Here is a 110772-nt window from a genome sequence, read left to right on the forward strand (position 1 = left end):
TAATGAATATACTGGAAAAATTTAGCTATTTAAACTAATGATTATATAATTTATATATCAAATGGTAAATTAAATTGGATATATAACTCTTATTACTAATCGTTTAGGTAAATAACACACAAGTATATTAACATTACTGTTTAAAAACTAAGCTCAAATAATTTTGAAAGCGAGATTGAAAGAATACATTTGGAAACAGTTTTCTATGGGTAGTGATCGGGTTTATCATTGTAGTGTGGGTTTCCATATATTTTATTCCATTTGGAAAGTCTGCTGTCTCCGGATGCTTTTACTATTAATTGTGTTAGAATATTTTAAATTAGAGTAGAAATCGTATTTTTTTTCTATAACATTCGCCATCTTGTGAAAATATTTGATGCGATAATATTTAGATTGTGACTAGATTGTAACGCATGATTGAGCGTGCGCGCACAGCACACCGAGCACGGAATTGTGTTTTTCTTTTCATGTTTAAATAGTACTTGCCTTGGTAGAGCCGTTCAATCTTACTTATATTACAAAAGGGTACAAATATATTTATAATTTTTTAATAATATATAAATATTCAGTATAAACTGATGGGGTGGATGGTATCGTGCCTTAAGGCAAATTGCTGCCTGTGTACACATTATTAAAATCTCTATAAAATATCTGATAACTTAATGTACATATGTCCAATAAACATTTTTGACCACAAAATGATTTTTTTTTAAACTTCTTTTCACTGAGAGTCTATAACCGCTGGACCTGCATTCCCAAAAATTTAATCAGTTTTTCATCTTGTCAATACAAGTAAAATGTTTTATGAATTATTGAAATCGAACGCTCCGTTCTCTTAAAAACTGCGTCACCGGTTTTGGCACTTTTTGCCCCGTATCTTCCGAACGGCTAGACCTGCTTTCGCTAAAAACTAATCAGCACGCATCCTTGTCAATACGAATCGAATTGTTGCGTCGACAAAATTTGTATCCGCGCACACACACATACATCCATTTTTTCTAAGGTATGCCAAAATGTTCAAAAACCTTTGAAATGTAAAGATATATAAAAATTTTCATTTTCCATTTTATCTAAGGTATGCCAAAATGTTCAAAAACCTTGGCCTAAAATGTAAAGATATATAAAAATTATCATTTTCCATTTTTTGCGATTACTATAACTTACTCTACAAAAAGTTAATAATATTTTAACTCAAAGCATCATTTTTTGTTTTAATTCCTACTTCACAAACAGAATAATAAGTGAATTATTTCCTTTTAAACATGCAATATTTATGATATTGCAATGTAATAATTTTATTTCTTACATTTTGATAGAAATTGAACTAAACAAATCCTATAAAGAGCTCAGAAATAGTCTTCATAAATAACACAACAATATTTTTAAAAACATATGACACAAATAATCTCGGTGCCATGGCTAGTAGCCAGCAGGACAGTGTTAACTCATTCGCCAGTTTATTTTTTAAATATTTTAACCACTTTCTAGATCTCATCTTCCAAAAGCACTTTGAGTAATAAGAACATAATTTCACCCTATCAATTTAAGAAACTGCCCTCAAAAATTGACTTGAAATTAACTAATATTTATTCTTTTCATTTCCATTCTGTTTATGTCTCGTATGCTTGATTTGGTGTGGCATACCGGTCTCTTCTATACGCTAATAGCAAATCTTCCTGATAACTTTTTTCAGTCTTTATTACTGAAATCATAATTGTCATTCAAACTTTTTTATAAATATATCGCACCTTTACTCTTTTTTGGAGAAAATGAATTCTGGCGTTCCTAAGGGAAGGGTTTTTTAACTTCACTTATGGCTGTAACAATATACACAAACATGGTAACATTTGCAGATAATATCTGCATTTTTTCTAATAGTGAGCACGAGTGATCAAAAACTGTCTTAAATTAGCACACAGTACATTTACAAGGAAGCGAAAATGTTTTTTGGTGTACAAATATCTCAGGTTGAGCACGTAAAATACTATGGTTTTTATTTGAACAGAAGCCTCACGTGAAAAGTTCATACAATTAAAAGGAAGATAACAATCTGCGAAAAAACGATAAAAAATCAGCCAAATCAACTCGCTAAGAATCTGCTAACCACAAATACAACTGGATGACTTTAAGAAACATGCTCTCTGCACTAAACTCGCTCATAAGCGGTAAGGTTTAAGTAATGGAATCTTTTCATTGTATCCTTAATATCAAATCTAAAATGCCAACCGTTGGGTAAAATTGTAGCATTATATAGCGATATATTGACCATTAAAATTACTAAATACTTTCTTGGGCAGATTGTAATTATATGAATGAAAGAATGGTTGTCCGTGAAAATTGTTTTCAACGTTCTGTCTATTACCGCTTATTTTGATATGCGTTGTAGGAACGTCGCACGTGATCGCGTATATATAAGCACATATACACTAAAAACGACAATAACAGATTCATTAACAATTATTACCATAAAATGCGTGTTACTAATCACGATGTCGAAATAGACATCACTAACAAGCAAAGTATTACACATTTTAATTAGTGTAATGGAATATTACCATTATTATCGTTTGCATATAGATCTGATCTCAATAGAACTGACCCATGTGTGAGATATTGAAATTCATTATTATCTAACAATAAGAGGTAGTTAATTACACACAGAGAAATACCCAATTTTAGTTGGCCTGCCACTATATATAAATTATCTAAATGCATTAATATAATTTTGTATTATGTTACCGCTGGTGTGAATTATTAAAAACGTTCGAATATAGCAAACATCTTTTTTAATACATTGTGAAATTTTTTGGAAACAAATTTACAGTTACTGAAAGTTACACTTACAGTAAGATCGATCGATTTGGATAACTGTGATAACCATTCTATTTATGTTAACAGTGTAAAAAGCCAATTATGGAAAGCAGGTCCACAATGCAAAATAGTAAATGTATCTAAGCTACAGTGCTTGTATATATATTTTTTTTTTTTTTATATTTTTATTGGCCTCTGGTAAACATTTAGCCACATACATAATATACAATATACAGGTAACATATATATTATATTGGTCACTTACAACTTAATTTTACTATTATTAACAAACCTAATTATGTTAGGATAACAGTTCAGATTTTGCAATAATGATGTCAAATTAAAGGGTTTAATCAGTGTTTTTATAGAGTGTAGTTCCTCTAACAATTTAGCCCTGCTTGCTTCAAATATACTACATTCTAGTATGATGTGTTCAGATGTTCCGCTTGATGCTCCACAAGGACATGATTCTGACTCTATTATTCCCAGCCTCTTCAGGTGTGCAGGGAAGTTGCCATGGTTAAGCCTTAGTCTTGTTATTGTTACGATGGTACCTCTGTTTTCATCTGCATATTTTCGGAACCACGGTTTCATCTTCAATTTGGGGTTGACTGCCTTGTAGTATCGTCCCTTTGTTTCCGACGATCTGTTCCATTGCTCTTGCCATTTGACCAGTATTTTTTTCTTTGAATTATTTATATAGTCTTTCCTAGTGGCTAGGTTGATCATAGTTCCGTATTCTGTTGCCCATTTTGCTATTGAGTCCGCTTCATCGTTTCCACTAGAACCGGAGTGCGATCTAGTCCATAATAATTTGACTGTATACCCGTTCTCCAATAGCTGTATAAGTCTATTCCATACTTCATATACTAATGTCTCGCTTAGTCGATTAGTAAGGAATAGATTTTTCAGTTTATCTATGCAGCTTTTGCTATCGGTAACGATGACCACTTTAGTGATTTTGTGGCTTTCTATATATTCAGTTGCTTTTTTTATAGCTATTAGCTCGGCTGTCCAAATTGAAACGAAGTCTGGTAGTTTATATCCTATTTTGATATTATCGTTTTTATAAAATAAAGCGCAGCCAGTTTTGTTATTAATTTTTGACCCGTCTGTAAATATAACTTTATAATCCTCTATGTTGATTGTATTCGTATTGAATATTTTTTCTATCGTATAACTGTTGTCTAATGTGAAAAAGTTATAATACGGGTGTTTATTGTATTTATTTGTGTCTCCTCTTGTTTCAATTACTTTTATATAGCTATATACCAAGCTTGGTTTTGGACGATTTCTCCAATAGTCACTTGTTAATGTATCTATGACTACATTCTTGATATTTTCGATTGTTCTATTATTTTGTACTTGGTATTTTTTAACTTCCCGAAGGAGAAGTTTATGTTTTCATCAAAAAACCCGATTCGCTAATTTTATGTTTTCTCGACGTTTCAAGCCATTCTGAATCGAATGAGACCAAATTTGGAAAAAGTATGTTTGTGTGTGTGTGTGTGTGTGTGTGTGTGTGTGTGTGTGTATGTGAACAGATTTTTTGTCGTAAATCGACGTTTTCTCGAAAACGGCTGGGTCGATTTCAAAAATTTAAAAGCCATTCGATGTATCTTGACGAGAACTATTGTTTGTCAGTTTTGTGCGACGATCGGCCAAGCCGTTTCTTTATAAATGGCAGAAAAGTGAAAAATTTTTCGTCTACGTTTTAGCCCGCAATTCTGAATCGATTTTGAAAATTCAAAAACCGTTCGAAAGATATTGGTTGGGAATCGTGCTGATTAGTTTTTGGTAGAGATCGGCCGGGCCGTTTTCTTGTAATAAAGTTTTAAAAAAAAAAAATTCGACGATTTTTATGATTATTTTTTTGACGATAGATACCATAGTCTTCTAGATCATACTAAAATATTACGGCCCTACGACAACTGGTTCAGCTTTAAAAATTCGTCAAAGTTTGCAAAAATCAGTATGGTCTTTTTGGCATTTGTCAAAATTAGACTTTTGATCGACGTTTTCTCAAAAACGCCTAAACCGATTTTAGAAATTTAAAAGCCATTTGATGTATTTCGGTGAGGACTATCGTTTGTCAGTTTTGTGCAACGATCTGCCAAGCCGTTTCTTTGTAATTTGAAAAAAACTTTTCGTCCACATTTAAGCTCATCCTACCGAACGATTTTAAAAAATCAAAAACTGTTCGAAAGATATTAGTTGGGAATGATACTGATTAATTTTAGGTGAAAATCTACCGAGCCGTTTTCTTGTAATTAACTGTTGAAAAAAAGTGTTAAATTTTCGTCGACATTTAAGCTCATCCTACCGAACCGATTTTAAAATATCAAAAACTGTTCGAAAGATATTAGTTGGGAATGGTACTGATTAATTTTAGGTGAAAATCTACCGAGCCGTTTTCTTGTAATTAACTGTTGAAAAAAAGTGTTAAATTTTCGTCGACATTTAAGCTCATCCTACCGAACCGATTTTAAAATATCAAAAACTGTTCGAAAGATATTAGTTGGGAATGATACTGATTAATTTTAGGTGAAAATCTACCGAGCCGTTTTCTTGTAATTAACTGTTGAAAAAAAGTGTTAAATTTTCGTCGACATTTAAGCTCATCCTACCGAACCGATTTTAAAATATCAAAAACTGTTCGAAAGATATTAGTTGGGAATGATACTGATTAATTTTAGGTGAAAATCTACCGAGCCGTTTTCTTGTAATTAACTGTTGAAAAAAAGTGTTAAATTTTCGTCGACATTTAAGCTCATCCTACCGAACCGATTTTAAAATATCGAAAACTGTTCGAAAGATATTAGTTGGGAATGATACTGATTAATTTTAGGTGAAAATCCACCGAGCCGTTTTCTTGTAATTAACTGTTGAAAAAAAGTGTTAAATTTTCGTCGACATTTAAGCTCATCCTACCGAACCGATTTTAAAATATCAAAAACTGTTCGAAAGATATTAGTTGGGAATGGTACTGATTAATTTTAGGTGAAAATCTACCGAGCCGTTTTCTTGTAATTAACTGTTGAAAAAAAAATTTAAGCCGATTTTCATGGAAATTTTTTTGGCGATATACATCATGGTATTATAGAACTTACTGTAATATTACGGCCTAACGACAAGTAGTTTAATTTTAAAAATTCGTCAAAGTTTGCTAAAATTATTATCGTTTTTTTTAAAGTAGGATTAATGAAGTATATTATTTACCCATTTTTTTGATTAAGTCGATTATTTACACATTTCGGGAAGTTCATGTAACTTGCCTCAAGGCTAAATACCAAACCAACTAGTTAAGTACAAATTTATCACTTAAATATTGGAATCTTGAATGTAAAGGCATTTCTCCACATTCCACCAACAACAGTGCTTGTATATTTAAAAAATCACCAAATAAAATTAATATTAATTAATTAATAAAAAAGAGTACTCGCCACTTATCATATTCGTGTAAAATATAGGTCAGTCTATAGGATAAAACTAAACCCTGATATGTTTACTTATACTTATACTATACGAAGAATCATGAAAGTACAAAAGTGTATTTTTTTATCTTTAATAATTAACTATTAAACAAATATATTGAAATCTTAAAAGATATATTTTGATTTAAAATTGGACATTTATTTTATATTTATTGATTAATCATAATGTATTACACATTAATGTTTATGAATTGAAGCATAATGACAATAGAGCTTTTAGTGTCAAATTGCATCATTGTCTTTTTACCCATTCAGATCGGGTAATCATTTGTCTCCAAACCACCCTAAAATATATATATTTTATTGTGCATATATGCACCTATATTACATTACGTCACTCAATAAGTCTGTAGAATAACACATAGATGATGTAGCTATGTGATCATCCATATGATTTGTAGGAAGCAACAACTTTAAGAAGATATATGTCAAAGTTTCATGAAAATCCGACGATTAGTTTACAAGTTACAGAGGTACAAGTGACGCTGCTTTTGAGATCTTCAAAGCTATGAATTTAAAGCAAGTTCATGTGTTGATTTATCATTGCTTTTTGATTGATAAAATATCATCACAGCCAAAGTATCGCTTGATAAGTGTTATCTGGACTCTGCCAAATTGAGGCAAATTGTGAAGAAGTCGTTTGCTACTTTTAATCATGGCCATACAGACACTAACGATGCTAACGCTCTAGAAAGCCGATTGTGGTGTTTACATCGGAAAACCGAAAAGTCCACCGAATCGTTTTGGAAACCCGAAAAGTGAAAATGCCTGAGATAGCTGGCACCCTAAAGATATCAATAGAATATGTTGGACATATCGTCCGCGAATATTTGAATAAGAAAAAGCTCCGTGCTAAATGGGTGCCGCGCGAAGTCACGTTTAACCAAAAGCATAACGAGTTGATGATTACTAAGAGTATTTGGAGCTGTTTAAATGAAATAAAAGTTTATGCATCAATATGTTACCATGGATGTGACCTGGCTTCACCACTACCCTCCGGAGTCGAATAGACAGTCATCTAAGAGGAGAAAAAATGCAAACGATCAGCAGGCAAGGATATGGCGTCAGGTTTTTTGGTATTTGTAAGGAATGATCTTTATCGACTATCTTAAGAAAGGCTAGACCATCAACAGTGATTATTCAATAACGCTATTTTAGCATTAGATAATCGTAATAGGAAAAATGACCTTTGAAAAAGAAAAACAATGCTGCTCCATCAGGACAACGCATCAAGTCACAAATTAGTGGCAATAAAACATGAATTGGACTCCGAATTGCTTCTTCTTTCACTATATTTTCTATATCTGTTCCTCAGCGACTAAATCCTGTTCTCAGATCTCAAAATAATGCTCGCTGTGAAGAAATTTTTGACTAATGATGAGATGATAGCCGAATTTTGTGGCAAAGTAGAAATAGTACTACAAGAATGGTTTCGAAAAGTTCGAAGTTTGCTATAATCGGCATATCGTCTTAGAAGAAATCTATATAGAATAAAACAAAAGAATTTTGGGAAAAATGGGTTTTTCTTAGTTATCTTACGGACTTATTGAGTGAAGCGATATTGTAACATATGCACCTACGATTTTCTTTAGTACGGCCAATCATCACTGAAACGTAAAGATTTGAGAAAAATATTAATTATAATATAAATTAAGACTCGACTCGGCTCGACCGTTTCTTTGTAATTTAGTAGAAAAAAAAAGTCAAACATTCTGAACCTATTTTGAAAATTCAAAAACTGTTTGAAAGATATTAGTTAGGAATCGTGCTGATTAATTTTTGGTGAAGATCGTCTGGTCGTGTTTTTGCGATCATTTGGCGACTTTTTTCGATATACATAGTGATAGCGTTGGTCTACTAAACAAACATCCTAAAATATAAAAAGCTTACGTCAAGTGGTTTAATTTTAAAAATGTATAAAATTTGGATTTTTATATTCACTCAAAATCAAGTATAACGTGATTGTTTTGTTTATTTTATTATTAAACATTTTTGTATAATTATTTGTATCAGTATTATTTTGTATTATTTAAAAGATATCAACCGGAAATTCGAAATCGCATTACAGTTTTTAGTAAGAAGCATAAACTTTATTTTCGATATAAACAGTTGACAACTTTTCTATAACTGCAATCTTAAAATTTGTTAAATCTCCATTCGATTACTACAACTACTCTGAGGTTCAAGAGAATATTATATCTAATGCATTAAATAACTTTGTTTGGAAAAGAGTATTTCTAGCAATGAACCTAAAAAGTATAATTACATTGGCATTTATATTACAGTTTTTGCGATCTGAGCGATACAACTAATCACTGTATGGTGTGGTTTATTTTAGGCTAATAATGATCTGAATTAGCATAATATTAGTTAAAGGAGTTTATTGCGTGTTGATAAAAATAACACTAGATTTTCATGTATAAGCTGACTCAGATCAGCTCCAGCCATTGCATGGTCAAAGAAATTACTAACGAAAATTTGTATATATGTATATAAGACCAAGACCACATTTGCTTTACGCATAATATTATAATTGAAAAATTATTATGTTATTAAGTTTTCAAAAAAATACTTCCAACGTTATGAATTATTTTCATTTCTAGTATTTGATATCAATATTGATTTTGAAAAATGTAACATTTATTATGTCTATAATTCAAACTTTGAGCTAATAATTAATCAAATTGGCAAATAAAACTTTATCAATAGAATTGAAAATTTTGAGAGAAATGAACATACTTTGAGATAGCTAGTTGGAGAAGAACCCATTCGTGTTTGTTCTCAACAAAATATCAGAAAAAAAAATAAAATCTATACAATCTATTCATGTATCATCACAGATTATAGATCCTTTATCACCCTATCTGTAGTGATGTCGAATGGGCGGCTAAAATAAATTGTAGAGAATAACACCTAACTTATTGCATTGCGATAAGTTGAGAAATACGTTAGTAGTCCTATCTCCGAACCAAATTAATCGAACAAAACGACATATATTTAGTTTATTTCATATAGAGCTGCCTGAATTAATTTTAGAGTTAAAGTTTTAGTTAATGTCTAATTGGGAAACGTTACGAAGACTATTAGAAAATCTTTTAGAAACATAATTTAGTTTTCTTTCTATTATTTTGATGGATACCTGCTTAAAATGCTTTTTTGCTTTTATCTACATATTTCCATAATCAAACAAAACATTATATATTTAATATTTTGTTATATGTATTTAAACAATAATAAATAAAAATGTGGAAACAGAGACATTTTTATTAAGTAAATTATATTAAAAATGCATGAGAAAACTATTTTACCGGATGAGTTTAATGTGACCCAAAGAACTATAAATGACCTACAGATATTACAAAATGCCTTTTCTTCAGGGTAACGTTTTAAGTATGTTTTAAATTTTAATGCTGCACGCTTAGGTTTTCGAAATCAATTTCATTGCAACCGATATTGATTCTCGTAAAGTTTATATGTCATCATTTTATATTTTATTTAAATAGCATGTGAAAGATCAAGATTCAAGCAATATAAAAATAGTCATGAACTCAATTTTAGTCTACGAATTATGCTAAAAAAATTTTACTCACATCAAAATAACTATATTTTATATTTAATGTCAAATAATTTTTATTGTTTAAAATAAAATGATCATGTAACGATGGATTTAAATGAGTAAGTATTAATTCGCAACAGTTAAATTTATATGAGATATCTTTATTTCAAATTTTCTAATAATCTCCACTTATTTATAGAATATTATTTGTTTATCAGTTTTTTTTTCTAGATGAGGCGCCTAAGGGCATCGAGTATGCATAATATGAGGACCGACAACTCTCTTCAAATTCTTTTACCTGACAATGAGATGCCAAATAAAGAGAAAAATCATGTTGTCAGCTTCTGTGTTGATCGGGTTTTCTTGTACCTGCCTCTTTTCTTTGCCTATGCCTCCATGCGCAGTAGCGCTCTTCGTAGCCAGTATAAAGCTATTTTAAGTGGCTGATGTTTTTTTTTGGTATTTATTTCGTCATGTAATATAATAGTGTTTATATTTACTTGATTCTAAATTTGTCATTTAAATAAAAGCTATTCCAACAAAATCTAGTAATGCAGCATTCAAACTTACAATTAGTTTTTTTTTAACCCAATCTGCTGGTCAAATCATAATCACTTAGAGAGTGTTAAGCTGGTAAAATATGACGAATGTTTTCGTCTAGAGATTTAGCAGTCAAAAAGCATCCTAAAATGAATTCAGTCAAGCCATATAGACCTAAACATCCAAATAACTTGCCATACAAGATAGATGCTATGTGCAATTGTGTTTGATAAAGTCTGTATTATTTTTTATTATTTTCACGTATTTAATCTTTTCTTCTATATGCTGTGATATGAATATTTTCGTTTTGATTGTTTTTTTGTAAATTCACGATATTTCACTTCGTTTTCACTTCTTAACATTTATCACTTGTACTGACATTTAGAGTTTTTGTCTAAATGACAAATTTAGATACATGTTTATAAACAATATTATAATTACATAATATGATGAATACGAAAAAAAACATTAGGCATCAAAAATGGCTTTATATTGGCTAGCAAGAGCGCTAAGATGCATGCAAACATGAGCAAAGAAAAAAGGCAGGTACAGTAATACCCGACCAACATAGAAACTGGCAACATGGGTTTTCTCTTTATTTGGCATCACAGGTAAAAAAAATTGAAGAGAGTTGGCGGTCCTTATATTATGCATACTCGATGCCCTATGGCGTCTTGTCTATTCTACATTATGCTATGGATTGAACTTGGCACCGTATCAAATGAATTCTTTAAACAAGGCCTGTTTCGAAGGTTGACAATCACGTTGTGACTTGTAAATCACAACCTAAGATTGACTTAAAATTTATATTTAATCGTGCATACCTTAATCTATACATGATATAAATGGGCTTAAAAAATTAAACATTATAATTTGAAATAACAAAAAAAAACTGTAAATGAGCCGTTCAGTGCACACAGTGACTAACTCCAAAAAACAGAAAGTAGAGAACAGCGATGAAGTAATGAACATTGCTTTTAAAAATTCCTGTTATAATATAAGTTGAAAAATATATTGTAGAACGTATAATACCTATATAGCTTACATGTGACGGTATATAAGGTTTAATTACTGTTAACAGTGAGTAAATAATTATAATTCAGTTAAAGTTTTGATATGACTTGTGGAGTTAATCAAGCTGTCACTGAAAAAATAATAAACCTAATTCTTTTTATTTGTGTTAAAGCATTTCATAAAAATCGAATGTTAACTGTTGTAATATATTATTTCTGTAATATTATAAGTGCACACAGTGACTAACTCCAAAAAACAGAAAGTAGAGAACAGCGATGAAGTAATGAACATTGCTTTTAAAAATTCCTGTTATAATATAAGTTGAAAAATATATTGTAGAACGTATAAATACCTATATAGCTTACATGTGACGGTATATAAGGTTAATTACTGTTAACAGTGAGTAAATAATTATAATTCAAGTTAAAGTTTTGATATGACTTGTGGAGTTAATCAAGCTGTCAACTGAAAAAAATAATAAACCTAATTCTTTTTTATTTGTGTTAAAGCATTTTCATAAAAATAAATGTTAACTGTTGTAATATATTATTTCTGTAATATTATAAATAATATTTTCTCTATCAGCTGTATTCTATGATGATTAGAATTTCTGTCAAGTTTTGTAGTATTTATGATTAATAGGGGGAATGAATTTTAGCAAATCTTTTATGTCTTTCAATTTTCTAGTTCTAGCTTTATAATATAATTATGACTATTGTATATTATTTCAATAATTTGGTCTACCTGGTGCAGACTTTCTTATATTAATAGTTTTAAAATACGTATCTTAAATGATTGGGATTGGACCTTTCTAACTTTATCCAGCGCATTTTAAGCCAATTTACTGGATACCCTGTGATGGTTACTTTTCTGTTAGTGATTATACTTATGGCTTTGTTGATAACAAATCTTCGTGAAACATTTGGATTAGCTAAATTGGCGCTTTCCTTTTACATTTTTTTATTATATTATACCAATTATCTAGTAAAAAATATGTCTCGATTTTTTTTCGCACGTGACTTAATAATGGCAAAATCTAGAGTCAATAGGTAAATAGCTATATCCACTGACCAGAAATTTCATTTCAATTGACTTAGCTCTTATTTCCGTTCTTTAAACAAGTTTCAATAAACTTAAGACAGTTTTGCTGTTTTTGTTTTGCCGGGTACACGAATTTTAGTATGTTAATTAAACAAGTTTCAATAAACTTAAGACAGTTTTGCTGTTTTTGTTTTGCCGGGTACACGAATTTTAGTATGTTAAGTTTGTAACATCCTTGATGTTCTTTATAAAACAAGACGAATTTTGTTGATACCCTACAGTTCTTTGCCAAACAATCTTAGGGTTTACATTTTTATTAAATTCTTATCCGTAATTCATGAATTTCAAATCCGACAACCGTTCTAGCCGGAACATATTCACTACAAAATGGAAATGTCTTCTGAAATAAATGACTTATTATTCAGTGGTCAAGAAAAATATGTTTCACATCGTTAATTCACTAAAAGTTACGTTACACCAAGTAATTTCGCACTAATATCTTAGTTTTCTCAAAAAGTGGAGTTAGTCAATGTGTGCACTGAGCGGCTCATATGTAACTAACGACAAACTCAGAATAATACTTACTAGTAACAAATGAAAAGCTAGGCTGTATTTTTACAACTTTTAATAATTGCAAGTTCATAATACTTTATTTAAATATAATTTATGTACCTAAATAATAGCTTCAAGGTTCAAAATTCCTACTGGCTTTGATTTCAAAATATCTGGCATTGTTATAGGTCTGGATAGTATTTTGACAGAAATGTATTTTTTTTTCATTTTGCTCTATTTTGTGCTATAAACACAAATGTTTTAAGTTATTTTCGTTTTACCGACTAAATGCAGTACAAAATTAATTTTTACATGTCAAAACTAAGACAAGTGAAGCAAAATCAATATTGTGAGTGGACAATGAAAAATCTATTTTCAAAGAAGCAATGATTTATATAAGATTATTTTTGGCATTTCAAAACGACCATCGTAGAAATATCGATTACTCAACATCTAGATTATTCTAAAATAAGATCACAACTTTTCGTCGCTTGTTTTCAAAAGAGTCATTGAAGATTCAGCGCTGTGGAATTCAGTTGACCATCACTCAAATGCCGGATATTATTAATCGAGTTTTCTTACTAATTTTAGAACCTTAAAATAACTTCAATCTCTGATACTTATGTAAAAATCGTATCCAAAACATGTTCTATTTTAGTTGGCCAAACAAGTAATAAACACTACGCATTATGACTCGCACAACTACGCTGCTCTATCTCCAACGACTCGAGAAGATATTTTTGATGTGTAAACTAGCCTATAAAGCTATCTAGCATTATGAATTGTTGGAAAAACAAATGTTATAAGTAGATTGGAAAAACATTCAACCCTTAGTGGCCATAAATGCAATTTTGATAACATTTGCAATTTTTTTTTCTTGCACATATTATTTCAATATATTATTTTATGTGACCAATGATTATTAGTTCTGGAACTTATTAAAAGTGGCAATACTATGTTTAGTACCTCAAGTATACAATTTCTTAAATTTTTTTACATTTCAAATTTTGCATAAATATTTTTTCTGTTCTTTTTTTTAATTTTCTGAAATAAACTGATATAAGTGGTAATAGCTCTATATTCAGGATATATGGCTAAATATGGCATTTTTAAAATTATTTGTCAGAAATACTAATAAACGTTTATTTTTAGCATTTTATGAATATATATTTCATTCCTCATTGCAGTTTTTTTCTTTTTAAAATTCAATGTTAAATTTTGATATTAGATTTTGATATTATATATAATATATATATATATATATATATATATATGTATATGTGTGTATTAATTACTGTTTGTTGTTCATCTTAATTTAGTTGCTTATATATTTAGACATTATTATCTATTCTTTATTTATTTCACTCTCAGTAAAAATGCAAATATGTTTAAAATAACTAAAAGATAAAAAATGATAAATAAAAAAATATATCAATTATTGATCTAATAAAAGCTTTATCGCTCAAATATGAACGTAGCCTTGACAGGAATTTTCCTATCAAGTTGTAGCTTTTTCTGAAAGTAAAATTGTTTTTGTGGTGTGTGCTCTAGGAAAAACGTGAGTTGCTTAGAAGTGTATGCATTGTCCGATAGTGAAGCACGTCTAACCGCTAATTACATTTTTTAACATCTCTATATTGTAGGTATGAAGGTTCTATTTAATTTTGTATGTTTATACACTGAAGGTCTTTTAGAAGATGTTGTGCCTCTGATTTAAATAAACAATCCTATTTCTATTACGCGCAATAGACAGGTTATGAGTGTATTACACATACAATTACAAACCAACTTAGCATATTCCGTGAAGGCATGTATATATATATAAATTATATATAATATATATTTGAATGATTCAAAATACTTTTTGCTTGTGTTGACGAAACGAATGTTTTTGGGAGAAGCAAAGCCTTTTTTTTTCTTTTTTGCTAAAATTCTAGAGCTCACTTATATACTTCAAATTATTAATTTTAACGTTGCAATTCAGTTTATATTTCTTAGAAATATGAGATAAGATTCTTTATTCTCTCTCCCCTTCGAAGAAGATCGTTAAGTTTTGTTTATTTATTTTTCATGTAAACTTATATGAACATTATCGTTCAATTTATAAGTTCTTATATTTTGTCTATAACATACAAATAATGAAAATTGCAGTATTTATAATAATACATTTGAAAAAATTACGGTATGGGAAGTTCCAGCAATTTGCATTGGCACGATGCCATACAGTACTAGTTTGAACTTATAATGGCGAGAATGTTAAGGTCAATTATTTTTATGCATTTAATTATAGTTTTGTTAATTGTAGATATAATATTTATATGGTAATATGTTCCTACTTGTTATGTAATTGTAGCAATATTCAATGCTATAACGTCATTGACAAATCAATTGTAAACGCGTTACTTTAGTGGAAATAAATGACCCAGTGTCTTGTTATGATATTCTACATAGGCACGAGTGGAGCACACGGGCACACGGGCACACGGGCACACGGGCACAGGGGCACACGAGCACGCTGGCTCACAAACACAGCAGCAAGAGAGCAGCAGCGGCAGCGGCAGCAGCGCGAACACAACGAAAGAGTGTATTGATGCAAACGGTACAGGGGCAGGCAGCGCGAGACCTATATTTGAAACAGAATCAATAATTCGTATCTGGTAGGTTTTCGTTGTACATTGTGTACTAGCGTGGCGCACGGACACACAGACGAGGCGGCACATAAGCGGCACATGAGCGGCACGCGGCAAAGCGGCAAAGCGGCACAGCCAACAGCCAACAGCCAACAGCCGAGGATCGCGAGCATCCCAGGACCAGCGGAGACCGCGCGGTTGTGTAAGTGTCAGCGCGTAGCAGCGACGAGCGACGGACGAGGCCGAACATCGATTCGCCAGCGTAGCTCGGGCCACCTACTACACTAACACAGTGCGATATTTCGATATTCAGACTTCAGACTTGTATTTGCACTCGTTTTATTAACATCGCGTAGGGAGTTCTCGGATCGGAGTAGTGTTCCAGTGACAGATTTAAACATCTTGCCAGTGTCATTACATAATAAGTGTCGCAAATAGTATTAAATTTTACAAAAAATCAGTGATAACCACTTTCCTATCAGTGCTATTCGACAATCCGGATCGAATAAATATATTTTTTCAAATCTAACAAATTCTCAAAAGTGTGTTTCAATTACAAAAATTGGATCAAATTACCCGAATACACGGTATGTAATTATTTTGTTTGATAAACTTTAAAAATGTTTAAACCGTTTCGTTTAGAATTTTTCACGTGGGTTTGTTCCGCATGGAAAATATCTAAAAAAAAAACAAATTAAAGAGCATATAGTTAAGCCCAATGCCCGAATGTACATTATGTATGATGCAGATTTATAAAAGCAGTTTTGTACAAAATCCGACATAGGCACATGATCGATTTATTCACACGAGCATTGAGTACTGGACCACATGACACATGTTTTGAAGTATCGTTGCAACAAAATTGGCAAGGCTTATCATGTAGTATAATATGTGACCTTGACACAGCATTACGTCAAATCCCTAGTCCCGCTACGCTTTATTTTAGTAACATAATTAGTTTACATTAGGTAATTGCAATACAATAAGAATTACATACGTTATTAAATACGCACATTAAACTGTTTATGCGTAATATACGTTTTATATGGATGGGACCAGTCATGTGATGCACATGGTCGTTGTTACACAATCTCCAAGTGATCATTGTTAATGTTTTTGCATTGAATACTGATTTTTATCAAAAGCTCATTTCTATATTTCTTGTCACATGTTGATATTGATATTAAGTGAAACAATATTTATTAACATCTCGTAGGGTAAGTTATAGTAATCGCAAAAAAAATGAAAATGTATATTTTTATATATCTTTACGGTTCAAATATTTCTGAACATTTTGGCATACCTTAGAAAAAATGAATTTATGTGTGTGTTTGTATGTATGTGTGTGCGGATTCAAATTTTCGTCGACAATTTCGGGAACATGGATCCGATTTGAATGATTCAAAAAAACATTCGGTTTCTATCGACAAGGACACGTGCTTATTTGTTTTCCGCTAAGGCAGGTCTAGCCGTTTCGAAGATACGGGACAAAATTGATCATTAGACATATACACATCAAATTACCAGATATTTTATAGAGATTAGAGTACCAAGGCACGGAAAGTTTAAGCAATCAATGTTCCTTAATACACGATGCCATGCACCACTAGATTACTTTTATATAATTTACACATGTATTAAAACTATAATAATAACAATTTTTGTTATACTAGTTGTTTTCTTAAAATATAATGATCCAAATTTTCCACGTATTTGCACGGTAATCAAATAAATCTGTTTTCAATCGTCATACGGCTACATACGTACAAAAAGTGCAAAATGATTCAGTCGCTTATTATCTTCCTTTATAATGTTCTAATTCTTGAGGTAAAAACAATAAGACATCACCATATTGCTGAAAAAGTTGGCACTCTTCGAGCGCACAGTATTTTTATTAATATACCCCATAAAAAATTATTCGTATTTGTAATACTTCTGCGGATTTGTATATATGTAATATGTCGCTTTGCCAACATTTTTCGATGCAGAAGCGGCGTTTGGATAAGCATTTATTTCCAATTTGAAATATATTTTTTTTCAATTTTTAATGTGTACATGTGTTTAAATTTATTGATGGTCTTGAAATATTGAGGAACCGCTAATTTTTTGTATAGTTCAAATGATGGGCACAAATGTAATTGTATTAATTTAGATTCTTCTTCAACAATAATTTGGAAAATAAAAACAGGATGAAAGTAAATAAATGTGGTAGTAAATAGGCGTATTAATAATATGTTTCTTATTTTATATTTTTCAAATACTTTTCAATAACAAGGGGGATTAAAATAGCAGAATACTTTAATATAAATTTACTTAAGTTCTGTAGAGTAAAGATCATTAAGGATTTTTTGTACAGTTATTAACTTACTGCATTCAAGAGTATAACAAAGCTAATTAATTATTTTGAATTGTTTGATAAAGCTTTTCTTCTTACAATTAGACTCTAATGCAGTGAATTATAATTTGTATCATTAATGAAATGATACGAAATCAGTGCACTTACAATTAATTTTACCTTCATTTTGCTTTTTTATTTAGTTCCTTTTGATTGCGCAAAAGTTGTGATTTATTCAATGATTTTATAACCTTGTATTGCAATATATTGTATATTGTGTATTCTGAATTTGATGTTGACATATGTATTAACAAAGTCTAATAATCGGGCATAACATCAATAAAAAACATGAATTTCTTTCAAAAATTTATTTTAAATCCATAGGTTTCGGCTATAATCCTAGCCTTCATTCAGTGGAAAAATTAGTTGATCTTAGCGTTAAATTGGAAAATTTTAATAATCCATGGTATCAGGATATGGCAATGCACTACACTATGTATTATAAACATTAACTTGAAATTACACAATATTTTCACAAAATACTAATTTTAACAAATGGATAGTGTGTTATTCGTAGACTGGTTGAAGATGTATTTTTTAAAATTAGTATTTTGTGAAAATATTGTGTAATTTCAAGTGAATGTTCATAATACATAGTGTAGTGCATTGCCATATCCTGATACCATAGATTATTGAAATTTTCCAATTTAACACAAAGATCAACTAATTTTTCCACTGAATGAAGGCTAGGATTCAAAAAATTTTTAAGGATCAGTGTAATAATAGACATGATCTGAAATAATCTTGACTATAATTTTGCTTTAGTATCAATTAAATTTAACAAAAATCGATCGTACAAATTTTAGAGCGGCGTAATATAATGGTAGAGTCGGTAGAGTTTATTATTGACCTATATTCCAATTCACGAGCGTAAAATTTTTGCTATGTGTTTTATGCCGCGGTGATATTTATATGAGGATGTAGATATAGATATAATCAGATAAGATAAAGCGACCTAACTGTGGCAGGTTGTTCATACCAGACCAGACTGATATACATATCTACATAGGCATCTACACACATACAGACTCAAACACACACACACACACACACACACACACATATATATATATATATATATATATATATATATATATATACTAGCTGACCCGGCAAACGTTGTTTTGCTAAGTAAGGTATATTCTAAACAATTTCTAGAGAATCAAAAATATTAATACTTTGAGTATATAAGGATGTGTTGTTTGATTGCTATAAACCCCATTAGTTTGTCTATATTTCATCAATACAATCAAACTGGAAGTTTTATACACTTTCTACAGAAAACATGGTATAATCAAATCCAAGTCATTTTCGGTCTTTCGACTTATTGATTACGTTTCAAGTTTTTCAGATTCTTTTTTGATTCAGGATTTTGTGTATAATTGTAAATAATACTACTGAGCTTATACAAAATTTTCAAATTACTGCGAGGAGAGAGGAGAGGTAGAAAATGAATTAAGTATTTCTTCTTTGACCTGCTTTTTGAAAAGTTTCAAGTAACATTCGATGAATTGAAGTAAATTTAATAAAAAGTATATATGTAGAGCAGAGCGAGGCACAAAGGTCCAATTTGACTTTGAGCAAATATAAACTATATTATGAAAAGTAAATCAATTATATCACAACAAATAACACATTTCAAACGAACAATTATCTGACTACGTTCAGTAAAACTGCCAGCTACTTCATAATTGTAGAAATGTGCTTTTTTGCTGTCTTTCAAAAAATTGTTATCTAGACCTTTTTACCCCATAGACAGGGTAACTTGGAACGGCCAGGTGGCAAACAGGTTTAATGTCTTATTTTAATTTTAAAGGTGTTTTACAAAATAATTACACTTTTAACTAATGCCAAAAAACTACCAACGGAAGAAAATACTTTTATTATGGATTTTCAAAGATTACAGTTTATCTCCAGATAGCAAAGTCATAAGAATCAAGGTAATAGGTGGTTATACATCTTTTTCCTTTTACTTTTCAATTCCTTGTCAAACAATGCTTAACTTTACTGATTTTTGACACATCGGTGGTGGACTTTTTTTCTAGGAAATTATAACTGGGAAAATATTATTCGACAAAATGTCTCTTTGATCGATACCAAATTTAGGTTCTGAATTTAAATAACATAAATAAAAATTAATATAACCTAAACAATGTTTTATAAATACCAATGAGTATATAATTATACAAATGAGATCTTTCAGAGCACCGTGTTTGAGAAAAATATGCCAAAAATTGAATTTTCATATTAACATTTCAAAAAAGTTGATATTCTGAGTCTCTAGTAACACTTGCGGCCCGTTTACTAACGTTTTTGTATATAAATAAAACTACAAACAAAACTACTTACTACAATTTAATCATAAATACATAATATTCACGTAAAACATCCTATTAAATGTAATTAAACATCATCTGTCAAAAACGTTTGACATTTCACTTATTAGCCACCGTCCATTGTTTTATTCAAGATACGCTTCTATAAAAAATTTTAAATTAAAAATGTAAAGTTTCTACAAAATTTTGAAATAATATCTCACCTTTCCGACCACCTACTGATTAGCACGAATTTTTCAAGACTAAGACTGGCCAAATCGATTCAGCCGTTTTAGAGTTTTACTTGGACATTTGAAACAGAGCTCCATTTTTATATATAAGATATATAGATATATTCTGAATTGAATAGTCTTGAGTTTTTTTATTTCAGTTTAAAAGTCGGGCGTTACATCAATAAAAAATAGTATGATAGTTAATTAGTATAGAGATAGAGTATGTAACATCACAAATAGAGTAACATCACGATTGGCAAATCACACAAATAAACATAACTTTTAATAAGTTGTCGAAACTATGTATTGACTATTCGCAGTCTAGGATAGAAATGTCACGTTTTTTCTTAAAGCAGTTCTTAACACATGTTCAAATTTTACAAGAAAAGATAAAATCCCATCGTTTTTCTAATTTCTTGTAAAAATGTATATCGATTTCTTATTATAAACTATCGCCACTAAATAAGATTTACTACGATAACATACATAGTTTATAAATTTTCCGAAGGTGAAGTGCTGATTTAGCGCATCAATGGTCAACTAGCTAAGCATTATGCGCGACGATTCGATTACAAAAAGACGAATTTGTTTTCTGCTTCTTCAAGCCAAAATATTTATAACAATCCAAAATGATTTTTGAATGCGCAATGAAAGTCGACTCTTCACGGCGCGCCAATCAAGGAAACAAAATTGTATTCAGTTGCAGACAAAGTTCCTTCAGTTCCATACAAGTGTAACAAATATCCTGGGAAAATATCAGGCGATAACAGATAACAACAATAATTTTAAGTTTTTGCTACTTATCATTGGATATCGATGATATTTTTACGCCGAAGAACTATATTACAAACTCTCGAAGATGTTGCTCATGTTTGTAATTTCTAAACTTTCAACTTATATTTAAATTTTTAAACAAACTGAATGATATTAAATTATTAAAAATAGTAGCAGAGCATGTAATAATATTTGCAATTAATTAATAATATTAATAATTGAAAATACCAGACCATAGCGCATTGTGGTACCAAGAGTAATTAATATAAATAAAGTGATTTGTAAAATGTATTTATTTTAAATTTCTCTACATAATTGTTATTATACTTTTTTTCGTTGCATTCATCGTTCCTGAGAATTTGGAGACAACTCCACTCGGATTCACTCCGAGGGAGGAGTTGTATCGGAGTGATCACTCCGGAGTGAGTTACCCAACTCTAGTGTGTACATTTATACATTTTTATCATACTCGCGACATTTGAAATATTCCAAAAAAATCGAATGTCGCGATACACACGGCATAACAAAAAGAATTTTTTTACAACTATCGATATGGGCACAATGTATTCAGAAAATTAATTCGTATATTGGTCAATTCTATTCAAATCCAATAAAGCGATACCTTCTTACTGATAAAAGTTTTAGAAAATGCGTTCGCTTATTAAAGGTTAAATAAATATGCCAGTTTCAGATGGTAACATATGAGAATGAAAATGAACTGCCGTTGTCTCATACATTATTGTATCATTATAGGATGCACACAAGCCAAAAGACGATTGGATTTGTATAAGACATTTCGATCGAAAACGTCGATAAAAAATGATAATTCCTATTGCAATCTTAATTTAAAAGACCGAGGTCCTAGTCATTATAGAGTAACTTATAGTTGTACATATTAATTTCAAATTATTTACTTTGAATCGTCGATTTTTTTAATTTATTTGTACCAAATACTAAGTCAATGATTCTAGATTATTGCTGTTATTATTCTCAAACATTTGATTCTGGGGGTAAGGATAAGTATCATTATCAACCACTAGAGTTTGAATTCTCTCACAATCAATTGAAGCTACATCTGTCAGTATTCTCAATCGTTATTGGTTTGTATAGTGTTTTTTTTATTTTCATATCCCGTTTGTTCAGAATATTATATCTTTTAATTCTTACAATAAAAACTGAATCATTATCATTATTTTCGATGTACGCAAATTTATTTTTCTTTGTCAAGTTAACTGAATCACCTTCGGGACGACCGACTTTGTTACTCGTGGTGGGCCTTAGAAAGGCATTATTACAAATATCATGGTTCTTAGGTTTAGCAGCATCTAATTGTAAGTCATACTCATAAGAAATGCGAGTAATGCCAGCTTTTGCTAGGTTATTGGAACGAATTCGAGTTACCTTCAATTCTTAAAATTGTAGTGTAGATTGTATACCTTATGTATTACAGCAAACTTACAACAGTTTTCGACAAATTTTGTTGACTGTCACAGATTTCCTCGTCTTTCAAGAATTCAAAAAAGCTTATCGTTTCTCGAAATATAAAAAATTGACGATTCAAAGTAGATAATTTAAAAGTAATGTGTATAACTATTAACTAACTAATGTCACTGTATAATGACTGCTGTTTGGTCCAGGTATTTTAGCTTTTAACTTCTCGTAGAAAAAATTGATGCATGTATGTGTGTGTGCGGATACAAATATTGTCGACTATTTCGGGAACACAAATCAACCGATTAGAACAATTCAAAAAACGTTCCATTTGCGTGGATGGGGAGACATGCTGATTAGACATATGCACATCAAATTATCAGATTTCAAGGTGGAATATAACTAATTCCGAAATGTCACAAGTAACTTTTTGTTTTTCATTTAATTTGCTGTTCAGAATACAAATACACACACGCAAGTTTTTTGTATGTTACTATTTCTGTATGAGACACTTTTCGAATCTTCTGCATGCACTCAAATTTTTTTAGCAAACAGTTTACTATGCTCGAAAATGAACACAATGTTGACAAGATCTATAAACGCTTAGGTTTTGTTTTGTAATTAACAAGTTCATTAATTTGTTGTAGTGAAAAAGATATTGATTAAATAGAAATCGTACGCCGCGTAGCAGTTTATTTTTATTGTTACACAAAATCATCTTGGACTTATTTCTGATTGCTGTTAAAATAAAAGTATCATTACCATTATAACATTAATTTGAGAAACAATTGAAAGTCCATGCGGTAGTCCCATTATTGTAATTATATAATAGTAACAATTAGAGGATACGATGTAAACTTTGTTATTATAATTTCTTAATAAGTTATTTAATCCAGAATAGAATAATTTTTAGAATCATTACGTTACGTTTCTTTGTCGTTTTGCGTTACCCCAAGAAATAGAGCACGAGCTTGTGTGCGTGTGTTTCTGTATTTGGATAGATCCATTTTTACACATATATTGTTATATATTGTTATATATATATATATATATATATATATATATATATCTGGATAGCTATAAAGAATTCATACTGAACATAATTGCACATTTACCATTTATTATATAAAGTAAAAGTATAAAGTACAAGTTGCGATACTAATTATTTTTACAAATTTTATTTGATATAACAATACTTATTAAAGTTAGAAAGTGAAGTGTTTCATATATGAATGTAGAAGTGATAATATTTTTTCTTAAACAAAAGTAAGAATCGCTTGAAAATTGTAAGAATCTGCTGCGTTTAGCAAATTAAACGATGAATTCTAAATTATATTTTAAAACATATATAATGAGCTGCAAGTATGTTGTTTTGTGTTCTTGTCTTACTTATTTTTTATTTTATTATAAGATTTTACCACCGTTAGTAAAAATTGAAGGACATAAATAATGATCGCATTTTATGGTAGTAACTAGTACTACTTCCATCTTATTGAAATAAGTTTAATATTATTAGTAGCAGACTGCACTATTCACCGATTTTCAGGAAAAGTTTTTGTTTTAGCCTCTTGACTGTGTTTCTAGTAGTAGTTTTCTAACAAAGTTGTGGGCTGTTCCTATCTTACAAATATTATTATTTGGTCACTACTTACATTTGTAACTTTGATACAATTTTTGTTTGATAACCATAACTAGCGCCAAAGTAAAATTATTTCGTGTGTGTTATAGCTGATGATTGTTTATGTAATGATGCTTACTTTAATGCTTTAAATAAAGGACGGAAATGCTAATAACACAGAGGACGAACACAATTAGTCTTTTGTGCAAGATCTATTTGGTTTAAAATTTTACTACATTTTGTTTTTTATAGCGTTTTAATAACTGGTTGATTTTTTAAACAATAAGAATCATTTAGTCATTATAATTACGAATCTGCACCAATTCCATCATTTTTTTGTGTTTAACACATATGTACTCTTGTTCGTTTTGATGCTCCTTTCGTAAATTTTTCCGTTCATTAAATCTATTTAAATGTATGATTTATTTGAGTTTGTCTAAAATATTACTGACTCTCTTACCACACGTGGCTGGCATGCAACTCAATGTCATAAAGAACATATTTATAAGTCAATAACGTATTTTTATTAGCAAACCATGAAATATATATACGTTTTGAAATTAATTAAAATAAAATTATGAAATACTTCGACTACAGACCATTTTTATTTACCTAAATTTGAGTGTATATTTATGATTGTGGTTTAATTTTTATTGTTTAAGAAAATAGCTTCAGTTTTGTAGATTTTTATATATATTTTGATAGTTTGCACCACCTATAACAGTATTAGGTTTAGACATCTGCGAGTTTTTTTTATATTTGATCAGAAAACAGGACTATCCATTCCAGTGGTTTGCCATTCTCTTTCTGATGAGATTACATTATATATTTCTAATAGTGATTATGCACTAAAAGACTATTTTCACCTTATTTCATATTTGCGATCTATAATATCAAGTGAAAATCTGATATCAGACTGACCAAGATGGGTATCGTCGAAACGAACCTTCTCCGAATGATCTCTCGGTAAATTCGTAAACTACATTTGTAGAGATTCAATATTTATTAATGTTAATATATTGCACTAATTAAATAATATATCGCACTATCTCATGTCATCAACCAGTATAAATAAAATTCATAAAAAAAATTATATATATGATTTTAATATTACAATTATAGTTAGCCATTTGAAACATTCTTTACGCTATTTGATTCGAAACATATTTTTCGCATTGAGTAGGTATTAATTTAAAATGTGTTTTGAACATTGAAAGCTCTTAGGCGATTTTTTACTTTAGCTCGATAGGGTCTTAATTTTGCATCTTGATTAATCATAGGAAAATATTTTCTGAAAAATTATAAATTCATTACTAACTGATGACTGCGGGTATCTGATACGGAATATTGTGAGCATATTGCATATTTGGTTACTTGTGGCTCTGAAGTTGTGGAATGCGAATATCACACATTACAAAATATCACCTACTTGCATACACGCTGCTGTAAAATATATTTTTAGTAGATTTACATCATCTTGATACAAAATAATAACACATGTTTATTCAACGGCGAACAGAAATATTAATAACGATGAATTACGAATAACGAATAAGGTACGTGGACCTTGATGGAACTTTGTAAAAGCCATGTACGATTATAAATTATTGCGTAATTAATAATAAAATTGTTTTTTTTTTCTTTCATGGAAATATTTATGACAAACAGTCTATGACGTACACAATAACGTAAATTAATATAAATATTTTCATTGAATAAGAAAATGCCAAATGACTCTATTGTTATTTACACTCGCGATTAATTTACACAACATTTGTCATGTCTAACCAGATGTGTGATGAAGGTTGAAATGTATTGAACAACAGTGGCGCATGACATCGTGCCTTAAGACAAATTGATGGAACTTTTCGTACCAAAAATTAAAATTTTATGAATGCTTTGAAATTTGAAAAAAAAATAGTTTTTTGGGGATTTTGAAATTTTTGAAAAAAAAAAATTACTTTTTCGGAAAAATTTGTATCTTTTTCGTCGCAGTTTAACTGATAAACATTGGTACTAACCCATAGAAATGTAAACAAAATATATACTTATTAATTTATATTAAAATCTCTATGAAATATTGGGTAATTTGATGTGCATATGTCTAATGATTTTGACCGCCAATTATCATTATTTTTGCTTTTTTTATTCGATCTCCGAAACCGCTGGATCTGCCGTTCCAAAAATTTCAGCAGTTATTTATTTTGTCAATACAAATAAAATGTTTTTTGAATCATTTAAATCGGACTATCCGCTATCTCAAAAACTGAATTACCATTTTTGGCACTGTTGGCCCCGTATTTTCTAAGGTATGTCAATCATTTGAGACCAAATTTGGAAAATGTTGCGTGTGTATGTAAGTCGGCCAAACCGATTTCAAGAATTTAAAAGTTATAGGGACTCAAGTTTGTCATTTTTGTACGATCGGCCAAACCGTTTCTTTGTAATTAGTAAAAAAGTGTAAAACTTTTTGTTTACGTTTTAGCCAATCATCCTGAATCGTTTGAAAAATTTAACTGTTCGAAAGATATTGGTTGAGAATCTTCGCTGATTAGGGGCGTCTTTTAATCACGTGATTGATTTTTGAAGGTTTTTTGGACTCACCTTCTCTCTTGGTGATACGTGGTTATGTTCAAAATTACACCCCCCCCCCTTCCCCACCAAATATTACGTGTATTTTTAGTTACAAAAAAAATCGTCAACTTTTTGATTTTTTTTTTTGAAAATATCTCACTAGACCCCTTCTTCCCCCATGTGATTTTTTGTCAAAACCTCCTAAAAGCCTAACGTGATTAATGAACGCCCGCCCCTTTAGTTTTTATCAAAGATTGGTCAGGAGCTTACAATGACGATAGAGTTCGTCGTCCAAACAAATATTCTAAACTATTATACGAAAAGTGGTTCAATCATAAAAACTCTGTTTGGAATAATATGCCGCATTATACAAGCTTGTGTATGTGCGTTATAATTGATTTAATTACTTATGTTAAAAGTTTCTTTTAAACATATTAATTTTAAATTAATTGGTTTTTCATGAAAGCGAAATCTTTATTCTTATTCTTATTATTATTATTAATAAATAGTTGAAAATTTTATCTAATTAGCTAAATTTCAATGATTATAGATTATGTCGGTTATTTACATATATCGGGAAGTTTTTTCAATGTAAAATGCGACTTACACCTAGTTATGTAATATATTCACTGGGCATTGATAATTTTACATCATTGTTTCGTTACTGGGCCGGCGGTGGCGATATCGGTTAGAGCGTGGACTAGCAGCCACTAGTTCCAGGCTCGCTGGATCGATTCCCGCTACCGCCGTAGCCCGACATCAGGCAGCTTTGATGTCAAATTTCCACTTGAGATTATAGATCATAATATAATTCCAAGTGGAAATCGTCCTTCGTGGACATAGCTGCAACATCCAATCATATGCAACTATTAGACGTAAGAGCTAATATCAAAAATATCCCACACATAAGAGAATGGTTAATCGATGGATTGCCTCTCATGAAATAAAAGTAGTATTAAGTCGTTAACCAACAGCTTATAGAACATATAGGAGTTCTGATTGCTGTTCAAACAATAAATAAAAAAAAAAAAAAAAAAATTGTTTCGTTACTGTATTATTTAACACAAATTGAAGTATTATACGATTTTATTTTAGCAACTTTATTTTCAATGAAAGTGTTGGAAAGTGATGCATATTTTGCGATTCAAATACATAGTAGGATTTCCATAACATTTTATAATTTTTTGGATAATGCATTTTATTACCAGCATAAATTTCCGCAATTCAATATTATTGCGAACATGAGTACGGTTTTAAAATGATAAACCACAATAGATCGTAAAAACGTATGCTTTATTGCAGATAAAATTACTTTGTTAAATAAATAGCATATAATGCATTAGTTGCATAAGGCAAACCGCTTTTCTGGAAGGAAACAATATATTGTGATATGTTTAATATGCGATAATTATAACTATATTTAATATATATATATATATATATATATACATATATATATATATATAATATAATATAATATAATAAATAATGGTTGGTACTGCCCTAGGGCAAGTCCGTAAGCTGAGTTAAACTCCTACTCGATTCAGGGAAGAATAGTGTAAGAGAAATCCTATTGCGAATTCACACCGCACTGTCCATAATAAGCTATTTTTCAATTGAAAATATACAGTATACAGTAGAAGTCTTTATCGGTCAGTAATTTTAAAAATAATAAGGCTAAAACTTAAACTACAAGAACAATACAAATTAGTTAAAAACCATCTTCAAAGGGAGCAAAAGGCGTTAGCACATTGCAAAACTTTTAATCTGACTGTGTTTTTCTTAAAAGCCATCGCTGCTTTTTCTCTTCCCCCAGCTAGTACAGAGGTAAATTATTATCGACATTTTTCTCTTTTTTTAACAATTATTGATCATGTTATCGGCTTTTTTCCGAACGTACTGCCCTTAACCCTTTGAACAATAATCTAGTTGTTCCAGATTTATTTTATTTTTTAATGTTTGTCTGGAAGCTAATGTTTCAATTCTTACCTTCGCTTTTTATTAATATTCATCATAAATCGTTGATATATATATATTATATTCATTCGTTAAAACAATTTTATTCTTGCTCAAACTAACCTGAACACTTCCGAATAGCCCTCGAGCGTTTTTTTTTTGCTATAAAGACATACCTTTGGGGAAAACCAAAATTTTCCTAAATGATGCTGGACTATCGTAAATTCCAACTTTATCGCATTTCAAATATTATAACTATTTAGGCACATTAATTGCTTACTGTGTGCAGATTAAGAACAGATTGAGATTCATAGGAACGACGTTAAATCCAAATTTTTTTCAAAGCTTATCATATATAAAGAATACCGGACAAATGAACTTTATTATATTCATATATCTATATCATATTCATTAGATGTAATGAATATATTCATTTTTAAAAATTTAATTTTTATAAGTTATAAAAATGAATATATTCATCACATCTAACAAATTACTATTATTTGTTACTTAACTAAATATTAATAAATATCCTATTTTTTTGTTTAACTAGTTTTATCCAATCTACTTGGTTTCATGTTTGTGAAAACTTGAACTTTGATAATGATTTATTATTCTTATCAGCTGTAATGATTTATTTTTGTTTTGAATAGAGATTTATTATATTGCTGAAAGCTTTGATATCATATGCTACAAAAATGTGAATTAATAATGAGGCTTGAATAAAACTGATAATTCGATTTTATATTGAGCCCATGTTTAGGGGCCCATCATTAACTTTCCATATTTATAAACTGAAGTCAATTGTCTAAAAATGTTAAAATTATTTGAGGGCATACAGGAATTATTTTTAACGCGCATTTTAATAAAGATGTTTGGTTGTATAAAATGAAAAACTCAATCATAAATGCACATCATACAAAATAAAATTAATTCAATTTGAATACTATATTCAAGTTTTTCTTACCAAAATAAACATACTGAGGTCAGATTTAATTTGTAGTTCAACAAAGTAGGAGATATTAATTGTTCAAGAATAGCATCAATTAATTAATTAATCAATTATTAGGCTGCATAAGATGCAATATTTTCATTCAATTTGAATACTGGAGAAATTAAACTTTATCGCATTTCAAATATTATAACTATTTAGGCACATTAATTGCTTACTGTGTGCAGATTAAGAACAGATGGAGATTCATAGGAACGACGTTTAATCCAATTTTTTTTCAAAGCTTATCATATATAAAGAATTTGATGAGTTGAGGGTCATGGTACACCTTATACCATGACGCAGGACGCAGAACTTTTTTTTTTTTTTTTTAATTTCAATAATTATTACAACTGCTAAATTATTAACATCAAGTAATATTGATAAATAATAACATAAATTTAAATAAATAAAAGTGCAAAGGATAAAATTTACATGAAAATAATATCCGTAATATGATTTGATATAAAATATAAGCAAATAATAATAAAAATAAAATTAATAAATAATATAAATAAAATTTCTGAATAATAAAATAATACTAGAAAAATAATAAGATTATAATAATAATAATAATAATAATAATGATAATAATAATAATAGTAATAATAATAATAATTTACAAATTTATGAGATCATTTGGAATTTTTCGTTTTAGTCTTGTTGGGCGCGCTTCTGAGTATACTTTGTGTGCCAAGTAATTTGGGTGTTCGTCTAATCTTTTTTTGTAGTTGTTTGTTTTATGTTGAATTTCTTCATTTGCTGTCATTATGTCGCTGTCCTGGTGAATCAACCAGTTGGGAACGTACCTAGGTGCGTTCAGTGCCTTCCTTATGATCTTGTTCTGCACTCGCTGAATAATCTGTAGATTGGTTTTTTTGGCGGTGCCCCATAGTTGAATCCCATAAGACCACACTGGTTTAAAAAAAATTTATAAATAATTAGTTTGTTATTCGTCGACAGTTCGGAACGTTTATTCAGTAGCCAGTAATGTTTTTTGAATAGTTCATCAATCTGCTGTTTTTTCTTGTTAATGTGAACTCTCCAGTTCAATTTTGTGTCTAGGTGTATTCCGAGATATTTTACGCTATCTTTTACTGGGATTTCCTGTCCATTTAACTTAATTGTAGGGCATATACCAGTACGCAGCGTGAAAGTGATATGCGTAGATTTTGAGCCGTTTGTCATAATTCTCCATAAAGAAAGCCATTTTGTAGCAATATCTAGATGTTCTTGTAATTGTTGCGAAGCTATTGCGGGATCTTTATTGGAGGCAATGATACATGTATCGTCAGCAAATGTCGACGCGCTTGTTCCGGAGTATAAAGGAAAATCCGCTGTGAATATAAGAAATAGAGTTGGAGAAAGGACGCTTCCCTGGGGCACCCCAGAGAGGATCTTTTTTTTGGTCGACTCCTCGTTGTTAATGCTGACGAAAAATTCTCTATTTTCAAAGAACGATTTTATTATTGAAAATATCGGTTCTAATAAACAGAGTTGTAGTTTGTACAATAAACCAGTGTGCCATACCTTGTCAAATGCTTGCGCAACGTCTAAAAATACAGCCTGGACGCAGAACTTGAATAGAAAAATTGTAATTTATTGCGACATTTTATTCTATATGTATTAAAAAAATAAATACTGCAATTTTATGATTTTGTTCTCAAAATATAAAATACGTGTGATTTTTTACATAATATTGTTAAAAGCGATCAGGTCTAGTGTCTTCTCTATTTTATTTCAGTAGAGGAGTTAGGGGCTATCTGTAACAGGAGTAATTAGTAACATGCTTTTTCAATAGGATCGTTAAAGATATTAAAATAATTTTTTGCCTCAATCGGAGAGTTTTGTCATATCTACTGTCCTGTTGTGTTTCAAATTTATGAATCGTTGATAATGTGTAGCTAAGTTGTTTAAATCTTTACCTTGATTATTGTAAGAGAAACCACCCGTGGAATTAATTGCAACAAAATCTTGCGGCTAATAGTCGTAGCATACAACAATCATATACAGATTCAATTGAAGAAAATTAGATGGAATGCATAGTTTGTAAGATGTGGGCAAATATAAATTGTGTCACAGGAGACACTATATCTTTTATTTGCACTTGCGTTAATTTTCGATAAAAATTTATAAAAGGAGTCATAGATTTTATAAATTTCAATTTTAGTTTGCGTTGATTAAAAATTTACTCAGGACCATGATTCGGCCTTTAAAGTTAGTGGGGGTCGGTCATACAATATTGGGGCGCTCTAAATGAGCCAAAACAAGTTTTTTCAAAATTTGACCCAATCTTTGGGTCTATGCGCAAAACATCAGAATTTATTTTAGAGATATGGTTTCTTCGGCAAAGTATCTTATTTTGATCTTTAGTATTCGAAATTCATATGTGCCTATACGACTTTTTTACTCATACAAGTCGACCAACCCTAATATATATATATATATATATATATATATGTGTGTGTGTGTGTCACCATTGTATTTAATATAGACGATTTTTTTTTCAAATAAATGTCTACGTTGAACCCTCGATTTTTGCAATTATTCTGTGTTGATCTCGTATGCCGGATGGTTGCTGAAATGTCGGATTCATTAATGAAAATGATACATTGCGGAACAACGCTTGCTTGACAACTAGAGTTTATTAAAATTACGAAAGTAATATATCTGCCTACGCAACTACACCATGGAACTTCTTTGCTTGCATGTTTGTATTTTTGCTTGTCGTTACATATTTTATTAGTGTGTTTGCGGTTTTAAAATTTTAAAGCCCGCTATAAGATTTATATGGCGTTTTATTTGCTTTGCTGCATTTCAAACCGCGCATTTCAGTAACTACGTTCTTTGGCCTTGGGTGCATACTAAAGGTTATCAAATTAAGCACTTTTTTGTCGCGTTATCGTTTAATTCAAAAAATGAATTTGTACATGCAAATTAATTTGTTTACTTAAAAAAATATCTTTAATTTGGATATTCAGCGAATGTAAACAATTTTTACAAAAAAAAATCGAGTTTGCAGTTTTCTTATTCTAAATCCTATACATCGTCGGTATTTAGTCAAACATATTGTAAATAAGTGATATTTAATAATGCCAGTTATAATAATAATTCTAATACAAGTCAACGCAGTATGTTGCAAAAATGATAAAGAGTCTTGGCTGTGCAACCACAAAGATTCTGGTTCAAATTCCACGTTATGGCATGAAGCGGTAATAATCTCCTTATCGGCATTTCTACATTACATTCAAAAATATATCATCAGTGTTAGATAAATTCTAATAAAAATAAATAAAATATAGATCAACTATTGGGCTGATTTTAAATAAAAACTAACAAAACAACTATTAAATGTATTCATATAATAATATAGAGATTGTAATTTATATATAAATAAAAAAGTCATACAAATTTAGTTTAATTATATTTGCAGATTAGAATTCAGAGAGATTATAATTTATATATAAATAAAAAAGTCATACAAATTTAGTTTAATTATTTGATTCTTGTGGATTTCGAAAAAATATAAAATATTTGGCACATATCTTGTATGTAAACATATTTGTTATATTTGAAACAAAATCCTGTTTGATGTCATAATTCCATTTGGCATCATAATTCCATTACTATTAGTGAAATAAACAAACAAAAATAATGTTATTTATTATTTGACATTTGAGAAAAAATTACTGAGCTTTAGATCATATAATAATATACAAACTGTTTTATTTGAATAATTTGATTTAAAGATGTTGAAAATTATATCTAGTTGGGAAGTTTTCAAACTGAAAATTTGGATAACGAATATATACTCTGTATTGTTGTAAGATACCAATTTCAATATCCACTGATGATGACATTAAATTGTATGCCGAAACGTTTGGGAATCAAAGATTGACTTATATTTTTTTTTAATGTATCAGAAATTATTTGAGCGGTCCTTAATATCGACATTTTTGAATTTTATTGCTCCCAGAGGCTTAAGTGCTTCCAAATTGATAAAAAAAAAACTAAAAGTTTTAACTCTTAATATTAACTTATAGATAGTGCGCAATTCAATCAAAGCTTCGTATGGAAATAGCATGGAAAAAAATTAGAAAATTTTAAAAATGTATTTTAGGTATAACTTAGCAACAAAAGAATTAAAAGTGACAATTCGTGTCATCCTTTATTGAAAATTCGACGCTTTGAAAAATAGAATTTTTATAATTTGTTTTGTAGAGCGTCGAATTTTGAATAAAACTCATTTTCATTCATTTGTTCGCTAAGTTATATCTAAAAAACATTTTTGAAATTTTTGAAAATTTTCTCATGCTATTTCATACAAAACTTTGATTGAATTGCGCACTATAAAAGATTAAGAGCTAAAACTCATAGAGGTTTTTTTTATCAATTTGGAACCATTTGAGTCCTTGGCAGCAAGGAAATTAGAAAATGTCCATATTAAGGACCACCTTATATATATATATATATATATATATATATATATATATATATATATATATTATTTGATCAGAACTTAAGGGTTCTATAAGCTGTTTTGATAAATTACACAACTTGCTTAGCTTTATTATAGATGGTAACCTAAGAAGTTGTGCCATCTCTATATGATTAAATTGATTATAACAATTTCTTGATAATGATGACTTATTATTAAGATAGCAATGTGGGGCGAGGGCTATTTTTACTTGGAAGCATATTGCTATCTATATTTCCAAGTGAAACGGTCGGTACTAACAAATACACGGTACTTCACACTTGCATGATTAAGCAATATATTATTTGTTTTTGAATTATGCTAAAATAATCAGATGCGCTTTGTAAGATATTCCAATAGATTTTTGACGATTTGAATAATTTAACAACGCATAGCATTGTTGCCATGATATTTAGAATTCTTAAACAATTATAGTTTTATAATCTATTTAGATATTCTTTTTCATAAAATAAACATAATTTATATGATAAATTTTGGTCGATGGCATTTAGAATCTGTGCCATTTATAGGTTTGTGATATCTGCTGCTTGTATAGATTTTTTACGTTGTTATATGCATGTCGAATGAATTTGGTGGCAGAAAATTTAGCTTTTTCAGTAAAGCGAAAAAACGTCTCAAAATCAGTTATCAGTTAACTGAAAGTATATTAAAATAAAATAGTTGGAAAATTAACGTTCAAACTGCAACACTGAAATACAAATCAGGCGTAATATCATATTGATGTGGTTTATGAATTATTGTTATATTCTCGAAAACTTAATTCAAATCAATACTATCTGGCTTGATGTTTAGTAGTACAAAACATATTCGAGACTCATTCAAGTGATTTAAATAAAATTTAAAAAAAAATATTTGATTTGATAAGATTTTTTTTTATTTAATGGGTGCATTTCGATAACAATGCGTGATATATGATGACTTTGATAAGAGAAATAATAGGTGCCTCACGTGTTTTGTGATTAAATTACTGCAGCATTCTTCTGGAATCTTCATATTACAAAACGTTTAATTTGTTTTCGCTCATTACATAAGTATTTTATAATAAAGGAAGATGATGTGGAGTTCCGTTTTATTACGACTGCCATATCCCTGCATGTTATTACGCTGCTTGTTACGCATATTGCAATGACCTTCGCGATTGAAATGATAATAGAACAGTTGAATAGTTTATAATTGAATATATCAAATGCGATTTTCGATTTATGAACTTTGTGACTATAAAAACAAAAAGCTTACTCCGTTTCAGTTTTATGATTCAAAACAAATTTTGCCGATACACACACAGATCAGTATTTTATTTTCAATCGATGTGTAAAATATTTTCTGACTATTTCTTATCTTAGAAAAGTCATATCTTAGAAAATACTGGTATGTATCCTATTTTATCTAATTATGAAATTTTGCGTTACACCAAATTGAACTAATTAACGTTAAATTTTTTGGTTATTTATTGTAATAAAACTAGGCCAATAGAACATTATTATTTCGAATATTATTATTTGGCTAAATCCGATTATTTTATAATGAATACTTTATTGCTGTATGAAAATAAGTCAATTGATATTCATTTTTATAGCAATTATCATATCGAGAATTATAATGGAAGTTAGCATTCTAAATGTTCAAATTTTGTCGATACACACAGATCAGTATTTTATTTTCAGTCGAAGTGTAAGATATTTTATGACTGTTTCTTCTCTTAGAAAAATCGTATCTCATTGTTACAAAAAAAAACTGGTATATGTCTTACCTCAATATTTATTTTTGATATATTTTATAATTTCATTATAAAATTTTGCGTTACACCAAATTAAACTAAATTCCGTTATATTTTTTGGCTATTGTCAAAAAACTAGGTCAGAATAAAACATTATTTCTTGGCTAAATGCTATTATTTTATAATAAATACTTTATTGCTGTATGAAAATAAGTCAACTAACACTCATTTTTATAGCAATAATCATGTCGTGAATTATAATTGAAGTTAGCTTTTTATATGTCAAAACAAAATAATAAAATATCTATTTTTGATATATTTTATAATTTCATTATAATTTTTTTTGCAGGTCTTTGGAACACTGATCTCCCAACATCATATGCAATCCATGATCTCTCTGTAGAGATATACTCTTAATTGTCGTTATATCCTGTTCAACATTAGTAAACCAAATCAGCAAGAACCATGCACATCGAAGTACAAGTTGCACTGAACTTCGTCATTTCGTACCTTTACAACAAATTACCTCGACGACGAGTGAACATCTTTGGCGAAGAGTTGGAGAGGGCGCTGAAGGACAAGTTCCGAGGGCATTGGTATCCCGAGAAGCCTTTCAAAGGATCCGCATTCCGTTGCTTGAAAACCGGCGACCCAGCTGATCCCGTATTAGAGCGAGCGGCGCGCGAGAGCGGTGTGCCGATTCAAGACATTTTGGAAAATCTGCCGCAAGAGTTGGCCGTTTGGGTGGACCCCGGGGAGGTGAGCTATCGTATTGGCGAGAAAGGCGCTGTTAAGGTGTTATTTAGTGAATCCCCAGATTCGCATGATCCACACGACAACGCAATTGCAGACCGTGAGGTCACTAAGACATTTAATCCTGAAGCACAGTGCTTCCGTCCAGTGGAAGCAGGTTTCAGTGAGCTAAGCTTGTCGCCAGAGGCTCGTATGCCTTGCGTTTCTGTGATGCAAGGCGGAAATTCTCCCTCGCCGCCCATTGCTCCAAGTCCACCTTCTTTTGCTCCGAGGCCCAGCGCACCGCTCACCTTCACCACTGCGGCGTTCGCTCAAACTAAATTTGGCTCTACTAAGCTCAAAACTAACAGCAAGCGCGCTAACAGGTGACAAATAATTGCAATAATTCAGTAATGTATTAATTCTTAATTCGGGCAATTATGTTATTTATATTGCCCATATTTATATATATATATATATATATATATATATATATAACACATTTTTGCGAACAACTTTAATTTAAAATATTTAAGTCAAAAATTTATTCATAAAAATAGTTTTTCAACGAACAGCTATATCAATAATATACTAGCAATTAGTTGATTTTTGAACATTTTATCCTAATTTGTCTCAAATAAAATAAATTGAATTGCTGGGGGTATATATTTGGCTTGCACGTATTTTTTTGCTTGTGTTAATGGTAATAACCATATCATCGTATCATATTTAGTTTTATCCGAAATAAACTATGTGAATCTAATACTGATGTTCAGTTTTCAATATAATTTTATTCATATGTCATCGGTTTGTACGAATGGTATGAAAGACAACGTAATCCTAGGCATTCTACCCTCGGTGTGCGTACGTATGGTAAATTATAACCGTTATTAATATATTTTGCCATGCCGAGTTTTAATGCCCCTCGTCGCTATTTTCTGTGCATATCAAAATAAATGAATAAATAAGTTTGGTTTTGCAGGATGTCTCCGACCGAGTTCTCGAACTACATAAAGCAGCGTGCAATGCAGCAGCAAATCGGTGGCGGCGGCGGCGCGTCCCACCACATGCAGGGATTGCGCTCCCCGTCCCTCATTCAGCCCGACCACGGCGGCTATTTCTATCCGCCGACCCCGTTCCAGCCGTACAATAGCAGCGCGCAATATCCCGCTCCCCATACGGGTGTTCGTTACGCTGCCCCGGAACCGTCGACGGCCGCCGGCAGCGGTGCGAACAATGCGGCCAATGGCAACGCACCCGGCCATCCGTTTTATGTGCCGCACACGCAGCACGCGAACACGACTGCTCACAATAATGCTGCTCCGACGACTGAAGCTAACAAACTGCTGGACCTGTTGCCCTCCTCCTACCCTGCAAGCCAGTATCAGCATCTCCTCGTCGCCAACTAAACCCCAGAGAATCGTTTTCTCTATCTCTCTCGTTAAATTATTATACTGAATACATACTTTGTAACTTATTTTTTCACTTGCTTAAAGAATTAGTGAATAGGTTAAAAATAAAAAAATGTACAATTAAGAAAAAAAAAACATTTTTGTAAATTCATACAGAGAATCTTTATATATGCGTGTATTTTATATGCATGTATGTATGTACATTTCGCACACAAGAAGATACCTAAGATGTATATATTCTACACATATGTGCATATAATATTGTCAAGTAATGTCATGTGATATATCTCCAAAAGGCGTAAACGCTGGAAGAAAACTGAGTAAACTAGAAAACCATTGATGTGTGGAAGATCTAGTCCAAGAAGCTTTTTTATGGTATAAAATGGAAACAAAAATGTAAAAATATAGTTGCAATTATAATAATCATATCATTAGATATGTAGCGAATATGAGATAGATTCTTTTTAAAACTTTTATAAATTTATTTATATATAAAAATTCTCAATATAAATAGTATACTCAAATATATTTATATGATTTAATAATATTGAAGTTTTTATAACCAATATTTTTCAGTAAAATTTTCGTATGATGATTTTTTTTATAAAAGTGCGTATTAATTAAAATAATATAAAAAAAAAAAGATTTTAAATAATCAATATACTATTAAATATATGATCATTTTTATGAAGTATTAATTTTCTTATAAATTATTAGATAAAAAGCATGATCCAAAATGAAAAAAATAGTGAATATCTTGTTATTACTAAAATGTGGCATTGAGTGATAATAATGGATCTCTAGATAATACGAATTATGCAATAAAAGAGCTTCTTGATATTTAAGTAAAGCTTAATTTTAATACCAATTTGAATTAAAAATTATTAATATGAGGTAATATTTTTTTCTCTCATTGCACAAAGCAATATTTATTGTATAATGTATATCTAATAATATATAAGAAACGTCTTCCTTGGACGACATTTCGATGATTTCATTCTGTAAAGATACCTACAAAACGAAGTATTGTGCTGATACTGTGAAATATCTGTAGTTTTTATGTACTGTGTTGCAGCACATATAATATTTTCTTAACAGCTGCACACAAGTACATAAACAAAGTTTTATAAATTGTTCTTGTCTCAATATTAATCATACTTTATGTTAACTTAACAAACTAGATTTGGTTATTAGAAATGGGAAATGGTATAATGTAGTATGATGAATTTTCTATATTTTTAATTATTTCTTTCTTTGGACAAGAATCAATTTATAATTGCATATACACATAAATACATAAAATCATATACATATATTTATAAACACATAAACATATACTTCTAAAAATATATAATAAAATTGAGACAATGCCTGGTAGTTGATGTAAAAGTATTAAAGTTTTTTTTTATTCATAGAAATATGTACATGATACATTTGTACATGAATATGTAAGTCTATCAAAATTTTGCTATCTTGAAAATAATATAAATGTGGATCTCAATATAATGCTAAAGTTAAATTTAGTTATTCAGTTACATCACACATATTTATAATCAATGTTTAAGTTATGTCTTTAGATTACTGTTAATGCTTGCATGTCAGTTGTAAATCTTTTGGCTTAATAATATTCACACATCAAATATTCAGTATTATAAAACAATATTTAAATATATAATATAAATTTGAGACTTAATCAAAAGTAAAAAAGTCAGTGGTGATCTAAAAATATAACTTATCTCTTCATGTCGATAAAATACAAAATAGTATATTTATGTGTGCAACCAATCTGATTGGTTTTCCAATTGAATTTAAATTCAAATCCAGGCATATTGATTATAAATTAAATAAATGAGTTGGTGATTATATTGAATTGTGATTGGGATTGTCAGATGTGATTGTAATCAGTAAATAGACACAGTGTATATAGGGCAGGGCCCACAGTTTTTACTTTAAGGTAAGACAACTGTTGCAAACAGTATAAACTTAGTAGTATAAATATGTTTTGTATTTTTGTATGTTATAATACGTTATATTTATGTAATAGCATTTCCCAGTTAATTAAATTGAAAATAAATGTATATTATGTGAGCCGATGTGTTTTTCATTAATATTTTCAACTTGATCAAATCAGCTTTCATTGTTTCATGGTTCATATTACATGCAAAAATAGAAATATTAAATACGTACCACTGTGTTAGCTAAAAGAGTACCTGTTGTTATAACAATTTCATTAATCATTGGACTATATATTCGCTTAATATAAGAAATACATTTATTACTAACTGCTCATGTATATGTACATTTAACATATATCATAATAAGAGATTCGTTGATACATTATTTTATAAATATATAAATAGTTTTTTAATGGGATTGTGATTGATACATTTTAAATACATTTTATGTAATTCCAAACTGTCCAAACCAAATTAATATATATGCATATATATATATATATATATATATATATATATTTCTCTTTATAGCTGATTTTGGATAGTTTTGAGACTAATATCAACTTAAAATTAGAAACAACCTGATCGTATATTTTGATGGAACATGGTTTTATATAAGAATTGTATTTTTTCATGTTACTTCTTTTCTATGATGTGCTGGAATATTTGAAATGTCCAAATTATCAATTTTTGCAGATTGTGTGTCTATAGCATAGTATAATATAACAATATATATATATATCTATATGAATTAACTTTGATAATGTTCATGATGTGACTTTAAACATGTAAATTATACATAAATTTCATTTTAGATAACTTAACTGTTTATACATTTTACGGCTTTTTGCCATTATTTATATACGAATTCATAGATGGAAGTATTTAGAAATACAATTTAACCTTAATATAGAAGGAAAAATATTCCCTTTCTACTTTTGAAATCTTTTTATAATACAAAAAAGAAACTATACTGATATATTTAGTTCAAAAATTAGTATTTAAATATATAAATTATCTAGTATTGTCAACTGATTTATTACGAAAATTTGTTCAAAACTATTGAAAAAAAATATTTTTATAAGGAATAATTAGATAATGCCATATGGTCACTAGTAAAGAATTTTTGGTCTTTAATTAGATCTCAAAAATAATTATCTAGGTGCATAGTTTGGAAAAAATGTCATTTATACTTCTTCCGAAGCGTTTCTGACAAACTATTCACGCAGATTTTAGCGGTTACGAATTATTATCCAAAGTTTTCAGGAATTTTGTTAAGACCAAATTTATTTATGGGTGCTGGAAGCGTATATCAATAGAAAAAACACAAACGGTGTTTTTTTTAATTGGATTACCTGGAAGCGAAAAAAATTATATTAGAAATTGTAATTTTTTTCGATTTTCTCAGTAACCTGAATATTCACAGACACTCACGTACACATACACACACCTATATATATATATATATATATATATATATATATATATATATATATATATATATATATATTTAAACATACATACATATGGGTTTGCTTTCTTTCTTTATGATAATGACCAGCCATCCACACTGAAATAAAAATCAATCAATTCATTCCTTTTCTATTATCTTCAGTGCTATAATAAAAGTTAAAGTACGTATGCTTGAAATAGTCAACAGTACTTTAGCTTTCATTACAATTACACAAATAAGTGAAACTAACGAAAATTATTGATACGATACGAAATAACAGAATATAAAATATATATAATTAGAATCTAATTTAATAACAAACTTATATTTTTTTGATACTAATTGGTACACATTATAACATTTTTATTATTATTTTTCGGTGAATATCAGTGAATTTATGCTTGTGGATATGGCTATTATTCTAAAGGAACAATACAGACCTGCAGAAGACACATCCAAAAATCACACAGTATGTACACAGATTTCAACGCATTGTATATATATATATATATATATATATATATATATATATATATATATTTACAAATGTTTTTTATTTTACATTTTAATGAACTGTTATTGATCAAAGTGGGACTTATCATCTCCGCAAATAAAAGGCTTGGAATTCTAAATATATTGTTTATTTGCTTTTTTTATTTAATTATTTCTCCGGTTTTAACATTTAATCTTAGAATTAACGATTAAACTAATATATGAAAACATATTATTTACTAGTTTTAGCTGAAAGGTTTTTAACTGTTACATGAATTTGCAATTAACCAACGTTTCGTAACAAGAATTTAATGGAAAAACACGATATTTTAAAATCATTTTACTTTTAATAATATTCTTGTCAAATTCTATCCACATTTATGAGGATAATATTTCCTATTTTAATCAATCTTATTATGTAGTATATATATATATATATATATATATATATATATATAAACATGTAAACATATAAACATGTACGTATGTAAATATATCTTATAAGAATTTTTTATTTATACGATAGATTTTTTCACGACTTAACTATAAATGCTGTTATATTTCTGTATATTTATATATATATATTATTTTTATTAAAACAAAATCTAGGAAAAATGTTTGTGTAAATATTAACATGTATATGTGCATATATACATGTTCAAAATGCAAAGCGATGACAAAAAATTCTGGTTGGTTTATATAACTAAATATAAAAGGTAATTACACCACATATGTACACAAAAAAGTCATTTTTCAAACAAGAAGACAAATATAGCAGTTGATTTGTATTTTTCTAAATTAGAGAAATAAATTTAATAAATTGGATCATCTATTGGATTTATTTAATATGCATCTATATATATATATATATATATATATATATATATATATTTATATATGTATATGTATATATATGGACATATATTACGAATATTATTTTGTATACATATGAGTGAGTGTATGACAAGAAATCGCCAGAATCTGCTGTTCGACTATGTAGAACTTTATTGGACAAAGTTGTGAACATATATTTCTATAATAACTTTAATAGATCTCTGTTCCAGTTATATTATAAATAATGCATCATCAAAATATTTGAATATTCAATATACATATATATCATGAGCATACTAAATTAACAATGTAAATCCGAAGTGGTTTGATTTAGGTACAATAATAAAAGATTTTCATTAAATTAAATCGCACGTTATTATTTGCACGCCATTTTTTTCAGGATGAATTATATCGACAACGTGCCCACTTTTCTTGATTAAAATGATCGGAATCATAAAACACTTATTCAAATCGTGAAGGAAAATGACTTCAAATTATATATAAATTAGTTTTACGTGCATTTATAATATTTAATTGCCAACCTCAAAGAGCGTTACCTAATTATAATTATATATTTTATTAGGATTCAAAAGAATTTATAACTTTCCGTAGGGTAAGTTATAGTAGTCGCAAAAAAATGGAAAATGAAATTTTTTATACTTTTCAAAGGTTTCTGAATATTTTGGCATACCTTATAAAAATCTATGTATGTGTTTGTGTATGTGTGTGTTTTTATGTATGTGCGGATACATACTACTTTTTGCCGAAGATTTCGAGAACCGATTTAAATAATACAAAAAGCATTCGATTTCTACTGATAAGGAGACGTGCTGATTAGTTTTTAGCAAAGACCGGTTCAGCCGTTTTGAAGATACGGAGCAAAAAGTGTAAAAAATGGTAATTCATTTTTTGAGAGAACGGAACGTCCAATTTCAATAATTCGATTAGACAAGATGAACCACTGATCAAATTTTTGGGAAGGCGATTCTATCGGTTTCGGAGATCCATTGAAAAAAGTAACAAAAAATGTCATTTGGCGATCAAAAACGATCATTGCACATATGTACAACGAACTATCAGATATTTTCTAAGAATTTTAATAATAATTACAAATTTTGCTTACATTTCTATAGGTTCCATACAAATGTTTATACGTTGGATCGCAACAGGCGGCGATTACGCGCTTCGATATTTCGTTTCTATAGCACCTACGCAGCGCGATTGCTTTGAAAAAAACTTTAAAATTCTCAAAAAAATTCGAAATATAAAAAAGTCAATTTTTTTTAAAAAAATCAAAATTCCCGAATATCTAATTTTCTCAAAGTTTTAAAAAAATAATTTTCGGTTCGGGAAGTTCTGGCAATTTGCCTTAAGATACGATGCCATGTACCACTAGTTAACTTTAACCAGCGCGTAACCGTTAGCAAAATTGAAAAACTAGTTATCTTAGGAAACATCAGTTTGGCATTTTCAGTAGAAAAAAGATCGAAATGATAATCTTGTTAAAGTAATCTGATAGAAATCCGGAAAAGTTCCTTGAGACGTTGTAAATATTTTGATTTCCACGCAGTCAGGCCGTGCCGCCTGACTTCGTACCATCGTATCCAGTTTCATACCTACACACGGCACGAACGGGCGCGTAAAGCCCCGATCAATGACGAGATAACGGCTCGGCAGAAGAGGCCGGCGCTCGCGTTACTGTTACTGCGCGACCAACTTGGCCAGTTACTTGTTGCTTTGCGTGCGACCGGTGCAAATGTGGTGTTGATGATTAGATCAGTTGGATTTGTTCAGTTTTTGTTTATTTTTAGTGATTTTGGTTGTTATTTGTGCTAATTGATTGTAGTTCATAAACTGCCATGATGACTGAGACCGTAGTTACCGTAGAACACACGACAACCAGGAATGTTACTCACCAGGCAGGAACCAAACCCGAAGGCGCGCTATCCTGGTTAAGGTTCAATATCGATTACTTCAAAACTACGCCAGGAATACTTAAATTGTTGCAACTGGTGAGTAAATATTAAAGCGTTTCTTTCTTTAGAATCAGTCACTATCAGGTTCAGAACAAATATAGGTTGGTCCAATGTTGGAAAATTGTACAAAGTTACTGAATGTTTTAGTGAAAGTATCTATTGATTCCTAGTGTTGTTCAACTTAGTTTACTGAATCCTGAAGTATTTGATTTATGCGCACTTAAAAACTCAGAAATTTATTATCAATAACGAATTTCTAACTAAGATAATATTTGAATCTTTTACCGTTAATTATATAGAAACATCTCAGCCGAACTGTACTCACTATCAATATACGGAGTTTCCAATTGTATCTTTTGACAAGATTTAAACATTTTGAAATAGTCGACAATGCCTTGAGAAAATAAAAATTTAAATATTAATCTGTTAAACAAAATAAAAAAAAATTGTGTCATTATTTTAAAATAAAGACACAATTTTTTCAACTGAAGAATTGCAAAAAATGGCTTAGCTATTTCCAAAACTTAATCAACATCAATTTTATATATATTTCAAATAAACAAATTTTTACAAATTTATAAATTTGTAATTCTAAGTTCTTATCTTCATAGCACCCAATATAGAGTATATTCTTTATGATAGCATTGTTATTATTGTTTACACCTTTAAAATTTATTGATAATTGTTTGAAGAATACGGTATTATATTTATGATTTCCGTATCAGGTTCCTCAATCTCTGTGTGCATTATGTAAATATCAACATATATCTGTATTATAAAAATTATAAAAAATAATCGATTTAAAATCACAACATAATAGTTAGACCAACTGTTAAATTAGAAATATATAAACGATTACTTTGTACAATTTGCTTATTCGAAACAGATGTTGGCTTTTTTGAATTACCATTATTTACTTTTGTCATTTAATCGTTATCAGTGAAGTCATCGTTGAACAAGTGCATATTTATTTATGTGTCATTCTATATATATATATATATATATATATATATATATATATATATATATATATATATATATACAGGGCCGGTCCTGCCTTGCATGCGATGCATGCAAAAAATGCGGGCGCAAGCCTTAGGGGGCGCCAAAACGAGTTTCGGAAATTAAATTTATAATACAATATTTATATTTTTTTATATAAAATCTAGAATTATTTATTTAAAATCTAGAATACTTAATAAATTATAATAAATAATTTAACTTAACTAGGGATACGGAGACACAGAAAGCATATTTATTTTGCAATGTGATATCAGTAGAAACAATTAACCGATTAATAATTCTGCAAATTAGTAAATATCAGCTCTGTTTATTGCTTAATCTACTTATTCAATTTTTTCTTTGTTTGAAGTTACCGTGGAATCGAAAAAGAAATTATCTAGTGTTCAATCCCAGAAGCGCAAACCTGCAAAACATTAAATTAATTGTTGGACGAAAATTTGGGAGCTGATTTAGTTGAATCGGAACTTGTTAAAAAATATAAACAAATTATAAGAAATGGGAAGTCAGTGCTTAGAAAATGACTCGTTTATTGCGAATAATTGAACTGTAACTTTTGCTTTTGTTGCAAATGTTTCGCTTCTGATGAACTTTGAATGTTGAAGACATGCGTGGAACAAATATGAAAAATGGAAGCAAAATTTACTTTGGAAAAAAAATCTTAAGGCTTGTTTTATACCTAGTGGTGTCCATACTCTAAATTTAATAATTATCAACTATACAGGAAAAATACATATTAAATATAATAAGTTTTTTTTTCAATATTGTTCAAGAAATGTGTAATTTCTTTGCATTTTTTACTGATTTTTTAACAATACTTCTAAAATACGTTAAAAATTTAAATTTAAATCAAGCTGATACTCTGAATATGAAGGCTCTTACGATATCAATAAGGAGAAGTTTACGACGCAATTTTGGATATTGTAAATGATGAAATATTAAATTAAATTACAATTTAAAAAATACAACATGAAATACGAGTGTTATGTTTGAAAATTAAATGCTAGTTTTTTTTTAAATATTATTATTGTAAATTTCAAAATACTTGATTATAATCAACCCCCGAATTGCCTCGATTTTTCAAATAAATTTAAAATCAATATATCTTATACGTTTTTAGATTATATCTAATTTTTTGTGCACTAAATCCAGAATAATTAAAAAATAATTTATTTATTTCACTTAATATTTTTGTTAAACTAAAGTTATAGAATTAAAGAAATGCATTTCAGAAATAGTATTTATTATTTTGATATCAAGATCTTTATATCAAAATGATAAATACTTTTTCTGAAATGCATTTCTTAAACTCTATAACAAAAATATTAATTTTTTTGCTATGGTAGTCAAACTTACATCCTTAACCAATTTACTACATATTGAATATTACTAAAATGTGAAATTATGACAGGGATTGTTTTATTTATTGATATCGATAATAATAAATAAATTTAAAATCAATATATTTTATACCCTTCTAGATTATATCTTCTTTTGTGTACTAAATCCAGAATAATTAAAAATTAATTTTTTAAAAATATGTAAATATTTATATAATTTTAATGATAAACTGTTAAAACGGTGAAAATTAATAGGAGGGGGGCGCTGGGAAAAAAGTTGCATGCGGGCGCTAAGGACCCCAGGACCGGCCCTGTATATATATATATATATATATATATTAGTGATGTGCCAAGTCGAATCAAGTGATTCGAATCATTCGAATCAAGCCTTTAACGACTTGATTCGAATCAGATTTTACTTGATTCGAATCAACTCGCATCAAGCCGCGACATATTTACTGTGATAAAATATGTATTAACACAAATTTTTCATAAATATAAAAATTTTCATAAATATAAATATAAAAAAAATGTATTAATTTAATTCAATATTATAATAATATAAAAAATAAATATCATAAATATAAAAAATAAACAATGAATTAAATCATGCGAGCCACCCGACTTTAATATGCTTAAATGTATCAGCCGACTCCAATCGTCTTTATATAACTTTAACCGCATTCATCGACTAACTATATCATCCGACTTCATATGACTCAAACCGAATCAAGCGGCGATACGAGTTGTTCCGACTTCATATGAGCCAACTCGAATCAAGCGGCGTTATGAGTTGTTCCGACTTCAATTCTGATTCGAATCATCCCGACTTCAAGCCGTTCGAGCGATATGAGTTCAAGCGATATGAGTTAACCGTATGGGCGATACAGTGCGTCGTCGTTCTTGCGTGTTTATTTATTTTACGGAGCGCTGAGAGCGATTTTGTTTGTGAAATATCAATACACAATTTTGATAATAATTAAGTGTTTTAGATTTTAAATGTTATCAGAATAAACCACTCGAAATTATGAAACGAGTTTCGGGAATCTTTCAATATAATTCTCTCTGGAAACAATTACTAAATACCAGAAAGTTAGTAAATAATATGTTAACTTCTGATTATGTAAGTAATGGCAAATTCACATTAATGAAATTAACTTTCAGCTCTCAGTTTAGATGCGATCCTTTACTGATTACATAGTAAAATAAACAATCGACCCATGATTCCAAATATTGTTTTATATGCTTTAGTGATGCACAATTGTTTGGTAATCTATTATTGTAAATTAATTTGAAGATATTTTTCAGCCGTTCTCAAAATTATATCATTTTTAATAATTTTCAGAATATACTTTTTGATAGTAATTTATGTTTACAATTTTTACTTTGTCGGTTATATTGGTTAAACTGACAATTTTGATTATAAATTTGGATCACTTTTACTAAATTAATACATCCATGATTTTTTTCGTCCATATATTAGGTTGTCAAATATCTCCCTTCCGCCTTTTTGTATTATAAACCAAGAGCAAAAAAGCGGAAGGGAGATATTTGACAACCTAATATATATACTTGATTCGAGTTGATTCGAATCATGATTCGAATCAGGTTTTTTTCTGATTCGAATCATTCGAATCGGGAATTTTTCGAGTCGGCACATCACTAATATATATATATATATACGAGGTCTGTTCAAAAAGTTTTCGTAATTTTCGTTTTTTCAAAAAAATATTTATTTATTCGTCTACATTAATGTGGTCCCCTTCAAAGTAGTCCCCCCCAGATATAATACACTTATGCCAGCGTTTTTTCCAATTTTCGAAGCACCCTTGATATTCACTTTTTGATATGTCCTTGAGCACTCTCGGCGATTTTCTTCAATCGAGGAAAACCGCCGTCCTTTCATGGGTCTCTTCAACTTTGGGAATAGGAAAAAGTCACACGGAGCCATATCTGGTGAATTTTTGCACTTTGCAACACTTTATTTCATTTTTTACGCAAAATTTAATACAAATTCTTTGACTTTTTCAATTCTTCCATTGTAAAAATCGCCGAGCTCAGAAAAACACGTCGAACCTTAGCGACTACCACAGACAAAGTAAACAGTGAATATAGCTGAAAATTTCATCATACTTTAGGGGCATGTATACCAACACAATAAAAAAAAAATTTTGACAATCAGACACTCCAGACCCGCGAAATTTAATTATTAGTAATTCCGGGTACTTTTTGAACAGACCATGTATATATATATTTGAAGTATTTTGCAGCCCAATCGTCGAATTAAAAAAAGATTAAAATAGAAATTCTTTCTATTTTATTAAACGTTCCGACACTTAATGTGTATCATCATTCAGTAATCGAAAAAAACATATTATTACATAAATAACAATAATTTATAATAAATATAAAAATATAAAAAGGAGAAAATTATATAGATACCGAACCAGGAAAAACACAAAAAAATATATAAAATTTTTTAAACACTAAACTTGTGCAAAAACACATCACAACTAATAATAATTAATAAAAAGAGTATCTTTATCAATTAGACTCTTTTTATTAATTATTATTAGTTATGACACACACTATATATATATATATATATATATATATATATATATATATATATATAATGTGTGTGTGTGTGTCTGTGTGTGTTAACTTGTTTTCACACAATTTCATCAATTACAAATTATTACAAACGTTTCAAGACCATGGTATGCCCCATCTGCAGTGTAATTTCAAGCAGTAAAAAGTATATAATTGATACATTATCAAATTTTTATTATAAATTATATTTAATTTTTAAAAGGAACACCAATTCTCTTAAAGTCCCACAATTCATTTTAAAAATTTTATTTGAACATAATTTTTTGCTTTTCATTTGCATATATAGGTTATTTGTACTGATTCATTGTTCACCTATTTTTTTTTATGCAGATCAAAAATTCGGCCTATAGAGGAAAACTAGCTAAGTTAATTAAATAACTTAAATTGAACTTAAATTGAAAATAATAAAAGATTATTCCATAAAGTATATTCATTATAAATAGTGAAATTTAAAATTAATCATCAATAATCTCGTCCCGCTATTGAACTCAACAAAATTAATGATAGCAGATGAGGTTAAGATTCATTTCATCAGAAAATTATTATTGAAAAGAATTATCCATCAAAATGCGCTTCTATAATTTTATAATATTGATCAAATATTAAATAATAATAATCATTTATGTCGATTACAATTTTAAATATATTATATAATTTATGAATGTAGAATATTCATATCAAAGTAATTACTGATTGCACAGTGTTTTCAAAGTTCAAAACACTTATTATGTTTTTAACAATAATTGGACGTTATTTTTTATTCATTTAATGGGGTATTCTAGTGTAGAGGCATGATTATTTTTAAATCATCGTAACATGAAGGCAATAATACATTTTTTACTATTTTACTATTTTTTTATATTTTATTTATCAACGTTACAAGAGAAGAGAAAAAAAGTTTTAAAAAATATTAATAATAATTAATAATTATTTAATTAAAAATTTTAAAAATTAGCAGTAGTTGGAGGGAGGTCATAAAAAACTGGCACCTGACCGTGTACATGATTGCAACCTTCCTAGTAATCCGTAATGAAAAATATAGGTTCTAGAGTAATCTAAAATGATGTGTCGCAATGGTATATACTAGGATTAAATTCAATTTTTTGTTAAAATGATGACTGTTTGAAGAAAAAACATTTTCTTACCTCTCTTTTGAGTATCTCGATTTTTTTCAAAAATAGGCAAAATTGAAGTGTGGGGATATAGCTAGTATATGCCAGAGAGAAGTCTATAAAAAAGATCTTCTGAAAAGTTCAAGTAAATCGATCCAGTAGAATTTGTGAAATCGTGTACATTGTAATGAAAAAGACAGTTTTGAGAAAAATGCGTTTAAAGTCTCGCAAAAGGAAGGAAGCAGAAGCGGATTATCATGGTACTCATTATAGCTGTATGTCCGAAAATAATTTTTATTTTAAAAAAAATTCTCTTACACATATATTCTTGATAGTAAATATAAAACAAAACAAAAAAATGGTTTTTTGGAATTTCTACACTAGAATACTCTCTCCAGGTAAAAGATAAATATTAAATAAGTTATACATATATATATATATATATATATATATATATATATATATATGTATATATATATGGCGTTATCGTTTTGCCATTTCCAATACACTATGCCTTTGTTTCCGAACCACACCTTTTTCAACAAATGAGGCGCGAAGATACTAAACTAACAATAAGTAGAATTAAATTCGCTAAATATTGCAAGTTGGGTCTAGAAACATACCTATACTTTGCTTAAAAAGAAATTTTCTAAATATTTTATATTGTTTTAATTTTTTTTCCTTTTTTTTTGAAGAGCTATTTTCAATTGGAATCATATTATAACCTATATATTTTTTAAAGTTAATTTATCAGTTTCTGATCGATATTTGAGTACTTTTATATTTTAATGGTTTGCTATTTATACTTGATTTTAGGGTTTTATAGGATTTGTATAAACTTTTACATATTAACTCAAGCTTTAACTAACTACATATTAGCAATTGATAATTTGATAACAGGCACGTATAAAACGTTGTTATTTTTTTATTCTCGTTTCATTAATTGATATTATAATTTATATATTGGAACTGAAATTCAGGTGTGGATTAGTTTTAAACGCTATTAGAAGGGCACATAAGCACTATTTATTGGAATTAATTTTATGTGGCGAATATTTGAGTGGGATTACTAAAAATCAACTTTGATGTCTGATACAGCCATGTGAGCATGGTGTTTAATGAATGGGATGCCTTCGCATCCGTAATTGTGTGCGGTACATTACAGTTATATGACATACAATATATGGCATAAGGTAACTTTCCTCGTTGACTTTTATTATATTGACTGATAAGAAATTTCTCTTAATTAAATTATGTCTCACAATGAAAAAGATATAAACTAGTGGGGTGCATGGTATCGTGCCTTAAGGCAAATTGCTGGAACTTTCGTACCGTAATTAAAAATCTTGGTACGGAACCCAAAAAAATTTACACAAAATGTGTACACATTATTAAAATCTCTATAAAAGATCTGGTAATTTGATGTACATATGTCCAATAAACATTTTTGACCGCCAAATGACATTTTTTTAACGTATATTGAAAAATTTAATCAGTTTTTCATCTCGTCAATACAAGTAAAAGGTTTTTTGAATTATTAAAATCGGACGCTCCGTTCTCTTAAAAACTGAGTTACCGTTTTTGGCACTTTTTGCCTCGTATCTTCGGAACGGCCAGATCTGCCTTCGCCAAAAACTAATCAGCACGTCTCCTTATCAATACGAATGGAATGTTTCTTGAATTATTCAAATCGCTTCATCCGTGTTTCCGAAATCGTCGACGAAAATTAGTATCCGAACACACATACACACGCAGACACATACACACACACATACATCCATTTTTTCTAAGGTATGCCAAATTATTCAGAAACCTCTGAAACGTAAAGATATATAAAAAAATTTATTTTAGATTTTTTTGCGATTACTGTAACTTACCCTACGGGAAGTTAATGATTGTTTATATTAAAGCTTCATATTATATTCTACGAATTTCAAATGAAATGTATGGCGTTCAAGAACATGCGTTTGACTAGAAAAGTACGTGCACAAGAGATTTGTATTTATTCATAGGTATTGTCAGTTATGTGTTATGTATACTATACATATTTTGGTGGTCCTCAATATGGATATTTTCGATTTTTTTTACTACCAGGGGCTCAAATGCTTCCAAAATCATAAAAAAAAATCTGAAACTTTTAGCTCATAAATATTAACTTTAAGACACTCCAATCCATGTTTCTTATGGGTAAAATTCTACAGTTTTTTATCTTAGCGCAAGTGAATCAAAATTTTGACATTAACATTGTATTTGCTTATTTTGATCATAAATGAAAAATTTACAACAAAAATTTTATGTATTTTATAAAAAAAAATATTTACTTATAATTAGGAAGAAGAGCTAAAAAACTTAGGTTGGGGTGAGGGCTACCTTAAAGTTAATATTAGGAGCTAAAACTTTCAGAGAACATTAAGGATTACCCTAATTATATATATTTACTAAGGATTACCTTAATCATATATATATATATATATATATATATATATATATATATATATATATATATATATACATGACAAATAGTACATTAATTCTTAAAGACAGCAAAAATATAGGATGAGCTAAAAGATTCGTCTTACAAAGACGAATAATAATTATATACAAAATCATATTTATCAATTTAACAACTTGTTATATTGAACTTTCAACATTTTCAATGGCATTAGATACAAAATTTGGTTTTGTTGGCTTGTATGTAACTAATTTTACTTTATCTAATTTACATATAATTTTTATATGGGTATTGTATTAACTTATGCACCTGTTTGCTTTATTATTAGCATTTTGAATTATAGTGAATTTTTATAATAATGTAGAAATTAGAGTCCTCATCGTGTCAAGTCCATATCTTTCCGCAATAATATAGTAAAGGAAGTAACTATGAATTTGTCTTTCGTGAGAAAGCGTTTTTAACATGAAGATTGTCATATAATACTGAATACAATATATTGAGACTTGGCGAAACAATAGGTTTCTACTTGTGTGCACTTGTGTTCTATTCCATAGTCCTTGGAGTATTTAATTCTATTACTATTGTGCTGAAACAATCGCCTAAATAAACAAAAACAAATTATTTTAAACAATATTTTAGGTAAATTTAAATGATCAATAATACTGCGTTTGCCTTGAAGTTAAATGTAAAATATATACATTATTAGCGAAATTGTGTGAAGTTTAACAAATCATGTTTTGAAAAGAATTGCATTTTGAATGCATATGAGATTACAATTATCTTGCTTTTTGTTGAAGTTAGTTTGTAGTACTTTTAATATAACATTTACATATTTTCATTACATACTTTCCCCATATCAAACTCAATGTAATCAAAACATGACCGCAAGTTCACCAATTTCTTTATTTAGTTTATGAACTTTGTGAAAACTCACGAAAAATATTTCTTATTTATATATGAATTTTTTTCACATACATTAAAATTTAAATATATCTGCACGTTGTTAATTAATTGAATAATCTATATATCTCATATATAAAATTCTTCTGTAAGGGTGTATGATTTGATACTTCTCCTAAACGGTTATTGTGATTTTGATAATTCTTTTTAGAGCTTGTCAAAGAAATTTTTAAAGATTTAATGAACTAAAAAACGATAGTAATATTGTAGAAATAAATGGCAAAAATTACAAAAAAACACTTATCATTGTTTGACACTAAAAACCATTTGAACTAGAAATGTCAGTTCACTTGAAATTTTAATTTAGCTGAAATTATGAGCCTAGATAATATTAGAATATAATATAAAAGATAAATGTTATGTCTACATTATCATTGCCGAAAAGCAGCTGATATGTGCCAGAATTAAAAAATAATATAAGATACAGTCAACAGTATATATGTGGCAGATGAAATTATACAGTTTAATAAATAATGCGAAAAGTCCAAAATTAAATATACATAATTTTTTGTAAATTTATGCATGTCGCTTTTGGTTTACTTTACTAAATTATTCAACAATACCTAAAAATATTTCTATTTATTAAAAAAATGATTTAGAATTTTGTTTCTTGTGTCAAAAATTTATTTGTTTGGCATTGAATATGGAATATTTAGCAAGTTGATCTTAGATTGAAGAGTGCCCATTTTTTTTTTGTCAATCAAAACTTTGTTCAAGAGTGCCCATTTGAACTAGATTTTACAAATAAATTCACTTAAGATTTGAATATAAACAATAATGTTCATTAAATTATTAGTAAGAAAAATGTACTTTAGAAATTATAATTGCCAAAAAAAACAACTAATATAAACTAATTATTGAAACAATTATGGTGGTAAAATCAAGATTTACCGCAGATACTATATTATTTTACTCCGAATTTCTATTACTGCTTATGCTAAGACCATAAATGAATCACAAAGGCAGGACATCAAATAGGACATTAAAAAGTATGGGATAGGATATTAAAAAAAATGGAACTTTTGAATTGTAGACAACAGGACATTATTTGGGTTATCTAGTATATATAAGTGACCATACGTCACGGTTTGGCCGGGAAAGTTTCGGGTTTCTACTTGTGTCCCGGATTTAGGCCTTTTGGTTTTAATATGGGTTTTAATTGATTTTATAAAATTACAACTACAGGTCAGAAGACAACAAGTAGGCCAGTATACAAAATTAATAAGGCGGGTTAAAATAGCTTCTCACTATATTAATATTAGAACTTTTATTTTTAATTTCACTAAAATGAACAAAAACTGTAAAAACGAACAAACAAAAGTGCTATTTCTTTTCAAGTTAATTATGAAGAAAATCGAACAGATTTTTATACAACTCTCAAAAGCAAAAAAACATAGATGGAAAAACGTAAGATAGGTAAAAGAAAATTATAACATGTAACCGAATGATGAAATTCTTACAAAAAGTTTGCAATTCGAATTAAAAAAAAAATATTAATAAATATTTGATATTTAGCATAAATACACCCCCATTAGCATAACTAAAAATTGCCATAACGGTTTTGACTTAAAAATATGGTCACCTTATATATATATATATATATATATATATATATATATATATATATGTTTATCATTATAATTCAGTCATATCGAATACATATTTATTGTACGAGATAATAAATAACTGATAATTGTGAATTAAAAAAAATCGTTTCGCTATAGTCACAAATACAGAAAACGCTTTATATTTAATAGCCTTTCATACTTTGATGTGTTTTTTTTGCCTTAATTAAATTTTGTTTCTCTAAATCCACTTAGTTTGGATTAATTGTTCTTTATGTAGTTTGTATATTTTATTTTTTACTAGTGACTCTCAATTAATTTTCACAATTTACCGTATTCAAGAGTGCATTAGTAACACTTTCTAAGCAAACAGGTGTACTTGTTTTAATGTACCTACACATTAAAGATTAACTTTTCCACAATCTAGAAAATTTATATGTTTTTGTGTAGAGGTTATCAGATAAGTGCGATTGTGAGATTATTGTTTGCTGAAGTTAATGTTCGAAGTTTCTGCTAGATGTGCTATCAAGGCAAGTTTCACAAGTGGAGCCTCAAGATAATTTGTCTGCGAATAGTCAGAACAAACAACTTGAATTATTATTTTTCCGGTAAACGATAAAAATCAATTTCAAAACTGTTCATTGGTTTCCTCGTGGATTAGTGACTAGACTCTAGTCACTAGAGCAATGAGCTTCGAATAAGAAGTTTTAATGTTTGACACCCGTTTCGGGCAGCTTGAAAATAAGCGGCAGTGACTTCGATTTTCACTTGGAAATATGAATAGCAATATGCATCCAGATGCAAATAGCTCTTTCCCGCCATTGCTGCATCGATAAAAAAAAACATCAGCATTATAGAAATTGTAACAATATATTCATCACATAGAGATATGGCTATCATTTGAGATGCCATATATGAAAAAGCATTAATTCGTTAGGTCAGTGGTTTCCAACCTTTTTTGCACTGCGCCTTCCTGCTCTAATAAAAAAAATGTTGCGCCTTCCTTGATTTTTGCAACAATTTAATTTTATAGATACTCAACTGATATTATCATATTACAAATTAATATACAATATTATGCAATAATATGCATAAAATCTTATTATTTTTTGTTTATTTTTTAACATCATTTCATAAATTTTGGGTTATTTTGAAAATAGTATTCTGGAAACAAATGTACGCGTCACCCATAGAATAGTCTGGCGCCCCTCTGAGGGTACGCGCCCCGCAGGTTGAAAACCGCTGCGTTAAGTAGTCATTACAACAGCTCATAGGACTCGTTAAATAAATAAAACTAGTGGTGTATGGCATCGTGCCTTAGGGCAAATTGCTGGAACTGCCTGTATAGTAATAATGAAATATTCGAGGAATTTTAACTATCTTTGTCAAAACTAATTAGCACGCCTCTCTATCGATAGAAATCGAATGTTGTTTGAATTATTTAAAATGGTTGATCGGTGCGCCCAAAATCGTGAACGAAAAATTGTATCCACACAAAACACACACACATACATCCATTTTTGCTAAGGTATGCCAAAATGTTCAGAAACATCTGAAACCTAAAGATACGCAAAAGGAATTTCGAATTTTATCGAACAAATTTTGATTTTTGGATGATTACTAAAACTTGCCCTACGGGAAGTTAAAAAAGTAAAAATGACAATTTTATATAATTTTTAAGAGTGACACACTTACTAAAGTATCCATACGACTAAACAGCTCTTGTAAGTCTTTGAAATGAAATTATATATATGAAATATAGTAAATATATGAAATATCTTTTTATTTTCATGTATTTTAAAAAATTACAATAATGACCAAAATATACAACATTAGTATGTAGTTAGTAACTTATTTATCCAATAACGATAAAAAATATTAGGGGCATTTGTCGATAAATGTTAAGTGTTTTGTAGTAGCATACAATTTGTAATTAATAATGAATTACAAAACTATGAAAACCATTTGTTATTTATGAAGCAGCTTGTGCAAATCTAATAACATAATAAAACAAATAATATTGTATTTTTATAAAATTGAATGTTAAACATTTGTTGATTGATATATTCATTAATTTGAATTTAGGAGCATATGTTTTTTCACATCTTCGAATCTATACTGAGCGACGAGTTTATTATATTTTCTTACTTTATAATTGCTTATACGCATCATCCTGACGGAGTTTTTTTTTTAATTTTTATTGGCCTCCGTATTACGGCATTATTAGCCACCTACATTATTCATATTAATTTTCGTCATATTCTATACAATTCTTATATATATTTTTCTTGTCCATTCATCATATACATACTATCTCTTCTTTATATCCTAATCTTTCATTCAATTTGCTTTCTTCAATTTCATTCAATTCTCATTCTTCTTGTTTCTCAATATGTTCTTCTCATCTTCTAAATTTCTTTTTTTTCCTTTTTATTTCTAATACAATTTTTTTCTTGTATACTACAAATTAACAATTTTTAATCTTCTTTAATTACAACTGAAATTCTTGTACATTCTGATATTATACATTTTTCCATTACATCTGGAAGCACCAGGAGTCGAACCAACGATCCCCGGCATGTGAGTCGGATATGCTACCTCTGAGCTACGTCCGCCACATATAATATTAGTCTTTTACCTATATTTTCTATACTAGTATGCATTTTTCATACCTTATTATTATTATTTTTTTTTTTTTGGAAAATGAATTTTGATTATATTGTATGTTATTATGGCCATTTTTTATGTGGTTTGACTCAACCAGTACGAAACATTATCATAGCCATATAGGACTTTTTTTTAGCAAATATTAGTCTGTTAGATAAATAAATTTAACACTGATAAGGATATTTTAGCAATGATTTGTTTGCAATTAATGAGGTGAGGTACACTATTCACACACGTTTAAATTCATATGTAATTTGAATCCAAATATAACTTTTTTATGAACCACTATAAAATAGTAGTTGAATCAAATATATATATATATATATATATATATATCTAGTTTATAACTTGAAATTTACCAATTTCATCATATTTCAGTATTGAATATTCGACCTATATAAACCTAAGTATCATCCGTCTCTATTAAGGGCATGTACAAAATATGTACGTTTTATGTTTCAAGTATGATTTATACCAATATACTTATTTTGTGATGAGATAAAAAATTATTATGTTAATTAAAAGTCATTACAGAAGGTAATTTCGTGTGTAATTATCAAATTAACTTCTCTAAAATCTTATGCTGGATATCTAACTTGTTAGCAATTTTAAGCTGTTAAGAGCGTTCTTGGGATGATTTATAATTTATACTTTTTTTGATTCATCTTACCTTAAAATTAAAAAATAATCTTTACTTACTGCACTAAATGAATTTAATAGAAAATATTACCGTTTTTTTAGGAAGATGTGAAAAATGTGGATTGTTTGATAAATGAATGTTTGCGTTTGGAACTAATTTACGAATAACGAATTTCATTCATTTTTTGAAGGCCAAACTCAGAAGGTGTGATAGTAACATACATCATCGTTGAATAGTTGTTTTAGCATTTTGTTAAAAAAAAATGCTATTAGTTTATCAAAATAGGCCAGCCGTGGCGATATCGGTTAGATCGTGGGATAGCAGCAACTTGTCCCGGGTTCGCTGGTTCGATTCCCGCTACCGCCGTAGCCCGACATCAGGCAGCTTTGATGTCAAATTTCCACTTGAGGTTATACAATATAATTCCAAGTGGAAATCTTGCTTTGTGGATATACCTGCAACAACAATCATATGTTAACTATTAGACGTAAGAGCTAATATCAAAAATATCCCACACATAAGAGAATGGTTAATCGATGGATTGCCTCTCATGAAATACATCAGTAGTCATAAGTCCTTAACAAACAAACAGATTATAGAACATATAAGAGTTCTGATAACTGTTCAATAAACATAAAAAAAGTTAATCAAATGTTAAAAGTTAATGAGATCGTAATTCTTACAATTAGTGAACATAGTGCGCTGTTTTTGTGAACCGCTCAGTTTCTAAGATCAGAACGGAAACTGGTGGTACTTATTTATTTTTTGCGGTTACTTGTTGTGTTAGCCTGTAATTCTGCGCTGGGATCATCTTCAGATATAAGCATATTTAGCTTCAAGAAGAAAACATGATGCGAACATCTGCCAAAATTTTGTGCGATCGCGTAAGACACCCACTATTTATTGTGACAACTTTTACGTAAGAACCGCAGTAACCATTAAACACGGAAACAATAAGAACGGCTTTATTTTTAGACACGTGATTATTCAGATAATACGGGTGTCACTTTCTACATATACATTAACTAACATAGTTTACTGTAAATCAGAGAAACTTGATTCACATATCTACATATTGTTAGTAATGCGTATAACTAACAAGAAGTTCATAGATTTTGATAATTTTTAAATTTGATAAAACACTAGTTCTGCGGCCCTAACCACTTGAAGTTCTCAAGTGAAAATGGGCTTTCGTCGGCATTTATGCAAATATATACTAATCAAAATCTAATATAATCTACGCATAAGGAGGGCAGTGGTTAACCGTTGGGTTGCAATCTCCAGAAATACTAGGTTAAGGTGCACATCATAAGCAGCACATATCAGTCCTGATTTCAGTTGAAATATAAAATTATTTCTTATACTGATTTTCAAAAGTTTGCAACCTGGTCTTTTTTATCTCAAAGGCGGGGTAAATTGCGACGGCTAGGGGTCAAACAGCTCCAATGTCTTATTTTTATTTTACAGGGATTTTGGAAAATAACAGCTACATTTTCAACCAATGCAAAATATAAATTCTAAGAGTGAATTTTTTACAGAGATAACACCGTAAATAATCGATCTGGTAGAAGTATTCATCTCTTGTAAGATTGTTTTTTAGCTTAATTTACTTTTTTGTTTTTTTTTATTTTTTACACCTTTGCTAAGGTTAAGATTTAGTTGGTCTTTTTTACCCCACCCAGGTGTAAGCTTTTATAGACGATATATAAAAAAAAATCTGAATCTATCTTAAAATTTCCAGTATATCTTATAAAACAATTAAATGACGTTTATTTAAATATTATAGTAAGAACTATTGAACAGTGCTATTATAGTAAGCACTATTGAACAGTGCTCACGGCCACAACAACTAACAACGAAAGAAAATACTTTTGTGGTAGATTGTCAAACATTGTCGTTTATCTTCCGATAGCGATGTTCTAATTGTAAGAATCAAGGTGATGACTGGTTATACATCTTCCTCCTTCTACTTTCATATATTGTTGTTAAAAAAATTCTTAACTTTACTGGTGTTTGTGATATCGGTGATGGACGTTTTTACCCGCGAAACTTTAAGTCCCGCTCTATCCTACTTTAAATAATAAAACTGCACTTTAATTTGCTAAGCGGGTATTTTCGTAAAATCGTCATCAGTGCATATTACTATATTTTCAGTATTGATGTATGTGTGCGTGTGCGGATACAAATTTTGTCGACGTTTTCGGGAACACTCGTAAAATTTCGAAGACAAATCACGCATGAGCGTACGAGGATAAAAAGTTTGTAGACGAAATTCTTAGCGCGTTTCTCTGTACAGTGTGGGAGTAGGTTTATAACCTCCAAATGCTTTTTAAAATTGAGCAAGTATCAAAATATGATAAATATGTACGCAGTTCGACATACATGTCACTAGATTTGGCGTTATTCGGGTGTTAAATATTCTATATGTTTTGACTTAAAAATTTATGTCATCATCAGTGCTATGGCTATTATGTCTTACATCAGGAGATGTGAGCGAAGCACACAATTTAGCACTACCATTGGCACAGAAGAATTTTTATGATATAGTGTAATTGTATAATGCAGTGTTGTCCTTGCAATGCAGTCTAAATAAATCACTATATACGTAACAAAATGAATTTATTAACTTTTTCGGGCCTGGTCCAAAACCTTATGTATTCAACTATTCCTCCAAAAGCATCTCCGACATACCGTTATTCACTTTTTGTCGCCACGTGTATTATAATATTACAAAGGAAAAACAAGTTTATAATATTTAGTTTTATAAATATGCTTTAAAAATATATTGCATTTATTAAACTTTTTTTTAATTCGTTTGCCCAATTTTAAAAGACGAACAGTCAAACCGTTTCTTTAGAATTACCAGAAAACCGCGAAGCCGCCTACATTTTAGCCAAAAATGCGGACCAAACTTTAAACAAATCGTTCGAAAAATATCGATATGTTCGAATTTTATCTCAATAGCTAACTTTAAATTTCTTTTCAGTCAATTATTTACACAAATCGGCAAGCTTAAGCTTGCCTTAAGCCATAATTACACGAACACCCAGTTTTTTATGCATTTTATCTACTATATGATTTTCTTAAATTGATACAATTTCTCAAAAAATATACTTAGACATTGTCAAATTTACAATGAGTATTGTACGAAACCTGTATCAAAATATTAATGAAACTTGACTGTATTCTATTTACAAAGCGAAGGTGAATTTTTCAGATTTTTCAACGTGATAACTTCGGCCACAGATGTCATCGTGGGTGCTATCGTGAAACTCTCCCCGCGCAAAATAGTCGAAATTAATAACTATATAAGTAAAGGAAGTAATATAATTAACTTCCGGGCATAGCCCGTCCGATAACTATTATTAATTAACCTATCTATGAGAACTTGTATTCTTGTTCTCCATTGCACATGTAATACCTAAAAAGGTGAATCAAGCAAAACACTTGTTCACCTTTTATCTCAATGTGAATTATAATGTTATAAAGAAAACAATAATGTTTGCATTATATAGTTTACAAATGTGCTTTAAAAGATTTATTACTTGTATTAAACTTTTTTTTTAATTCGTTCGTTTATTTAGAATCAGAAGTAAATTGCAAAATTATTTTGTCTACGTTTTCTTAAAACATCCTGAACCTTCACGTGTGTGAAAAATTGACTGATTAGTTTTTATTAGTAAAATGCGACTGAATTGTTTATTTGTAATGGCGTTAGAGTTCATACAAATACTGGTTTACAAAGTTCAAAATATAATATTTATATTATTAAAGTAAGATATTATAAGTGTGTTTAAAAATATTAATCGCATTGATCAGTTTATAGCAAAATCTAAAACTTCATTTTTGTAATCAATTGTCAAATATCTAAATCTCAATTAGTATTGATTCTTTAAAGCTATCGGAAAGTTCATGTAACTTAGGTCAAAATGCTACCTATATCTAGTTTAGGTTCGGAAAATCTTTTAATAGATTTAATATATATATATATTGACTTAAAACAAGGTTAGAAAATAAAGTATGATATATCTCATTATGGCACAGTCATATTAGATAAACAGAATATAAAGTAAAAACATTTTATAAATTTAATAATATAGTAATAATAAGTTAATAACAAGAACATCAAAGACAAGATGATGTTCTGTGAATTTATCGGCGGTTATTCACTGTAATCAGAATAATTTTTTTTTTAAGATGAACTTTATTATTAAATTATACCTTATACTTGAATGAAAATGTTTTATTAACTTTTTGTAGGGTAGTTATAGTAATGGGCCGAAAATCGAAAATGAGAATTATTGCGTTTCTCCACGTTTCGGGCGCACGGATCAACCGATGTGAATGGTTTAAAAAACATTCGATTTCTATTGATAGGAAGATGTGCTGATTAGGTTTTGGCAATGGCAGGTCCAGCAGTTACGGAGATAAAGAGCAAAGAGTGCAGAAATCAGAAATCGAGTTTTTGAGAGAACGGAGCATCCGATTTCAATGATCTAAAAATCATTCAATTTATAATGATTGGGAGAAGTGGTGATTAGTTTTCGGCAAAGGCAGGTCTAGGCATTTTGAAGATACCAAGCTAAATATACAAGAAATGGCAGTTTTTGAGCGAAATAAGCACCCAATTTGATTAATTCAAAAAGTTGTGCTTGTGTTGACAAAATAATTGCTTTTGGAAAAAAAAAATTTAATTTTTTTTTTTTTTGTATATCGAAAATAATTCAGATTTCAATTCTAATTCTGGTTAAAGTTCTAAAGATTACTTATATATTTTAAGTAAATAATTTTAACTTTGTAATTCAATTTATATAATTTTCATAAATATTAGACGATATTACAGAATTTATAATAATCTATTTGAAAATATTTAAAATTTCTCGAACATTTTGTTGCGGTACGGAAAGTTCCAGCAATTTGCCTTAAGGCACGATGCCATACACCACTAGTTTTACTCATACATCACCGATAAAACGCTACCAGGTCATTGAGTGCATCTGTGCGCAAGGCTTCGCGTGCAGAAAACCTCGTGCAAGTTATTTATGCTTTGCAATTAGATCAAGGGATTAAACGCACAGATTTATTCAGAATTTCCCAACTAAGAATAGATTCAAATGCAGCGCGTCCGAATGGATAATATCTAAAAATATATTTATTTCCCTCCATTAAAAAAAAAAAACAGTTTTTGACTTAAGTTATTGTAATAGTCTAAAAATCGAATTTGAAATTTTTTGCATATCTTTACGTTTTGAAGGTTTCTGAACATTTGGGTATACCTTAGAAAAAATATATATGTGTGTGTGTGTATGTATGTATGGATACAAATTTTCGTCCACGTTTTCGGGCGCATGGATCAACCGATTTGAATGGTTCAAAAACATTCGATTTTTATTGATAGGGAGATGTGCTAATTAGTTTTTGGCAAAAGTCGGTCCAACCGTTTTGGAGTTACGGAGCAAAAACTGCAGAAAATAGAAATGGTGTTTTTAAGAGAACGGAGCATCCGATTTGAATGATCCAAAAAATATTCAATTTGTAATGATGGGGAGCAGTTGTGGTTAGTTTTTGGCAAAGACAGGTCTAGAAGTTTTAGAGATACGGAGCTAAATATGAAAAAAATGGCAGTTTTTAAAAGAAATAGGCAATCATTCAAAAAACCTACTGCATGTGTTTACGAAACTATTGTTTTTGGGGTGACAAATCATTTTTTTTTAATTTTCAAATAAATTTTTTTTTTGAATATCGAAAACAATTCGCATTTTCAAAAGTTTAATTCGGTACGGGAATTTGCCTCAAGGCACGATGCCACACACCGCTAGTTATTATTATATCTATTTTTTCACCGTTATCTCCCAGAAAAATCTGATCTTAACAATCGATTCAATAGCAAATAGTCAATAATATTGAACGATAATGTTAGTTTATATTTGTGATATAAAAGAGTTTGCTAGAAGTCTCTTAATAATATAAAGATCAATTGTAGCAATATGTAAAGTTTTCATAATTTTTACTAATGCTGCACTTTTAAGAGTTATTTAATAATATCATGTTTGCTTGTAAATTTAGTACTCTGAATAGAGACGTTTTATGAATTTTGAATTTAGGATACTCGAGGACTTTCTAAGAAACTTTGGGGTTTGGACTTACAAAGTCTTTTAGTGAAATAATAATTGTATGTTGCAATTTTTGCTACAATTTTTTTAAAACTGTAATGTACATATAGAAGCTTATCGTGTCATCTGAATATCACTTTATTTTTTATAATCCATTATATTTATAATTATTAAAAATAAATTATACGGATTGAATATTTGTTTGCATATTTTTAAGTAAGAGTTTCTATTAATACAAATTGTAAAATATTGCAATTTTGGTAAAATAATAGTTTTTCTTTCAAATGCCCCATTTTCTTTGTATTCCTAATTTTTTAACTTCCCGTAGGGTAAGTTATTGTAATGGGCCGAAAATCGAAATTGAAAATTTTTACATTTCTCGACGTTTTGAAGGTTTCTGAACATTTTGGCATACCTCAGAAAAAATGGATGTGTGTGTGTGTATGTATGTATGGATACAATATTTCGTCCACGTTTTCGGGCGCACGGATCAACCGATTTAAATGGTTCAAAAAACATTCGATTCCTATTGATAGGGAGATGTGCTGATTAGTTTTTGGCAAAGGCAGGTTCAGCAGTTACGAAGGTAGAGAGCAGAGAGTGCAAAAAATAGAAATCGAGTTTTTGGGAGAAGGGAGCATCCGATTTAAGTGATCTAAAAAACATTCAATTAGCAATGATTGGGAGAAGTGTTTATTAGTTTTTGGAAAAGGCAGGCCCAGCCATTTCTAAGATACGGAGCTAAATGTGCAAAAAATGGCAGTCCGATTGTAGTCGTCCGAATTGTAAGCGTCCGATTTAAGTGATTCAAAAAACGTTCTGCTTGTCTTAACAAAATAATTGATTTTGGAAAAAAAAATTTTTGTTTCAACTTTTTTTTCAAATTTTTTTTTTCAAAAAATTTTTTTTGTATATCGAAAATAATTCAGATTTTATTTTTAATTCTGACTATAGTTCTAATATACTTTAAACAAATAATTTCAACTTTGCAATTTAGTTTATATAATTCTTATAAATATTAGACAATGTTACAGTATTTATTTATAATAATCTATTTGAAAACATTTAATATTCCTCGAACATTTCGTTGCGGTACGGGAAGTTCCAGCAATTTGCCTTAAGGCACGATACCATACACCCCACTAGTTACAATTATAATGGATTTCTGTAACATACATTGTCTAATATTCATGCGTATATAATTCCATCTTTTTAATTTATGGAAATGAGCGGTAATTATTGGATAATATTCTAAATATATTCAGTAACCAGTTATGAATTAAGCACCGTAAACTAAACTTTCGTATGTTGATATTTGATTATTAATATTCGTGCATAACCTAAATTTGTCTTTACTAGTGGGCTTCTCAAAACAGACTACTCACGATCACCAGCATAAAGCATTTTGTTTATCAACGCCTACTCGAAGCTGCGAAAAAATGCATACCCACGAAATCTTTCGAAACTATAAGCAGATGGTTAAGATATGAAATTTTTAATCAAGGTTTCTGTGAATGGCTTCCTACTTGTATAAGACAGATCGGTGAGACTTTCAAGCACATTAGGTTTATGCGCTTTTAATTTGTCTTATAACGTGTTTAAAATCTGAAGATGTTATCCTATATACGATTATATTTCGATTTCATTAAACTGAGTATCATTGAACAAAACTAGTGGTGTATATGGCATCGTGCCTTAAGGCAAATTGCTGGAATTTCCCGTACCGTAACAAAATGTTCGAGGAATACTGAATGTTTTCAAATGGATTATTATTAATAATGTAACATTGTCTAATATTTATAAGAATTATATGAACTGAATTGCAAAGTTGAAATTATTTGTAAAGTATATTAGAACTATAGTCAGAATTAAAAATAAAATCTGAATTATTTTCGATATACAATAAAAATTTCTTTTTTTGAAAAAAAAAAAAAGTTAAAACCAATTTTTTTTCCAAAATCAATTATTTTGTTAAGACAAGCAGAAAGTTCTTTGAATCATTTTAATCGGACGCTTAGTTCTCTCAAAAACTGCCATTTTTTGCACATTTGGCTCCGTATCTTCGAAACGGCTGGGCCTGCCTTTGCCAAAAACTAATAAACACTTCTCCCAATCATTACTAATTGAATGTTTTTTTAGATCATTCAAATCGGATGCGCCGTTCTCTCAAAAACTCTTTGCTCTTTATCTCCGTAACGGCTGGACCTGCCGTTGCCAAAAACTTATCAGCTCATCTTCCTATCAATAGGAATCGAATGTTTTTTGAACCATTCAAATCGGTTGATCCGTGCGCCCGAAAACGTGACTGGCAATTTGTATCCATACATACATACACACACACATCCATTTTTTCTGAGGTATGCCAAAATGTTCAGAAATCTCAAAGAGAAATGTAAAAATTTTCAATTTCGATTTTCTGCCCATTACAATAACTTACCCTACGGGAAGTTAATAAATAAATGTCGAAGATGATTTATAATAATTGCCAAAAACTTCGATACGTTTGTCGAAATGTTTGATCCTAAATGTGTTTTGTATATGTCAGTCCTTACCAAAGTTTATCATAATGGCAAAGGAATGTCCGTTTTAAATTGATCACGAGTTCAATGCAGTTCAGATCTTTCAAACTTATGTCGACTTTTGACAGTTTCGATCAACTTCAACAACTATCTATTTTTGTCATTTTAACGACCTTTTCTTCAGCAGAAGCAACGAAGCCAAAATTTCACATAATTGGTTATTAACGGTATTGAAAATTTTACTATACACATACAAATACGAGGCTTTTAATCTTTGATTTGATCTTTATAGTTTACAGATTTTATTATACTAATTTTTTGAAAAAAGTTTAATTTTACCCAAACTTGAAATAAATATTGTACTCAACTGATAGTCACTTCAATCGAAAGCTCATTATCCTAAAAAGCGAGCAGTTGTGACGAAAGTGATGCTCTGCCCACACTTCACCTAAATCCATTCAACAGAAACGTTTTTATGCATGTATAATGTATTAGGTGGAAGAACTCGTCTTATGTCCTCGACTATTTCAAGTGTATTAAAACATATTAATATTCTTTAATATTTTTGTTTTACGACATTGGCACATAATTTTCTAGATTTATTATTCAAAATTCTATTATTCAAATTACTAACATGACTAATATAATTCAATATTATCAAAACACATTGAAAATTTGAAAACTGTTGGCAGCATTGTGTGATTTATAGCTAAATTATTATTATCAAGTTTATCACAAACTAAAAATAGTACTTTAGGTATTCTGAAATTGTATTATGAAGTACCTACTTCAATTTGAATTACTAGAGCAGAATTATTTAATTCTGCATTTGTGCATTGCTAAAATCGTAAAACATTAATTAAAAAAACTAATAGAAAGTTAGTTCGAAAAATCAAGATTCGAGAATACTCTAATTTCAATACTATGCGTTGTTATCATAGATCAACAAGTAGTTATATAAACAGTTCGATCTCAAGATACAAAAATTTTCAACCTAAAGATGCCTTAAAATTAAATATCACTGTTCGAATTGAGGAGTTCTATAAGGAGAGCAAGAATTTTTGTAATCTTTCAAATTTTGTTATTTTTTAACGAGAGCCAGCCGTGCCGTAAGTGAAAAGCACCAACTAGTCCCGAGTTCGATCCTAGCCTCGACCAATCTCGATATCAAGCAGTATATCAAATGTTCACTTGTGGTTATAGATTTCAAATATAATAGCAAGTAAAAATTGCTTTCCGCAAGCATTGCTACATCATATACTGGCTAACACCGTTAGATATACATATTTAAAATTTAGTGCATAGTAATACAAAAGGAAAGTGGTTAACCACTGGGTTGTCCTCTCGAAGATAAATAACAGGCAAGGAAAGTAAATTAAATACAGCTCAATGAACACGTAATGATAATCGCTGTTTATGAACTAGCTGTAAGTGCAATTCTGTCTTAAGGCAATTAAGGCATCGTGCCTTAAGGCAAATTGCTAGAACTTTCCGTACCAAAAATTATTATTTTTTTAAAAACGATTAACATTTTTGAAAAAATTTTACTTCGAAAAAATTAGATGTTTGAGAAACTATAAATTTTACAAAAAATTACTTTCTTTTGAAAAAAAAATTTTTTTTTTGAAAACAAATTTTTTTTGAAAAGAAAAATGTTTTCTTCATTTTGACATATTTTGGAAACTCTGAACTTTTTTTTCTGAATAATCCGTGATCCCGAAATCGTCGACGAAAATATGTATCCGCACACACATACATACACGCACACACACACATACATCCATTTTTTCTAAGGTATGCCAAAATATTCAGAAACCCCTGAAACGTAAAGATATATAAAAATGTTCATTTTCGATTTTTTTGCGATTACTATAACTTACCCTACGGGAAGTTAAAAATCAAATTGTTCGAAAGATATTAATTGGGAATGATACTGATTAGTGTTAGGTGAAAATCTACCGAGCCGTTTCTTGTAATTAACTGTTGAAAAAAAAATTTAAGCCGATTTTTATGCAAAGGTAAGCAAAACTCTTGCCCCCTACCCCCATGCTTATTAAACGTAAACATTTTGCAATTAATGTATTGTTTTTTTTTAATATTGTAATTATTAGGTTATAATTATAATTTTAAAAATAAGAAAATAGGTTTAGGATGTAGAGATTTTACTGATATAGTATTCAACATAGAGTAACAAAATTATTATAATCTTACGAACACAACAAACTTATTTTAAATTTTTGGTACTGGCAAAGACAATGTAAGGTTGCCATTCGGTAAAAAAAATAAAAATACTACCTATGACGTAATCATCATCCAGACTCCCCTGCCCCCCATGTCAATCCAAAATAAGCAAATCCATAACCCCTCCCCCCCGCCTCCCTAATTAATAATAAGTTTATAACAAACACCTCTGTCTAACATAGTTACTTGATTTTTCTGATGGTTTTCTGCCTAATAAACGTATTGCGCTCTTACAAGTATAATAGTTTTTTGTTTCATTCGCGCCAATGTATTTGGCGATTGTCTCACTCTGTCTACTAGTATCATATTGGCAAACTTTTTTCGTTGCCAGACATGCTTAACAACCACAAAACGTCTGGCAAATTTATTTTATGTGTTTTTACCCTTAACGAACATAATATTAAAATTTCAGACGGACTAAAATGGTTTGAATTTAAAAAAAAATTAATAAATAAATTGGCGTCTGGCACATATTTAGCAGCGCCCAAAATGTCTGGCAACAAATGTGAATCTAGTGAACCTATTCGAAGTCAAATTAATGAAAATGTGACTGACTAAAATGGTTTCAAAATTTCAAAATCGCACTGTACAATTTGGCTGCGCACTAATTAACGCAGCCACTCCCAGCTGCCAGACCGCCCATACCCTAACCGAGAGAGCACCAAGGACCACATGTCAAAAAACCAGCCTGGTTAAAATGATTGTTTTGAAAACGTCGCTGCCTTCTCTACTATAGCATTTACTTGTATTCTATAAATAACAAATTTTGTTAAATCTATATATAATTATTAATTTAGCGTAAAAGCGTTTGTGATGTACGTCGTACCGTAACGAATAAATCAGTAGAGTATGATTTCTTTAGAACAGGAGCCTTAATTCTATCTAAGGCACGTTATATCCGCCTGCGATGCATCCAAGACAAGAGTTGTCGAGTTTGAAATGTGTTGTCAGTAGTTGCTTTTTTCTGGCTGGTGCTTTTTTCTGCGCCTTCCCTTCTTTCTAATTCTATTCCGCTCATTGTCCATTCAGTTCCAGTAGGCTTCACCTTTACATGGCCACAGTCAATGACCCGCGCGCGTTGTCACATCCTCCTGAAGTTCAAATACCGGTGCAAATAGGTGGATCACTTCAAGTCATTCCGGTCGATCGGTTTCCTGTGAACCGATCAAACTTCCGGAAGCCTATGCAGTCAGATGCTGGTTTTCCAAATTTTACTACTGTTACTTTAAAGGAACCATGTTAATATGAATATTGTTGTTTTAGACTATACCAAATTGTTTGTCATGTATGATGCTATTTGATAGTATTGCATTATTTTTTTCATATATTTGTAAAAAGATATCTGATAATTAAAATTCATTTATGCTGAGGTTTACTGATATTGGCGCACGATGCATTCTAAAGCAAGAAATAGTTCAAAATAAATTTTGTTTAAATTAAACTCCTTAACGAACTCTATATTTTTTAACTTCCCGTAGGGTAAGTTATTGTAATCGTCCAAAAATCGAAATGGTTTTGAAGGTTTCTGAACATTTTGGCATGCCTCAGAGGAAATGGATGTGTGTGTGTATGTGCGGATACAATTTTTCGTCCACGTTTTTGGGCGCACGGATCAACCGATTTAAATGGATTAAAAAAAAATCGATCCCTATTGATAGGAAGATATGGTGATTAGTTTTTGGCAAAGGCAGGTCCAGCCGTTTCAGAGATACGGAGCAAAGAGTGCAGAAAATAGAAATCGAGTTTTTGAGAGAACGGAGCATCCAATTTAAATGATCTAAAAAACATTCAATTCTTCATGACGGGGAGAAGTGGTGAATAGAATTTGGCAAAGGCAGGTACAGCTATTTCGGAGATACTGAGCTAAATGTGCAAAAATGGGAGTTTATGAAAAAAAATCAGCTTGTTTTGACAAGATAATTGCTTTTGGGAAAAAATATATTTCGAAGTTTTTTTGCTCAAAAATTCTCAATTTTTTTGTGTATCGAAAATAATTCAGATTTTAATTTTAGTTCTGGTTGAAGTTCTAAAGCTCACTTATATACTTTAAATAAATAATTTTTACTTTATAATTCATATATAACGTTTTAAGGTTAACTAATGTTTCGATATTGCTTTTAAAATATTATTTCTCCAATATTTTTATCTACTATCAACCAACATGGTTTATATTCACTTTACCATTGCGATAGTGTGTGCTTTGCCTTATATGGATATTTTTTGTTCAACAACTTCGTCAGTTTTATATTTATTGTTTTTCATACATAATTACATTTGCCAAATCACTTCGTAATAAAATCGTAATAGGAATTTATTATTTATTTATTTCAAAAATGAGTTTAGCTTTTTGCAAAAATAAATGAAATGTTTGAGATCAAGTTCAGTTTAATTATATTTTTATTTATAATATACACTTAATTTATGAGTAAAATATCCGGAAAGTTGTTTATTTAAGTATCTAGGAATAGCACATGTACAAATATTGGCACTAGAGATATTTGTTCTCTTGATATTTGTGTGTGATATAAATTCTAAACACAACTTGTCAAATTTTACAGAAACAAGATCAAAAGCTTTTTATAATACGAACCAAATCAAAAACAATTAAGTCTATTTTGGCTCAAAGGTAAATATAGATTTTCACATTTTTGATATAATATTTATGACATGCATACGCACATGTATTTAAATGTATATTTAAAAAAATGCAATATTGAATGTTAGTATATTTTTGCAAATCTGCTTCGATAATCAACGCGTTGGTATCAAAAGAATTGTACAAATTGGTAAAGATTAATCTATTAATACGCGAAGAGAGTTAACAGTTTTTTTTTACTGGATTTTGACAATGACTCGATCGCATATCTGGGATTGAACATGAACATAATTATGTATAATTGTAATTGAAGTCGTGATGAGGAACTATTCAGTATTCACTAATTAATCCATTTTAGTAAATGAGTTGAACATCTATACGTTTGGGACAATAAAATTTAAACTCTCAGAGAAGACGTTGATCGATCGACATAACTTAAGAAATTCAACTATAATTGTTTTCTATTTACGTTGTATGCTCTCAAATCTAACATTTTTAGATATAACTAATTTTAAGATATATAAGTGAGCAGTTTATAAAATTAAAAACATCTAAATTTCCATTCAAAGTCAGAAAACTTAAAAATTAACTACGTGTATGTGTCTTTAGACAAATTTTTGGAACTTTCCGTACCGTAACGAATTATTCGAAGAATATTCAATGTTTTCCAATATATTATAAGCACTGAAACTTCCATTATTCGTATTTTATAGACAAAATTAAGAGCTCATAAATTGGACGATGAAGTTTATATAAGTTTACATGAAAAGTAAATGAACTAAACTTCGGGAAGGGGAGTTTAATAAAACTTTTTTAAAATTTAATAAAGTTTAAAAGCAAGGAACTTATCTCATATGTCTAAGATTTATATAAACTTAATTGCAAAGTTAAATTTATTTATTTGAAGTATATAAGGGAGGTTTAAAATATTAGGTAGAATTAAACTAATTTTCGAATTATTTTTGATATTAAAAAAATGGAAATTTAAAAAGAGTTTTTTTGAAATTTTGAAATCAAAAATAAAAATTGTTTCGTCAACATAGGCATAAGGGTTTTTGAACCAATCAAATCGAATGCTTTGTTCTCTCAAAAACTCCCATTGCGGTATGCTAAAATGTTCAGAAACCTTCAAAACGTAAATATATGCAAAAATATTCAATTTCGATTTTTGGACGATGACTATAACTTACCCTATGGGAAGTGAAATAAACCGATTATCCTATATTTTTTTAATCTAATTGAGCGAGCCACCAGCTATCGAAACCCATGAGAAATGGCCCTCGTTCTGTCGGTCGTGTTACTTTATACATATGCCAATAAATTATGAAGAGCATACTATGTTGGTGATATTCAACAAAAATATCTTCATATCACTATTGTATGAGCTGTCTTTCAATTAGAGAAAAAATGCGCATATGTACATATTTGCATATATAAAGGCACAAACTATATATATATATATATATATATATATATATATACATGTGCAATTAAATACTTCTTTTATTGCGTAATATATACATGTGTGTAAGAATGTTGTTTTATAGTAAGAGAGGCGTGGGTTACATGTGCAATAAAAATGCTGACGCAGCCGTTCTCACGTTTTGCTAAATGTAGCTATTGTTTCAAATGTATTGTAGACTCTGGAGGCATTTACACCATTACACAAATCCAGAAAAGATCATAGAAATAACAACATCTAGTCTATTTCTATATTCCTAATATACATCATTCGTTTCTTTTGATTCTTCTCGAGAACAAGTTTCGATAACTGTTTATTGATGTTCACATCTAAATGTCTATTTTTAAATTTATTGGCGATCGTTATTCCTCATAAACACGTATCGAAAGAATTTAACACATTGATAACTGACTTTTAAACGAAAAAATCACGAGATTCATTCGTATTTAGGACAGAAGTAGATTTCTGTTCTTACCGGTTGTTCAAAGAATATCATTTAATCTTGATCTTATAATAAGATCTTATATAAAGTTTGTTTTCATATCTTTATTCGGTAATTCAAAAATATTTTTTCTGATATTGCAGAAAAAATGATATTTATTTTAATTGACATATTTAAACTACCTTTTAACTATGTAAGTTTATAGCATATTTGATACATGTTAGATGTATCCTTGCTAATTAATAATAACATAGATTTTTTATATAGAGTAGGGCGGAGCACAAAGGTCCAATATGACTTCGAGCAATTATATTGTGAAAACGAAAATAATTATATCATAACAAATAACACATATCAAACAAACATTATCTAACTATGTCCAGTAAAAATTCCAGCTAATTCATCATTCTAGAAATGTGTTTTTTTGCTGTTATACAATCCTTTGGTAAATTGAGGCGGCCAAGGAGCAAACAGGTCGTATGTTTATTTTAAAACGTTTTTACAAAATAATAGTTACGTACATTATTCAACCAATGCAAAATATAAATTTCATGGGTGTATTTGTTACAGAGAACACTGTAAATAACCTTCATCTGGTATTTCGTCAGAAATATGTATGCATCAGCAGAGTTGAAATAGCTATTTATTTAATTTATCTCTTGTAAAATAGCTTTTTAACTTCCCGTAGGGTAAGTTATAGTAATGGGCCACAAATCGAAAATGAAAATTTTTGCATATCTTCACGTTTTAGAGGTTTCTGAACATGTTGGCATACCTCAGAAAAATGGATGTGTGTGTGTATGTGTGGAGACAATTTTTTGTCGACGATTTCGGGCGTATGGATGAACCGATTTAAAAAATTCAAAAAACAATCGATTTCTTTTGGCGAAGATAGATCCAGCAGCTTCGGATATATGGAGCAAAAAGTGCTAAAAATGTCAGTTTTTAAGATAAAGGATTAAACAATTTGAATGATTCAAAAAACATTCGATTCGTAATGATGAGGTTCAGCCGTTTCGGAGATACAGAGCTAAATGTGCAAAAAATGGCAGTTTTTGAGAGAACTAAGCATCCAATTTGAATGATTTAAAAGGCTTTCTGCTTGTGTTAACGAAACGATAGCTTTATGGAAAGAATTTTTTTGAAAATATCGAAAAATTATTTGGTTTTTAATTCTAATTCTAGCTAAAGTTCTAAACATCACTTATATATAATACTTCAAATAATTATAGTAATCTATTTGAAAACATTTAATATTACTCCAATATTTCATTAAGGTACAGTAAATTTCAGCAATTTGCCTTAAGACTCGATGCCATTCACCACTAGTTTTTAACTTAATTTACTTTTTTATTTGCTATTTCCTTTTGCCAACCAGGTGTAAGCTAATATAAAATTTATATAAAAAACATAAGATTTCGATTGACAAAACAATATCTTCTAAAACAATTAAATAACGTATACTTAAAAATTATATTAAGGTCGGGAAAACTAAGCAACAGTGCTTACAATCAAAACAAATAGCAACTATAACAATAACAAATACTTTTGTTATGGATTTTTAAACATTATTACCGTATTACTGTATATGATATAGAGCAGATAAGTTTTATTATATGGTGGCACACGCTTTTAGTGTCAAATCCAATGTGTATAGATACATTACAACACAAAGTAGTAAAAGTGAATATATGGTTTTGATCTATTTTATTATAAGAACACTCCACATAAAAAATGAAAATTAAGAGGCAGGAAGGTCTGAAAGAGGAACTATAGTTTCGTTTTCCCGAAAAATACTTCTAAAATTAGTTATTATATTTGTTTGCGAGCATTTGGAATATGGAATCAGGGTGTGTGAATAAAATTTTCTTATTCGAACGCTTTTTGTTTAACTTTTTCTATTATTTTCAAACGCTCATGCCTTTCGGAACGCTACCAGCATACCAATCATATTACTTTCGCCTGGTGCAGGAGAACGTATGATAAGCACTATTTCACATTCCCTATCAATACAGGTGATAAATAACTAAATAACTTATATTCTCATTCATTTACTAACGTGTAGTACAAGATTGGCTAATCATTTTATATATAATCTAAAACATGCAAGAAAGTAACAACTTTATTTGTTACATATATCCTGATACTATCTTAATCTATAGAAAAATAGATCTTATATACATTACATATTTACATATATTTTAAAACTTACTAATAACTGAAATAATTAGAACATAATTGAGATAATTTATTCTATAGTATAGAATTGTGAACTCTAATCAGCAAAATAATGTCATATTCGAGTTCTATAAGTTTTGTGATAATTAATTGGTGACTTTTAAGTAGTAACTCAACTGTTGGTTACATACATATATTATATTTTAGATCTACATTTTTAAGTCAAAGTTGATATCCCAGCTGCTTGATATTGGGCTGTCTTTGCTGCGTATCGAGTCTGTGGTTACAATCACAAAGTCAAGAAGAAGCCAGCATTTTGATCTATATAAAGAAAATATTTAGAATATTATATATTTCGAAGATATTTTTTTATTTAATATATGTAATTATAATCTTTTTTTTATTAACTGGCCTCGACTCAGTTAGTCATAATTATAATTTTAAAATTATTAATTTGCAACTGTGTAAATTGTATTTTATATTTAACAATATAAATTTATTAGTAAAACTATGAATCCTCAAAAATATCAATAGTGACTTTTGTACAATCCTTAATTTTTATTTAAAAGCTACATGGATATTTTCACTTGTTCTAAGTTCTTACTTATTATTGACATGCTCCTAAATTAGATTAAAATCAATTTTAAACTTAGTTTTTTTTTTCATCTACTGTTTTTCGATCACGATTTCCGTTTATTTTTCCGACTTTATTTTAAATTTTATTAAAAAGATAGTTACTATTTATATATATTACTTCATCGTAATTAATTATCTCTATTAATTTATTTTAATAGTTCAATAAAGTGTGAAAAGATCTCATAAACCTAATTTTCTGAGATCTTAAAATTAAATTAAGTGCCAAGTTTTTCATAATAGAAATGTGTTTTTTGGTTTATAAGCCAAAACAAAATCATAACTAGTTTCGTTGTTCTAAAAAAAATAGGAGTAGTTGTTATTGTTATATTGCTTCTTTTTTGATAAAATCAATTTTTCTATTTTGATTTAATTAGAATTCTACGAGCTTCTTAGGATACACCGTTTGTTTCATAATTCTTAATTTCTTTGGAGCTGTCTCTCCAAATTTTAATTTTTTCATAAGTTGTTCTTCAGTACTATACTAGGTATTATCATACTAGGACATTTAGGAATTGTTTTGACTGGATTTTTGAATCCATTTGGGTGGCAACGCAAAAGTTGTCACTTTATATATAAGAATTAGCTCGACTATATTTTGTTTTACTGCTGGAAACTTGATAATCAATTCTCAGGAAAACAGAAATATATTACATATTAAATTATAAATTATTAAATTATTTATATTTTGTTATGTGTGGAACATCCTCTATACACACACACATACACACACACACACATATATATATATATATATATATAAAACAAACAATCCTTATTATTTTTATCCTAACAAATATTTGAATCGTGATTGCTTTTAATATCATCCATGCGGTTATAATCATTTTATCAGCATGACGCAATAAAAGCGTAATGAGTTACATTTTGTTAATTACTAATGATATGGAATACTAATGATACCGCTTTAAAAATAATCATATGATAAAAATATTAGAAAAATTTGATGACTTACCTCAACCGTACAAACATTATATTCTTTAACACCTTAATTTTAAGTTTGAACTTAAAATTGAGGTTCGGAAATGCAATTGCTTTTCGTATTTTGAGGGAAACCATTAATGACATAATCGTATTTTAATTATTTGACAAGATAAGAAACAACATATGAGAGAATAATATTTTTCACAAACAAAGTATTCTATATGCAAAGAGAGATTAATTGCTATGTAATTACCCTTTCCTGGTAATTCGTTGTTTACCCGAAGGCAGATCCATTGGTCCATTGTCTGATACCTTTATAAAAATAGATCTTTATATATATATATTGATTATTATACCTCAATTGGGGCTTTGTTTCCATAATTTTATTTGGTTTCTTTTCTTTCATTTTATTTGGTTTGCTTATTTATACAACTCTATACGAAAATGTTCAGACGTACTATTAAATACCTTGGCCCTAGCTATTTTATTTGTTCACATTCGAGTGCTCTTACATACAATAAATTTTTATTGTTGTTAGGGCATTTCAGAGTCACACTAGAGCTTGCGAGAAAGTGTATTTATAATTTCTACTTCTACTGATAAACAATAAAAATAATAAACATAATCTCTGAATGCTAAGTAGTGAAAGTTTTACTATTTGAATTATTTTATTATTCAAGTAAACATGTCGTTTTTGTGAAAACTGTCATTTATTTATAATATCAATATTGTGTAACTGCCAGTAATCGCATTATGTAACGATGCATTGAGATCTCATTATGCTCTTTAATCAATGGTATTAAAAATTAAGTATTTCATTGATTTGGCACAAATAATTGAAGTGAATATTACTAAACGTAATGGGCCTATTTGTTATTGGTTTATTATGAATATAATTAGCGTTACTACTTGTTTATTATCAGGTATTCAGTAATTGATTCCTTGATACATTAAACGACTGATCAGCACATAAAAATAACTATGTGCGCTAGATTAACAGTTTATGTTTGACTGTAACTTTTTAATTACTTACTTATACTTTTGTTCAATCTATTTTTTAGTATAAAACCATAGTCATTGATTTTTGTAAAACTAATAACGTTTGTAAAAATTATGTTAACACTTTCCACTCGCGAATTCCGAGATTTATATGAATTTTGCCGCCGGAGCGGCATCCGAGTCGAAAGGGTTATTAAAAATGTTGGAAATTTGAAACACAAGCAAACTTCAAACATTCAAATGGGATGCTTAGTTCTCTCAAAAACTGCCATTTTTTGCGCATTTAGCTCTGTATCTCCGAAACGGCTGGACCTGCCTTTGTCAACAACTAATCACCACTTCTCCCTATCATTACGAATCGAATCTTTTTGCATCATTCAAATCGGCTGATCCGTTCTCTTAAAAACTGACATTTTTAGTCCTTTTTGCTTCATATCTCCGAAGCCACTGAACCTGCTTTCGCCAAAAACTAATCAGCACATCTCCCTATCAATAGGAATCGATTGCTTTTTGAATTTTTTAAATTGGTTCATCCATACGCCCGAAATCGTTCACGAAAAATATTCTCCACACATACACACACACATCCATTTTTTCTGAGCTATGCAGAAATGTTCAGAAACCTCTGAAACGTGAAGATATGCAAAAATTTTCATTTTCGAATTTTGGCCCATTACTATAACTTACTCTTACCCTATACTCTAAAAGTATATAGATTTAAAAGTTATGGTAGTGCGGGGCACAAAGGTCCAATTTGACTTTTAGCAATTATATTGTCAAAACACCTGATCAAAAAAATAACAACTATCTAACTATGTTTAGTGAAATTCCCGCTAATTCATCATTGTAGAGCTACGATGTGTCTTGTAAGTTGTTTTTAAAGAAAATAAATTTGTCATGGATTGCCATTAATCTTAGGAACTTAAGAATCAAGGTGGTGGCTGGTAATACATTTTTTTCCCTTTACTTTCAAATATGGTTTTGACCTGCGGACTTTTAAACAAGACAATTTTTAAAGTTATAGAAATTTTAAAGAGATTTGGCCCGCCATCTAATAATTTTTTAAACATTATTTAATTGTATATCATTGCAATTGCAATTGCGATGGTTTTATAGATGGTTTCTCTATATATTATTTTATATCAATGATTGAAACACTGCTTAACTTGTATAAGTATTTAATTTAATCAGAAATACAAAGTATTCGCTTGAGGTATATTGACTCTCTACCGAACAGGGAACAAAAGATGGTGCGATTGCGTAGTTAACTTCATGCAGTTTATACAATTATGGATGTCAGGAGGACGCCATAGTTTCAACATTTTAGGTTAGCAGTAATTTTTGAAGGAGTTAGAAATTGGTCTATGCGTTCAATATTCCTTCCTTGTTTTAATATAAGTTCTCTTCATTCCATATTTGACATGGTCTCTTACAAAGTCTGTGCGTCGAAGTGCATTCGCGGTGCGCGAAGTTCACAAATCACTTGTACCGTACAAGTCTGTCGCGATCCACTTTCCCGTCATCGAACCGGGTCACGGGGAACATCTAGGCTGCAGTTACATTAGACAGGGCCGTATTATACATCTATTGATGAATTTTCAATAGCTGGAAATCCAACGAATCCATTCCCCATGTTCTGATTATATTTCTCTGAAATGACTCTGAAAACATTTTGGGAATGGAAATTTTCGAAAAATTTCAAAATCATCAAAAAAAAAATTGTTTCAAAATTTTCAAAAAATCCTATTTTTTCAAGTTTAAAATTCTAAAGCCCACTTATATACTTGAAATAAGAAATTTACAATTTACTTTATATAATTCTTAGAAATATGAGATAAGGCTCTATTGCATGATGAATATGAGATAATAAAATTCATTCGAACTGGCTTGATTAGATTTTGTTTTTTGTAAATATATATAAACGTCGTCTTGCAATTTATAAGCTCTTACTATTTTTGTAGGGTAGAGCGGAGTTCAAAGGTCCGCAGGTCAAAAGGTTTTCTACCGATATCTCAAAAACCTGTAAAGCTAAAAATGTATCAACAATAATATTTGGAAGTAGAGGGAAAAAGATGTATAACCAGTCAACATATTGATTCTTACGATGAAAATCCACAACAAAAGTATTTTCTTTCGTTGTTATTTGTTTTGGTTCTAAGCACTGTTGTTTAGTTTACTAGACCTTAATATAATTTTAGTTATTCAATTGTTTCATAAGATGTATTGTTAAATTGAAGTTAAAATCAACATCTTTTTTTATATAACATCTATAAAAGCTTATGCCTGGCTGGAGGAAAAGGATCAACCGAAGCTTTACCCTGGCAAACGTGTAAAAAATAATAAATAACCAATAAAAGAGTAAATTAAATTAAATAAAGCAATTTTACAAAAGCTTAATTAAATAATTAGTTATTCCATCTCTGCTGATGAATATTTCTGACAAAATACCAAATCCAGGTTATTCACAGTGTTATCTCTGTAAACAATGCATCCATGAAATTTATATTTAGCATTGGTTGAATAATGTAGCTGTTATTTTGTAAATTCCTTTAAACTTAAAATATGTCATTGGACCTGTTCGCTCCCTGGCCGTTCCAAATCACCCCGTCTATGGGGTAAAAAGGACCAGGTCACAAGTTTCTGAAAAACAGTATAAAAAATGCATTTCTGCAATAATGAATTAGCTGGATGTTTTACTGAATATAGTCAGATAGTTGTTCGTTTGATATATGATATTTGTTGTGTTTTAATTGAACTTTTGTGTGTCGTCTTATCCTATTTATATTAATTATTTTAAAATATTCTGCATAATTGTTATTGCTCATTAATCAATTTTTATTGATTATGGATTATTTTTATTCCGCGAATGCTTAATTACGGTACGAGAAGTACAAGCAATTTGCCATAAAGCACAATGCCATGCACAACTAGTTTTTAGTTTGAAATGATATAATAGTGGATAAAATAGAAAAATGTAAGTAAAGATGGCCAAATCATTTTGATGTTAAATTGAGCAGTGTGACCTAAGTACTTAAGAATTGTATTCTCTATAATCTAGTTGTTGGTTTTTATTATTATGCTGTATATCTGTTATGCGATCTGTCTATTATGAAAACATATAATAATTGTTTTGTTATCTTTAGCGTATGACTTGTTTAGAAGGCAACCAACTCCCGGTTGTGTTATATTTCTTTACTATACATAAAAAGTATTTTTTTACTGTTTTTATGAAACAATGCTCCTTAAAAGACTACTCTCACTTGTTATCATATTTAAGATCTATAATTCCACGTGAAAATTTGTCTGAAAATGTCACACTGTTTGATATCAAGCTGGTCAAAATTGGGATCGAGCAATCGTAATTGCCAGTTCCGTTCTTATCACAAGACAGCGGTTTTCTTAATTTTGGTAGTTATACTCGATTTTTTTTGTTTTTTTTTTATATTTGATATATTTTCTATCTGACCTTTGTCACGATAAATGCAACTTAAGATAATGGATTGCAACGGCTTTGACTTACAATTGAGGTTAAATGAAACCACCATTCCAGTACTTCTCGAGTTAGCTTTATTTATTTGTAATAAAATTATTATTAATTAAATAATTTTTTTACCTTGATCGATGAGAAGTGCACGAGAACACTCTATATATATTTGACTCGTATTTTATTTATTGTTGTTTGATATTAGAAAATATAAATTTATTTATTTATTCGATAACAGAAATTTATAATATAATTAAATGTAAAGAAACGTAAACAGCTTTTCGCAAACTTTAATTCGAGTTTAACCCTACAAGGCTCAATTTCTTTTTTAATTTGCGACAAAAATATATTGTTTGTAACTGATGATCAGAAGATGAGGAAAACTTATAAAAATTTAAATAAACTCTTATTTTTTGGTAAAATTGTTTCAGTTCCATATACGGAACACTGAGCCTTAATTATACTTTTTGGTATTAATTTTTATTAATTTATTCTTATTAATTTTGGTGCAAGTGAATTATTTTGGAAATAGTTTTCTATTTGAATTTTTTGACTTCATTATTTTAAACGAAATATTTATTTTATATTTTAGTTTTCTAAATTACAACTCCCTTTTTGGTATTTTTTTATTGACGTGCATTTTGAGCACATGGGTTTAATGAATACATTGAATTGAGTCATATTATTGTTATTATTTAACTTTAGAGCTGTGTATTTCAGCATTTCTAATTTAATTAAAAATAATTTCTCATCATTATCATGGTCAGAGGAAAAGGATTTACTTTTTCTTCTTCGTTTCATATTGGTTGTATACGAATTGTCCTTGCCACTCGGATGCCGCCGCTCCGGCGACAAAATACATATTAATTCTGCAATTTGCGAGCGGAAAGGGTTAAAAGGTAGAAATCTGAAATTATAAATCGGATTAGTTAAGTGTATATATGCAATAAATTGTCAAGCATTTCATTAGTTTCATAAGTTCATGATATCATAATAATATCTTTGCATAAGATTAGTGCCTGGCGTCTCTATCTGTCCACTTACATTACCGTTTAATTGTTTAGTTCATTTCGGCCGTAAAGTTATTTCGGAAACAGAACTAATCGTGCGGACATCCATTGGCTTCGATCCAATAGAAGGGTGTTTATACTGTAAACTAGGTCATGCATGAATATATTTAATATTTTGTTAACATAATTTAATACGACATGTCAATTTCACCATCTTTTTATCTCATTAATTCTGTGACATGAACTTGAATCTTCGGCGAGGTAACGTTGATGATAGTTTAATACTTTAGCGAGTCATCCATCAGTTTCATTTCTGGATTGATAGTAAATTCGGGCTTATGGGAAGACTATTATGTCATGTTTTGCGAACTGAATTTGTTGGGCACCAATATTTATTGAAACTAGTGGGGCGCATGGCATCGTGCCTTAAGGCAAATTGCTGGAACTTCCCCTACCAAAAATTTTTTTTTTAAAAAAGATTAACATTTTTGAAAAAAATTGCTCTGAAAAAAGACTTTTTAAAGAAATTTTATTTTGAATTATTATATTTTGGTAATTCTGAACTTTTTTTCAAAGCAATCGTACTGCTTTAACTGCATAGAGGCAAAATATAGAAGCGCGTAAGCGCCGCGTCGCCGTCGAACGGATAAACACTGGTACGGAACCCATAGGGATGTAAACAAAATGTATACTTATTGTTAAAATCTCTATAAAATATCTGATAATTTGATGTGCATATGTCTAATGATCATTTTTGACCGCCAAATGGCATTTTTTTTTACTTTTGTTACTAGATCTCTGAAACCACTAGACCTACCTTCATGAAAATTTAATCAGTTCTTCATCTTGTTAATACAAGTAAAATGTTTTTTGAATTATTCTAATTGGACGCTCCGTTCTCCTAAAAACTGAGTTACGGTTTTTGGCACTTTTTGCCCCATATCTTCGGAACGGCTAGATCTGCCTTTGCCAAAAACTAATCAGCACGAATCTTTATCAATACGAATGGAATGTTTTTTGAAATATTCAAATCGCTTCATCCGTGTTCCCGAAATCGTCGACGAAAATTTGTATCCGAACACACACACATACACGCACACACACACACATACATCCATTTTTTTAAAGGTATGCCAAAATGTTCAGAAGGTTTTGAAACGTAAAGATATATAAAAAATTTCTTTTTCGATTTTTTTGCGATTACTATAACTTGCCCTACGGGAAGTTAAAAAATGAATGCTGCAGTAAATAAGATTGGTGTTTTTGATGTTAGTACCAATCTTATTTACTGCAGCATACCATACGTTGAAGATTTATATTATTATTTTGCCAAAATTTTGTTAGAAGAAAACATTTTAGTATCAGGCTCATCCTTACACTCCTTCAACCAATTCTTTACGAACATTAAATCCCCTACCCCATCCAATCTCAATACTAATGTAGTATATTCTGTTTCTTGTAATGACTGTGCTTTTCAATATATTGGACAAACCTCCCAATATGTACACAAGAGAATGAGACAACATGAACTAAGTGTGGTCCACCATAAACAAAAAAATTTCAAAAGTACCCTAGTACAACACTCTATAGAAAACGCGCATTCATTTAATTTCACTCCAAAGATTTTATATCATGAAAGTTGCATTTTTAGAAGGTTATTCGCGGAGAGTTGTCTCATTCTCATAAATGTTTCTAACAGTGTCAACATTAGATCAGATCACAACCTATTACATGATTCATATTTAAATTTTTTACACTTTTTGACAAACAATTAATATCGACTTCCTTTTAAGATCAACAATTTAAGCATTCACACCCTAACATATAAAAACACACACATACAATCTCACATCTCTCGTTCAAGTGTTTACACGTGTTACAAAGGACACACCAGTTTCAATTAGTTAATTTTCAAAAGCCAATCGAACAACATCCAGAGAACAATATTATTTGTGTTTTCAAATAATAATTTTAAAAAAGACAAATCTTTTAGTAATTTTGATTTACAAAATCTAATTATTCGGCGGAAAATTAACTCACAAATTCATTTTTGTTAAAAAAGCTTGTTTAGTGAAAAAGTGCTAACAAATATTCAAACATACAGGTAATTAATTCAACTTTGTCATTAACCTTTTCTTAAAAAATTTCCATAACTTTAAAAAAAAAAAAAAATTCTATTATGTTTAATATCCTGTTCTGATAATCCACTCATTTATTTTTATCATTTTTATCATTTTCATTTTGAACATATTATCATATTTCTGTACATTATTATATTTTTTTTGCAATTAATTCATTATTTAAGAAAAATCTATTTTCTTTTCCTAAACATATTGTTTGCTAAAATCTCATCAAGATCATGTTTCTTGACAGATGTCCTGAAGATGGAACGTACCTAGTTCCGAAACGTCGACAATAAACAAATAATTAAATAAAGAAATTGTTTTTTTAAAAACTTTTCTTGTTTTTTATTTTGTATTATTTTTGGATTCTTGTTCGAAACTCTACAAAATATACACAAATCCAAGACTCTACCATTCAATATATATATATATATATATATATATATATATATATATATATATGTATATGTATATGTATATGTCCTTTTTATGGACATTTTCGAGTTTCCCAAGGGCTCAAATGCTTCGAAATTGATAAAAAAAATCTCTAAAAGTTTTAGCTCTTAATATTAACTTTTAGATGTTTGTATGAAATTTTCGTATACAGACGTACAGTAATTTATTCTGACTACAAACGTTACAAGTATAAATAATGTATGAAAAATTGATATTTCAAACTAAAAGCATATAAATGTTAGAGATATTAGACATTTGTGCTTCCAATAAGAAGTTCCAAGTTCAACATCCAACTCGAACAGCTTAATGTCAAGCAGTAGAGACATATTGCTACCTATATTTTCAAGTGAAATTAAACCTTGCTTGGCATTGCTTCATTCGATAAAAAGCCATCATTGTTAGTTTTTCTAATAATAAATTTATAAAGAAGTAATAGGCTAACCGTTGTATTGTCTTCTAATGTCACGTCATTGAAATCGTTACAACAAGCTTATAGGACCATTAAAGATGCTGATTGCTGCTAGTAATATATGAAAATAAGAGAATTGAATATTAATGTTTATTTATTTTCTACATCATTTCTTGATTTTTTGTTGCCGTTGCATCATAAACCTTGATCAGTTTCTGGTTTGGGCGTGGTTTTACTAACTAGCTTTGGGATTTTGGTTAAAATTAGATAAGTTGTGGAATCATTTTTCAATCATTGCGTTTGATAAAGAATAGATTCTGGATTAAACAGTTTATGTTATAAATTACTCAATTTGTTCGAAAGTTGACCTTAGCAGGTTAAACATCGAATTATAATAAATTGTGCTTTATTTGTTGACTGATTACAAATTAGTTTTACATATTAATGTACATATTATATGAATTGAAACTATATATGATAGTCCATAACATATTTACTTTCAATGGTCATATAATATTATATTTAGTCATACTTCTAGTTATACATAAATTAAACGATAGGTATCATGTATACTTGTATATCACGATTTGATATTTTTAATTTGAATTATAAAAAAATAATATTTAAAATTATAATTTATTTACATTTATATTACGATCTCAATGTGTTTCATGCATTTTACATACGTTTAAATGAAGCTTGTTTAAGCGATTTAAGAGCAAATAGAAAGCTGAAATCTTTTAGAAAATAACGGTTTAATCCGAAAACAGTGAGCAACCTAGTTTTGACGCTCTTTGCCGCGTCTGATGCCATTGCATTTCTTTGCATAGAAATACGTAAACTTCTCCAATTTACTGATTGGAGCTGATGGTGATGATTGAGCATTACAGTATGATGCATATTTTTTATTACAATTTCCAATTAATTTATTATCAAATGGAATTTTAACATTAATAATTTTACTTTCGGTATGCCTCTACTTTAATTTCTTATTCTGAAGATAAAGCATTTAAGTGTTAAACTTTTCGTCCACATTTAAGCTTATACTACCGAATCGATTTTAAAAAATCAAAAACTGTTCGAAAGATATTAGTAGGGAATGGTACTGATTAGTTTTAGTTGAAAATCTACTGAGCCGTTTTCTTGTAATTAACTGTTGAAAAAAAAATTAAGCCGACTTTTATGGTTTTTTTTGGCAATATATATCTATCATGGTCTTATAGAACTTACTGAAATATTTTGGCCTAACGACAAGTAGTTTAATTTTAAAAATTCATCAAAGTTTGAGAAAATGAGTAGTTTTTTTGACGCTTGCTAAAATTAAATTTAGACGATTTACTTGGTATAACGATAGAGTACTTGGTCTTAATGAACTAATAAACTAAACCATTAAAGTCTTTTGGAAACTAGTTCAATTATAAAAATTATTGATTTTTGAAAATTTTCGTTTAGAAAATACTCCGAGTTAACGAATTTGTTCGTTTTCAATGATGTGTAATAAATCCACTCGAAATACTTTTAATCACTCATAAATTAATTTATATTTTATTGATTAAGTCAATTGTTTACACATATCGGGAAGTTCATGTAACTTTCCTCAAGGCAAAATACCAATACAAACTAGTTTTAATTTAATATTATTTATAAAAAAAACGCCAACTAATTTAATCATTATATGGTTTTCGATTTTTATCTATTTATAGGTTAATAAGTTTGTACATTCTTTTCTCCGCTGCTGAGATTTGGTATATATATTGTTTGACTAATAAAATGACTAATTAAATTAAATTATAACAATTTTAATGACAAGTATAAAACATACAAAGTATAAATGGTATTTAAGAAATAGGAGTATAAATGCTGAAATGGGGCTAGAAAATTGTTCGGTGATTTTATGGATTTTTGGAACTTAAGGAACATCATCTATTTTTTGCCTCTGCAATCGAAAGGATACTTGATTTCAGTAACTAAAATAATAATATAATAATATAATAATTAATATAATATTCAATATATGTATATATTAGTCAGATTACTATTTCATGCAGAAGTTAAATATCTCATTTTAGTTACCAATAGCCATTCTTCAATATTCAATTTCACTTTCCTTATTCTTAATCAACGAAGTTGTATTTCTTTTCAAGTTTGTGTACGATCTTCTGAAAAAGCATATGTCATAATATTTATTTTGAGATGATGAGTTAATTTGATTCGACTATTACAAAATAGTGTTTTTTGCACTTTCGGTAGCAAGTGGACCTTGACAGTTAACACTGTGCTTGAATATGGATACGGAATCAATTATGTGCGGAAAAAAATACAATCATATCTATTTATGGATGCCGTCACTTCTGACCACGTTATCAAGTGAGAATTTGTAAGTAATTTCGTTTCACATAATTATCATGAGTAATTAGTAAGAATTTATCTTACATGTGAGTAGCAGTGAATAATTATTGATGTTGTATGTATGTGTCTTGGGTTTGTCAACAAGTCTGTCTTGTATGTTTTAAATGTCGTCGTTCGAATTAAATTCAAGATTAAAATATGATGCTTGTTGACATTGTATATCATCTCCTATGATTTTATGCGGTTCATATTCACTTTTCTTAGACCGCGTGAAAATGATTGTATAAAACAAATATGAAATTTGTTTTTGTTTCAAGAAGTATTTATGTTTTGACGAATATTTTTTATTAAGATCTTAGAAAAATTAAGAGAGACGTTTGATTTTTTCATATTGTCATTGAAATTGTACCTATGGAAAAAATTATATAATCCAGTATAATTGCAGCAATTACAGTTTTTACATTTTCTTAATTGTTATTTATTTTAATAACATAGCTTACTAATATATATATAGCATAAGTCGGGGCACAAAGGTCCAATTTGACTTTGAAAACAAATTCAATTAATAACACATATCCTACAAACAACTATCTAACTTTGTTCAGTAAAACTCTCAGCTAATTCATCATTCTAAAAATTTGTTTTTTGCTTTTTTTTAAATTTTGTTAACTGACCTTTTTTACTCCATAGGCGAAATAAAATGGGACGGTTAGAGTCCAATGTCTTATTTTTAATTTTCATGGAATTTTGTGAAATGATAGCTACATCATTCAACCAATGTAAAATATAAATTACATGGGTACATTTTTTACTGAGATAACACTACATATAACCTTGATCTAGTATTTTGTCTGATATATTCATCAGCAAAGTTGGAATAACTATTTATTTAATTTATCTATTTTAAAATTGTTTTTCAACTTAATTTACTTTTTTATTTACTATTTTTTATTTTTTACACCTTTACCAGGGTAAAGGTTTTAATTGGTCCTTTTTACCCCACCCACGTGTAAGCTTTTATAGAGGTTGTATAACAAAAACTGTTTAGTCTAACTTAAAATTAACAATTAAATAACTTACTTACGTATACTTAAAAAGTATATTAGGGTCTCGTAAACTAAACAACAGTGTCCACTACCAAAAAAAATTAACAACGTAATAAAGTACTTTTGTTGTGAATTTTCAAACATTGTCGTTTATCTCCCGATAGCAATGTCGTAAGAGTCAAAGTGATGACTGGTAACACATCTTTTCCCCTCTACTTTCAAATATTGTTAAAATTTTGTTAACTTCACTTATTTTTGTGATATCGATGGTGGACTTTTTTATCCGTGGATCTTTAAGCTCCCTTCTACCTTATATCTATATATACGAGGTGTGTTCAAAAAGTACCCGGAATTACTAATAATTAAATTTCGCGGGTCTGGAGTGTCTGATTGTCAAAATTTTTTTTTATTGTGTTGGTATACATGCCCCTAAAGTATGATGAAATTTTCAGCTATATTCACTGTTTACTTTGTCTGTGGTAGTCGCTAAGGTTCGACGTGTTTTTCTGAGCTCGGCGATTTTTACAATGGAAGAATTGAAAAGTCAAAGAATTTGTATTAAATTTTGCGTAAAAAATGAAATAAAGTGTTGCAAAGTGCAAAAATTCACCAGATATGGCTCCGTGTGACTTTTTCCTATTCCCAAAGTTGAAGAGACCCATGAAAGGACGGCGGTTTTCCTCGATTGAAGAAAATCGCTGAGAGTGCTCAAGGACATATCAAAAAGTGAATATCAAGGGTGCTTCGAAAATTGGAAAAAACGCTGGCATAAGTGTATTATATCTCGGGGGGACTACTTTGAAGGGGACCACATTAATGTAGACGAATAAATAAATATTTTTTTGAAAAAACGAAAATTCCGGGTACTTTTTGAACAGACCTCGTATATATATATATATATATATATATATATATATATACTTACAATTTTATGTATATATGTAGGCATATGTAAATATGTAATTTAAATTTCCGGCATGTAATTCATCTGCAAAGTGCGCTACCTGCGCGCCGCTTTTAATATTGTGTTTATTTGTAGCAGCTATGTTGTTTATAATCATTATAAATTAGATTTCACGAATATGTATTTTATAAATTAGATATATGTTTACAAAAAAATATAGCACATTACACAAAAATTACAAAAAAGGTAAATATTTAAAGTGTGAACATTTATTGTTGATGCTTTAAATAATATCATCGCTTGTAATTATCCCCAGAAAAGACCTCAAGCATAACTTTAATTACATATGTTCAACTATTACAGTTAAGCAAGATAACATGTAAATAAAATTACGTTCATAATGTAACACTTTCTTAAACACAAAGTAATTAAATGCTTGAATACGGTAATGTGTATGCAAATTTCATTTTAAATTATTCGAATTATATCTCTTATTTAAGAAAGAGATCACGGCATGTATAAACGCTCTATGGGATAAAGAATCAGATAGCTCTCTTTTTTTCACAATAACATGTGATAATTACTTCTCTCAATTGATTTTTTTTTACTTAGTATGTAAACTCAAAAATGTACACAATGTGTGGGATACCACATGTGCAGCTTCAACGTACATTTACCACATGTATCGCTTCCAATCAAAAAAGCATCTGAAACAAAATATTTGTTTCAGCTATATATCTTCTTCAAATCAAAATATGCTCAAAAAATGTATGTTAAAAATTGTTTAACATTCGTATGTTATAAGTTTCCCTATATTTATATAAAGTAGACTATTTTCAATATAATGGGAACTTCTATAGATGCATATAAAAACTAGCAAATATATTACTATGTAGGATGAATATTGTAACTGTCGCAGTTAATGTACACTTTCATTTACCACGATTGATTAAATAATATCAAGGATTTTTTTATTACACAAATTCGTTTTAAATAAATAATTTTAAATAATCTTTTTAATATCTATTAACAACTTAAGGCAAATTGCTGGAACATTCCGTACCAGAATTATAAATTCGAGGGAAAAAAATCAGATTTACAACAATTATTTTATACATTTTCAAATAGATAATTATAATCACTGTATATTTTATCGTTCATAAAATATACAGTGAGGATCTTATTGCTCAAAGCGCTTGAGAAAGTTTGCATTAGCAGGAGGTGAATAAATGAATCCATCTGAAGATATATTTCTTACGATCAGAGTAACGCATTTGAAATATATACATTTTCAAACTGCATTGTAAATTTGAATTTCATATTTCAAGTATAAAACTTTTTATATTTTTGAAAATTTTGAAAATTTTTTTTCGAAAAAATTTTGAAATTTGCTCGAACCGTTTAAGTAAACTTTAAACATTAAAAATCTTGGTAGGGAATCCAACAAAATTATAACAAAAAAATTAGTACTCATTTTTCAAAACTTTATCAAATATCTAATAATTAGATGTGCATACGTCTAATATTCATTTTTGACCACCAAATATCGTATTTTTTTACTTTTTCCTCTGTATCTCCGAAACCGCTACCTGCCTTAATTTTCATCAATTATTCATTTCATCATTACAAGTAACATGTTTTTTGAATCATTCAAATCGGATACTCCTTTCTCTCAAAAACTGAATTACCGTTTTTGGCACTATTTGCCCCATATCTTCGGAACGGAAAGTCTTCTTATCAATAGGAATCGAATGTTTCTTGAACCAATCAAATCGGTTTATTTGTGCGCCCGACGAAAAATTGTATCCAAACATACATACATACTACACACACACACATACAACCATTTTTTCTAAGGTATGCCAAAATATTCAGAAACCTTTGAAACGTAAAGATATGCAAAAATTTACATTTTCGATTTTTTTGCGACCTTACCCAACGGGAAGTTAATAAAGAATGTTTATTTTTACATTATCACTATATGAGTACTTTAAAATCGTAATATAGTATTCCGCAGATTGCTGCTTCTTTGTAAAACTTTTTCATGGTACTTGAAACTTTTCCATATGTACACACATAATTAATTCAATAACCAGACCGTGAGTAGTAACTTATTACTTTGAATAATGTACTGTAAATTTTGTAGTTCGTTGCCTCCAAAATCTAAATTATACTTAACATAGAAAAAAGTATAGAAAAGTCTGTTACGGAATTGGAATGATATTTTTAACACATGCACGGTGATCAAGAGTTGTCATTTGATCCGTGTAGAAGTGATGAAAAAACGCGTGCACAAGACCGAAAACTTGTATTTTATTTTTAAATCTATAGCTTTATTCTTGATTATAAATAAACTTACGTTTTTTGCCAGTGTGGGACTAGTTCCACGGGTTTTGTTTATATTTTGCGATGGAGAAAGACAGAAACATAATAATAAAGATTAACATGCAGGTATTTCTCAATTTGGAACAACTTTCAGTAAAGAAGTTAATGTAATACAACTCCCTTATCTACTTATTATTTTTCAAATTTATTATATATGTATATTGTATATATATATACTAGATGACATGACAGTATACAATTCCTGTCCTGTATCCACGTCTACTATTTAATAGTTCAAATTTTTTTAATATTCTATTCTATACTTTTTAATATCACATTTGATGGCTTGTCTTTGAGATTCATTTATGGTGTTAGCATAATCAGTATAAAATCAAATAAGCAGTATAAAAAATCAAAAAAAAAAAAATAATATAGTATCTGCGGTAAAAGAACAATATCACACTCGATTTTACCACACAACATAATTGCTTCAATAATTTAGTCTATAATTTTCGTAATCTCGTACGATATATTAGTTGCTTTTTGGCAATTATAATTTTTATAGCACATTTTTCTTAATAATAATTAAATTAATATTATTGTTTATGTTCAAATATTAGGTGAATTAATTTGTAAAATCTAGTTCATATGAGAACTTGCTAAATATTCCATATTCAATGCCAAACAAATAAATTTTTCACACATGAAACAAAATTCTAATTCAGTTTTTTAATAAGTTGAAATATTTTTTGTACTGTTAAATAATTTAGTAAAGTAAAGGAAATTTCAACATGCATAAGTTTAAAAAAATGCAATTTTGGACTTATTGCGCTATTTATTAAACTGAATTATATAACTTCATCTGCCAAACATATACTGTTAAATGTATTTTATATTATTTTAATTTTTGGCACATCTCAGCTGCTTTTCGGCAATAATAATTTAGACATTACATTTTTCTTGTATATTATATTCTAATATTATCTAGGCTCATAATTTCAGCAAAATTCAAATTTTAAGTGAATTGATATTTCTAGCAGATGACAGTTCAAATGTTTCAATATCAAACAATAATAAGTGTTTTTTTGTAATTTTTGCCATCTATTTCTACATAACTATAGTTTTATCGTTCATTAAATCTTAAATTTAATCTTAAATTTCCTTTGATAAACTCTAAAAAGAATTGTCAAAATCCGAATAACCGTTTAGGAGAAGTATCAAATCATACACCCGTACAGAAGAATTTTATATATAAGATTATATATATATATATATATATATATATATATATATATATCAAATAATGTGCAGTTATTTGTCTCAAATATTTTATGTGAATGTTAATCAAAGGATTATAGATTCGATCATCTTTGGCGGCAATATATTGATTTTACTACAATTTTCTTCTTTGAATAGAGTCTTCAATATATATTAAAATTAAAAGCATAGCAAAACAGATAATTGGCTTTATTTCAATGGATCCTACACACTTGTTGAATGCTTGATGATATTTTTTATGTATAGTTCTAAGTAAAATTGGACATGACTGTCAACTGGAGTAGTAGCTTTCTGAAATGTGGCAGTTGGCGTTGACATTTAGAATACTCATAAGGCAAGTCTTATCGTTAGTACAATGTAACGATTCCATTCATTCACATGTCAGCTTTAATAAAGAATTGATAAGTCTCCAGACACATTAAGCCTTCAATCACGACGATATTCAACTGCACCATCACAGTTGACCCATTGTGCGCGTTGGATGCCATACAGCCAATCCAACTCGGCCAGACATCACAAAGATGACCCCAGGCCGCTGTAACATTTATGTACGTGACCTACATTGTCGTGATAATATTTGTTTTGAATATACGCGTGTGTGTGGAGAAAACAAAACATTTATTTGGTTAGGGTTCAGTATGCAATTCAAGTAAACGAAGAAATTTTAGTTTCCGTGTTCGTCGTGTCAGTTCGAACCCATTTGTGATGCTTGTCACATAAGTAAAATCATTTTATGTTTTAAACGAATGTAAAAATCTAACTAGTGGTACCTTAAGACAAATTGTTGGAACTTTCCGTACTGATTATTAAAATTAAAAAAAAAGTTTTTAAAAAAAACTTTAAATCTCTCAAAAAAATATAGATTTCTCGGAACTTTGAAATTTTTGAAAAAAATTTACTTTTTCGAAAAAAAATTCTTTCAAAACTTTTTTAAAATTTTGACTTTTTTCGAAGCAATCAGCTACGTAGGGACTAAATATTAAAGCGCGTAAGCGCCACGTTGCAGTGTAACGGATAAACATTGATACGGAACCCATAGAAATTTAAACAAAATTTATTTCAATCTCTATAAAATATCTGATAATTTGATGTATCATATGCCTAATAATCTTTCTTGACCGTCAAATGGCTTTTCTTGCATTTTTCATTGGATCTCCAAAATTGCTAGATTTGCCTTTTTAAAAATTTCAGTTATTTATTATTTCAGTTATTTATTTTGTTAATACAAGTCAAATATTTTTTGAAATATTGATATCGGACGCTGCGTTTTCTCAAAAAATGAATTTCTATTTTTGGCACTTTTTGTCTCCTTATTTTTGAAACGGTTGGACCTACGAAAATCTAATCAGCACGCCTCTTTTTCAATAGGAATCGAATGTTTTGTGAATTATTCAAATCGGTTGATCCGTGTTCCCATAATCGTCGAAAAAAATTTTATTCGCACATACATATAGACACATATATACATCCATTTTTTCTTACGTATGCCAAAATGTTCAGAAGGTTTTGAAACGTGAAGTAATGTAAAAAAATAAAATCGATTTTATTTGCGATTACTATAACTTACCGGTATCAAGTACATAACTACATATAACCATTTCAGTATAAAAGAACTTTACTATTTCAGTGAATTTTTTAATATCATGCTTGAATATTTTTTTAGTTAAGTCACAAATGAAATTTTGATTTTTTTCTTTATTCTTATGGTTGAGGGTATTGCGACATAAACATCGACGAATTAGTTAATGTAGATGAAAACAATTACATTTTAGTCAAGTTTTCAGATTTTAAGTTTGCATAAAAAATGCCTTAAGAAAAAAATGAGATGAAATGATTGAAAAGTCATAAATAAATTTTTTGAATATTTCTCAAAAATGATGCCTACTACTTCGAGTTTCCTGTCATGATCGACTAGTTTTAATGGCATTTTTGTATTTATTTCTGAAAATATGTCGGTCAAAGGTAAATTCCACAACGTGAGTCTGTGATTCACATTCATAATGATGTCACGCCGTGGTGTCCCACTCGACGGATATGTCTTCGATGCAGGCGTTTGCATCGTTTGAATCGTTTGCATCGCGTGGGTATCGCATCGTTCCTCTTTATTACCAACAAGTGCATCTGTAAGAGAAATATAAGATAGCTATCAAATCTCAATGTATATATATTGAAAGTAATGCTATTATATAAGTTATTTCATTTTATTTTAAAGTAAAATGTGGATGATAGTAATATATTCACATATTCAGAAATAATAGGAACTTACCACCGGTGCAAATAATGGTTCTAACGCAATAATAACTAGTGGCGCTTGACAAATGCTTTATTTCTGAATAATTTTATATTTGATTAGTTCAGAATAATAACTATAAGAGAACAAAAGTGAATTAATAGTTTCAATTGCAGTTGTATCATATGTGTCATATATATGAATAGAAAAAATAAAATGTAAATTGGTATAGAGTAAAAAGTTCCCCCCGTATTAGGTTAAAAGTTAGAACATTTCACACTATTTTCTTTCGAAACAACTCAAAAAAAGAATGGGGTTTTCTCACCGTCAATACGAATCGAATGCTGTTCTTAACGGTTTACATCGGTTGATTCATAAGAGTTGACCAATGCTTTCAGTTACTTAATACAATTAGGCTAAAATTATAGCACTTTTTAGCAATATGTTTGTCTCGAATATAATCTTGTACGTCAACTTAATGTAAAAACTGATTGTTAATACTGATTATATGAAGGTAATTTATATCAATGAATATAGTATATTTAGCAATGAATGTTTTAACCACATACACCAACCAGGACAAGAAAAAAAGAGTGCGCGTAAGGTTCACACTCGATTGAAGTAAAACTTTTTGGCTATTGTACAAGATGGCATTTCAGTTAAAAATAAGTACATCATATATCAATTTTGAATATTGTTTATTAATAATATCGTAAGACTCGTGATGCACATATTTATTAGTGTCAACCATTATACACATTTATATAATGATAAATTATAAATTATATATTTATAATAGCATTAAAAATATGTTTAATATTTACAAACAATAAAGTCATACTTCAAATATGACATGATCGGTTTGTCATTGTAATTAGCATTTAGAAATGAACCTTCATTAGAGAAACGAAGTAATTGCTGATTAATAACTTCTATAATATTCGTTCACACAGTGGATTATATTAAACAAGGCCTAAACAAATATTGTTTACGCAACTTCACTCATCATGTAATAATTGTGTTTGAAGAACTTCGTGTAATTAAAATTAACATACATTCATTGACTGATTATTATATTTTAGTATTTTTTTTTACTTTTTCGCTGGCGATATAATCTCATTCTTTGAACAGCTGTAATATCTGTTTTGCCTAAAACATATTTTCCATTTCAATAACTTCAAAGATTTATAAAAACTACGAATAATATAGAAATTATTTCAATAAACTTATGTTTCACACACGGCGCAAATGCTGCATTTGTTTTATTATTTTCATTATAATTATTTACGGGGGACAGGGTAAAATATTCTTCAGATTCAGGCATTTTTTATTAAATCAAGATTTGTACTACGATGTAACCTTAAATACAACGCATACAGCGAAAAATCTCTATTCGCTCGACACGACGACTAATCACAATCAACCCATTAAGAAATGATATCATGGAGAGCTGATAAATGATATCAGATTTACTCTCTAGTCGCATCTAAAGAAGTTTTACTTCAAAAATAGATAATTATCATCTTTTATTATTCACAGAAAATATAAAGTTTCTAATTAACATTTTAAACAAAATGCAAAACCTATAATTTTTTCTAGGGCAAAGATAGATAACGGACTCTTGCGTAGGTTGTATTTAATTGCATTAATTTAGCATGATGTCATAATCTATTTATAGATACTATCTATGAATTCAGATTTTTTTTAAAAAAAAAACTATATATACAGAATTAACTTGAAATATATGCAAATCAATATTATTGTAATGTCTAAGATGCTGAATACATTGCACATTCAGCAAAAACAAGGTCATATGACCTAACAAACGCGTTGGATGCCGCTGATTACGTATTTTATACACCTTGCCTCGTCCGGAATCCGTCTCTCACTTTGCCTTCGAGATGCCCATATTAAGGATGAAATTCCAAACGGCGTGAAATTATTTATATTTTATTACTAACACTTATGATAATCGTATATAATCATCTAAGTTCCTGTCTGATTTGTATTACATATAACGCATAGTTTACATAATTGCTACAAACTATTTCATCAGAATTACTTTGAAGACTCCAGGTGAAGCGCAACGGTAGAGATCTAAGTTTGGAATTTACATATTGAGTTATACTTACTTATTTTGTCCTGCCCTAAACTTGTATTACTTTTGATTCAAAACATGTTTTTTGTCAAATAAATTAGCGCGAAAGAGTGCGATGAACTCTTAACGGCAGAAATTCAATCAAATAATTGTATACGCCTAGATAAAAGCAAATCAACTTTCGTCGATGTTTCGGATAAAAAATGCCTATCAATTTTAAAATTTAAACATAAATCTCAGAAACAGCTTATATTAATCGACTTTGCAATATACCACTTCTTCTTGTTAATTATATTTTAAATTATCAGATACATTTTAATTAGAATTTGTATTGTACAAAATCGATTATAGCATTATATATATTTGTGTGTGTTTATGTTTGTGTTTCTCTTACATCATCCATAGTTGCTTCAACTTATCACCTGTTAAAAGTTACTGTAATCACTTAAGTTTTTTCACCAATTGAATCAATGCCAAGTTTTAGTCGCGACTTAAGGTATTTATTGTTTAGTAATTATTGTACAAGTAGTTCACAGCTGTTTTTTACGTTTACATTTTTATTTGTGGGAATTACACTAATTATACTTTTCTTTTCAAGGAATTTTTTTTTTTTTAAATCTTGTTCGTAGGTTATGTGACTTTCATATATTTTCAATTTATAATTATTGACTTCATATGTTTTGCATTTTGGCTTCGAGAATATTTTTAATGCATTAACCATAAATATTGAAATATATTTATTTTAGCATAAATCTATAAACATAATGATCAGCACAAAATCATTCCTGAATAGATCAGAGTATATCTTAATATTTATGAAGTATGAACAAATTGAAATTAGTTTAAAGTTTTTCGTGACAAAGTTGAATGCGTACCGATAAAATTGACCAGTTCAATTCTATTTTCAAAGTAAACCGCAATATGGCATAAGATATGAGTGCTGTCTTCACGACTATGTATGAAGTTAGGAACACATTTATCTAATTACCCAGTTAACACACAACAGTGATGACCCACTTCTTATTAGTCTAATTGCTAAGTTGTCGCCAGTTTTGGCTGGCTAGTAAATGTGAAAGAAACCATTATGCCCCCATCAGTGCTATAATATTCTTTTTTGTAATGCGAGCTCTATATTCTCATTCATTTGTCTTTTTTTCACCTATTTGTTTTATATGATCTAAAATTAAAAAAAAAAACATTTTGAAATAAATCTAGTATGATCAATCTATTAACATTTCCTGCTTTGTAAATATACACAAGAAAACTTCAACCTACTTGGAGTATGCGGAAAGTGGTGATCTATTTAAATAAATGCCTTTTTAGATTGTAAATTGATGATAATATTGATAAATCCATTTTCCACGTTTGATATTGATAATGCTCTGGCAGATGAATAAACTGCTCAGAGCTGCCCTTGTTTATACTTCGACAGATAAATATTATTCTTCGACAGATTCAAGCATAAAAACATCAACTATCGTAAGCAAAAGTGTTATTAATGAAACTTCTTCTAGAGCATGAGGCATCGACTTTTATATGACCAGAACACCAAAGAAAACAACGCACATCAGTAGAAAAATGTCATATTATAGAGAAATATTATCTTCCATTATGTTTTCCGGCGTATTATCTGATTTATGAATATTATTGAAAATATAACTATGAAAATATTTATAATTTTACGAAGGGTTTCTTCTTAATAGCTTTTATTTGTTCTATTAATAATTAATTCAAGATAACAAAGAAACTTAAAAAAGAAGAAAGGTTGTATATTATATAAGGTAGGGCGGTGCACTAAATCCAATTTCAATTTAAGAGATTATACTGTCTAAACCAAGTGACTGTCATAACACATGACATGTATCGAACAAACAACTATCGAACTATGTTTAGTAAAATTTTCAATAAATTCCTAATTATAGAAATGTATTTTTACTATTTTTCTGAAATTTTTCATCTGTCTCGTGCTAGGGCAAACAGATCCAATGTCGTATTTTGAATTTTAAAGGGATTCGAATAAATAGTCGCTATATTATTGAAACACTGCAAAATATAAAATCTGTAGGTACATTTTTTACAAAGATAATACTGTATATAATCTTGATCTAGTATTTTGTCAGAAATATTGATTGTTGGAATTGAGAGTTCGAATAACTATCTCTTGTAAAATTGCTTTTTCTAACTTAATTTACTTTTTTCTTTGTTATTTTTTTGTTATTAATCACATGAGGTTTTTAGGGTTTGACAAATACGAAATGTCACGTGGAGGAGAGTGGGGTATAGTAAGATATAACGTGTACTTATTTTGTACCTGATTTTTTTTACAAAATTATAAAAAAATGAAACATTTTCAAAAAAAAATAAAAAAAATGTCGTAACTAAAAATGCGCTTGATGTTTGGTGGGGGGAGGGGGTAATTTTGAATATCACCACGTATCACCAAGAGAAAGGGGGGTCTAAAAATCCTTAAAAAGTCAATTAATGGACGCTCTCCAACCAAAAAAACTAACAAAGAAAGAAAATATTTTTATTATGGATTGACATTTATCTTCTAATAGATAGTTGTAAGAATCTAGGAGATGGCTGGTTATATATCTTTTGTTCTCTACATTCAAGTATTAAAAAATCTTGATAGTCCAGTCACTATAATGACTGGACTAATAATATTGTTTAATAGTACAATATAGTAAGTTCACTAAGAAATTTGAGATACCCAGCTGTAAGTCTGTAAATACCCTAAAATAGCACAACTTTTAGGGTGCTATTTCAGGGTATAGGGTGCGAATTTCGAGATTCTTACCTAATTTAATCTTAAATGACTAACCTATAACTTTACTTGTTTCTGAGATATCGGTGGTAGACCTTTTTAACCCCGCTATAATACAGGGATATTCCTTGTGTTAGCGATGAACATAAACACACACACACACACACACACACACACACATATATATATATATATATATATATATATATATATATATATATAGGTTATATATTGACCACATTTGCAGCTGATGCGTTAAACAAAGTCGTCTCTTGAAGCAATTTGATTTTATCTATTCGTTAATATCTTAAATGATAAACCGACAAAGTAGTGTACAATTTATACCTTTGTTCATATTGATATATTTAAATAAAATAGTGTTGACTGATTTCAAATTGTTTCGTTTCAGTTTTTCGGCATAATCTGCATGTCGTGCGCCTCACCGGCTTTGACCTCCGCAACACATTGGTTCCTGTTTGTGGCGGTAACGTCATTCATTGCAACATTAATATGGGTGTTCGTTTACCTGCTGGGAATTCGAGAGGTGCTACAACTTCCCATCAACTGGCTGTTGACGGTAATATGCAACTACGGTCTATTGCTTTTCTATTCAATTCAATGTTTTCAAACGATAGCTACAAGATAGGGATATCCCGTGCTAATCTTGTGTTAGTGATTACATGGATTGACTTTTTTACGCATATACACAGGGACGGTCCTGGCGTCCTCAGCGCCCACATGCATTTTTGTTCCTAGCAAATGTTGTCCAAAAATTAGTAAAAAGATGAATGATAATGAAAAAACTATATAACAAACATATCAGAATCTCATTTTGGCGCCCCCTAAGGCGTGCGCCCGCATTTTACTGCCCTGCATATACAAATATATATTGTTAGCAGGATTGTTGTTGCGGGTTGTAGAGATTTTACAATCACACATTAATTTGTAATTTACTTCTTGTTACATGAAATTACATAAAATATTCTGAAACACATATGAAAAAAAAAATTCATATTTTTCACGAAACCATCTGGTGGCGAAACGGAGTTTGCTGGGTGTGCTAGTATATATATGTATATATATATATATATATATATATATATATATACATATTACGATTTGTGAAACTCTTTATCATATCACAAAAAAATATTTATTATATATTATTAATGACTTAGAGTTAAATTGATAATAATCAATAAAAATATCTAAGATAAAATATTCCGTAAAAAGTTTATTGGTTTATTACATTTTTTTATGTTTTTAATGTAATATCTAGAAACCAATTGTCGTATTAAACTTTTTTTCATGTGATTAATATTTTATTTTAGATATTTTTCTATGTTATTTTTATATTTTTTTGGTTTTAATAGTTACTATGTTCTTAGTTAGCATTATTTGAAATCTTATTTTGAGTGCTTGAATTTACATATTATTTATTAATTATTGAAGTATTTGTCTTTAATGAACTATTTTAGTACTTTGAGTACACCATTCGCTTTAGTTAAAATTAATAAGATATATATATATATATATATATATATATATATATATATATATACGTATGTATGTATGTATGGATTTTAGCCACCCCAATATATGATAAAATTAAAAACTGCCGGTATTCATTTCAATATGAGATTTAAAATATCGAATTTAAGATTGATTATATTATTGTGGATTGATTGTACGAGTATATTGGAACAAGAAAAGATATCATAAAAAATAATTTGTTTGAATGCTGCTTCTTTGTTAAGAATTGTTAACGACTAGCTAATTTTTCTTAATCTGTTTGTCTATGCAGGAGCTGGTTAACACTGGCATCATCACCGTGCTATATACGATCGCTTTCATTGTGCAGTTAGCGAAATGGTCCGGGTTGGCTGGTTCATTCGTCGCATCAAACATTACGGCGGGAGTAAGTATCATATAATATTACATTATAAAGGACGTAATAAAAATCGTAATACACCCAAACCTCGCTTTACGGCCTAGATACGTTCCGCGAGACTTGGCCGTAAAGCGAAAAGCCGTATAACGAATCAATTATTCTAATACGTATTCATACAAATTCAATGGGATCGGTTCCAAATTTAATAAATACATAATATGGTTTATCATTCAAAATGCATTTTATTTTTTTATATTGTTTAAATTATAAACATATTTAACAAGAACATAAATTTTAAATTTACATAATTTTTAAATAAAAATGAAACAACTAAAACCTACAGAACACTGTCACCATTTTGCGCTGGTGGTTTGAAAAATTTGTCTAAAGTTGTTTGTCTTGCCTTCTTGTCTATTTCTTCCTTTAGTGATTGATAACAGCTAATGGCTGAGTTAATTCCTCGAGACACATTAGCGCTACGTTCGACGTCAGGATCGTTTTCAAGGAGGATGTTTATTCCTTGTTCAAAATATGAAAAAGCGCTCGACATGATTTTTGATGTTAGCTGTTTGGATACAACAGGTTCTGTATCTTCATCAATTGCCGGCTCTGCTTGCAACTGAATGAGTTCCTCATATGAAAGGGGTTCCCTATCAGCTGCAAGTAGATCCAGCACATCAGATTTGTTTAAATCTTCAAAACCGAGATTGCGCAATATATCGACATAGAGAAAAAAGCCGTTATAGCAATACATTTTAGGCCATATATCGAAAACGTACCTTAATCAAAGAGGGCCGTTATAGCGAAAGGCCGTATAAACAGCGGCCGTATAGCGAGGCTTGGGTGTATTAATATAGCTTTGGTGAAACTGAGGATTAGGACAATTATTTATAAATTGTATTTAGCAAAAACTGGGGTATTTAACAGTACTCATAATACAGTTGACAAATTCGATGGTCATTTCTTATTTTAAAATTACAAATGTCTTTTCAAACATTCTACACCAGTCATTCTCTGTAGTATATGTAGGGAGAGTACAGACATAATGGTATGGTGTTTTGTTTTTTAGTGATATTTATTTATTTAATGATATTATAACCAGTCTCAATTGTTTTTGGTTCATTGACCACCAGTAATATCGTATTTAAATTAAGTATGAACTATAATAACATATTTATTAAGGAAAAATGCAAACTATTACAAAAACCATTTTGTCCATATAGTACGGATTAAATGATATATAGGATAAGGACATACTGAGATGCAAATTTTTAAGAAAGCAGTTCACAAATAAAACATTTCGTCCTCTTTCGGACATTGGCACATGAAGCACGAACCCAAAGGGTACAAATCTTACATCGTAACCAAATCTCCGCCGGGCTCAGAACGAAAATAGAAGGTCTTGCAATAAATGCAAGTCTCTTCTTTTACCTAGTGAATCTTTTGCTCTGTTTTTAGCAATTATTTCTTGCATATCTGGAGTAGAAGTTAAAAACCAATCAACTTTGACAGGTTTTGATTTTTTTCTTGGTTCATACTTTACATACTTGTGAAATAGTGCTATTGTCCATTGTACAAGTATGTCATTTTGTCTGAAATTGAACAAAAACGAATAATTAATCAAAATTCCACTAAGAATCTGACTATTGCAATAAAATTGATCAAAATCACTAAAACTGGCATAATTTAATTGAAATAATTACGAATATCAATAAATAGGTCTCCAAAAAAACATGAGAAAAAATTCCTTAAAATAAACTTTTCAAGACGTGAAACACGTTTGAATTGATTACTGCGACAAGACTGTGACAATGACGCTCGACATCTGACAGGATTATTATTATGGCTTTCTTCATGTTATACAGTCGCGGCAACGTGAATAAAACTAGCCAATTTTTAAATAAGGCCACTATGTCATTTTGTCCATATATGCCATTTTATCTGTATTTCCCCTACACGAGGGCTTACTATTTTTTTTTATTGATTAACATTGAACTTTTATTGCAGGTTTTTGGAATTTTCAATGCATTGGCGTATGCTGCCGGAGTTTACTTTTTGCACTTGGAATGGAAAAGCAGCGGCGGTGCATCTACGAACTAGTCCTGGTTATTATAGTTCATTTACTCAACACCGGCTGTTGTATTCATATCAACTATTTAGGATAAAATTCTTATTATATTTATCGCCAAACAGTTTGTATGTATAAGTACAAACAATTCGTTGAAGAATTATGTCGAAATAACGAATATAAAATTTATATTTTTCTAAATGTTTCTATATGAATGGTTTTTATATAAAAATTGTATACAATATTTTCATAATAGCCTGATGAATATTATATTAGGCTGCGATTAAGCAAATCATTTTATTCAATGCATTCGAAAACCGTGGGCTTTTCATGTTTAATCTCGGGAAATGAACGAAAAGAAGTTCGATCGACCAGAAGTTTATATAAACAAACTATTGGCAATGCTATTTTAGGAGGTATAGTTATATTATAATTTTTTATGATTTATAACCTCGACATATTTCAATTTTACAACTAAAATTTATATTTCATAATATTATAATTTTTAGATTGATATAAGAATGAAATGATACATAAACACTTTCTATGTTCATGATATATAAATTATTTTATGGAATATAAGTTTTTATACAAATCATATAAAAATGATGATTGGTATTTATAAAGTTAACACTAAAATTTACTTTGCTATTTATTTTATTGATTTGTTTTTAATATTATAATATTAGGTGTACAAATGCTCACGGCCTTTAAAATGCGTTATTGATATTCATTACCTTCCTTAACTTCAGTAATGATTAGAATTTGTCTTCGTTAGCAATACGTAGAATAGCTTCGAAGTCAAATAAGATCAATGAGAGGTAGATATTAAGTAATATTATTGCCTCCACTTAATTGAATCTGACAACTATATATGAATAAAGTTTTACCATTTTTTTATGTGGTATGATGTTAATTTTATTGCATGATTTTCAAACATACTAAACGATCAATCTTAAAAACTATAATTTCCCATATAGAGATTTTAACTTACTTATACTTATTTGAAACGTTTATTAGTACAAAGTTCTTTTTACTTACTACGTTGTTTTATTAAATGTAATCGTTTTATTTATTTTAGAGTATAAAATATGGCAAAATCAAATATGTTTAGCATTAATATAGATTTCGATTTGAATGCAGCAATTATGTCAATTTAGCGTTTTTTGGAAATCAGTTAACTTCGCAAATGAATTTCGACTCGAACATTTAATGATATACACTATGATCATTTATCTATAAAACATTTTTGTAAGAAGTTTGCGTCCACCTTTAGCATATTGCCATAAACATTCATTTTTTTATTTATATGTTTAATTTTAACATTAATTTTCTAACTGAACTAACATTTAACAAATTTATTTTGATAAAAAATTCATTCAGAACATTTTATTCAAATCAATTCTATAAAAGATAAAAGCGTTAAAACGGTGGGCATATTTGAAGGAATTTTTGAACTCATTAACTCCATTCATAAGTTTTTATTTGTTTTGCAATGCTATAAAGCTAAACCTTGAAAAAATATAATGTGTTCATCTATATATAATTATCAATTGTTTATTCAGAAAGAAAATCGTTAATATATTTTTGTAATATCAATTATAAAGAAATAATATATACTATAATTTGTCAATAATTATATTATTATTAAGTTAATGATTAAGGCATTTAATAATTTTGATAACATTATATTATCACTTCATCATATATAATTTCATGCATATTGTATATGATGATTGATTTTTGTATATATCAATTATTTGTAATATTGCTTTATCATTTATTAAAAATGTGTCTTAATTTATTTATACATATTTCTGAAATGTAATAAGCGACATTATTATATGTTATGTTTAAAAATAAAATAAACAATAAAAAATAAATTATGGTTTATAATTACTAGACGTAAACGCTCCGGCGGCAAAATACATATAAATCTCGTAATTCGCGAATGGAAAGGGTTAAAATCTATAAAACTATGATTGATATCATGTTGAAAATAAAATAAAAAAACTTGGAAAATACAATTATTTTTTATTAAAAAGGTCTATGTTCTTATTATGTAACCCAGAACATTCAATGCAAAATAAATGGTAAAATTTAGATGTTATGTTAATAATTATACAATTAATTTATGATTTAAAAATATTTTTTTGGTAGATTTTGCAAGAACTTTTTCTATGAATACATAATCTTAATACAAGTAAAATTCTCTTTTAAGTTTGAACTAGGAAATTATTAATATATGGTAGATGCTGATATAATTCATTTATTACAGTCCTGAAAAAACGCCTGATAAGTGATTGATTCAAAATACTCAAAGCTATCAAGTATTAGGTAAAATTTTAAAAGAATTTTGGTAAATGGAAATCAAAATATAAAAATAAAAAAACTCATCTAAAATTTAAGAGAAAAGTTACGCTATTACTAAGAGATTTATTTATAATTGGCGTAATTATAATCAAATCAAACAATTTTTTTTAACTGCTTTCGTTGTTCTTTCAATGTAAAATACAATGCATTAATCGCGTTTTTTTTGCTCGAAAAATGAGTAGTATAATAACTATTTTACATAATTAACTTTGCGGTTCGTTATAAAAAATAATTAATAAAATAAAACACTAAAAATGTTCATGTCCAAACGATATATTTAAATAATTGTCTGTCTAAATTTAATTAGATAAAATTAGATTTAAAGGGATGAAATAACTTGAATATGATTTAAAATAACAAATACTGTTAAAATTCGGAACAGTTCCCTTTATATAATCAAGTTTAGTAAAAATAGTGTCTATTCACTTCTCTAAAGCACTTGTGCCAGGCAGTCAGAAAATTTGTATTAGTAATGTTTTGATAATTTTCGTCGTTAGTGAGGGGCCAATCCAAATTTTTGGATTTTAGCGTTCAGACATATTCCCTTTCGTAACGTATAGTTATATATATATATATATATATATATATATATATATATATATATATATGATTAGGTTGTTATTTTTGATGTTGAGATTTATGAGTAAGTTATTGTAGAAAGATAAAACAAAGATTAAAAGCAAAGATTTATAAATCAATCTTTATTTCCAAACGTTTCGACATTCAATTTAATGTCATCATCAATGGATATTAACGTTGGTAGGTTACATCTAAGGATGTGTACACAACACTAGAAATTAGCACTAACATTTATACATCTAACTTGTCAACACCATGATTTTTTTATCATTTTTGTAAGATGTAAAAAGAAAAATGATAGTTATATTTGACAAAAATGTGAGTAAAGTTAAGTAATTTCTGCCACGACTTGTGTACTTTGCACCCTCCAAGGCTTATTTGATATATGGGATATATTTGATAGATGGGTTCTTATAATTTTATTAACAAGTAATAGAAGCTTCAATTTCAACCTATACTTTTCAAAAATCAAGAATAATTCGGAACAAAAAACCTAAGACCTGGATAAATAATGCTTTTATAAAAATCAGTAACGCAAGGTGGAACCCGCCTAATCTGGGAAGTATGGTCACCTTAGTTTTACTCGTTAGCAAAGGGATACATAGCCATTGAAAGATATAATGATTAAAGTAAAAAAGTACTAATAAAGTATAGAAAACAAAAGGAGTGAGCTAAAGTCTGGATTGAATGGCATAGTGAATGAATGTATAAGGGAAAGAAAAGAAGCAAAGGTGATGAAGAGAGATTGGATGAAAGACAAAGGTATTTCAAACAATTGTGGATTTGGCCAAGATGGTTGGACCAGCTGATTCTGAATCGTTTGAGTCCAAATTTGAAAAAAAATGTGTGTATATGAGCCGATTTTTGATTTTTCGTCAACGTTTTCTCAAAAACGATTAAATCGATTTTAAAAATTTAAAAATTATTTGATGCAAGTAGATAAGGATTAGCGTGAAAATTTTTCATACACGTTTCAGCCAAAAATCCTGCATCGATTTTAAAAATTCAGAAACTGTTCGAAAGATATCATTCGCGAATAGTGCTTATTAGTTTTGAGAGATCGGTCAAATCGTTTCTTCGTATTTAATTGGTAAATATTTTTTTACTATGATATTTATAAACCTATTTGGGCAATAGATATTATGGTCTCAAATATAACTAGATATTTTGACCCTACGATAAGTCGTTTTAATTTTTAAAATACTATCAAAGTTTGAAAAAATGAGCAGCGCTTTTTTACGTGAGTCAAAATTTTATCTTTAGTCGACGTTTTCTTATGCTGATTAGTTACTAATTAACAATTTTTTCTGGCGATTTTGGATGCTGTTCTAAATAAACATATTACAAGTTTGCTTTTTGTTCAATAATATATAATTTTTAAACCATTTATAAAAAAAAAACTAATATTTTTTGAAAATTTGTACAAAATTGAATAAACTGTGATAGTTTTTCACATTGCAATGCATTTCACTCATGAATAAATATATTTTTTATAGTTAATTCGATTATCTACACATGTTGGAAAGTTCACACCACTTGCTTTAAGTTGGAAAGTTGCTATTTACACCAAGTTTATACACTTATAAATGATTTGGAAAATAAAGCCTTCAATAGCCGCTTTTTTATTCGATCTCGCTTTCAATACGGCCGCTTTCCGCTAATTTTTACTACGGTCGTTTTTAAACTCAGCAGACTTCCAATACGGCCGCGAATGATTTCAGCGGACTTTTAGTTTGGCCGCCTCTTAATCCAGCGGTTTTTTTAATTTGGTCGCCTTTTTATTCAGTGAAATTTTAATATGACGGCCGCTTTCGTTATGAATTTGTTCTTTTTTTATTTGGCCGCTTGCGTGCAATGCACGCTGACCAGGCACGGGGAGTATAGAGAACAAATC

General features: G+C 29.1%; 2 protein-coding genes across 2 annotated transcripts; both read left to right on the forward strand.

Annotated features, from left to right (window-relative positions):
* The first annotated feature begins 15930 nt into the window (after nucleotides 1–15930).
* LOC113377282 (protein Tob1) lies at nucleotides 15931–38999 on the forward strand. The gene is made up of 3 exons (XM_026617540.1): nucleotides 15931–16225; nucleotides 36490–37258; nucleotides 37855–38999. Exons 2-3 carry the CDS (start codon nucleotides 36606–36608, stop codon nucleotides 38279–38281), a joined length of 1080 nt encoding a protein of 359 aa, XP_026473325.1. The 5' UTR covers nucleotides 15931–16225; nucleotides 36490–36605; the 3' UTR covers nucleotides 38282–38999.
* A 5714-nt stretch (nucleotides 39000–44713) lies between these two features.
* On the forward strand, nucleotides 44714–106611 carry LOC113377999 (CKLF-like MARVEL transmembrane domain-containing protein 4). The gene is made up of 4 exons (XM_026618484.1): nucleotides 44714–45030; nucleotides 102377–102544; nucleotides 103772–103885; nucleotides 105866–106611. Exons 1-4 carry the CDS (start codon nucleotides 44878–44880, stop codon nucleotides 105956–105958), a joined length of 528 nt encoding a protein of 175 aa, XP_026474269.1. The 5' UTR covers nucleotides 44714–44877; the 3' UTR covers nucleotides 105959–106611.
* The last annotated feature ends 4161 nt before the right edge of the window (nucleotides 106612–110772 follow it).

This window comes from Ctenocephalides felis, unplaced genomic scaffold, assembly GCF_003426905.1.
Source record: "Ctenocephalides felis isolate EL2017-DRISC unplaced genomic scaffold, ASM342690v1 CF-g0.4_SCAFFOLD_01886, whole genome shotgun sequence".
In the NCBI taxonomy this organism is placed as follows: Eukaryota; Metazoa; Arthropoda; class Insecta; order Siphonaptera; family Pulicidae; genus Ctenocephalides; species Ctenocephalides felis.

Coding starts and splice junctions, on each gene's coding strand:
- LOC113377282 (XM_026617540.1), top strand. CDS start 36,606: ATGCACATCGAAGTACAAGTTGCACTGAACTTCGTCATTTCGTACCTT. Junction 37,259..37,854: donor AACAGCAAGCGCGCTAACAG/GTGACAAATAAT, acceptor TTGGTTTTGCAG/GATGTCTCCGACCGAGTTCT.
- LOC113377999 (XM_026618484.1), top strand. CDS start 44,878: ATGATGACTGAGACCGTAGTTACCGTAGAACACACGACAACCAGGAAT. Junction 45,031..102,376: donor TACTTAAATTGTTGCAACTG/GTGAGTAAATAT, acceptor GTTTCGTTTCAG/TTTTTCGGCATAATCTGCAT. Junction 102,545..103,771: donor CCATCAACTGGCTGTTGACG/GTAATATGCAAC, acceptor TTGTCTATGCAG/GAGCTGGTTAACACTGGCAT.